The following is a 136,315-nucleotide window of genomic DNA, read 5'->3' as shown; positions in this document are numbered from 1 at the left end:
GAAGACCCCAGACTCCCAGACTCCCCCACACCACACTCTCGTGTCCTCCCCCAGGTCCAGCCCAGCTGCTGACATCCAAGAAGAAAACCTCAGTGAGTGAGAGGAAGAGGGGGTGCACCTGGGGTGCAGATGGGGGCCCTGCAGTTTCAGTAGTAACAGGAAGGGGCTGGGAAGGGGCTGGGGCTCAGGAGAACATGGTTCACTTCATACTGTGGAACCTCGGGGACATCACACCCGCTCCCTAGATCTCAGCAGTCCCACTGGGAGCAGGACAGGGGCAGGTGGTACTGGGAGATCCTAGCGAAACTTGCCAGGAGAGGAACCCCTTGCTTTGCCCCAGCAGACCCTGCCGCAAAGCACACACAGCTCAGGACAGGGTGGAGCTGGACAGTCATTGTGAGAAACACGCTCACCCATGAAAGCCCAAAGAATGCACTCAGAGGCACGAACGACAGGCAAAGTGAGACTTTTTTTTTTTGAGACGGAGTCTCACTCTGCTGCCCAGGCTGGAGTGCAGTGGCACGATCTCGGCTCACTGCAAGCTCCGCCTCCTGGGTTCCAGCGAATCTCCTGCCTCAGCCTCCCGAGTAGCTGGGATTACAGGCAGGCACCACCACGCCCAGCTGATTGTTTTTGTATTTTTAGGAGAGATGGGGTTTCACCATATTGGCCATGCTGGTCTCACGCCATTCTCACGCCATTCTCCTGCCTCAGCCTCCCGAGTAGCTGGAACTACAGGCGCCCGCCACCACGCCCAGCTAATTTTTTCGTATTTTTAGTAGAGACGGGGTTTCGCCGTGTTAGCCAGGATGGTCTCGATCTCCCGACCTCGCGATCCACCTGCCTTGGCCTCCCAAAGTGCTGGGATGACAGGCATGAGCCACCGCGCCCTGCCTGAAAGTGAGATTTTTAATAGGGTCTTGCAAGATTGGGTGTCTGCTAGGCAGGCCCCCCCCCCCCGCCCCGGCATTCACAGCAGGTAATTTATCTCCTAGCACGCAAGTCCCTCCCCCAGTTCCTCACTGCTGAGTACTATGAGGTTACAATCTTCCCAGATTTTGCCTGAGTTTCATTATCCCCCTTATAAGGTTACACCCCATCCCCTTCCCCGCTTAAGTTGCGATTTCCCAATAACAAAATTTTTTTCCCTTTCATGGGCTGACCCCCCGCCCCTACATTCTGTTCACTTATTGTGATTTGCTAGGAGCATGAGCCGGGCGGTTTGTTACATCCGCAGACTGGCTGCCAGTGCTTAGATTTATCATGCCTTGAAAATGGACCATTTAAAATGTGTTTTCACAAATTCCCTTCTCTTTTTTATTTACTTCCTTCGGTCTCATTTTCATTTGAACACTTCTGGGGCTTGAATTGCTTTAGAAGTTGTTTACTTTCTTTTTTTTTCTTTTTTTTTTTTTTTGAGACAGAGTCTTCCTGTGTGGTCCAGGCTGGAGTGCAGTGGCGCCATCTTGGCTCACTGCAACCTCTGCCTCCTGGGTTCCAGCGAATCTCCTGCCTCAGCCTCCCGAGTAGCTGGGATTACAGGCATGCACCACCACGCCCAGCTGATTGTTTTTGTATTTTTAGGAGAGATGGGGTTTCACCATATTGGCCATGCTGGTCTCAAACTCCTGACCTCAGGTGATCCACCCACCTCAGTCTCCCAAAGTGCTGGGATTACAGGCATGAGCTACTGCACCCAGTCAAATTTTTCACTTTATGGCTACATAGTAGGTGTATATATTTATTGAATTACTTTTCGATGGTATTAATTCAATTTACTATTTTTCACCTTCACGATGTCTGTCTAATGCATTTCAACAACTGTCTATTCTTTCCTCATACGGTTGTCATTACTGTGGGGTGTCCCCTCCCACACACCTGGCCTTCCATAAAGGGTTTCTCCCACGGCTGTCCAGGCATCAGCCTGATGAAGGGGATTGTTGCCGCTGCTCCTGCCCCACTCTCCCAAACTTAGCGTCAGCTCAAGATTGTGCCCAGCAGGGATGGGACCAACGCCAGCCTCACACTCACCTGTGGGGCAGACGCCCATGTCTGACCACCGTGGGTTGAATCTGTTTCTCACACACAGGGGAGGGGCTGAGCGCTGACCATGGACTCCAGTGAGTGAGCAGAGACCCCCCAGCGCCTGTCCACACACACAGGGGAGGGGGAGCCACAGCTTCCAGCCTCACCCAGAGCCCTGACCCCTCCCTGCCTGGGAGGACCTGGGGTTCCTCTTCTGTCCCACACGGAGGTGGGAGCCTCCTCCTCCCTAATGACCCTGGGTGGTCCCAGACACCTGTGGCCACTCAGCATTGAACTCTGCTCATTGAAGGGGATGCGTCTCAATGTGAGGAACTGTTCTTCCTCTTTCCGTGCCTGTGGCTGTGATGATCTGCATATTTCAGACGCATCACAAGGAGAATTTCATGGTATTTGGAGCCGATGTGGGCTCTTGAGTGGGGGCATCAGTCATCCTCCTCGACTGTGGAGCCCAACACCAGGATCCTCTCCCATCCCCATCCTATGGAGAACCTATGGAAGTCCTGTGGATGTCTTATGGAGATACTATGAAGGTCCCATGGAGGTCCCGTGGAGGTCCTATGGAGGCCCTGTGAAGATCCTATGGGGCTATGGAAGTCCTGTGGATGTCTTGTGGAGATACTATGAAGATCCCATGGAGGTCCCGTGGAGGTCCTATGGAGGCCCTGTGAAGATCCTATGGAGATGCTATGGAGGTCCTATGGAGATCCTATGAAGATCCCATGCAGGTCCCGTGGAGGTCTTATGGAGGCCCTGTGAAGATGCTATGGAGAACCTATGGAGGTCCTGTGGATGTCTTATGGAGATACTATGAAGATCCCATGCAGGTCCCATGGAGGTCCTATGGAAGCCCTGAGAAGATGCTATGGAGAACCTATGGAGGTCTTGTGGAGGTCCTATGGAGAACCTATGGAGGTCTTATGACACTCCTATGGAGATCCTACGGAGGTGCCATGGAGGTCCTATTGAGATTCTATGGAGGTCCTGTGGAGGTCCTATGGAGGTCCCATGGAGGTCCTATTGAGATTCTACGGAGGTCCTGTGGAGAACCTATGGAGGTCCTATGGAGGTCCTGTGGCGGTCCCATGGACATTCTATAGAGGTCTTGCTGATTCTATGGAGATTCTAGCACTTTTCCATGCATGAGGTTAGGAAATAGACGTGGGGTTTCAGGATAGGAAGTCTAAGGCCAGCACTATGTTTTCTGAGGAAACTCAAAGTAAATAGTTTCTTCTTCCAGAAGAAGCCCAAATTTTTTTTTTTTTTTTTTTTTTGGAGGCAGAGTCTCGCTCTGTCGCCCAGGCTGGAGTGCAGTGGCGCCATCTCGGCTCACTGAAAGCTCCGCCTCCTGGGTTCATGCCATTCTCCTGCTTCAGCCTCCCGAGTAGCTGGGACTACAGGTGCCCGCCCCCATGCCCAGCTAATTTTTTTTGTATTTTTTTAGTAGAGACGGGGTTTCACCGTGTTAGCCAGGATGGCCTCGATTTCCTGACCTCGTGATCCACCAGCCTCAGCCTCCCAAAGTGCTGGGATTACAGGCGTGAGACACGGTGCCCAGACAAGAAGCCCAAATCTTATATGGCTGCTAGGGACACATAAGCATCTTCTTCGCAAACGATGGAACAAACTTCACACACTTCTTCACACACTTCTTCCTCAGTAAGGCACAGAGACACGAGCAGAAAGAAAGCCGGTCAAGGAAAACAAAGCCTATGACTGGCAGCCAGCCAGGCAGACACACATACAACACAGACACACACACACACACACACACAGAGTCAGGATCCTACAGATAAAACTGAGATGAAGACAGACACCAGCAGACATGCAGAGTACTCCTCAGTACAAAGGAAAAGAATACTTTGTTCCTTCCCTGTGCATAGTATAAGCATGTCTTGTGCACGACAATCAAAAACTCTTTATCTGCAGATGTCTACAAGAAACATTCCCTCTCAGCCCAGCTGTGCCCCCTAGTGAGTAAGGTTGGAGAGCATGTGACCTTGTTCTGCAGCTCTGGAAGCTCATTTGACCTTTGCCTTCTAACCAGGAAGGGGAGGCCCCTGGACGCTGGCTCACTGGGGTGCAGAGACAGAGTGGGGCATTCAGGCCAGCTTCCCTCTGGGTCTTGGGGCTGCTGATGGAACCTACAGATGCTGCAGCTCTCTGTCCATGGCTCTGCCTGTGAGTGCCCAGTCCTGAGTGACCCACTGCACCTGTTATGGGGGGAGCCCATGCCTGCTGCATGCCCTGCGAAACACTAAATCACGGAGCCATGTCTAAGGGACAGTCTGCTGGAGACATGGGGATGTTAGGGATCCTGGATGCCCAAGACCAAGGGAACCCAACCTCCTGCATCAGCATGACCCGGATGTGAGACATGGAGTCAAAGGAGATAATTTTAGAGCTTTAAGATTGGACTGCCCTCCTGGATTGAGGCTAGCATGGGCCCTGTAAGCCCTTTGTTTTGGCCAAATTCTCCCATTTGGAACGGCTGTATTTACCCAATACCTGTACCCCTATTGTATCTAGGAAGTAACTAGCTTGCTTTTGGTTTTACAGGCTCATAGGTGGAAGGGATGTGCTGTGTCTTGCAATTCACCTGCCGCAGCCTCCCAAAGTGCTGGGATTACAGGTGGGAGCCACCCAGCCCCGCCTTGATAGTCACATTTTGATTATGCATCCGCCAATTGCTAAACATTGGGGTCGTTTTCACTATTTACCTATTATGAAAAGTGACACAAAACAACACACATTTTATATGATTCCATTTATACGAAATGTCCAGAGTATGCAAATCCATAGAAACAGAAGGTGTATTCCCGATTCTTAAGCTGAGGGATGAGGAGAATTTGGATGATGACTCAGGGGCTTTCTTTCTCAGGTCATGGAAATGATCGGGAATTAGATACAGGTAGTGATTGCACCAAAAAACACTGATTTCTGCACCTTAAAATGGTGTGAATTCTATCCTGTAAGTAAATCAATAAACACATACCTTATCTATATCCAGGTCTCTGCCCAGACTTTGGGAAGCTGGAGACTTTCGCCACAGCCCTAACAGAGAGGAAAACTCAGATCGGCTCCATCGTGGAAGCTTCTCCTGAGACCATCAGACACCTGAGTTCTAGGAGCAGCTGAACAACCTGAATGCCAAAGAGGGGAGCGTGTCATGACTGGTTCCACGGAGACAGAACCCACAAGGGTGGGAGGCTGCTGTACACACTGAGAGGGGGACGTCAGTTAACAGTGAATGCGGGAGCCAATGTTTTCTGGTTCTCCAGAGATCAAGATACACCTGGGGACCTAAAACAGAGGGGCACTGTGCACTCACCCACAGGTTCGTTCCCATGGGTCTCAACTCAGCATTCACAAGACTGATTGGGAGCAAGGTGGAGACCCCACATTAGTGATCAGACAGAAAAGAGCTTCCATTGTGCATGGCCTGACATCTCATTTCCCATCCAGGTGCTTCTCTCACATGGAGGAAAAGACATAAGCCATGGGAAGAGGCTCAGATAATTCTGCCCACCTCAGATCCCAGGTAATGACTCATTGTGGCCGGAAGATGGTGGATCATAACATCCCTCTACCCTAGGAGGAGTGCAGAGAACAAATCCTGGACCATGATCCTAGACAAATACCATTGGAGATATGCAAATTGGGAATAGGGACAGAAAACCCGTCCCCACCAAACAAACCTACCCAATAGAATGCAGCTGCCATGAGAAGCGGGGACAGAAACATGGAGACAGCCCCACCCTCAAGGCCCAGGCACACAGAAACTGCCCGAGACTGAGGCTAGAGGAGGACAGGAGAGAAGTCTGCTCTCGACCAGGAGCCTCTCCTGAGAAGCAAGCAGGAGCACCCACAGCTGGGGTTAGGGGACCAAAGTATCCGCTGATGACTTGGTTAATGCAGTGAGCGTCAGCCAGCTCTGTGTCAGCAGCCCCAGTGCATGCTGGAAGGGCCCAAGAGTGTGGTGGCCATGGAGCAAGAAAAAAAGGACATGCTGCCAAGCGCGGTGGCTCACGCCTGTATTCCCAGCACTTTGGGAGGCCGAGGTGGGCGGATTATCTGAGGTCAGGAGTTCAAGACCAGCCTGGCCAATATGGTGAAACCCCGTCCCTACTGAAAATACAAAAATTAGCCAGGTGTGGTGGAAGGCGCCTGTAATCCCAGCTACTCCAGAGGCTGAGGTAGGTGAATCAGGGGACAGAGGTTGCAGTGAGCCAAGATCGCACCACCGCACTCCAGCCTGGGCGACAGAGTGAGACTCCATCTCAAAAAAAAAAAGAAAAGAAAGGAATCAAAGAAAAAAGGACATGCATTGAACCAACACCAGCGACTCCCTCTTACCAAGGACCAAGTAGCCACCACTGTCGCTGAGAGTCTCACCCGTGACCAGCAGAGCGTTCTGGATGTGATGCCTTTGACTGGACCAGCGAGTCATCTGGTGGCTGCTTGACGACACGACGCACATTCCACCAGGAGGGGGCAGCAAATCCTCCTGACCCGGATGGACGCTGGCGCGGAGATGGGTTCCTCAGCACCACAGACCGGGATGGACTGTGGCTCTCCGCCAGGAATCAGAGGCTCCCACCTGTTTAAATGGAGCATCTCATGACTTAATCTCAGATCGAGGGACCTACACGCCCATGAAATCAGTGGGGCAATGAGAACAGGGCCACGCGATATCCTGGGGATGACCTGAGATAGGACGCGTGCCATGTAGTGGTTGGGTGCTGCTGGGGCTGACAGAGCATCGGAATGGCCTCTTACAGTAGATGCAAGAAACAGTTTGTGGATGAGACTCTGCATTTTAGGTGCTCTCTGACGGTGTAAGAGACATAGATATAAAACATATAGATAGCTGTAGACAATATACATATTCATATGAACGAACGCTAAATGATGCTATGTCTTTTCCTTCTAATATTTTTGTTCTTATTTTTCTATAATGGGCTCTGCAAATGAAAATGCTATGTCTTTTCAGAGGTAGAACACACGGCCTGGGAAAGGAAAGGAGCGCATCATCAACAGCACCCATCACCACCCTTCCAGGTGACCCACTGGGGAGATAAGCACATCCTGGGCCTGCAGTTTAGGTGATTTGGGGTTAGATGATCTGCCTGGTGGGAAATTACTACCAGGGAAGAAAATAAGGGTTACCCTATGCCAAAAGTGATCACTTTGCCCTTTTCTTTTTTTTTTTTTTTTTTTTGGCTAACTTTAGAATATTTTTTTAAAAATTAGTTGCTTTTTATACAACTTTACAAAGTTTTTAATGTTTCTTTGCCAATGGAATATAATGGAATTTTACAACTATATAAAAAAGTTACGTTTGCCTAAGAAACAGTATTTACCGTGTGTACACAGCTGACTGACAAAATTCTCTACCATCCAGCACCCTAATTGACGAAATAAGCTACTTCATATTACAAGATTCCCGAAAAGAAAGGAGGAGAAAGATACACACACACACACACCGTCCTTGGCTCAGAACACAGTATCATGGCCCTATCTGCAGGCAATCTGCAATTACCAACTACAATTCAGTGATTAAAAAAATTAAAAAAAAAAACTTTCAGTGATGACACAATACTTATAAGTCCCACTGAACTACTGCTTTAGTTTAACTATACGTAAGAAATTATTTAACCTTCTGCTATTCCAAATATATTTAATCCTCATGTCTTAAGATAAGTCTTCCTCCCCCAAAAACTAACTGCATTTTATCTCTGAAATTAAACGGAAAAACAAACAAAAAACAAAAACCCAGTGCTGATGGCAAACGTACAGCGAATTCACTTCTTCGTTCTCCACAGAGACTGAAATCAATTTCCAGGACCATGAAGAGCTAGAAATTCACCTATTTTCAGAGACTTGTTTGTAGACTATGCAGCAGCTCTCTTGTCTTTCTTTCAAAAAGCAGTACTATCAATTCAGACTTTTTAGGGGCCAAAGCTGTGCTTTTCCTATATTCAAAATCTGCAAACTCCCGGCCCCTGGAACCTCCTCTGAATCCACCGCGAAATCCTCAAGGGGTGGTCAAGGTACCACCTCTGCCACCACCACGCCCTCTGCCACCACGGAAACCAAGACCTCCTCTGCCTCTGTATCCCCCACGGCCACGGTTTGGACAAAGTAGGATTCCAAATGTTTCAGCATTTAATCTTCTTCCTTCAGCCCAGGTTGGTCTCCGTTCTCTATTGTCATCACAAGAAATATTATCAAAGAAGGATTTAGTTTGGTCATAATAGCAATTAGGTCCAAGTGGATCTTCTTCATCAGCATGTCCTTCACTGTTTTGGGTATCAACTCCTGAGTCTCCTTTATCTTCACCATTTACAGGCTTCTCTTGTTTCTCAAGTTTATCTTCTTTTAATTTAAGTTTATTATGAAACTCTCTGCCCATCTCTTCCTTGTTGAATTGTGCATTTGCACTTTCAAAGTCAAAGTCTTTCTCAAATTTCATTGGCCCATCTCGCCAAATACCAAATCGTCCCCTGCCACCCCGACGACCCCCACGCCCTCTCCTAGGCCCTGAAGGAGCACCTGGAGCTACTTGTCTCTTGTTATCATTTCTGAATTGCTCATTTTCTGGCCTTGGAACGTTGTGTGCTTCAGCTCACCTCTGCTCCTGATTCTCTATTGCTTTTTGGCTGGTAGACGGCAAAGGCCTGGTTGATACAGGACTCCTTCTCCCAACAGGTGCTGCAGCAGGTCAGTGGGCCCAGGCGGTCTGCACTCCTTTTTCCATGGTTGGGCTTCTTCTCAAAGGGTCGAACTGAGCACTTGAACGACCCTGAGATAATTGTGTTTTTAGAGATCTTGTATCCTGTGTAAAAGCAGAACCAACCGCAATACGCTGGGGCAAGGTACTAACTACTGTTTGATATTTCTGTTCCAAAGGAGGTCAAAGAGCTTCCAGCAACACCAACAGCACCAAACTGCTGCCCCACTAAGGAACTTGGACTGAACTAGCTGGATGTGGGCATCCTGCAGAAAGGCCCATAAGAACCCATGGACTGGAATGAAGAAGTCCATGGGGCTAGGGGGAACTGAACGATAGCTGGGTCTTGAGGCCAAGAACACCGTGGTTTTGGTGGCTCGCAAACAGTGAGGTGTTTCATGTGACTCCCACGGAATATAATATATTCAAAGACTCCATCTCGAGGCGGTATTGGACCATCTGTCGGTCTGTCTTCCGGACCAAAGGATCGAACTTTGGCGAGGGCTGCCGTGGAGTGTTCGGTGTCGACGGTGTAGAGGATGCCCTCGTGGCGGATCTCCACCTTGGACAGGAGGCTGATGCTTGCTGATGTCAAAGGTGCCCCCGCTCATGGCGCCGGCGCCGCCGCCGCCGCTCCGGGCCGCCCACAGGGAGGCAGATCCCAAGCCGCTGCCGCCCGCTCCGCACCCCCCCTCCGCACGCCCCCTCCGCACCCCCCCTCCGCACGCCCGCTCCGCACGCCCCCTCCGCACGCCCGCTCCGCACGCCCGCTCCGCACGCCCCCGCCGCACGCCCCCTCCGCACGCCCGCCCCGCACGCCCCCTCCGCACGCCCCCTCCGCACCCCCCCTCCGCACGCCCGCTCCGCACGCCCCCTCCGCACGCCCGCGCCGCACGCCCGCGCCGCACGCCCCCGCCGCACGCCCCCGCCGCACGCCCGCGCCGCACGCCCCCTCCGCACGCCCCCTCCGCACGCCCCCTCCGCACGCCCGCTCCGCACGCCCCCGCCGCACGCCCCCGCCGCACGCCCCCGCCGCACGCCCCCGCCGCACGCCCGCCCCGCACGCCCGCCCCGCACGCCCCGTCCGCACGCCCCCTCCGCACGCCCGCCCCGCACGCCCGCTCCGCACGCCCCCTCCGCACGCAGGCTCCTCCTTCACTTCAGACCCCACATGGCGGCGGCGGCGGCTCCACGACCCTTCCCCAGCCTCCCGCCCTCAAGCCCCTTTGCCCTTTTCTTTTTGCGGCTCCTGCAACCTCTGCTTCCCGGATTCAAGTGATTCTCCTGCATTAACCTCCAGAGTAGCGGGGATTAGAGGCGTGTGCCAGGATGCCCGGCCAATTTGTTTTTTGTTTGTTTTTCTGAGGAGAGACAAGGTTTCGCCATGTTGGCCAGGCCGGTCTCAAGTGATCCACCCGCCTCGGCCTCCCAAAGTGCTGAGATTACAGGCGTGCGCCACCGCGCCTGGCCACCTTCGCCCTATTCTTTTTATTTTCTTTATCACAGTAGAACAGCAGGTAGGAAGAATTACGGGCAGCGTAGATCACTCACTGGGCACTGATGGAGGCTCCACAGAGAACACAACCATGATGGGTGTTGTGGGTTGCATTTTAACCCCAAAAGGACATGTCGGAGCCTTCACCCCCGTACCTGTGAGTGTGAACTCCTGCAGAAACAGGGTCTTTAGAGATGTGATTAGAGGGTGGGCGCTGTGGCTCACGCCTGTAATCCCAGCACTTTGGGAGGCCGAGGCGGGTGGATCACGAGGTCAGGAGATCGAGACCATCCTAACTAACACGGTGAAACCCCGTTTCTACTAAAAAAAAATACAAAAAAAATTAGCCGGGCGTGGTGGCAGGTGCCTGTAGTCCCAGCTACTCGGGAGCCTGAGGCAAGAGAATGGCTTGAACCTGGGAGGCGGAGGTTGCAGGGAGCCGAGATTTCACCACTACACTCCAGCATGGGCGACAGAGCGAGACTCCGTCTCAAAAAAAAAAAAATAAAATAAAAAAGAGAGATGTGATTAGATAAAGATGCAGTCATGCTGGATGAGGACAGGATCTGAATCCAGTATCACTCACGCCCTAATAAGACAAGGACAAGACAAGACGCACAGGGAAGACTGCCATGTGCAGATGGATTTATATTTACCATCAAAGTTGAATCATTAGGGGCCGTTATACATTCAGATATGTTTCTGTTCTCTTCTCATATTAGAACTCCTAGAATAGTAAATATAAATAAATATATTGGCCGGGCACGGTGGCTCATGCCTATAATCCCAGCAGTTTGGGAGGCTGAGGCGGGCAGATCACTTGAGGCCAGGAGTTCGAGACTCACATGGTCAACATGGCAAAACCTCCTCTCTACTAAAAATACAAAAATTAGCTAGGCGTGGTGGCACGTGCCTGTAATCCTAGCTACTCAGGAAGCTGAGGCGGGAGAATCGCTTGAACCTGGAAGGCAAAGGTTGCAGTGAGCTGAAATCGCGCCACTGCACTCCAGCTTGGGCAACATAGGAGTGCAGATATCTCTTTGATAGACTGATTTTCTTTCTTTTGGGTATATGCCCGGCAGTGGGATTGCTGGATCATACGGTACCTCTAGCTTTAGTTTTTTGAGGAACCTCCAAACTGTTCTCCGTAGTGGTTGTATTAATCTAGATTCCCACCAAAAGTATGCAAGGGTTCCCTGTTCCCCACATTCTCGCCAGTATTTGTTATTGCCTGTCTTTTGGATGTAAGCCATTTTAACTGGGATGAGATAGTATCATTGTAGTTTTGATTTGCGTTTCTCTAGTGATCAGTGATGTTGAGCACCTTTTCATATGCCTCTTTGCCATCTGTATGTATTCTTTTGAGAAATGGTTATTCAACTATTTTGCCCATTTTTTGATTGAAATATTAGATTTCTTCATATAGTCTTTTGAGCTCCTTATTTATTCTAGTTATTAAACCCTTGTCAGATGGGTGGTTTGCAAGTATTTTCTCCCATTCCATGGGTTGTCTCTTCACTTTGTTAAGTGTATCTTTGCTCTGCAGCTTCTTAACTTGATTTGACCCCATTTGTCCGTTTTTGCTTTGGTTGCTTGTACTTCTGGGGTATTGCTCAAAACATTTTTGCCCAGACCAACATCCCAGAGATTTCCCCCAGTTTTCTTGTAGTCATTTCACAGTTTGAGGTCTTAGACTTAAGTCTTTAATCCACTTTGATTTGATTTTTGTATGTGGCAAAAGATAGGGGTCTAGTTTCCTTTTTCTGAATAGGGATATCCAGTTTTCCCAGCACCATTCATTGAAGAGACTGTCTTTTGCCAATGTATATTCTTGGCACCTTTGTTGAAATCCATACACTTTTGTGTACGGATTTGTTTCTGGGTTCTCTATTGTGTTCCATTGGCATATGTGTCTGCTTTTATGCCATTACCATGCTGTTTTGGTTACTATAGCTCTGTAGTATAATTTGAAGTCAGGTAATGTGATGCCTCCAGTTTTATTCTTTTTGCTTAGGATAACTTTAACTGTTCTGGGTCTTTTGTGATTCATAAATTTTAGGATGTTTTTTCTATTTGTGGGAAGAATGTCATTGGTATTTGATATGGATTACTTTTAATCTGTAGATTGCTTTCAGTGTATGGACATTCTAACAATATTAGTTCTTCCAATTCATGAACATGGAATATTTTTCCATTTTGTGGTGTCCTCTTCCATTTCTTTCATCAGTGTTTTATAGTTTTCTTTATAGAGATCTTTTACTTCTTTGGTTAAGTCAGTTCCTAGGTATTTAATTTTACGTCTGGATATTGTAAATGGGATGAGCTTTTTTTCTTTTTCAGGTTGTTGACTGTAGATATATAGAAATGCTTCTGATTTCTTTTTTTTTTGACAGAATCTGGCTCTGTCGCCCGGGCTGGAGTGCAGTGGCACGATCTTGGCTCACTGCAACCTCTGCCCCCTAGGTTCAAGCGATTCTCCTGCCTCAGCCTCCCGAGTAGCTGGGATTACAGGTGCCTGCCATGGCACCCAGCTAATTTTTGTATTTTTAGTAGAGATGGGGTTTCACCATCTTGGCCAGGCTGGTCTTGAACTCCTGACCTCGTGATCCACCTGCCTCAGCCTCCCAAAGTGCTGGGATTACAGGTGTGAGCCACTGTGCCTGACTAGAAATGCTTCTGATTTCTATATGTTGATTTTGTATCCTGCAACCTGACTGAATTTGTTTATCAGTTCTAATAGTTTTCTTGTGAAGTCTTTAAATATTTCCAAAGATAAGATCATATCATCTGCAAACAGGGATAATTTGATTTCTTCTTTCCCAATTTGGATGCCTCTTATGTCTTTCTTTACTCTGATTGCTCTAGCTAGGACTTCCAGTGCTATGGTGAGTAACAGTGGTGACAGTGGGCATCTTTGTCATGTTCAGGATCTAAGAAGACAGGCTTTCAGTTTTTCCCCATTCTGCATAATACTAGCTGTGGGTCTGTCATATATGGCTTTTATTATGTTGAGGTATGTTTTGACTATCCCCAGTTTTTTGAGGGTTTTTATCATAAGGGATGTTGAAATTTACCAAGCACTTTTTCAGCATCAATTGAAAGGATCATATGGTTTTTATCCTTCATTCTGTTGTTATGATGTATCATATTAATTGATTTGTGTGTGTTGAACCATCCTTGCCTCCCAGGGATTAAATCCCGTCTGATCATGCTGAATGATGTTTCTCATATATTGTTGAATTTGGTTTGCTAGTATTTTGTTGAGGATTTTTGCATCAATATTCATCAGAGATATTGGCTGTAGTTTTCTTTTTTTGATGTGCCTTTATGTACTTTTAGTATTAGGGTGATGTGGCCTTGTAGAATGAGTTTGGAAGTATTCCCTCCTCTATTACTCAGAATAGTTTGAGTAGCGCTGATTTTATTTATTCTTTAAATGTTTTGTAGAATTCAGCAATGAAACCATCAGGTCCCAGGCTTTTCTTTACTGGGAGACTTTTCATTACAGTGTCCATCTTGTTACTTGTTATTGGTCTATTCAGATTTCTTCCCGGTTCAATCATGGTAGGTTACATGTGTCTAGGAAATTGTTCATTTCCTCTAGATTTTCCATGTTATTATTCCTTTCTCAAATATTTGGTAGAAATCAACAGTGTACCCATTTAGGCCAGATTTCCCTGTGGAAAGATTTCTGAGTGTAGGTTGAATTTCTTTTTTTTTTTTTTTTTTTTTTGATGGAGTCTCCCTCTGCCGCCCAGGCTGGAATGCAGTGGTATGATCTCGGCTCACTGCAACCTCTGCCTCCCGGGTTCACACGGTTCTCTTGCCTCAGCCTCCTAGGTAGCTGGGATTACAGGCATGCACCACCTCACCTGGCTAATTTTTGTATTTTTAGTAGAGGCGAGATTTCACCATGTTGGCCAGACTGGTCTTGAATTCCTGACCTCAGGTCATCTGCCCGCCTCAGCCTCCCAAAGTGCTGGGATTACAGGTGTGAGCCACCACACCTGGCCTATAACCCATGAATATTTAGAATGTTATTTGTTTCCAAAGTATTGCTTTTTCTCTAAACGTCTTCTTATTGTTGGCTGCTAATTTAATTGAACTTCTAATCAGGAAACATTACCTGTAGTAACAGTTTGGATGCTTACCTTGTTGTCTAAAAATGATAGATATGGCCGGGCACAGTGGCTCACGCCTGTAATCCCACCACTTTGGGAAGCTAAGGCAGGCAGATCATGAAGTCAGGAGATCGAGACCATTCAGACCAACATGGTGAAACCCTGTCTCTACTAAAAATACAAATAAAATAGCTGGGTGTGGTGGCCCACACCTGTAATCCTAGCTACTTGGGAGGCTAAGGCAGGAGAATTACTTGAACCCAAAGGTGGCGATTGCAGTGAGCCGAGATCGTGCCACTGCACTCCAGCCTGGCGACAGAGCAAGACTTTGTTTCAAAAAAAAAGATAGATATTTCTGATCAATATGTTTTCATAAATAAGTATTCCTGGCCTCACACAGTGGCTCACACCAGTAATCCCAACACTTTGGAAGGCCAAGGTGGGCAGATCCCGTGAGCCTAGGAGTTTGAGACCAGCCTGGGCAACATAGCGAAACCTCATCTCTACAAACAATGCGTGTTAAAAAAAAATTTAGCCGGGCAAGGTGGCATGATCCTGTAGTCCCAGCTACTCAGGAGATAGTTGCGGGAGAATCACCTAGGCCTGGGGAGGTCGAGGCTGCAGTGAGCTGGGATAATGCCATTGTACTTCAGATGGAGCAACAGAGAGAGACCTTGTTTCAAAAAGAAATATATAAAGAAATATGCATTCCCACTTAGTTGCTGTAAGTATATTCCAGAAATGTTTCTATACAAATTTACATAATATATAAACAATCGAAACATCATATTTGCACATGAGATTGAACATTTGTGCCATTCAACTCTCACAAATATTTTGTTCACTTAATCTATCAAAGTCTGATCAATATTTCTTCAAATCCTCCATTGTGTCTCAACTGATGCTTTGTAAATTTTAAGGACGTGATTGGTTGAGTGAAAGTGTATAACTTTCTCTTCTTCGCAGATTGTTGATTTAAAAGTATGAAATATCATCTATTTTTCTTTTCAAAGGCTGTTTGTGTTAGTATTGGTTTGCTGTTGCTGCCATAACAAATTATACATATTGAGCAGCTTCAGCAACACAAACTCATTATCTCACAGTTCTGAATATCAGAATTCTGAATAGGTCTTTTAGGACAAAATCAAGGCCATAACGTGGCTGCATTCCTTTCTGGAGGCTCCAGAGATGCAAATCCATTTCCTTGCTCTTTCAGATTCTTAGTAGAAATGCATATACTTGTATATACACAGATTACAGATAGATCTATGCTTATTAGTTTTTTGTATGTACTGTTGACTTCTTTTATTCACAGTAGCATCTCATCTTCTCCATTTGGGGTTCATTATTCCACTCCCTGATTTACATCGTTTAGTATTGCTTTCAGAAAGAGCCCACATGCAAACATATCTGCAGCCTTGCAGCTCTAGCGATGCCTGGTTCTCTCTCTCTCTCTCTCTCTGTCTCTCTTTGTGTGTGTGTGTGTGTGTGTGTGTGTGTGTGTGTCTCCGTGTCTCCCTCTCCTTCTCTCTGTCTGTCTCAATCTCTCTCTCTCTGTCTCTCCGCCTCTCTCTGTCTGTCTCAATCCCTCTCTTTCTCTGTTATTATCGTGGTACCTGATAAAAGGACACTGAAAACGCCCTCCTTATTCCTCATAAGGCCACCGCCTGACCTGACGGGTCACGAATGCCCCAAGTCTCCTTGTGTTTTAGGATTTATCCACAGCTGACAGCTGACACTGCAATTTAGTCCTTTAATAATAACAAGGCCAGGTTGCAGTGAGCCAGGATCGCGCCATTGCACTCCAGCCTGGGCAACAAGAGCGAAATTCCATCTCAAAAGATTAATAATAATAAATAATTATAATAGTAATAATTGGGCCCAGCACAGAACTCTCTCCTCACAGTTAAACCCTTGTGCTTGTTTCTCCTGTATCTTCTGGTGCTGCTGTTTGCTCTTAAAACTCCAGTCCCGATGAGCTTGTCATTCATTCGAGGGTCATTTACATTTTCTCTGGTAATTTTAGGATTACTTTAAATTGATGCCTCATGGTTTTCACTTTACCATGATCGAGATATTCAATTTAGTTATAAACTGATGTTTTCTCTTCAGTTCTGTAAAAATTTCAACCATTAGCTCTTCATGCGTATCATGAACTAACATCCTTCTTCCTTCTTTCATTCTGAAACCGTGACAGACACGTTCTTTCTTCTCATTCGACTTCCTGTATGTATTAATATTTTCTATTGTTCAATTGCTGTTCTTTCCATGATACAGTCCGGAAAATTTCATGAATATTTTATCCCAATGTATATATTTATTATTTCAGCTGTCTTGTCCTGGATTAAATTATGTTTTTGATTCTGTTATGTTTAAATAGTAGGTATATACGGTTAGTAAATTACTTTTTTTTTTTTTTTGAGACACAGTTTCACTCCTGTTTTCCCAGCTGAAGTACAGGGGCGCAATCTCAGCACACAGCAGCCTCCACCTCCCAGGTTCAAGAGATTCTCCTGCCTCAGCCTCCTGAGTAGCTGGGATTACAGGCACTCACCACCACGCCCACATAATTTTTTGTATTTTTAGTAGAGATGGGGTTTCATCATGTTAGCCAGGCTGGTCTCGAACTCCTAGCCTCAAGTGATCTGCCCGCCTCTGCCTCCCAAAGTGCTGGGATTACAGGCATGAGCTACCACGCCCAGACATAAATTCCTTTTTAATGGTGTTAATTTAATATAGTTTTTCAGCTTCACGATGTCTGTCTAATGCATTTCAACAATTGTCTATTCTTTCCTCATACGGTTGTCATTACTGTGGGGTGTCCCCTGCCACACACCTGGCCTTCCATAAAGGGTTTCCCCCACGGCTGTCCAGGCATCAGCCTGATGAAGGGGATTGTTGCCGCTGCTCCTGCCCCACTCTCCCAAACTTAGCGTCAGCTCAAGATTGTGCCCAGCAGGGATGGGACCAACACCAGCCTCACACTCACCTGTGGGGCAGACGCCCATGTCAGACCACCGTGGGTTGAATCTGTTTCTCACACACAGGGGAGGGGCTGAGCGCTGACCATGGACTCCAGTGAGTGAGCAGAGACCCCCCAGCGCCTGTCCACACACACAGGGGAGGGGGAGCCACAGCTTCCAGCCTCACCCAGAGCCCTGACCCCTCCCTGCCTGGGAGGACCTGGGGTTCCTCTTCTGTCCCACACGGAGGTGGGAGCCTCCTCCTCCCTAATGACGCTCGGTGGTCCCAGACACCTGTGGCCACTCAGCATTGAGCTCTGCTCATTGAAGGGGATGCGTCTCAATGTGAGGAACTGTTCTTCCTCTTTCCGTGCCTGTAGCTGTGATGATCTGCATATTTCAGATGCATCACAAGGAGAATTTCATGGTATTTGGAGCCGATGTGGGCTCTTGAGTGGGGGCGTCAATCATCCTCCTCGACTGTGGAGCCCAACACCAGGATCCTCTCCCGTCCCCACCCTCCTGTCTGAACTGGTCTGGAAATTCACCATGGCTGAGCCTCCCATGTCCTGGGCACCACTGACCCCACAGCCACTGTGATGAGTGGAGCTCATGACAACAGGCTCAGAGGTGACATTCATGTCCAAGTTCACATAAACCTGGATGATAATCAGGAATTAAATACAAATCAGCTCCCCTCCCCCAGAATCAGATTACAGATTACAATGAAATATACATATATATATGTATCTTTATCCCCTCTATTTCTCCTTTTCAGACAGGATCTTGCTCTGTCGCCCAGGCTGGAAGGTCAAGGGGTGATCATAGCTCCCTGCAGCCTCTGCCTCCCAGGCCCAAGTGATCCTCCCACCTCAGCCTCCTGAGTAGCTGGGACAACATGCATGAGGCCTCCATGCCCAGCTCACTTTTTTCTTTTCTGTAGAGACAGGGTCACAGTATGTTGCCCAGGACTGTCTGAAGCTCCTGGCCTCAAGCCCACCTCCCGCCTCTGCCTCCTGAGATGCTGGGATTCCAGGCATGAGCCACCACGATAGACCCCGCATTTCTCCTCTGTGCTGACTGCCACACGCAGCTCAACCTGGGCTGCACAGCCAGGCGTCAGGTGCGTCTCTGCTGATCTGAGTCTGCCTGCAGCATGGACCTGGGTCTTCCCTGAAGCATCTCCAGGGCTGGAGAGACGACCGCCATGGTAAGGACCCCACAACGCTGAGCTGATGGACGGGCCGAAGGAGGGAGGGAGACCCCATGGGGAGGCTCTGAGAGGGAGGAGGAGCCCACGGTCACCCTCGCCTGAAAAGGGCTGACTCAGGAAGGCACCGGGTCTATTTGCTGCTGTGTCCCGGCTCTCGGTATGATGAAGACAGATCAGGCAGACAGTGGCGCGGGGGCAGGGATACCCCATTTCCCTCTGAAATGTCTGCAGACAGCCTGGTGCCTGCCCCCACTTCAGCCCGGGGGAAATGAGAGCCAGGTTCCCGGGGAGGGCAGTTCCTCTTCCTGTGGGCTGAGGATGAAACAACCCCATGACAAGAAGGACCCAGCCTCCCAGTGGCCACACCCTGTGTGTCTCTCTGTCCTGCCAGCACTGAGGGCTCATCCATCTGCAGAGCCCGGGGTCACCGGGAGGAGACGCCATGACCCCCGCCCTCACAGCTGTGCTCTGCCTCGGTGAGATTTCAAGATGGGGAGCGGGAGATCCGAGTCTTGGAGGGACCCCACCCCACACACAAGCCCTGGTCCATCAGGAGACCTCAAAAGCTCAGGAGGCACCAGGGCAGGGAGGGACTGCTCAGGCTTCAGGGGCAAATCCCTCACAGGGAACTCTCTTCCAGGGCTGAGTCTGGGCCCCAGGACCCACGTGCAGGCAGGTGAGTCTGTCACCAGCTGTCCCAGGTCCCTCCTCCTCACTAGGGACAAGGGCCACACATGGGCAGCTGGGGAAGGAGACAGCAGTTCTGGGTGACTGATGGGGATGACAGGGGGTCCTGGGGCTGGGAGATGCGATCTGAGTGTGCGGACGTCTTGGGATCCAGCCTCTGATTTCCTTCCAGGGCCCCTCCCCAAACCCACTCTCTGGGCTGAGCCAGGGTCTGTCATCATCCGGGGGAGACCCGTGACCATCTGGTGTCAGGGGAACCTGCAGGCCCAGGAGTACCGTCTGGATAAAGAGGGAAGCACAGAGCCCTGGGGCAGACAGAACCCACTGGAACCCAGGAACAAGGCCAGATTCTCCATCCCATCCATGACAGAGAACTATGCAGGGAGATACCGCTGTTACTATGTCAGCCCTGCAGGCTGGTCAGAGCCCAGCGACCCTCTGGAGCTGGTGGTGACAGGTGAGAGGACACTCAGGGGTCCCAGCCCCAGGCTCTGCCCTCAGCAAGGGGGTCAGCTCTCAGGGGTGTCTCCCTCTCACAGCCCAGCCCTGGGGATGATGTGGGAGGTGTGAGCCCCATTTAACACGGTGCCTCCTTCTCTCCTAGGAGTCTACAACAAACCCACCCTCTCAGCCCAGCCCAGCCCTGTGGTGACCTCAGGAGGGAACGTGACCCTCCGATGTGGCTCACAGGAGGGATATCACCGTTTTGTTCTGATGAAGGAAGGAGAACACCAGCTCCCCCAGACCCTGGACTCACAGCAGCTCCACAATGGGGGGTTCCAGGCCCTGTTCCCTGTGGGCCCCGTGAACCCCAGCCACAGGTGGACGTTCAGATGCTATTACTATTATAGGAACACCCCCCAGGTGTGGTCTTACGCCAGTGACCCCCTGGAGATTCTGGCCTCAGGTGAGGGAACCACGGCCTTCTCTAACACACTTTCGGGGCAGCTGACAGGTTGTGGGGAGTTTGGCTGGTGACCAAATCTGGAAAGGACCCAGAGTGATGTGTTGATGGACGGGCTGAAGGGGTGAGGGAGACCCCATGGGGAGGCTCTCACATGGGAGGAGGAGCCCTCCGCCACCCTCACCTGGAAGGGGAGGACTCAGGAAGGCATCGGTGTGTTTGCTGTGAGGTCCCGGCTCTCAGGGAGAGGAGGAAAGATCAGGCACAGTGGCCAGGGCCAGGGAGACCCCACTCCTCTGAAATGACTCCAAGACAGGCCCGGGTGAGAAGGAGGCCCTGGGCTCAGAGACTCAGAGTGTGAGAGACAGTGAGACCTGCAGGGCCCGGACAGGGGGAAGGAAGGGGTGTGGGAGGAACCAGCCCTCGGAGTCCCGACTCCTCTTTCCCTCCAGGCGTGTCTAGGAAGCCCTCCCTCCTGACGCTGCAGGGCCCTGTCCTGGCCCTTGGAGAGAACCTGACCCTCCAGTGTGGCTCTGATGTCGGCTACGACAGATTCACTCTGTACCAGAAGGGGCAACGTGACTTCCTCCAGCGCCCTGGCCGGCAGCCACAGGCTGGGCTCTCTCAGGCCAACTTCACCCTGGGCCCTGTGAGCCGCTCCCACGGGGGCCAGTACAGATGTTACGGTGCACACAACCTCTCCTCCGAGTGGTCGGCCCCCAGTGACCCCCTGGACATCCTGATCGCAGGTGAGGAGCCCAGCGGGTTCAGTCAGGGACCCAGGCTCTGCACAGGACCTGCCGGGGGAGCCCAGGTGGTGATGGCCGGGATGAGGGTTGGGGGGCCCAAGGGAGGGAGAGACAGAGAGAGACAGGGGATGGGTGGGGAGGGAGAGTCTCAGAGAAAACAGAGACAGAGAGACTGAGGGCCCCAGAGAGGGGCCTGGGGAGGTGTCAGCTCAGAACAAGTAGGGGCAGCCCCTCACCCATCCTTCTTCTCTCTAGGACAGTTCTATGACACGGTCTCCCTCTCGGTGCAGCCGGGCCCCACGGTGGCCTCAGGAGAGAACGTGACCCTGCTGTGTCAGTCATGGTGGCAGTTTGACACTTTCCTTCTGACCAAAAAAGGGGCAGCCCATCCCCCACTGCGTCTGAGATCAAAGTACCGAGCTCATAAGTACCAGGCTGAATTCCCCATGAGTCCTGTGATGTCAGCCCACGCGGGGACCTACAGGTGCTACGGCTCACTCAGCTCCAACCCCCACCTGCTGTCTTTCCCCAGTGACCCCCTGGAGCTCGTGGTCTCAGGTGAGGGCCCCGACCCTGTCCTCTCTGAGCTCAAACCTCAGCTCTGGCCCTGCCCCGAGCAGAGCTCTCGGCTGGGATGGAGTGAGGGAGGCTTAGCCAGATGGGACCCACCCCTCAGAGTGGAGGGGCCAACAGGGTTCTCCTAGGCATGGCCACCTGTTCTGCCCTGCCTGGCATGCAGAAGGTACCAGGTGGGCAGAGAAATGGTTCCAGGGAATCCACTGGGCAGACGCAGGAGAGTGGGAGTGGAAGGGTGCCCTCCATGGACAGCCCCAGCCCCTCACCCGCCTCCTGTGCTCCTTCCAGGACCCTCTGGAGGCTCCAGCCCCCAACCCACAGGGCCGCCCTCCACATCTGGTGAGTCAATGAGGCCTCTTGGGGAGCGCGGCCTCCCCCAGGGCAGTCTGAGTCTCCCTAAGGATCGCATTCCCCTCCCCTCAAGGACGGGCTTGTGTCCCAGGGGCTCTGAGGCTGGGCTGGTGAGGGGCGGAGGTTCGAGGCAGAGGGAGATGTTGGGGCCCAGCCTGGGGAAGGAGGAGCCAGGCTGATGTGGGGAGCAAGACAGCCCCAGCCTTCACCTCCCTGTCCTGACCCAGGAGGTCCTGAGGACCAGCCCCTCAACCCCCCAGGGTCAGGCCAGTGATTCCCTAGAGCTCATGGTTTCCGGTGAGGGCCCTGACCCTGTCCTCTCTGAGCTCAAAGGCTCAGCTCAGGCTCTGCACCCAGGAGAGCTCTGGGACACTAGAAAAGAAGGGAGTGAAGGGGGAGAATCCAGCCCATGGGAGGGAGGAAATAGACAGGGACCTCCCACCCATGGCTCCCACCCCTGTAGTCCCAGTAGGGTAAAGAGCAGGGAGGGCTGGGAGGAGACGGGGGTGAACCTTGGAGGAGACGAGATTAGACTGAGGATGGAAGACGGAGGCCCCACCCGCTCCCCTCCTGATATCTCCACCTCAGAATCAGAGCTTCTGGGTCCCAACCCCCAACAGACGCCCTCCTGCAGAGAGAAGCATCCAGGCTGCGGTGCCACCTGCCCCCCACCTTTTCTCCCCGGCAGCTCCCCAGCACTCAGCGCACACCTCAGCCTCACAGGGACCCGCACCTGTTCCCGCAGCAGCTCAGGGACTGTGCACCGCTCCTCTTCTGCACCGTTGACCACATTTTTTATTTGGGTTTTTTAAATCTCATATTGGCCTTTTTGTCCAAGCTGGTGAGAGTAGATTTGCAGCATCACCTATTTTTATTCTCACCCGGTTTTGTAACAGCCCTGATCTCACGTGCTCCCTGAGGTTTTGTAAACCTCGGGTAGAAATGTGGAGACTTCCTTCGTTCTGGATATTTGCTATGGAGGGGGTAGGGCTTATGTTTTCAGAAAAAGTCAAATGGCTGGTACTACTCCTTGAAACCCTACAGCACTTTCCAGATCTCAGACTTCTCAGAGGGAGGGGGAGAGAGACAGAGACAGAGAGACAGAGACAGAGAGAGATGCTGGGGCCGCCCTTTCCTGGCCGGTTCATCCTGGCCTATTCTGAATCCACCAAGGCCCCGAAGCTCAGCTCCCCTCCTCCTCTGCCTCCCCCTCCACCCCACAGACAAGCAGCCATTCCTTTCTGAAGAACAGGCTGAGACCTTTCTGGGACCTGCTCTTTCTGGAGCCTCTGATGCTCCCTGTCTGGGTCTCCACGCGCCTCCTTCCTGGACCTTTTTCCTATTGAGGAATCAGCTTCAATGTCACCTCCAAGTGTGACCTTCACTGACGACACAGCTCAGCCCACACCTGACTGTGTCTCATCTATGTCAAGTAATTAACCAACCTACACCGTGCGGCTCAACTCCTTCTCTCTCTCTTTCACCACGTCTGCACATACACATATGTGTGTCACACTGACATCTTATGTGACATTAAAACCTAGTTATCTGTATATGTATACAGATAATATATACTCACACATAAATATAGATCTCTATCTATATATCTAAAACTATCCCGATGACTGGTAAATTTCCACTGCTGTGGTTTCAGATGTTTGTTATTTGTCTCCTCAGCTAAATCCACACTTCAAGAAAGCAGAGCTAGTTATGGCCCACTATATATATCAAACAGATATATATTTGTGTTTTTCTTTTTCTGTGTGTGTATCACATTCTACCTGTTGCTGCTTATATGAATAATTAGCTACCTAGAGATTAAATGGAAGATGAAATCCCAGGGGTAATGGCTGAGCTGAAGTGAAAGGGAGGCAGCCCCAGACTTTCACCCCTTTGTGCTTCTGACATTGAGGCTCCCCTGATGACTAACCCCTCATCCAGGGAGCCTGGGTCCTCAGCTGGTGGATCCGCGAAACTCTCATCTCCGGGGGAATTGGCTCATGTGCGCCTGTGTCCCAGGCTGCACAGAGAGCACACAGGGCTCAGTGACCTCTGTACTGGGGACCACTTTCCTTGCAGATCCTGAGCTCTCGGGGTGCAGGAAAACTCTCCCCCAGATGACTCAGGAGCAATGTTTAAATTCACAGAACACAGGAAAACTGAAATAGTTTCATGAGGAGACTGGAGGGAGCCCTGCTGCAGGAGAGGGAGGGTTTATTGAGGAACTCTATAAAAGTCATGTCATGAGGCCTGGAAGAATAAGAACGCAGAGCCCAGGGGAGAGGCTGGCTCAGGGATCTCCCCTTCTGTTTTCATTCTCAGGAGGAGCTGAGACCCTCAGCCCATCACAAAACAAGTCAGACTCCAAGGCTGATGAGTGAGGAGATGCTCTCAGTTATGGGGCGGGCACAGAGGATCAGTGTCTGTCAACACGGGATGGGGGGAGTGTCCTGGGGTGGGATCCAGGGGTCCTGGATGATGTTGATCTGCCCTGACCTCTGAGACCTCTTCTTCTACCGTCCCCAGCCTCACACCCCCAGGATCACACAGTGGAGAATCTCATCCGCATGGGCATGGCTGGCTTGGTCCTGGTGGTCCTCGGGATTCTGTTATTTGAGGCTCAGCACAGCCAGAGAAGCCCCCAAGATGCAGCCGGGAGGTGAACAGCAGAAAAGACAATGCACCCTTCAGCATGCTGGAGCCTCAAGGACAGATCTGATGATCCCAGGAGGTTCTGGAAGAAAATCTACAGCCTATGCTTTCTGGACTATCTGTCGATCATTCCTGAAGAGAGGGATCAATGTTGAGGTATTCATTCCGCATGATGAAAATGACAATATCAAATGTCAGAGCTAGTAGGGCTCACTTAGAAATCCAATACATCCGTGGTAGGACTGCAAATTACTTCAATCAGTTTGGGGAGAATATCAGAAGTACCTAATTAAAAAGAAGAGACACACAGCTATGAATATGAAGTACAGAACCTAGAGGAAAATGTGTTCATATGGTGAGGTCTCATTCACAACAACATGGACAGGACTGGTGCTCATATTACACTACAGCCGTAAAACCACAAAATACATCTAAAACAAAAGAAACAAGTGTGGTTCAGTCCACCAAGGGATACTATGAGGACATGCAGAGGCACGGATGAAATCTACAAAGAGCAATGCAAACCAACCTTCGATCGTGATGTTGAGTAAAGAAACAAGAGTATAAAAAGAAGGCATGCACAGCTATTTCAGCACATGAAGCTCAAAAGGAGGCAGCATTTATTTTATGGGGAGGCAAACTCAAAATAGACCCCATAAATAAAGGAAGTAGATAACTCCATGTAATCCAAACTAGTGGTTGCATATCAGGAAATACTGGACGGTTCTGTTCAACATGGAAACCACAAGGGCCGCTGGATGCGGGCACTGAACGCTGACTTTCATTTGGTGACCCACAATCCACTTCGAATTATTGGTAAATAGCACACTTTTAATTTGATAGAGAATAATCATACATGTTTCTTGGGAGCATGTGATAATCTGATTCATCCATGCAATGTGTAATGATCCAATGAAGGTTCCCAGGACATCCATCACCCTGAACATGTGTTATTAGGATTATTATTTTAAGACAGAGTCTTGCACTGTCGCCCAGCTGGTGTGCAGTGGCAGGATCTTGGCTCACTGCAACCTCTGCCTCCTGGGTTCAAGCGGTTTTCCTTTCTCAGCCTCCTGAGTAGCTAGGATTACAGGCATACACCACCACGCCTAGCTAATTTGTGTATTTTTATTTGAGACGGGGTTTTACCATGTTGCTCTGGCTGGTCTCGAACTCCTGACCTCAGGTGATCCACCAGCATCGGCTTTCCATAATGCTGGGATTACAGGCGTGAGCCACTAGACCTGGCCAACTTTTATAGTTTCTGTGCTGGGAACATTCCAAATCATTTCTCGCTCACGTGGAAAATACAATAATTTGTTGCTAACTGTGGCCACCCTACTGAGCTCTCAGGCCCTGGAACTCACTCCTTCTCTACACCTGTATTTCTGCACCCGTCCACCAACCTCTCTCCATCCCCCTCCTCCACACTCCCTTGCCAGCCTCTGTTGACTACCATTCTACTCTCTGCCATCACGAGGCCCACTTTTGTAGCTCCCGCGTGAGTGAGAACATGCAATGTTCCTCTTTCTGGGCCTGGCTTATTTCACTGAACATAATGTCCTCCAGATTCATCTGTGTTGCTGAACGTGGTACAATTTCCTTCTTTTTATGCCTGAATATTATTTCATTGTGTATATAGACCACATGTTCCTTATCCATTCACTCATTGATGGACATAGGTCGATTCCATATCTTGGCTATTGTGAATACTGCGGCAATAAACATGGCGATGCAGACACCTCTTTGATATACTGATGTTCTTTCTTTTGGAAATATACCCAACTGTGCAATTACTGGATGGTATAGTTGTTCTAGTTTCAGTTTCTTGAGGAACCTCCATACTGTTTTCCATATTGGCTGCACCAACTTACGTTCCCACCAAGGTACAAGGGTTTCTTTTCTCCATATCCTTCACAGCATCTGTTAATTTTTGTCTTAGAGATAACAGCCATTTTAACCAGGCAATGGCATATCTCTTCGTACCCATCTATCTTTATTTGTCATGCCATTTAGGGAGCTGAGATTGAAGTGTGGTGGTGAAAGCCACAGGCTGCACTGGCCACTAAATGGCAAACAAGGTGGCTCTTGATCTGTCAGAGCAATGATCTCACAGGTTGACTTTGTGTTTCATTCACAACATGACTCCCACCAGCCTGATCAGCCTCACCTAAGTCCAGGCAGGCAATGAGCCACTACCCAGGTAAGAATGGGCCTCAGAAGAGGAAACACCTTGTGCAGTACTACATGACATGCAACTGACATGTTTAAGTGGCCATATAACTTTCTGATTTCATTATGTTGAAACCACCAGAACTGGGATGAAGGACACCAACATGGCCTTGGGGTTATTTCAGACATGAGGTTCAACCCAATCAGGTGGTGTTTTAGGGACCACACAGGACTTGGTTCCACATGTGACAATACTCCATGTGCCTTGTCACCTCCTGGACTCCTCTGAAGTGGAAATCAGAGAAAGGTGTTTGTGTGCAGCTGCTGCTCATTCCGGATTCCATTCCTAGATGGGAACTTACATGATGCTTGACCCTGAAGAACAGAACTGGCTGAAAAAGAATTCAGTAAGGAAATCCCATTTAGAATAGCCACAAACAATAAAAGACCTGCTAATAAATTTAACTCACATGGCAAAAAACCTCTACAAATAAAATTATGAAGCTCTGATAAAAAAAATTAAAGAGGACATGAAAAAACTGGAAAGATACCTCATGTTTATACATTCAAAGAATAAATATTTACTAAAAGGACCATCGTACCCAAAGCAATCTACAGATTCATTGTAATTCCTGTCAACGTGCAAGAGTCATTCCTCACCGAAATATTTAAAAATTCTAAAATTCATATACAGCCAAAAGATACCCAAAATAGCCAACACAATGTAGAGAAAAAAAGGACAAAGCTGGAGACATCACACTACCTCACTTCAAAATACACTACAAAGCTATAGTAACCAAAACAGCAAAGCACTGGCTGAAAAACAAACACATAGACAATGGAACAGAGTGAAGAACCTAGAAATAAATCCACAAATTGACAGCCAACTAATTATCAACAAACATGCCAAGAAAATATATTGGGAAAAGGACAGTTTCTTCAATAAATGCTTCTAGCATAACTGGATATCCATATGCAGAAAAACAAAACTCAACCTCTGCCTCTCACGATATACAAAATCTACTCAAGACAGAATAAGACCTAAAGTAAGACCTGAAACTATGAAACTATAGAAGAAAACACAGAGGAAACACTTCAAGACATTCGTCTAAGCAAACATTCTATCAATAAAACCTAAAAGCATAGGAAACAAATGCAAAAATAGACAAATGGGGATATCAAACTAAAAAGCTTCTGCAGAGCTCAGGAAACAACCAATAGTGTCATGACCTACAGAAGCAGGGAGAAACGTTTGTTACCTATTCTTGTAACAAGGGTTTGATCATCAGAATATATGAGGAACTCAAACAGCTCAGAGGCTTTGATGGAGAAATGAAGAGAAGGTGCTGCTACGTAGAGAAATAAAGAAGTCAGAAGGAGGAAGTTTGGGAGGAACAAACTGCACTTTCCAGGTACTGGGAGGTTCTGCTTCTCTCTCTGACTCAGTTAACTGTCTTAAACACACTTTCTTCCGTCTCCTCCCCCATGGGGTCATTGCTCCTGTGATGGCCCTATTGGTTCCCCTTGTCAACCAAGTCACAGAATGGAAGAGCTTTCATTTCCTCAGCATCTTCCTCTTCACACACGATGAACAAATCCACACCATTCTACCCCAGAGTGCTTCTTATCAATGTCTCCTTTCCAACGCTACAGTCCAAGCTTAGCTGCTTTCCTCAGCTTAACACTTCATGAATTGTGGCAGCATAACTCCAATCCATGCCTCTATCTCTGGGCTGGTTTCCCATTAATACTGCAGAAGCCCCCATTCTGTGTGATGAGACACAGTGACACACCAGACACCCACTCCAGCCTGGCCCCTGGAGGATTTGAATTGAGATCGGAACTCTGCAGAGTGGCCCAGGAACGTGGTTTCACACATCCTTCTGTAGGAAATCCATAACCACTATCACCAAGTGGTCATTTCCAGCATCTCAGGGTGTAGGGGATGCCGGCTGGTCCCTGCAGTGGCAGATCCTGTGGCAACTCTATGGAGATCTTATGAAGAACCTATGGAGGTCCTGTGAAGATCCTATGGAGATGCTATGGAGGTCCTATGGAGATCCTATGAAGATCCCATGCAGCTCCCGTGGAGGTCCTATGGAGAACCTATGGAAGTCCTGTGGATGTCTTATGGAGATACTATGAAGGTCTCATGGAGGTCCCGTGGAGGTCCTGTGGAGGCCCTGTGAAGATCCTATGGGGAACCTATGGAAGTCCTGTGGATGTCTTATGGAGATACTATGAAGATCCCATGGAGGTCCTGTGGAGGCCCTGTGAAGATCCTATGGGGAACCTATGGAAGTCCTGTGGATGTCTTATAGAGATAATATGAAGATCCCATGGAGGTCCCGTGGAGGTCCTATGGAGTCCCTGTGAAGATCCTATGGAGATGCTATGGAGGTCCTATGGAGATCCTATGAAGATCCCATGCAGGTCCCGTGGAGGTCCTATGGAGGCCCTGTGAAGATGCTATGGAGAACCTATGGAGGTCCTGAGGATGTCTTATGGAGATACTATGAAGATCCCATGCAGGTCCCGTGGAGGTCCTATGGAGGCCCTAAGAAGATGCTATGGAGAACCTATGGAGGTCCTGAGGAGGTCCTATGGAGAACCTATGGAGGTCCTATGACAGTCCTATGGAGATCCTATGGAGGTGCCATGGAGGTCCTATTGAGATTCTACGGAGGTCCTGTGGAGAACCTATGGAGGTCCTATGGAGGTCCTGTGGCAGTCCCATGGAGATTCTATAGAGGTCTTGCTGATTCTATGGAGATTCTAGCACTTTTCCATGCATGACGTTAGGAAATAGACATGGGGTTTCAGGATAGGAAGTCTAAGGCCAGCACTATGTTTTCTGAGGAAACTCAAAGTAAATAGTTTCTTGTTCCAGAAGAAGCCCAAATTTTTTTTTTTTTTTCTGGAGGCAGAGTCTCGCTCTGTCGCCCAGGCTGGAGTGCAGTGGTGCCATCTCGGCTCACTGAAAGCTCCGCCTCCTGGGTTCATGCCATTCTCCTGTTTCAGCCTCCCGAGTAGCTGGGACTACAGGTGCCCGCCACCACGCCCAGCTAATTTTTTCGGTATTTTTTTAGTAGAGACGGGGTTTCACCGTGTTAGCCAGGATGGTCTCGATTTCCTGACCTCGTGATCCACCAGCCTCGGCCTCCCAAAGTGCTGGGATTACAGGCGTGAGACACCACGCCCGGACAAGAAGCCCAAATTGTATATGGCTGCTAGGGACACATCTTCTTCGCAAACGATGGAACAAACTTCACACACTTCTTCACACACTTCTTCCTCAGTAAGGCACAGAGACACGAGCAGAAAGAAAGCCTGTCAAGGAAAACAAAGCCTATGACTGGCAGCCAGCCAGGCAGACGCACATACAACACAGACACACACACACACACACACATACACACACAGAGTCAGGATCCTACAGATAAAACTGTGATGAAGACAGACACCAGCAGACATGCAAAGTACTCCTCGGTACAAAGGAAAAGAATACTTTGTTCCTGCCCTGTACATAGTATAAGCATGTCTTGTGCACGACAATCAAAAACTCTCTCTCCAGATGTCTACAAGAAACTGTCCCTCTCAGCCCAGCTGTGCCCCCTAGTGAGTAAGGTTGGAGAGCACGTGACGTTGTTCTGCAGCGATGGAAGCTCATTTGACCTGTGCCCTCTAACCAGGAAGGTGAGGCCCCTGGACGCTGGCTCACTGGGGTGCAGAGACAGAGTGGGGCATTCAGGCCAGCTTCCCTCTGGGTCTTGGGGCTGCTGATGGGACCTATAGATGCTGCAGCTCTCTGTCCATGGCTCTGCCTGTGAGTGCCCAGTCCTGAGTGACCCACTGCAACTGTTATGGGGGAAGCCCATGCCTGCTGCATGCCTTGCGAAACACTAAATCATGGAGCCATGTCTAAGGGACAGTCTGCTGGAGACATGGGGATGTTAGGGATCCTGGATGCCCAAGACCATGGGAACCCACCTCCTGCATCAGCACGACCCAGATGTGAGACATGGAGTCAAAAGAGATCATTTTGGAGCTTTAAGATTGGACTGCCCCGCTGGATTTGAGGCTAGCATAGGCCCTGTAGGCCCTTTGTTTTGGCCAAATTCTCCCATTTGGAACAGCTGTATTTACCCAATACCTGTACCCCTATTGTATCTAGGAAGTAACTAGCTTGCTTTTGGTTTTACAGGCTCATAGGCAGAAGGGATGTGCTGTTATCTTCCAATTCACCTGCCTCAGTCTCCCAAAGTGCTGGGATTACAGGTGGGAGCCACCGAGCCCCGCCTTGACAGTCACATTTTGATTATGCATCCGCCAATTGCTAAACATTGCGGTCGTTTTCACTATTTACCTATTATGAAAAGTGACACAAAACAACACACATTTTATATGATTCCATTTATATGAAATGTCCAGAGTATGCAAATCCATAGAAACAGAACGTATATTCCTGATTCTTAAGCTGAGGGATGAGGAGAATTTGGACGATGACTCAGGGGCTTTCTTTCTCAGGTCATGGAAATGATCGGGAATTAGATACAGGTAGTGATTGCCCAAAAAACACTGATTTCTACACCTTAAAATGGTGTGAATTCTATCCTGTAAGTAAATCAATAAACACATACCTTACCTATATCCAGGTCTCTGCCCAGACTTTGGGAAGCTGGAGACTTTCGCCACAGCCCTAACAGAGAGGAAAACTCAGATCGGCTCCATCGTGGAAGCTTCTCCTGAGACCATCAGAAACCTGAGTTCTAGGAGCAGCTGAGCAACCTGAATGCCAAAGAGGGGGGCGTGTCATGACTGGTTCCACGGAGACAGAACCCACAAGGGTGGGAGGCTGCTGTACACACTGAGAGGGGGACGTCAGTTAACAGTGAATGCGGGAGCCAGTGTTTTCTGGTTCTCCAGAGATCAAGATACACCTGGGGACCTAAAACAGAGGGGCACCGTGCACTCACCCACAGGTTCGTTCCCATGGGTCTCAACTCAGCATTCACAAGACTGATTGGGAGCAAGGTGGAGACCCCACATTAGTGATCAGACAGAAAAGAGCTTCCACTGTGCATGGCCTGACATCTCATTTCCCATCCAAGTGCTTCTCTCACATGGAGGAAAAGACATAAGCCATGGGAAGAGGCTCAGATAATTCTGCCCACCTCAGATCCCAGGTAATGACTCATTGTGGCCGGAAGAGGGTGGATCATAACATCCCTCTACCCTAGGAGGAGTGCAGAGAACAAATCCTGGACCATGATCCTAGACAAATACCATTGGAGATATGCAAATTGGGAATAGGGACAGAAAACCCGTCCCCACCAAACAAACCTACCCAATAGAATGCAGCTGCCATGAGAAGCGGGGACAGAAACACGGAGACAGCCCCACCCTCAAGGCCCAGGCACACAGAAACTGCCCGAGACTGAGGCTAGAGGAGGACAGGAGAAAAGTCTGCTCTCGACCAGGAGCCTCTCCTGAGAAGCAAGCAGGAGCACCCACAGCTGGGGTTAGGGGACCAAAGTATCCGCTGATGACTTGGTTAATGCAGTGAGCGTCAGCCAGCTCTGTGTCGGCAGCCCCAGTGCATGCTGGAAGGGCCCATGAGTGTGGTGGCCATGGAGCAAGAAAAAAAGGACATGCTGCCAGGCGCGGTGGCTCACGCCTGTATTCCCAGCACTTTGGGAGGCCAAGGTGGGCGGATTATCTGAGGTCAGGAGTTCAAGACCAGCCTGGCCAATATGGTGAAACCCCGTCCCTACTGAAAATACAAAAATTAGCCAGGTGTGGTGGAAGGCGCCTGTAATCCCAGCTACTCCAGAGGCTGAGGTAGGTGAATCAGGGGACAGAGGTTGCAGTGAGCCAAGATCGCACCACCGCACTCCAGCCTGGGCGACAGAGTGAGACTCCATCTCAAAAAAAAAAGAAAAGAAAGGAATCAAAGAAAAAAGGATATGCATGGAACCAACACCAGCGACTCCCTCTTACCAAGGACCAAGTAGCCACCACTGTCGCTGAGAGTCTCACCCGTGACCAGCAGAGCGTTCTGGATGTGATGCCTTTGACTGGACCAGCGAGTCATCTGGTGGCCGCTTGACGACACGGCGCACATTCCACCAGGAGGGGGCAGCAAATCCTCCTGACCCGGATGGACGCTGGCGCGGAGATGGGTTCCTCAGCACCACAGACCGGGATGGACTGTGGCTCTCCGCCAGGAATCAGAGGCTCTCACCTGTTTAAATGGAGCATCTCATGACTTAATCTCAGATCGAGGGACCTACACGCCCATGAAATCAGTGGGGCAATGAGAACAGGGCCACGCGATATCCTGGGGGTGACCTGAGATAGGATGCGTGCCATGTAGTGGTTGGGTGCTGCTGGGGCTGACAGAGCATTGGAATGGCCTCTTATAGTAGATGCAAGAAACGGTTTGTGGATGAGACTCTGCACTTTAGGTGCCCTCTGATGGTGTAACAGACATAGATATAAAACAGAGATATAGATAGCTGTAGACAATATACATATTCATATGAACGAACGCTAAATGATGCTATGTCTTTTCCTTCTAATATTTTTGTTCTTATTTTTCTATAATGGGCTCTGCAAATGAAAATGCTATGTCTTTTCAGAGGTAGAACACACGGCCTGGGAAAGGAAAGGAGCGCATCATCAACAGCACCCATCACCACCCTTCCAGGTGACCCACTGGGGAGATAAGCACATCCATGGCCTGCAGTTTTAGGTGATTTGGGGTTAGATGATCTGCCTGGTGGGAAATTACTACCAGGGAAGAAAATAAGGGTTACCCTATGCCAAAAGTGATCACTTTGCCCTTTTCTTTTTTTTTTTTTTTTTTTGGCTAACTTTAGAATATTTATTTTTTAAAAAATTAGTTGCTTTTTATACAACTTTACAAAGTTTTTAATGTTTCTTTGGCAATGAAATATAATGGAATTTTACAACTATATAAAAAAGTTACGTTTGCCTAAGAAACAGTATTTACCGTGTGTACATAGTTGACTGACAAAATTCTCTACCATCCAGCACCCTAGTTGACGAAATAAGCTACTTCATATTACAGGATTCCCCAAAAGAAAGGAGGAGAAAGATATACACACACACACACACACACACACACACACACATCGTCCTTGGCTCAGAACACAGTATCATGGCCTTATCTGCAGGCAACCTGCAATTACCAACTACAAGTCAGTGATTAAAAAAAAAAAAAAAGACTTTCAGTGATGACACAATACTTATAAGTCCCACTGAAGTACTGCTTTAGTTTAACTATACATAAGAAATTATTTAACCTTCTGCTATTCCAAATATATTTAATCCTCATGTCTTAAGCCTTCCTCCCCCAAAAACTAACTGCATTTTATCTCTGAAATTAAACGGAAAACAAACAAAAAACAAAAACCCAGTGCTGATGGCAAACGTACAGCGAATTCACTTCTTCGTTCTCCACAGAGACTGAAATCAATTTCCAGGACCATGAAGAGCTAGAAATTCACCTATTTTCAGAGACTTGTTTGTAGACTATGCAGCAGCTCTCTTGTCTTTCTTTCAAAAAGCAGTACTATCAATTCAGACTTTTTAGGGGCCAAAGCTGTGCTTTTCCTATATTCAAAATCTGCAAACTCCCGGCCCCTGGAACCTCCTCTGAATCCACCGCGAAATCCTCAAGGGGTGGTCAAGGTACCACCTCTGCCACCACCACGCCCTCTGCCACCACGGAAACCAAGACCTCCTCTGCCTCTGTATCCCCCACGGCCACGGTTTGGACAAAGTGGGATTCCAAATGTTTCAGCATTTAATCTTCTTCCTTCAGCCCAGGTTGGTCTCCGCTCTCTATTGTCATCACAAGAAATATTATCAAAGAAGGATTTAGTTTGGTCATAATAGCAATTAGGTCCAAGTGGATCTTCTTCATCAGCATGTCCTTCACTGTTTTGGGTATCAACTCCTGAGTCTCCTTTATCTTCACCATTTACAGGCTTCTCTTGTTTCTCAAGTTTATCTTCTTTTAATTTAAGTTTATTATGAAACTCTCTGCCCATCTCTTCCTTGCTGAATTGTGCATTTGCACTTTCAAAGTCAAAGTCTTTCTCAAATTTCATTGGCCCATCTCGCCAAATACCAAATCCTCCCCTGCACCCCGACGACCCCCACGCCCTCTCCTTGGCGCTGAAGGAGCACCTGGAGCTACTTGTCTCTTGTTATCATTTCTGAATTGCTCATTTTCTGGCCTTGGAACGTTGTGTGCTTCAGCTCACCTCTGCTCCTGATTCTCTATTGCTTTTTGGCTGGTAGATGGCAAAGGCCTGGTTGATACAGGACTCCTTCTCCCAACAGGTGCTGGAGCAGGTCAGTGGGCCCAGGCGGTCTGCACTCCTTTTTCCATGGTTGGGCTTCTTCTCAAAGGGTCGAACTGAGCACTTGAACGACCCTGAGATAATTGTGTTTTTAGAGATCTTGTATCCTGTGTAAAAGCAGAACCAACCGCAATACGTTGGGGCAAGGTACTAACTACTGTCTGATATTTCTGTTCCAAAGGAGGTCAAAGAGCTTCCAGCAACACCAACAGCACCAAACTGCTGCCCCACTAAGGAACTTGGACTCAACTAGCTGGATGTGGGCATCCTGCCGAAAGGCCCATAAGAACCCATGGACTGGAATGAAGAAGTCCATGGGGCTAGGGGGAACTGAACGATAGCTGGGTCTTGAGGCCAAGAACACCGTGGTTTTGGTGGCTCGCAAACAGTGAGGTGTTTCATGTGACTCCCACGGAATATAATGTATTCAAAGACTCCATCTCGAGGCGGTATTGGACCATCTGTCGGTCTGTCTTCTGGACCAAAGGATCGAACTTTGGCGAGGGCTGCCGTGGAGTGTTCGGTGTCGACGGTGTAGAGGATGCCCTCGTGGCGGATCTCCACCTTGGACAGGAGGCTGATGCTTGCTGATGTCAAAGGTGCCCCCGCTCATGGCGCCGGCGCCGCCGCCGCCGCTCCGGGCCGCCCACAGGGAGGCAGATCCCAAGCCGCTGCCGCCCGCTCCGCACGCCCCCTCCGCACGCCCGCCCCGCACGCCCGCCCCGCACGCCCGCCCCGCACCCCCCCTCCGCACGCCCCCTCCGCACGCCCCCTCCGCACGCCCGCTCCGCACGCCCGCTCCGCACGCCCGCTCCGCACGCCCCCGCCGCACGCCCGCCCCGCACGCCCCCGTCCGCACGCCCCCTCCGCACGCCCCCTCCGCACGCCCGCTCCGCACCCCCCCTCCGCACGCCCGCTCCGCACGCCCGCTCCGCACGCCCCCTCCGCACGCCCCCTCCGCACGCCCCCTCCGCACGCCCCCTCCGCACGCCCGCTCCGCACGCCCCCTCCGCACGCCCCCTCCGCACGCCCCCTCCGCACGCCCCCTCCGCACGCCCGCTCCGCACGCCCCCTCCGCACGCCCCCTCCGCACGCCCCCTCCGCACGCCCCCTCCGCACGCCCCCTCCGCACGCCCGCTCCGCACGCCCCCGCCGCACGCCCCCGCCGCACGCCCCCGCCGCACGCCCGCGCCGCACGCCCCCTCCGCACGCCCCCTCCGCACGCCCCCTCCGCACGCCCCCTCCGCACGCCCCCTCCGCACGCCCGCTCCGCACGCCCGCTCCTCCTTCACTTCAGACCCCACATGGCGGCGGTGGCGGCTCCAGGACCCTCCCCCAGCCTCCCGCCCTCAAGCCCCTTTGCCCTTTTCTTTTTGCGGCTCCTGCAACCTCTGCTTCCCGGATTCAAGTGATTCTCCTGCCTTAACCTCCAGAGTAGCGGGGATTAGAGGCGTGTGCCAGGATGCCCGGCCAATTTGTTTTTTGTTTGTTTTTCTGAGGAGAGACAAGGTTTCGCCATGTTGGCCAGGCCGGTCTCAAGTGATCCACCCGCCTCGGCCTCCCAAAGTGCTGAGATTACAGGCGTGCGCCACCGCGCCTGGCCACCTTCGCCCTATTCTTTTTATTTTCTTTATCACAGTAGAACAGCAGGTAGGGAGAATTACGGGCAGCGTAGATCACTCACTGGGCACTGATGGAGGCTCCACAGAGAACACAACCATGATGGGTGTTGTGGGTTGCATTTTAACCCCAAAAGGACATGTCGGAGCCTTCACCCCCGTACCTGTGAGTGTGAACTCCTGCAGAAACAGGGTCTTTAGAGATGAGATTAGAGGGTGGGCGCGGTGGCTCACGCCTGTAATCCCAGCACTTTGGGAGGCCGAGGCGGGTGGATCACGAGGTCAGGAGATCGAGACCATCCTGACTAACGCGGTGAAACCCCGTTTCTACTAAAAAAAAACAAAAAAAATTAGCCGGGCGTGGTGGCAGGTGCCTGTAGTCCCAGCTACTCGGGAGCCTGAGGCAAGAGAATGGCTTGAACCTGGGAGGCGGAGGTTGCAGGGAGCCGAGATTTCACCACTACACTCCAGCATGGGCGACAGAGCGAGACTCCGTCTCAAAAAAAAAATAAAAAAATAAAAAAGAGAGATGTGATTAGATAAAGATGCAGTCATGCTGGATGAGGACAGGATCTGAATCCAGTATCACTTACGCCCTAATAAGACAAGGACAAGACAAGACGCACAGGGAAGACTGCCATGTGCAGATGGATTTATATTTACCATCAAAGTTGAATCATTAGGGGCCGTTATACATTCAGATATGTTTCTGTTCTCTTCTCATATTAGAACTCCTAGAATAGTAAATATAAATAAATATATTGGCCGGGCACGGTGGCTCATACCTGTAATCCCAGCAGTTTGGGAGGCTGAGGCGGGCGGATCCCTTGAGGCCAAGAGTTCGAGACTCACATGGTCAACATGGCAAAACCTCGTCTCTGCTAAAAATACAAAAATTAGCTAGGTGTGGTGGTGTGTGCCTGTAATCCTAGCTACTCAGGAGGCTGAGGCGGGAGAATCGCTTGAACCTGGAAGGCAAATTTTGCAGTGAGCCGAAATCGCGCCACTGCACTCCAGCTTGGGCAACATAGGAGTGCAGATGTCTCTTTGATAGACTGATTTTCTTTCTTTTGGGTATATGCCCGGCAGTGGGATTGCTGGATCATACGGTACCTCTAGCTTTAGTTTTTTGAGGAACCTCCAAACTGTTCTCCGTAGTGGTTGTATTAATCTAGATTCCCACCAAAAGTATGCAAGGGTTCCCTGTTCCCCACATTCTCGCCAGTATTTGTTATTGCCTGTCTTTTGGCTATAAGCCATTTTAACTGGGATGAGATAATATCATTGTAGTTTTGATTTGCGTTTCTCTAGTGATCAGTGATGTTGAGCACCTTTTCATATGCCTCTTTGCCATCTGTATGTATTCTTTTGAGAAATAGTTATTCAAATATTTTGCCCATTTTTTGATTGAAATATTAGATTTCTTCATATAGTCTTTTGAGCTCCTTATTTATTCTAGTTATTAAACCCTTGTCAGATGGGCGGTTTGCAAGTATTTTCTCCCATTCCATGGGTTGTCCCTTCACTTTGTTAAGTGTATCTTTGCTCTGCAGCTTCTTAACTTGATTTGACCCCATTTGTCCGTTTTTGCTTTGGTTGCTTGTACTTCTGGGGTATTGCTCAAAACATTTTTGCCCAGACCAACATCCCAGAGATTTCCCCCAGTTTTCTTGTAGTCATTTCACAGTTTGAGGTCTTAGACTTAAGTCTTTAATCCACTTTGATTTGATTTGTGTATGTGGCAAAAGATAGGGGTCTAGTTTCCTTTTTCTGAATAGGGATATCCAGTTTTCCCAGCACCATTCTTTGAAGAGACTGTCTTTTGCCAATGTATATTCTTGGCACCTTTGTTGAAATCCATACACTTTTGTGTATGGATTTGTTTCTGGGTTCTCTATTGTGTTCCATTGGCATATGAGTCTGCTTTTATGCCACTACCATGCTGTTTTGGTTACTATAGCTCTGTAGTATAATTTGAAGTCAGGTAATGTGATGCCTCCAGTTTTATTCTTTTTGCTTAGGATAACTTTAACTGTTCTGGGTCTTTTGTGATTCATAAATTTTAGGATTGTTTTTTCTATTTGTGGGAAGAATGTCATTGGTATTTGATATGGATTGCTTATAATCTGTAGATTGCTTTCAGTGTATGGACATTCTAACAATATTGGTTCTTCCAATCCATGAACATGGAATATTTTTCCATTTTGTGGTGTCCTCTTCCATTTCTTTCATCAGTGTTTTATAGTTTTCTTTATAGAGCTCTTTTACTTCTTTGGTTAAGTCAGTTCCTAGGTATTTAATTTTACATCTGGATATTGTAAATGGGATGAGCTTTTTTTCTTTTTCAGGTTGTTGACTGTAGATATATAGAAATGCTTCAGATTTCTTTTTTTTTTTTTTGACAGTATCTGGTTCTGTCGCCCGGGCTGGAGTGCAGTGGCACGATCTTGGCTCACTGCAACCTCTGCCCCCCGGGTTCAAGCAATTCTCCTGCCTCAGCCTCCCGAGTAGCTGGGATTACAGGTGCCTGCCACCGCGCCCAGCTAATTTTTGTATTTTCAGTAGAGATGGGGTTTCACCATCTTGGCCAGGCTGGTCTTGAACTCCTGACCTCCTGATCCACCTGCCTCAGCCTCCCAAAGTGCTGGGATTACAGGTGTGAGCCACCGTGCCTGGCTAGAAATGCTTCTGATTTCTATATGTTGATTTTCTATCCTGCAACCTGACTGAATTTATCAGTTCTAATAGTTTTCTTGTGAAGTCTTTAAATATTTCCAAAGATAAGATCATATCATCTGCAAACAAGGATAATTTGATTTCTTCTTTCCCAATTTGGATGCCTCTTATGTCTTTCTTTTGTCTGACTGCTCTAGCTAGGACTTCCAGTGCTATGGTGAGTAACAGTGGTGACAGTGGGCATCTTTGTCATGTTCAGGATCTAAGAAGACAGGCTTTCAGTTTTTCCCCATTCTGCATAATACTAGCTGTGGGTCTGTCATATATGGCTTTTATAATGTTGAGGTATGTTTCGACTATCCCCAGTTTTTTGAAGGTTTTTATCATAAGGGATGTTGAAATTTACCAAGTGCTTTTTCAGCATCAATTGAAAGGATCATATGGTTTTTATCCTTCATTCTGTTGTTATGATGTATCATATTAATTGATTGTGTTGAACCATCCTTGCATCCCAGGGATTAAATCCCATCTGATCATGTTGAATGATGTTTCTGATATATTGTTGAATTTGGTTTGCTAGTATTTTGTTGAGGATTTTGGCATCAATATTCATCAGAGATGTTGCCTGTAGTTTTCTTTTTTTGATGTGCCTTTATGTACTTTTAGTATTAGGGTGATGTGGCCTTGTAGAATGAGTTTGGAAGTATTCCCTCCTCTATTACTCGGAATAGTTTGAGTAGTGCTGATTTTATTTATTCTTTAAATGTTTTGTAGAATTCAGCAATGAAACCATCAGGTCCCAGGCTTTTCTTTACTGGGAGACTTTTCATTACAGCTTCCATCTTGTTACTTGTTATTGGTCTATTCAGATTTCTTCCCGGTTCAATCATGGTAGGTTACATGTGTCTAGGAAATTGTTCATTTCCTCTAGATTTTCCATGTTATTATTCCTTTCTCGAATATTTGGTAGAAATCAACAGTGTACCCATTTAGGCCAGATTTCTCTGTGGAAAGATTTCTGAGTGTAGGTCGAATTTCTTTTTTTTTTTTTTTTAATGGAGTCTCCCTCTGCCGCCCAGGCTGGAATGCAGTGCTATGATCTCGGCTCACTGCAACCTCTGCCTCCCGGGTTCACACGGTTCTCTTGCCTCAGCCTCCTGAGCAGCTGGGATTACAAGCATGCACCACCTCACCTGGCTAATTTTTGTATTTTTAGTAGAGGCAAGATTTCACCATGTTGGCCAGACTGGTCTTGAATTCCTGACCTCAGGTCATCTGCCCGCCTCAGCCTCCCAAAGTGCTGGAATTAAAGGTGTGAGCAACCGGACAGTAGAATTTCTTTCATAAAAATAGGAAATGTTACACTATATATTTGTTCTTGAGTAAATTTTGGTAGTTTGCATACTTCAAGATATTTTCTATTAAATGTAAGTTGTAAAACAGCATAGATTTCTAGTTTTGCTTCACTAGTCCTTTTATGTCTGTAAGACCGGTAGTGGTGCCTCTTTCCATCTTGATTTGGTAATTGTTGTGCTCTCTCTCTCTCTCACTCTCTTACTTTACATCCTACAAATGTTCGTATGTTATAATTTCTTTGACATTTTTTCATTAATGTTCTATCAATTTAATGTTGTGTGATTCTATAACCCATGAATATTTGTTTTTGCTTTTGTTTTTGTGGTGGAGTCTTTCTCACCCAGGCTGGAGTGCAGTGGCACGATCTCGGCTCACTGCAACTTCCACCTCCCTGGTTCAAGTGAATCTCCTGTCTCAGCCTCCCAAGTCATTGAAAGTACAGGTGCGTGCCACCACACCCAGCTAATTTTTGCATTTTCAGTAGAGACAGCGTTTCACCATGTTGGCCAGGCTGGTCTCAAAGTCCTGACCTCAAGTGATCCACCTGCCTCAGCCTCCCAAAGTGCTGGGATTACAGGTGTGAGCCACCACACCCGGCCTATAACCCATGAATATTTAGAATGTTATTTGTTTCCAAAGTATTGCTTTTTCTCTAAACGTCTTCTTATTGTTGGCTGCTAATTTAATTGAACTTCTAATCAGGAAACATTACCTGTAGTAACAGTTTGGATGCTTACCTTGTTGTCTAAAAATGATAGATATGGCCGGGCACAGTGGCTCACGCCTGTAATCCCACCACTTTGGGAAGCTAAGGCAGGCAGATCATGAAGTCAGGAGATCGAGACCATTCAGACCAACATGGTGAAACGCTGTCTCTACTAAAAATACAAATAAAATAGCTGGGTGTGGTGGCCCACACCTGTAATCCTAGCTACTTGGGAGGCTAAGGCAGGAGAATCGCTTGAACCCGAAGGTGGCGATTGCAGTGAGCCGAGATCGTGCCACTGCACTCCAGCCTGGCGACAGAGCAAGACTTTGTTCCAAAAAAAGAGATAGATATTTCTGATCAATATGTTTTCATAAATAAGTATTCCTCGCCTTGCACAGTGGCTCACACCAGTAATCCCAACACTTTGGAAGGCCAAGGTGGGCAGATCCCATGAGCCTAGGAGTTTGAGACCAGCCTGGGCAACATAGCGAAACCTCGTCTCTACAAACAATGCGTGTTAAAAAAAAATTTAGTCGGGCAAGGTGGCATGATCCTGTAGTCCCAGCTACTCAGGAGATAGTTGCAGGAGAATCACCTAGGCCTGGGGAGGTTGAGGCTGCAGTGAGCTGGGATAATGCCATTGTACTTCAGATGGAGCAACAGAGAGAGAACTTGTTTCAAAAAGAAATATATAAAGAAATATGCATTCCCACTTAGTTGCTATAAGTATATTCCAGAAATGTTTCTATACAAATTTACATAATATATAAACAATGGAAACATCATATTTGCGCATGAGATTGAACATTTGTGCCGTTCAACTCTCACAAATATTTTGTTCACTTACTCTATCAAAGTCTGATCAATATTTCTTCAAATCCTCCACTGTGTCTCAATTGATGCTTTGTAAGTTTTAAGGACGTGATTGGTTGAGTGAAAGTGTATAACTTTCTCTTCTTCGCAGATTGTTGATTTAAAAGTATGAAATATCATCTATTTTTCTTTTCAAAGGCTGTTTGTGTTAGTATTGGTTTGCTGTTGCTGCCATAACAAATTATACATATTGAGCAGCTTCAGCAACACAAACTCATTATCTCACAGTTCTGAATATCAGAATTCTGAATAGGTCTTTTAGGACAAAATCAAGGCCATAACGTGGCTGCATTCCTTTCTGGAGGCTCCAGAGATGCAAATCCATTTCCTTGCTCTTTCAGATTCTTAGTAGAAATGCATATACTTGTATATACACAGATTACAGATAGATCTATGCTTATTAGTTTTTTGTACGTACTGTTGAGTTCTTTTATTCACAGTAGCATCTCATCTTCTCCATTTGGGGTTCATTATTCCACTCCCTGATTTACATCGTTTAGTATTGCTTTCAGAAAGAGCCCAGATGCAAACATACCTGCAGCCTTGCAGCTCTAGCGATGCCTGGTTCTCTCTCTTTCTCTCTCTGTCTCTCTCTGTCTCTCTCTGTGTGTGTGTGTGTGTGTGTGTGTGTCTCCGTGTCTCCCTCTCCTTCTCTCTGTCTGTCTCAATCTCTCTCTCTGTCTCTCCACCTCTCTCTGTCTGTCTCAATCCCTCTCTTTCTCTGTTATTATCGTGGTACCTGATAAAAGGACACTGAAAACGCCCTCCTTATTCCTCATAAGGCCACCGCCTGACCTGATGGGTCACGAATGCCCCGAGTCTCCTTGTGTTTTAGGATTTCTCCACAGCTGACAGCTGACACTGCAACTTAGTCCTTTAATAATAACAAGGCCAGGTTGCAGTGAGGCGAGATCGCGCCATTGCACTCCAGCCTGGGCAACAAGAGCGAAATTCCATCTCAAAAGATAATAATAAATAATTATAATAGTAATAATTGGGCCCAGCACAGAACTCTCTCCTCACAGTTAAACCCTTGTGCTTGTTTCTCCTGTATCTTCTGGTGCTGCTGTTTGCTCTTAAAACTCCAGTCCCGATGAGCTTGTCATTCATTCGAGGGTCATTTACATTTTCTCTGGTAATTTTAGGATTACTTTAAATTCATGCCTCATGGTTTTCACTTTACCATGATCGAGATATTCAATTTAGTTATAAACTGATGTTTTCTCTTCAGTTCTGTAAAAATTTCAACCATTAGCTCTTCACGCATATCATAAACTAACATCCTTCTTCCTTCTTTCATTCTGAAACCGTGACAGACACGTTCTTTCTTCTCATTCGACTTCCTGTATGTGTTAATATTTTCTATTGTTCAATTGCTGTTCTTTCCATGATACAGTCTGGAAAATTTCATGAATATTTTATCCCAATGTATATATTTATTATTTCAGCTGTCTTGTCCTGGATTAAATTATGTTTTTGATTTTGTTATGTTTGAATAGTAGGTATATACGGTTAGTAAATTACTTTTTTTTTTTTTTTTTGAGACACAGTTTCGCTCCTGTTTTCCCAGCTGAAGTACAGGGGCGCAATCTCAGCACACAGCAGCCTCCACCTCCCAGGTTCAAGAGATTCTCCTGCCTCAGCCTCCTGAGTAGCTGGGATTACAGGCACTCACCACCACGCCCACATAATTTTTTGTATTTTTAGTAGAGATGGGGTTTCACCATGTCAGCCAGGCTGGTCTTGAACTCCTAGCCTCAAGTGATCTGCCCGCCTCCGCCTCCCAAAGTGCTGGGATTGCAGGCATGAGCTACCACGCCCAGACATAAATTCCTTTTTAATGGTGTTAACTTAATATAGTTTTTCAGCTTCACGATGTCTGTCTAATGCATTTCAACAATTGTCTATTCTTTCCTCATACGGTTGTCATTACTGTGGGGTGTCCCCTGCCACACACCTGGCCTTCCATAAAGGGTTTCTCCCACGACTGTCCAGGCATCAGCCTGATGAAGGGGATTGTTGCCGCTGCTCCTGCCCGACTCTCCCAAACTTAGCATCAGCTCAAGATTGTGCCCAGCAGGGATGGGACCAACGCCAGCCTCACACTCACCTGTGGGGCAGATGCCCATGTCAGACCACCGTGGGTTGAATCTGTTTCTCACACACAGGGGAGGGGCTGAGCGCTGACCATGGACTCCAGTGAGTGAGCAGAGACCCCCCAGCGCCTGTCCACACACACAGGGGAGGGGGAGCCACAGCTTCCAGCCTCACCCAGAGCCCTGACCCCTCCCTGCCTGGAAGGACGTGGGGTTCCTCTTCTGTCCCACACGGAGGTGGGAACCTCCTCCTCCCTAATGACGCTTGGTGGTCCCAGACACCTGTGGCCACTCGGCATTGAACTCTGCTCATTGAAGGGGATGCGTCTCAATGTGAGGAACTGTTCTTCCTCTTTCCGTGCCTGTGGCTGTGATGATCTGCATATTTCAGACGCATCACAAGGAGAATTTCATGGTATTTGGAGCCGATGTGGGCTCTTGAGTGGGGGCATCAGTCATCCTCCTCAACTGTGGAGCCCAACACCAGCATCCTCTCCCATCCCCACCCTCCTGTCTGAACTGGTCTGGAAATTCACCATGGCTGAGCCTCCCATGTCCTGGGCACCACTGACCCCATAGCCACTGTGATGAGTGAGGCTCATGACAACAGGCTCAGAGGTGACATTCATGTCCAAGTTCACATAAACCTGGATGATAATCAGGAATTAAATACAAATCAGCTCCCCTCCCCCAGAATCAGATTACAGATTACAATGAAATATACATATATATATGTATCTTTATCCCCTCTATTTCTCCTTTTCAGACAGTATCTTGCTCTGTCGCCCAGGCTGGAAGGCAGAGGGGTGATCATAGCTCCCTGCAGCCTCCACCTCCCAGGCCCAAATGATCCTCCCACCTCAGCCTCCTGAGTAGCTGGGACAACAAGCATGAGGCCTCCATGCCCAGCTCACTTTTTTCTTTTCTGTAGAGACAGGGTCACAGTATGTTGCCCAGGACTGTCTGAAGCTCCTGGTCTCAAGCCCACCTCCCGCCTCTGCCTCCTGAGATGCTGGGATTCCAGGCATGAGCCACCACGATAGACCCCGCATTTCTCCTCTGTGCTGACTGCCACACGCAGCTCAACCTGGGCTGCACAGCCAGGCGTCAGGTGCGTCTCTGCTGATCTGAGTCTGCCTGCAGCATGGACCTGGGTCTTCCCTGAAGCATCTCCAGGGCTGGAGAGACGACCGCCATGGTAAGGACCCCACAACGCTGAGCTGATGGACGGGCCGAAGGAGGGAGGGAGACCCCATGGGGAGGCTCTGAGAGGGAGGAGGAGCCCACGGTCACCCTCGCCTGAAAAGGGCTGACTCAGGAAGGCACCGGGTCTATTTGCTGCTGTGTCCCGGCTCTCGGTATGATGAAGACAGATCAGGCAGACAGTGGCGCGGGGACAGGGAGACCCCATTTCCCTCTGAAATGTCTGCAGACAGCCTGGTGCCTGCCCCCACTTCAGCCCGGGGGAAATGAGAGCCAGGTTCCCGGGGAGGGCAGTTCCTCTTCCTGTGGGCTGAGGATGAAACAACCCCATGACAAGAAGGACCCAGCCTCCCAGTGGCCACACCCTGTGTGTCTCTCTGTCCTGCCAGCACTGAGGGCTCATCCATCTGCAGAGCCCGGGGTCACCGGGAGGAGACGCCATGACCCCCGCCCTCACAGCTGTGCTCTGCCTCGGTGAGATTTCAAGATGGGGAGCGGGAGATCCGAGTCTTGGAGGGACCCCACCCCACACACAAGCCCTGGTCCATCAGGAGACCTCAAAAGCTCAGGAGGCACCAGGGCAGGGAGGGCCTGCTCAGGCTTCAGGGGCAAATCCCTCACAGGGAACTCTCTTCCAGGGCTGAGTCTGGGCCCCAGGACCCACGTGCAGGCAGGTGAGTCTGTCACCAGCTGTCCCAGGTCCCTCCTCCTCACTAGGGACAAGGGCCACACATGGGCAGCTGGGGAAGGAGACAGCAGTTCTGGGTGACTGATGGGGATGACAGGGGGTCCTGGGGCTGGGAGATGCGATCTGAGTGTGCGGACGTCTTGGGATCCAGCCTCTGATTTCCTTCCAGGGCCCCTCCCCAAACCCACTCTCTGGGCTGAGCCAGGGTCTGTCATCATCCGGGGGAGACCCGTGACCATCTGGTGTCAGGGGAACCTGCAGGCCCAGGAGTACCGTCTGGATAAAGAGGGAAGCACAGAGCCCTGGGGCAGACAGAACCCACTGGAACCCAGGAACAAGGCCAGATTCTCCATCCCATCCATGACAGAGAACTATGCAGGGAGATACCGCTGTTACTATGTCAGCCCTGCAGGCTGGTCAGAGCCCAGCGACCCTCTGGAGCTGGTGGTGACAGGTGAGAGGACACTCAGGGGTCCCAGCCCCAGGCTCTGCCCTCAGCAAGGGGGTCAGCTCTCAGGGGTGTCTCCCTCTCACAGCCCAGCCCTGGGGATGATGTGGGAGGTGTGAGCCCCATTTAACACGGTGCCTCCTTCTCTCCTAGGAGTCTACAACAAACCCACCCTCTCAGCCCAGCCCAGCCCTGTGGTGACCTCAGGAGGGAACGTGACCCTCCAATGTGGCTCACAGGAGGGATATCACCGTTTTGTTCTGATGAAGGAAGGAGAACACCAGCTCCCCCAGACCCTGGACTCACAGCAGCTCCACGATGGGGGGTTCCAGGCCCTGTTCCCTGTGGGCCCCGTGAACCCCAGCCACAGGTGGACGTTCAGATGCTATTACTATTATAGGAACACCCCCCAGGTGTGGTCTTACGCCAGTGACCCCCTGGAGATTCTGGCCTCAGGTGAGGGAACCACGGCCTTCTCTAACACACTTTCGGGGCAGCTGACAGGTTGTGGGGAGTTTGGCTGGTGACCGAATCTGGAAAGGACCCAGAGTGATGTGTTGATGGACGGGCTGAAGGGGTGAGGGAGACCCCATGGGGAGGCTCTCACATGGGAGGAGGAGCCCTCTGCCACCCTCACCTGGAAGGGGAGGACTCAGGAAGGCATCGGTGTGTTTGCTGTGAGGTCCCGGCTCTCAGGGAGAGGAGGAAAGATCAGGCACAGTGGCCAGGGCGAGGGAGACCCCACTCCTCTGAAATGACTCCAAGACAGCCCCGGGTGAGAAGGAGGCCCTGGGCTCAGAGACTCAGAGTGTGAGAGACAGTGAGACCTGCAGGGCCCGGACGGGGGAAGGAAGGGGTGTGGGAGGAACCAGCCCTCTGAGTCCCGGCTCCTCTTTCCCTCCAGGCGTGTCTAGGAAGCCCTCCCTCCTGACGCTGCAGGGCCCTGTCCTGGCCCTTGGAGAGACCCTGACCTTCCAGTGTGGCTCTGATGTCGGCTACGACAGATTCACTCTGTACCAGAAGGGGCAACGTGACTTCCTCCAGCGCCCTGGCCGGCAGCCACAGGCTGGGCTCTCTCAGGCCAACTTCACCCTGGGCCCTGTGAGCCGCTCCCACGGGGGCCAGTACAGATGCTACGGTGCACACAACCTCTCCTCCGAGTGGTCGGCCCCCAGTGACCCCCTGGACATCCTGATCGCAGGTGAGGAGCCCAGCGGGTTCAGTCAGGGACCCAGGCTCTGCACAGGACCTGCCGGGGGAGCCCAGGTGGTGATGGCCGGGATGAGGGTTGGGGGGCCCAAGGGAGGGAGAGACAGAGAGAGACAGGGGATGGGTGGGGAGGGAGAGTCTCAGAGAAAACAGAGACAGAGAGACTGAGGGCCCCAGAGAGGGGCCTGGGGAGGTGTCAGCTCAGAACAAGGAGGGGCAGCCCCTCACCCATCCTTCTTTTCTCTAGGACAGTTCTATGACACGGTCTCCCTCTCGGTGCAGCCGGGCCCCACGGTGGCCTCAGGAGAGAATGTGACCCTGCTGTGTCAGTCATGGTGGCAGTTTGACACTTTCCTTCTGACCAAAAAAGGGGCAGCCCATCCCCCACTGCGTCTGAGATCAAAGTACCGAGCTCATAAGTACCAGGCTGCATTCCCCATGAGTCCTGTGATGTCAGCCCACGCGGGGACCTACAGGTGCTACGGCTCACTCAGCTCCAACCCCCACCTGCTGTCTTTCCCCAGTGACCCCCTGGAGCTCGTGGTCTCAGGTGAGGGCCCCGACCCTGTCCTCTCTGAGCTCAAACCTCAGCTCTGGCCCTGCCCCGAGCAGAGCTCTCGGCTGGGATGGAGTGAGGGAGGCTTAGCCAGATGGGACCCACCCCTCAGAGGGGAGGGGCCAACAGGGTTCTCCTAGGCATGGCCACCTGTTCTGCCCTGCCTGGCATGCAGAAGGTACCAGGTGGGCAGAGAAATGGTTCCAGGGAATCCACTGGGCAGACGCAGGAGAGTGGGAGTGGAAGGGTGCCCTCCATGGACAGCCCCAGCCCCTCACCCGCCTCCTGTGCTCCTTCCAGGACCCTCTGGAGGCTCCAGCCCCCAACCCACAGGGCCGCCCTCCACATCTGGTGAGTCACTGAGGCCTCTTGGGGAGCGCGGCCTCCCCCAGGGCAGTCTGAGTCTCCCTAAGGATCCCATTCCCCTCCCCTCAAGGACGGGCTTGTGTCCCAGGGGCTCTGAGGCTGGGCTGGTGAGGGGCGGGGGTTCGAGGCAGAGGGAGATGTTGGGGCCCAGCCTGGGGGAGGGGAGCCAGGCTGATGTGGGGGGCAAGGCAGCCCCAGCCCTCACCTACCTGTCCTGACCCAGGAGGCCCTGAGGACCAGCCCCTCAACCCCGCAGGGTCAGGCCCTCAGAGTGGTGAGTGGGGGCTCTTGAGTGGGAGGTGGGCGGGGTCCAGGGGAGGTAGGAGTGGGTTCTGTCCTAGGTTCAGGCTCCTCTGGAGGTGGCGATGTGGACGGGCCCCTCCCCTGCCTGGGCCTCAGTTTCTCCAAGTGTAAAGGAGAGGGGCCTGCGGGTGGGAAAGCTCCTTTCAGCTCTGACTCCCAGCTGTGACCTCCTGGGAGAGGAGGCTTCCCAGGGAACCTCCCAAACCCGATTCTGCAGGGGCCTGTCCTGTCCCACCTGCAGCAGAGACGGTGACCTGGGGCAGGGGAGGGGAGCAGGGCCGTGGTTCAGGACGGTCAGGCTCTTTCCCTGCAGCTCTGGGGCTGGGCTCTGGTGCAGGGGAACAAGGGCTGCAGGTCAGACTCCCGGGCTCCCTTCCCAGCTCTGCCGCTTCCTAGCTGTGGGGCCCAGGGCAGGCGACTACCTGCTCTGAGCCTCAGTTTGTGCATCTGTGAAATGGGTTGTGGGGCGGCAATTCCATGTTGCACGACTGCTTGTGAGGGTTGGAGCTCATGAAGGAAAGACCCAGCACGCGCCTGCACACAGTAGGTGCTCACATCAATGACGTCATTCCCACTCCTGACGTCATCATGTCAAGGTCTGGGAAGATACCTGGAGATTTTGATTGGGGTATCGGTGGCCTTCGTCCTGCTGCTCCTCCTCCTCCTCTTCCTCCTCCTCCGACGTCAGCGTCAAAGCAAACGCAGGACATCGGGTGAGTAGCGAAGCAGGGGACCCATGGGCCGACCAAGGGTGGGCTCAGGGCGCCAGCCAGAGGGAACCCAAACATACAAGGGTGTCAGTTTAGAAAACCGGTTCCAGGGCCACGTAATGTCGGCACACATTTACAAACGTCAGTATTCGTGGAGTTTTCTTCTATCATGAGATATTTGGAACATCCATGCAGGAATATTTTTAGTTTTCCTTCTTTCCCTCAAGTTGCATGTGTAGAATGGGGGTTCTAATGTTCCCAGGGCTGAGACTCTGTCCATCTTCACCCAGACCAGAGAAAGACTGATTTCCAGCGTCCTGCAGCGGCTGCGGAGCCAGAGCCCAAGGACAGGGGCCTGCTGAGGAGGTAATTCTGCCCAAAGACCCCAGACTCCCACCCACCGCAGCCCATACACTGCCCCTCACACTCCCGTGTCCTCCTCCAGGTCCAGCCCAGCTGCTGACATCCAGGAAGAAAAGCTCTGTAAGAGGAAGAGAGGGGACAACTGGGGGTGCTGGAGAGACAGGAGTCCCAAAATTTCAGTAGCAACAGGGAGGGGCTGGGAAGGGTCTAGGGCTCCGTGGAAGATGGTCTCGCCCCACACTGTGGGACCTCCCTAGATCTCAGTGGCCCCATCTGGGAGCAGGGCAGGGGCCAGCAGGACTGAGAGGTCTCAGAGAACCAGGAGACAAACCCCTTGCTCTGCCCCAGCAGATGCTGCTGTGAAGGACACACAGCCTGAGGACGGAGTGGAGCTGGACACTCAGGTGAGACCCTGCCCCTGTCCCGGGCACCAAAGGCCTCCCGGTGTCAGATCTAATCCTGAAGGACTTCTCTGTCCTCCCTCCCCTGGCTCTCAGCATTGTCATGGTGGACCCCTCCTTGTCCAGCACGCTGCCTCCCGCCTGCTGTGACGTCACTCTCTCCTGGTATCCTGGGACCTCGTGGGCCTCCTCCCGGGTCCCCTTCTTGCTCCTCATCCTCTGTTTGGCCCTCTGGTTGTTAGAGCGCTCCGCAGGCCTCAGGATGAGGAATAAATGAACCACCCTGGTCCCCCAGGCTCCCCTTCATTCATTCATCCAGCGAGTGTTCCCAGGAGCTCACTGAGGATCGGGCTCCCCGTGGGAGCTGCAGACACAGCAGGGAGCAAAGCCGCCCCCGCCTCCTGAGCTCACCTCACGGTGGGAGACAAAATGCAAATAAATGCGCCGTGTCCAGGAGTGCAACGTGCTGTAAGGAACATAAACCAGGGAAAGGGCAGAGAGTGTGGGGCAGTGGGGCCAGTCTGAATGGAAGGGCAGGGCTGTCTGCTCAGCTGTCATCTGAGAAGCCTGGACGGAGGGGGCCACACGATCCTCTAATGGACAAGCCCCTACAGGCAGAGGAAACAGCCGTGCAAAGGCCCCGAGGCGGCAGCGAGCTCTTGCAGGAAGGCCTCGTGAGGCTGCAGCCAAATGGGCAAGGTCAGAGTGAGGAGGAGGGGCCAGAACCACAGGGAGGGAGCGGCCAGACCCTCCACAGCCTTAGGGCGTCCCTGAGATTCCATCAGGAAAGGGATGTAATCAGATCACCCTGGGAACAGTGAGGAAAATTGACTCCAGGAGGTCAGGGGGATTCAAGGACACCCCCCACCACTGTCTCTCTCCAGCAGAGCCCACACGATGAAGACCCCCAGGCAATGACATATGCCCCAGTGAAACACTCCAGACCTAGGAGAGAAATGGCCTCCCCTCCCTCCCCACTGTCTGAGGAATTCCTGGACACAAAGGACACACAGGCAGAAGAGGACAGGCAGATGGGCACTTAGGCTGGTCCTTTCCTCTCCAGGCCCCCAGGCCTCCCCGACCCCCACCACATTCCTTCCCTCTCACTCTCCCCCACTGCAGGCTGCTGCATCTGAAGCCCCCCAGGATGTGACCTACGCCCAGCTGCACAGCTTGACCCTCAGACGGGAGGCAACTGAGCCTCCTCCATCCCAGGAACGGGAACCTCCAGCTGAGGCCAGCGTCTACGCCACCCTGGCCATCCACTAGCCCAGGGGGGGACACAGACCCTACATTCAGCAGAAGGAGACTCAGGACTGCTGAAGGCACAGGAGCTGCCCCCAGTGGACACCAATGAACCCCAGTCAGCCTGGACCCCTAACACAGACCACGAGGAGACGATGGGAACTTGTGGGACTCACCTGACTCAAAGATGACTAATATCGTCGCATTTTGGAAATAAAGCAACAGACTTCTCAATAATCAATGAGTTAATAAGAAAAAAAAAAAAAAAACACAGACGTAAAGGCCGGGTGTGGTACTCGGGAGGCTGAGTGGGGAGGATTCCTTGAACACAAGAAGTTAAGGCTGCTGAGGCTGCAGTGAGCTGACTGTGCCACTGCACTCCAGCCTGTGTGACAGAGCAAGACCTTGTCTCTAAAAAAAAAAAAAAAAAAAAAAAAAAAGAGTGAGTGAATGTTTTAAATTGAATGATAATGTAAATATTACACATCAAACTTATGAAATGGGAAACTTAAGAAGCATAACCAGGCCGGGCGTGGTGGCTCACGCCTGTAATCTCAGCACTTTGGGAGGCCGAGGTGGGCGGATCACGAGGTCGGGAGATCGACACCATCCTGGCTAACACGGTGAAACCCCGTCTCTACTAAAAATACAAAAAAATTAGCCAGGCGCGGTGGCGGGCGCCTGTAGTCCCAGCTACTCGGGAGGCTGAGGCAGGAGAATGGCGTGAACTCGGGAGGTGGAGCTTGCAGTGAGCCAAGATCGCACCACTGCACTCCGGCCTGGGCAACAGAGTGAGATTCCATCTCAAAAAAAAGAAAGAAAAAAATAAAAAAGAAGCATAACCAGGTGCAGTGGCTCACGCCTGTAATCCCAATACTTTGGGAGGGCAAGTGGGGAGGATGGCTTGAGCTCAGGAGTTCAAGTCAGTCGGAGCAGAATAGTGAGACCCCATCTCTACAAAAAATAAAACCAGTCCGGCACGGTGGCAAACACCTGTAGTCACAGCTACTTGAGAGGCTGAGATGGGAGGATCACTTGGGTACAGGAGGTCGAGGCTGCAGTGAGCCAAGACCGCACCACAGCACTTCAGCCTGGACAACAGTGAGACCCTGTCTCAAAAAAACAAAACAACTAACAAGCCAGTGAAATTATCTGTTGATTAGTGTTTGCATAATACATTTTTCATCCTTCTGGTTTTTTAATGTGATAAAATATAAACAACAGGCCAGGCACGGGGGCTCATGCCTGTAATCCCAGCACTTTGGGAGGCCGAGGCGGGTGGATCACAAGGTCAGGAGTTCAAGACTAGCCTGGCCAAGATGGTGAAACCCCATCTCTACTAAAAATACAAAAATTGGCTGGGCGTGGTGGCAGGCGCCTGTAATCCCGGCTACTTGGGAGGCTGAGGCAGAGAATTGCTTGAACCTGGGAGACAGGGGTTGCAGTGAACTGAGATCACACCACTGCACTACAGCCTGGGTAACAGAGCAAGACTCTGTCTCAAAAAAAAAAAAAAAAATCCAATCTTGTAATCTCTTTTTGATCACTTATATTTAATGTAATCACTGATGACATTACAATTGTATGTCACTTAATGACAGGGATATGTTCTGAGAAATCCATCATTAAAAAATTTTGGCCGGGCGTGGTGGCTCATGCCTCCCAGAACTTTGGGAGGCCAAGATGGGTGGATCACCAGAGGTCGGGAATTCAATACCAGCCTGCTCAACATGGTGAAACCCTGTCTCTAGCAAAAATACAAAAATTAGCTGGGCATCGTGGCACGCGCCTGTAGTCCCAGCTACTTGGGAAGCTGAGGCAGGAGAATCGCTTGAACCTGGGAGGTGGAGGTTGCAGTGAGCCAAAATCATGCCATTTCACTCCAGCCTGGGAAACAGAATGAGACTCCATCTCAAATTAAAAAAAACAACAACAACTCACCATTGTGTGAACATCATACAGTGTACTTACACAAACCTACGTGGTATAACCTACTACATACATAGGCTATACCATCACATATGAAATGTGTAGTGTACCGAAACATCATTATGCGGCACATGACTGTGTTCAGGTGTGCCTTTTTGTTTGTCTCCTCTGTTGTGTGTTGTTTCCCCTTTCCTGCCTACTCTAGGTTTTTTAGAAATATTTTATTTTGATTTGTTAAAAACTTACGATTCCTTAACTTTTCTATTTAATGTTTTTGGACCATGGTTGACCACCAGGTAACTGAAAACACAGAAAGAAAATTACAGATAAAGGGGGACTACTGTATTAGAGATTTTTAAAAATAAATTTTAAATTTTTTTGTGGAGATGGGGTCTCACTATGTTGCCCAAACTGGCCTCGAACTTCTGGGCTCAAGAGCCTCCCATCTCCGCCTCCCAAAGTGTTGGGATTACAGGCATGAGCCACTGTGCCCAGCTTAAGAGTTTTCAATTGACAAATAATAATTGTACATATTTATGGCATACAGAATGATATTTGATTTTATCTACTAGTGTGTGTGTGTGTGTGTGTGTGTGTGTGTGTGGTTTTTTTTTGTTTTTGAGACAGAGTTTCACTCTTGTCGCCCAGGCAGGAGTGCAATGGTGCAATCTTGGCTCACTGCAACCTCCACTTCCCAGGTTCAAGTGGTTCTCCTGCCTCAGCCTCCCAAGTAGCTGGGACCACATGTGCGCACCACTATGCCCAACATATATATATATATATATATATATATTTTTTTTTTTTTTTTTTTTTGAGACGGAGTCTCGCTGTTCTCCTACCTCAGCCTCCTGAGTAGCTGGGATTACAGGCACATGCCACCACGCCTGGCTAATTTTTGTATTTTTAGTAGAGACAGGGTTTCACCATGCTGGCCAGGCTGGTCTCGAACTCCTGACCTTGTGAACCGCCCGCCTCCCAAAGCGCTGGGATTATAGGCATGAGCCACTGCACCCGCCCCAACAAATATATTTTTATTGAGATACAACACGATTTTGTGGCATTTAGTAAATTCATAATATGGTGTAAGCATCACCTCTGTCTCATTCCAAAACATTTTTATCATACCGAGAAGGAAACCGAGTTTACATTAAGCAATCACTCCCACCTAATCCCATGCAACAATTAACCTACTTTCTGCCTCTACCGATTGGCCTTCTTTGAATACCTTTTTTTTTTTTTTTTTGAGACAGGGTCTCACTCTGTCACCCAGGTTGGAGTGCAGTGGTGTGATCTCGGCTCACTGCAACCTCTGCCTCCCAGGCTCAAGCAATCCTGCCACCTGAGCCTCCCAAGTAGCTGGGATCACAGGCACATGACACCACGCCTAGTGAATTTTTTGTATTTTTGGTAGAGATGGTATTTCACCATGTTGCCCAGGCTGGTCTCTAACTCCTAAGCTCAGGCAATCCACCTGCCTCGGCCTCCCAAAGTGCTGGATTACAGGCGTGAGCCACCACACCCAGCCTGGATACTTCTTATATATGAAATAATGTCGTATGTGACCTTTTTTTCCTGACTGCTTTTATCTAGTATATTACCAAGGTTCACACATGTAGCATGTATGAGTACTTCATTCCTTTTTACGGTTGAATAATATTTTATTGTAAGGATATACCACACTTTGTTTCTCTATTCACCAACTGATAGACATTGCTACAAAAATAAGTAGTGGCTGTGGAGGTGCATGTTTGTAGTCCCAGCCACTCGGGAGCCTGAGGCAGGAGGATCACTTGAGCCACGATGTCAAGGCTGCAGTGAGCTATGATAGTGCCACTGCACTCCAGCCTGGGCAACAGGCCTCATCTTTTAAGCAAAGAAAAAAGAGGCTGAGCATGGTGGCTCATGCCCGTAATCCCAACGCTTTGGGAGGCTGAGGTGGGCAGATCACCTGAGGTCAGGAGTTCAAGACCAGCCTGGCCAACATGGTGAAACTCCATCTCTACTAAAAAATTCAAAATTTAGCCAGACATGGTGGCGCGCATCTGTAATCCCAGCTAACCGGGAGATTGAGGCAGGAGCATCGCTGGAACCTGGGAAGTGGAGGCTGCAGTGAGCTGAGATCGCGCCACTGCACTCCAGCCTGGGCGACAGAGCAAGACTCTGTCTCAAAAACAAAGAAAAAGAAAAAAGAGGCCAAGCATGGTGGCTCATGCCTGTAATCCTAACACTTTGGGAGGCCAAGGCAGTTTAAGAACAGGCTGGCCAACATGGTGAAACTCCGTCTCTACTAAAAATACAAAAATTAGTGAGGCGTGGTGGCACGTGCCTGTAATCCAGCTACTTGGGAGGCTGAGGCAGGACAATCACCTGAACCCAGGAGGTGGAGGTTGTAGTGAGCTGAGATCACGCCACTGCACTCCAGCCTGGGAAACAGAGCAAGACCATGTCTTTAAAAAAAAAAAAAAAGAAAGGAAAGAAGAGAAAGAAAAAAAGAGAGTGCTACTCATTAACAGGAAAGCTGGCTGGGCGCAGTGGCTCATGCCTGTAATCCCAGCACTTTGGAAGGCCGAGGCGGGCAGGTCATGAGGTCAGGAGATTGAGACCTTCCTGGCTAACACAGTGAAACTCTGTCTCTACTAAAAATACAAAAAATTAGCCGGGCGTGGTGGCGGGTGCCTGTAGTCCCAGCTACTCAGGAGGCTGAGGCAGGAGAATGGCGTGAACCCCGGAAGCGGAGCTTGCAGTGAGCCGAGATCGCACCACTGCACTCCAGCCTGGGCGACAGAGCGAGACTCCGTCTCAAAAAAGAAAGTCAGTGAAGGGATCTGTCTGGGAAAACAAAACCCAGGCTCGAAGGAAGCTTGTGCTTCCCTCTGTGAGCAAGTTAACAGTCTTAGAAACATCTCCCCCAGCCTCCTTCTCCCACGCAGGTCGTCTGTCCTGTGGCGGCCCCACTGGCTCCTCCCATCGACCAAGGCAGAGAGTGGAAAAGCTCCTCACGCTCTTCTGCTTCACACACAGTGAACAAATCCAAACCGCAGTCCCCATCCCTCGTCACCCGGCTCCACCCATGTCCCGCTGGTCCATCCCCACAGTCTAAGCTCAGCTGGAGACCGAAGACGGCCCTGTCAGTGCACTACATCAGCCTCCCTCCTGGCCCCTACTGGCTCCCATCCCTACTCCAGCCCATCCCTCTCATCACTTCCAAGCCCTCTTCTGACAATCTGACCTGGCTGTGACCCTCCACGGCTCAAATTCCTTCAACGGGGCTCCATCTTCCAAAAATAAGATCCACGTTCCTGTACCTCATGTTCAAGCCTGTTGATGACCAAACCTGATACTTTCCAGCTTCACAGGCTATGGCTCCCCCTCTGCCACACCAAACTCATCAGTTACCCACTCCCTGCCAGACACACACCACCTCAGTTATTAAACAAGTGTTAAGTCTTCTGACAGCCGCTCCCTGAGCCAATCTGGATGTAGCCGACACCTCTGCAGAGCTTGTAGACTATGACAAAGACAAGCCCTCCTGTCTCGTTCCACTCCACTGTAAATGTATGTGTGTCACAGGTCATGAGGAGTCCACGTAAACCACTCAGAATCCTTATCAGCACATCGCCTAGCGGCTGGGCTCACGCTAGAGTGTGGTTATGGTTAACCATTAGTAAAACCCTCCCATATTGCCTTCTGTGCACAGTGATGGGCTTGTAAAAACAGACACCTGTTTCTACTGTGCTTTCTAAAGATTCCCTCTTTTTTTTTTTTTTTTTTTTTTGAGACGGAGTCTCACTCTGTCACCTAGGCTGGAGTGCTGTGGCGCGATCTCGGCTCACTGCAACCTCCACCTTCCGGGTTCAAGTGATTCTCCTGCCTCAGCCTCCCGAGTAGCTGGGATTACACACGTCCACCACCACGCCTGGCTGATTTTTTGTGTCTTTAGTAGAGATGGAGTTTCACCATGTTGGCCAGGCTGGTCTCGAACTCCTGACCTCGTAATCCACCCACCTCCACCTCCCAAAGTGCTGGGATTACAGGTGTGAACCACCGCGCCCGGCCAGATTTTCCATTTTCTTAAACATAGCATCCAATAAATCTTCATGGTGCACAAGTGCCCTGAATGACAAGGTCCCAGCTTCCTTTGGCTCACTCTCAGGTCTGAGAACAGCCCACACTGTTTCTGGTGGAGGACACTCTGCGTGCCACCCTCACTGTTCACGTCTTGGTCTCTCCATCCCCCAGAAGGACCCCTCACTCCCATGACAGGTGCACGCTGCTCACCTGCTATGAGCATGTTTTCCTCCTTTCCTACAACTTGTCGAAACCGGAGCAGAATTACCTCCAATCTAAACATGGGTAATGTGTCTTCATTAACCCAAGCTCTGTGAGTCCAGCAGGAATCCTATCAGCTTCACCCAAGACTCCCCTCCTCCTGGCAGCATGCCTGGATGTGGTAACCACTGAATAAACATCGCCTGATCGTGAGGCTCATGAAAGAAAAGATGCATTACAGAGCTCAGGACACAGAAGGGACCTGCCTCTAGAATTAGAAGTGACTGGGCTGTGTCCTAAGGCCCTGCCCTCTCTGGCCTCATGTGCTAGAACAAGGGTCACCCCTGGATAAAAGTTGGGTGAGGTGGAAGCAGGCAGAGTATGGGGAAGTCAAATTTGACTCAAATACGGTCTGAAAGGCCCCCAGAGCCTGCTGTCCCCTCAGCCCCATCCTTCAGGGGCAGCAGAGCGAGGCCCTGGGGGAGGGGCTGTTCCCCTCCTGCAAGGCCACTGGTGAGAACACATGACCTGTAACACAGAGCCCGGGGCTCCTTATACCCAGCACGCCCATCTGCCCTCCAGGCTCTGTGGCTCAGTGGTCTAATTCACCTGCACTGCTGGGGACCGTAACAGGCAGGGCCACAACCCCCACCCTCATTGCCCATCTCCCTGCTGTGTGTCCAGGGAAGCCTTAGGTGGACACGGGGTGGTCGGTGACCCCGACCTCTTGGGCCAGAAGCACAAGGCAGAAGGCATGGGGTTGAGACCGCGAGCTCTCCCTGCAGGCCCCAGAGAGTGCGCATTCCCTAAATACCAGTTGCCTCATCTCAGGGGCGTCCAGACAGCCCTCAGTCCCCCCTCTCAGCACAGCCGGGATCACTGGTGCTTTCCGGAGACGGCCTGGGCCCTCAGCGTCACTCAGAGGCCAGTTTTGACAGCTCTGCATTGACCAGGACGAGGGGCTCCCAACCCCCCAGCGCCTAGATGGGCAGCACCTCCCGGACGTCCCCCTGGGCCCTGTGGGCCACCCCTATGTGGTCCAGCACAGACGCTGCGGTGGACACAATGCCTCCTGCACAAGGTCGGCCCCCTGCCGCCCCCACCCAACAACCTGGTTGTTCCTCCTGGGCCCTGTGAGCCACCCCCATGGGGGACAGCACAGATGCTGCGGTGGACACAATGCCTCCTGCCCAAGGTTGGCCCCCTGTCGCCCCCACCCAACATCCTGGTTCCAAGTGAGGGGCCCCTACCCAGCCCCCGTCCCGTTCTTTGCTCAGGACCCTGAGCTCAGGGTCATCCCTGGTGATGAGGGTTGAGGGAGAGAATGATACGGGGCAGTGATCCAAGGAGATCACCAAGAAAGGGAGAGCAACAGACCCACGCAGGCCAGGCACTGTGGCTCGCACCTGTCATCCTAGCGCTTTGGGAGGCGAGTGGATTGCTTGAGGCCAAGAGTTTTAGATCAGCCGGGGCAACACATTGAGACCCCATCTCTACAAATTTTTGAGATGGAGTCTCCCTCCGTTGCCCCGCTCGCTGCCTCTGTAGACAGAGCCCTGAAGATGAAGACCCTTTTCCTTTCCAAGCCCGTAGGCTTCTCCCGAGAACCGCATACCTCAACTCCCACTCTCCCCTCCCTCCAGGCTGCCGTGGAGCTCCACAATTGTGAGCTACACCCAGGTGAGCCGCCGCCTCTCAGACCAGAGACAACTGCAGTCTCTTCCTCCCAGGAGCCCAGTGAGTAGGCTGCCCTGGCCATCCACTAGTCCAGACAAGACCCAGACCCCACACTCCAAGGAAGACCACAGTGAGCCCAGACGGTGCAGCAGCTGGCCCCATGGACACAAGACCACCATCATTTCCCAAGGAGCAACCCTGAGGGAAGGAAGGGCCAACCACCTAGCTCAAGTAAGCCGCAATGGATTTCTCCACGTGGTTTACAGTAACTTAGCTGTGTTCCAGAACTGTCTCTGCACTGACCTCAAACCCTGAAGGCCTCCAGATAAGGACCCAATCAACTACAGCCTGCAGCCTGAGAGGGTTGCACAATTTCAGGCTTCTCACTTCCTCAGAAACCAAACCCCTCCCCAACAGATGATCAACAAGACCGAGAAAAGGGAAGCCTGCCAACCTCTTGACCATGAGTCCACAGAAGCACCAAACGCGGAGAGGAGGAACAGAGTTCCCTCAACGACCCTTCCCCTACGCTAACCTACTTCCCCTACATGTGAAGACAAAACTGGGAACTTGCCCAACATCAACCGCATCACAAGCTTTAAAACTAGCAAGCAAATTCTGTGAAGTGCTCCCCAACAACAATCACTAACAGTTCACCTTCCCCAGCAACCCGTCAGCCTCAGGTCAGCTCTCGTCCCACCTGTCTCTTGCCCGGCGGGGTCAGGGTCCCAGGGCCAGCAGGCAGGGCAGGCCCCCACCTCCACTCGGCGCTTGCCCTGCCTAGCAACGACTGGCTCCCTCCCACCCCTATATGCAAACGCCGGCTTACTTGGAATTTCCTTCTGGTTTTGACTCAGTTTTTCCAAAAATACCATTCGTCTCTCCCGTGATGACAGAAGTTTCTGGTAAAGATGTGTGTTCACTACTGCAGAACAGTACGGAGAGGCCAGGGACCACTAGGTGGTAGGCACTCCCAAGTATCAGCCCGAAGTGAGCGAGCCTCCCAGGGAAGGCTGCATGTTTACAGCAGGGGACGAAGTGAGCGAGCCTCCCAGGGAAGGCTGCATGTTTAGAGCAGGGGACGAAGTGAGCGAGCCTCCCAGGGAAGGCTGCATGTTTAGAGCAGGGGACGAAGTGAGCGAGCCTCCCAGGGAAGGCTGCATGTTTAGAGCAGGGGACGAAGTGAGCGAGCCTCCCAGGGAAGGCTGCATGTTTACAGCAGGGGACGAAGTGAGCGAGCCTCCCAGGGAAGGCTGCATGTTTACAGCAGGGGAAAGAGTCTAGGAGGAGAGACCCCCACACACCAATTGTAAAGCGCTGATCCTGTTTATTTGGCAGGAAAACGAGACAATCCAGCAGCCCAGGAGGGACAGGTGGACTTAATCCTCCTCCTCGTCGTCTCCAGCCCCAGCCCCACCCTGGCCCTTCTTGGCGTTCTTCCTCTTCACGCGGCCTGGGCGGCCACCCCCATAGGGAGAGCGCAGAGAGAAGTCGATGTGCTTCTGGGAATCCAGGCGGACAATGAAGGACGGGATGTTCACCACCTGCTTGCGGACCCTGGAAGAGGCGACAAAGTGAAGTGGACTGGAGGAAAAGCGGACACTAACCCCAGCTAAGCCACCACTCTTTCCTCTTCACCCACCCCGTGAGGCTGCCATGGCCGCAGACACCAAGGCACTGCGGGAAGGGTGCACCTGATCCTATGGGCACCCTTCGGGGTTTTAGGGTATCACCTTAATCCCCCAAAATACTTCAGATGAGTTTCTCAACCCCATTTTATAGGAGAAATCCGAAAGTATCCCACCTAAGACCACAAAGCAAATGAGATGGCCGTGTAAGAGCCCCCAAGTTCCGAGTCTGAAATATCCTGAACCCCACACCTGACACCTCGCTGTATTACCACGTGCGGCAGCAATGCCCACAATAACACGGCAACCCGAGGCTACGTCTCCGACGAAAGCACTGACACACAAGGCTCTGCCTATGGCTCACAGGGTTAGTGAAGGGCTGGGGCGAAGATTCTAAACGCAAACATCTTGCGCTCTTTCTGTACAGCTTCTCCGCCTCAATGGTGCCACGTTACAGAAACGGCACACTGAGTACCCAGAACGCAGTCATGGATCAGGGTCTGGAATCGACTTCACAAGCAAGCCAGGAGACAGCCGAACCCACCACCCAAGCGAGGTGAGGCTGGTTCTCTCCCCTCCACTGGGGACACCAAGAGCTGTTACCTGTCCAGCTGCCCACGTGCCTGGCAGAGGCCTTCACAAGGTGTACGGCTAGAGCCGCAGTGACCCTTGCGCTGGGCTATTGGGGCATGAGGCTGCCCCAGCTCCCTGGTGAGCTGTGTGCAAGGGTGAATCTGTACCCTCTGGGTGAGTTCACACCCATCACCTCCGAGGGCTGCATAGGAGATGGGGACAGCAGGCTTAGTGAGGGCAACCATCAGAGAGGCAGGTGGAGGGAGATTCAGGTGCCCATCAGAGGTGGTACCTGATGTGGCGCTGGCGGATCAGCACGCGAGCGTGGTGGATGGACTTGGCCAAGCCCAGCTTGAAGACCTGGGTCTGCAGGCGTCTCTCTAAGAAATCCTCTATCTTCAGGCCCAGGATGTAATCCAGCTTCATCTTGCCCTCATCCAGCACCCCAATGCGGACCAGCCGCCGCAGCAGGGCGTTGCCTGGGAAGAGTGGAAGGACACACAGACTCAGCCTTCTGACCTCAGGCTTCTGGGGTTCAAATCCTGGCTCCACCTCTTGGTAGCTCCGCGTCACGGTGGCACAAGTAGTACAGCACCAGTCACTGTGAGCCATGTCACTGTGAAAACCACCCTCCGGGCCGGGCGCGGTGGCTCACACCTGTAATCCCAGCACTTTGGGAGCCCAAGACAGATCACTTGAGGTCAGGAGTTTGAGAGACCGGCCTGGCCAACATGGCGAAACCCCGTCTCCACCAAGATTACGAAAAATTAGCCAGGCTGTTGGCGCACTGCCTGTAATCCCGGCTATTCAGGAGGCTGAGGAAGGAAACCTGCTTGAACCCAGGAGGCGGAGGTTGCAGTGACCTGAGATGGGGCCACTGCACTCCAGCCTGGGCAACAGAGTGAGACCCTGTCACAAAACAAAACAAAAAAACAAACTACCCTATGGTTGTCAGGTCATCATCCATAGTAAACTGCAGGTGACAGGAGGGCAAAATACACCTGCCTCCCCATCTGAGAATGTAACATCCCTCGCTCCACATTCTTAGAAAGACTAAAGGAAATCATCTCCTTACAAGGACTCAGTCTGCAAAGACCAAATGCAGCTACTATTAAGCTACTACCACCGTAACAAAGCACAGTGCTTAAGAGTTCATATCCTCAGTCCAGAAAGCTCTTCTGATTAACCAGATGTGAGATTCAATCACATTCCCTGTGCCATAATAGCAGTATCTACACCTTTTAAGGAGACAAAAGTAATTTCTAACACTAGAATTTTTCCAGCTAAGTACATGTCATTCATTTTACTATTCTGTATGAAATTTTGCACCAAAAATATATCTAGTATATATATAACCTAACAATGCACTGCATAAAATATGCAACAGATGTCAGCTACTATACCTTTCTTCCAACCCCAGGCTCAGGACGACTTGCAACTTACCCTGTCCAAAGCCATGGCTTCTAGCTAATAACTCTGGACTGCCCTTGCCCACAGCCACAGGGCCCTGGGGGCAAACGCCTTCCCCTAGGCTCCCGCTCACTGCTATAATCCCATACGCGTTCGGCAAATCAACTGCCCCTTGACACTGGGGTAAACACCTCAAACTTTTTTCCTTATGTGCACTTTTATAAAAAGTGGCTCTTACTAGTTATAGCAAACCATTCAAGCAAGTTTTCATAAATAGATCCACATGCATCAGGCACTTCTGATATTCCTGGCACTGTTACCCTCCAAGCAAAGTTCGAAAGAAAGCTAGCTCACTTTGTGAGGACCCAAAGTTTTCCCAGTAAGGAGCAGTTACAGGTAGGGAGAATCAAAATGGAAACACCAGCTGTGTACATTTCCAGCATCTTATGTCATACTATGGCTTCAATTTTTGTTCTTTTTTAACACTCAACATCAGAGGATATTTAAACACCTGAATATCAAAATACAAAAACATGTCCAAAAAGTGATGAAAATGAGTTTGGTATCATTTACCTCTTTGGACACTTCACGCCTTTCTGTCTTTACATTAGAAAATAGAAACTTCAGCCAGGCACAGTACCTTATGCCTGGCCTATAAACCCAGTATTTTGGGAGGCTGAGGCAGGAGGATCAGTTGAGTCCAGAAGTTTGAAACTAGCCTTGGCAACATAGTGAGACCGCATTTGTACCAAAACAAACAAAAAAGTAAAACTAAATTAGCCAGGCATGGTGGTACATGGTGGATTGCGGTCCCAGCTACTAGAGCTGAGGAGGATCACTTAAGCACAGTCCAGGTTGCAGTGACCCACGACCATGCCACTGTGCTCCAGCCTGGGAGACAAAGTGAGATCATCACCATTAGGCAAAACAAAGGCATGATTTTAAAAAATGTTTCACATTTATTATCATTTTTGAGACAGAGTTTCCCTCTTGTTGCCCAGGCTGGAGTGCAATGGCGTGATCTCGGCTCACTGCAAACTCTGCCTCCCGGGATTCTCCTGCCTCAGCCTGGGATTACAGGCATGTGCCACCACGCCCAGCTAATTTTGTATTTTTTCAGTAGAGACTAGGGCGCTTCTCCACTTTGGTCAGGCTAGTCTCAAACTCCCGACCTCAGGTGATCCACCTGCCTCTGCCTCCCAAAGTGCTGGGATTACAGGCATGAGCCACTGCACCTGGCCCACATTTATTAAACCATCTATCTCCTGAAAAAGAACAGGAGGGTCAGCCACAGGCAAAACCTTTAAGTATGAAGACAATAGTTTTCAACAGCACAATAAACCTTACACCATCAACAAAAGCATGTCCTACTGCTGAGGCTCTGCTGGGCCAATGCACCAAGAAAATTTAAAATGCTTTAAAAATGCAAACCAGGGAGGACCTCAGTGGGAAACAGGTCCTTGTCATCATACAAGGCAGTTAGGTATTACAATGCCTTCATTTCTGATCTGAAAAATGGACATGACTCCTACATTTCTTCACAGTTGTGCTGGAGGTGGGTAGTTTGTGTTTTTTTGTTTTGAGTCTCGCTGTCACACAGTGCAGTGCCGCGGATCTCGGCTCACTGCAATCTCTGTCTCCCAGGTTCAATCAATTCTCCTGCCTCAGCCTCCCGAGTAGCTGGGATTACAGGCACACCACCATGCCCGGCTAATTTTTGTATTTTTCGTAGAGATCGAATTTCACCATGTTGGCCAGGCTGGTCTCAAACTCCTGACCTCAAGTGATCCGACAACCTCGGTCTCCCAAAGTGCTGGGGTTACAGGCATAAGCCACCACGCCTGGCCTCTATCTGTTGATTATTAACTGCCAGCCAAATGTTGGCGGCTGTTCAGTCTTAACAGACTGAGACTCAGAATCTCGCCAGTCACACAGCTTAGTGGGAAAGGCTGGATCTGAATCAAGGCAGGATTACACCAAAGAGCAAACATCCAAGCTCCTCCTTCCTGTCCCTGGCTAGGCTAAATGGCTTCATTTACTAGAAAGTGTACTCACCTTAACAGCTGTGTACCCCTTGGGAATTTTCACTTCTGCCTTGGAAAACCACAAATAACCCTCAGACACCTGCACCGCTTTCTCACATGACTGTAAGTTTCACTGCAATTAGGATCTATATTCAGAAAGTCCTCCCTAAAACCAGAACCAGCTGTAGCCCACTCCTCACAGAACCCTGGGATGAATTCCCACCCAACATCAGTATCTATGGGGGAGGGATCTCCAGCACTTTCATGAGATTGTCAACGGGGTCTACAAATCGACGAAAAGAATGAAAGGGTCAGGTGCGGTGGCTTACACCTGTAACCCCAGCACTATGGAAACCTGAGGCGGAAGGATCACTTGAGGTCAGTAGTTGGAAACCATCCTGGGCAACACTGCAAGATCCTGTGCCTATTTAAAGAAAAAGCTTCTAACATCTGCAAGCCTGGGACAAACTGTGATAATCTGTGGCTAAACATGCTCCAGGACTTTCTCAACACCTAATATGGACGACCACTCTCATGCCTAACAGTCAGGGCTCAGGCGTAGAGACTGCTTTTCACCATAAATCATGACTACCCAAACTCAGGCAAAAGCAGCGTCTCAGAATATACTAATGCCAATCTTGGTCATGCCAATCTGCTGTAGAAAGCACTCCAATAACACCGCATCTCAGAGCAGATTTTAAAACAAGATGGTTAAGATGGCACATTTTCAAGTTAATATATATTTCACCACAATTAGTAAAGTAAGCCTAAGTCTATGCGATCTGCATGCCCTCCTAAAGTCATCACCTGAAATGCTGTTCCCTGAGACATTTTACAGATTCTCTCCTGTTCAGGCCTTTGCTAAATGCCACCTAATGTCCTTGACCAGCTTAATAAAACAAGCACCAGCCTGGGCAACATGGTGAAAACCCGTCTCCACTCATAATACAAAATTAGCCAGGTTTGGTGGCGCATGCCTGTGATCCCAGCTACTTAGGAGGCTAAGACAGGAGAATCGTTTGAACTCTGGAGGCGGAGTTTGCAGTGAGCCAAGATTGCGACAACTGCACTACAGCACGGGCAATAGAGCGAGACTCCATCTCAAAAGTAAAATTAGCCAGGCGTGGTGGCGTGCGCCTGTCTGTAGTCCCAGCTACTTGGGAGGCTAAGACAGGAGAATTGTTTGAACCCAGGAGGCGGGGGTTGCAGTAAGCCGAAATTGCGCCACGGCACTCCAGCCTGGGCGACAGAGCAAGACTCCGTCTCAAAAAATAAATAACACGAGAAAATTTAATTAAAAAAACAATAAACCAAGCAAACGTGCAAACCCTGTTACCACCATCACTTAGTCCAGAAATCCCACTTCATAGTCTACTCTCATCCACCAACAAACAGGCCACATAAACAGAACTGTTTTGAGACATCATATAAAGACACAGACAAGTGCCCAAGTGTGCCAGGCCTATCTTTAGCTCTGGTCATTACCAAACTGAAGGTCCAGTAACTGGGCAAAAAACCCACACACCTAAGAAACAGGGCAAAGACTGATCCAGATCCACTTTTCCTACTCCACAAGTGCCACTAAAAGTTAAAAGGCTGGCTCCATTTATCCAATGACACAACTCTCATCACTGGAACAGAGACACCAGAAGGGAGAATGAACCTCACAAGCCCTGCACCCCATCCCTCTGCTGTGGACTCCCATACGCACCTTCGAACAGACGCCGTGGGTCCTTCTCATCAAGCGTCAGCAGTTCCCGGGCGGCCTTGCGGATCTTGGCCAGGGTAAATTTGACCCTCCAGACCTCACGTTTGTTCCGGAGCCCATACTCGCCTGGTGGGGAGAAAGGGGTGGACAAGTGTAGTCCCACGTACTGGCACAAAAACTAGGCTGGCAGCTTTGGATACACAAAACCTTCCTAAACCACGAATAGTACCAAATTTAGGAGGCGGACTAGATCGAGCACGTGGGCGCCTTCATCCACGTGCTAACCGCCTCCCGGAAGCCGAACCACTTCCCGGAAGCCTTGGCCACTCACCGATCAGCTTCAGCTCTTGGTCGAGACGAGATTTCTCGAAGGGTCTCCGCGGGGTCACATAAGTTTTGCGACAAACCCAGCTCCGGGCCACCGGCATGTTGGCTCCGCTTCCCCGTCTGCGCCTGCGCGGGAGAGAAGCATAAGCGTAAGAGCTCCAGGCGGCGCCTGCGCAGTCCCACAACTACGCCAAAAACTCGCGGCGCCCAGATCGGATCTCGCGAGAATAACCTCCAACGCTCTCACAGTCAGTATCAGCCCCCAAAACCGTGCTGCACTCCCGTTCAACCACCCTGCTCTGTTCCCTAACGTCTTCAGGTTACTCATGGAAACTCGGAAGGCCCAGGCCACCATCCAACCCAAACCCCTCCAACACCACTACACCTCACCTGAACGCATAACCCGGTCCCTGAGAAAGAGGCGCGCAAGTGACACGGCTGCGCTCTTATAGTAACGCCGGCGCCTCGTGACGTTATCACGCACCACGCACGTCAGAGCCAATCAGAAGAGGCGTTGGCTGGCTGAGAAGCAGTGGAGACGTGAGGCTGGGCTAGAGCGGCGTGCTAACCTGGGAGGACTAGGCTTTTTCCGGCCAAGGAGTGGAAACCTGAGAAGCAGGGAGAACCTTCCTTCTCCGCCCTTGGACGGTGGTTTTTCTCTTTCTTTCTGAGACAGGGTCTCGCTCTGTCGCCCAGGCTGGAGTGCAGTGGCGTGATTTCGGCTTACTGCAGCCCCGACCAACCTCTCGGGCTCGAGCGATCGTCCCACCTCCTCCCCAGTAGCTGGAATTACAGGCACACGCTACGACGCCCGGGTAACATTTTTTTTTTTAACAGTCGGCGTCTTGCCATGTTGCCCAGGCTGGTCTTGAACTCCTGGCCTCGAGAGAGCCTCCCGCCTTGGCCCCCCAAAGTGCTGGGATTACAGACGTGAGCCACCGCGCCCAGCCGAGATTATTTCTGTCACTAACAATAATGTGGCATTCTGGAACGCTTTCTATGTGCCACCTACTGTTGTAAGAATTTTAAATGTATTTACTCAATCTTCAATACATACTTACGGAGCACTCTCAGAGAAGTTGGCCCCCCGCCCCACGGTACTATTACCAATACCCACTTAAGGGGTATTAATACTATTATCAGTAATTTATTTTATTTTTGAGACGGAGTTTCGCTCTTGTCACCCAGGCTGGAGTGCAGTGGTGCGATCTCGGCTCACTGCAACCTCGGCTTCCCAGGTTGAATCGATTCTCGTGCCTCAGCCTCCCCAGAAGCTGGGACTACAGGTGCCCACCACCATGCCCAGCTAATTTTTATATTAGAGACGGGGTTTTGAACTCCTGGTCTCAAACGCCTGACTTCAAGTGATCCACCCGCCTCAGCCTCCCAAAGTGCTAGGATTACAGGTGTGAGCCACCGCGCCTGACCTAGAGTTCTCTTTTTGTATATAGTCTGGTTATTGTCTGTCTGTACACCCATCTCTCCACTCCGAATGCGATGGTCTGTCTCCACAGCTCGTGTTCTTCAGTTGTCTTCCCTACGCTGCTGCCTCGGCAGTCAGTATCTCCTCAGGAGCAGTCCCACCCGTCCCTTTCTCTTCCACGGCATCCACACCATCCGGATGCCTGGATTCAAATGCCACGTCACCACTTGCCAGCTGCAGTGCCTTCGACAAGTTTCTCAATCACTGTGCCTCAGCGTCCTCCTCTGTAAAACGGGGAATGATGGTAGTGCCCACCTCATAAGCTTGTGAGGATTCAGTGAGAGTCTATCCAGTGTTTAGGAGTGTCTGGCATAAAGGGCCTAGTGTTAGCTACCATCGTCATTATCGCCATCTGCATTGTATTTCCATATCTTACAAACTACCTTGTTCAGTTTTAAGGGTTTTTTGTTTGTTTTGTTATTTTGAGACGGGGTTTTGCCATATTGCCCAGGCTGGTCTTGAACTCCTGGGCTCAAGTGATCCACTCGCCTCAGCCTCCCCAAGTGCTGGGATTACAGGTGTGAGCCACCATGCCCGGCCAAATTTTATGCATTTTTATATCTTGAACACGCGTATATTACTCATCTGGAAGGGGGAAACGTGGAAGGAAAAAACTTCCATAAGTTTTCACTCCCTTCAGGATGAAGTCCAAGCTCCACAAATTCCGGGTGCCTCGTGATTACAGAGATGGTTTTATAATGGTGATTGAACCTGTAGGTTCTCAAGTCTTAAAAAAGATCTGCGTTTTAACCTCAGCTGTCACTGACGAGCTCTTGATCTTAGGCAGATTAGCCTCTTCAAGAGTGCTAAATGGGAGAAAGCAACAGGACTTTCCTCATAGGGTCTGATGATTTAGAGTAAAAAAAAAAAAAAAAAAAAAAAAACCAGCCCAGAGCCTTGTGTACTGAAGGTGCTTAATATCTTAACACAGCTGACTCTGTACAGTCTGGGGGCGAGGGGCACTGACCCCCAGCTCAGCCGAAAACCTCCATATAGGCTGGGCGCGGTGCCTCACGCCTGTAATCCCAGCACTTTGTGGACGGCCAAGGCCGGCAGATCAACTGAGGTCAGGAGTTCGAGACCAGCCTGGCCAACATGGCAAAACCCGGTCTCTACTAAAAATACAAAAATTAGGCAGGCATGGTGGCAAGCACCTGAAATCCCAGCTACTCAGGAGGTTGAGGCAAGAGCATCGCTTGAACCCAGGACGTGGAGGTTGCAGTGAGCCGAGATCGTACCACTGCACTCCATCCTGGGCGACAGAGCAAGGCTGCCTCAAAAAAAAAAAAAAAAAGAAAAGAAAATCTGCATAAAACTTTTGACTTCCCCAAAACTTAACTACTAGGCCAGGCACCATGGCTCACACCTGTAACCCCAGGTGGGATTTGGGAAGCAGAGCACTTGAGCCCAGGAGTTCAAGACCAGCCTGGGCAACATGGCGAAACCCAGACTCTACAGAAAACAGAAAAATTAGCTGGGTGTGGTGGCGTGTGCCCGTAGTTCCAGCTACTTGGGAGGCTGTGGTGGAAGGATTGCTTGAGTCAAGGAGGTTGAGGCGGCAGTGAACTAAGATAATGCCCCTGCACCCCAGCCCAGCTGGCAGAGCAAGACACCGTCTCAAGATAAAAAATAAAAAAAAAAATTACTCGTAGTTGACTGGAAGCCTTACCAATAACATAGTCAATTAACACACATTTTGTACGCTGTATATATTATATTCTGTATTCCTATGATGAATTAAGCTAGAGAAAAGAAAATACTGGCCGGGCATAGTGGCTCATGCCTGTAATCCCAGCACTTTGGGAGGCTAAGGCGGGCTGATCACCAGGTCAGGAGACTGAGACCATCCTGGCTAACACGGTGAAACCCCATCTCTACTAAAAATACAAAAAATTAGCCGGGCGTGGTGGCAGGCGCCTGTAGTCCCAGCTACTCGGGAGGCTGAGGCAGGAGAATGGTGTGAACCCAGGAGGCAGAGCTTGCAGTGAGCTGAGATTGCACCACTGCACTCCAGCTTGGGTGACAGAGCGAGACTCCGTCTCAAAAAAAAAAAAAAAAAAAAAAACAAAAAGAAAATATTAAGAAAATTCTAAAAAAGAGAAAATATATTTACTATTCATTAAGTGGAAGTGGATCATCCTAAAGGTCTTCATTCTTGTCTTCATTCTGAGTAGGCAGAGGTGGAGAAGGAAGAGGAGGGTTGGATCTTGCTGTCTCAGGGTGCCAGAGGTGGAGGAGGTAAAAGGCAAAGCAGGAGAGGTATGCATGCTCTGTGTAACCTTTACTTTTTTCAATCTGCATAAAAGTGGACCTGAGCAGTTCAGACCCATGTTGCTCAAGGGTCAGCTGATAAGATCTGGCCTCACCCTGATCCTCTTCAGAAGCATGGTCCAGTCATATGGCACCGGGCCCTCTTCCACAAACCTCTCATGCTTCCTCCTCTCTCTCTCTCACTCAGGCTGGAGCCCTCTAGCCCTTCCTCTCTGAAAGGAGCACGGGTAATATAAGAGGAACCCTTGGTTTCCATCATGGGTTGCCAAGGACCAGCTGGGCATGCTTGGGGAGCTGAATTCCTTTCCTTTTGTACAAGTGTAATAAAATCTAATTACGCCCCATCCATAGGACGCAAAACCATGTAGCTGTTGGCAAAAATGAGACAAGCCTGGGCATATCCAATAAGCAAGCTGCAGAAGTGTGCATAGTATGCTACAATTTGCATTAATAAAAATGACCTTAACGTATGTATATTTATTTAAAATATGCTTAGAAAGTCGTGTAGGAGAAATTATAATTTCCAAATTGTCTCAGCCCTGATTTAAAAATTATAGTTTAAGCCACTCATTTATTTAGCAATAATGTATTGACTGCTTACTATGTGCCAGGAACTGTTCTTGGACCTGGGGATACTGCATGAACAAGGGTAAATAAAACCAAAACCAAAACCAAAACCTTGTCCTTAACTAGAAACAAATGCCAATCACCTGGTGAATGGATAAATAAAATGGGGTTATGTCCATACAATGGAATATTCAGCAGTAAAGAGGAACAAAGCTGGCCGGGCATGGTGGCTCATGCCTATAATCCTAGCACTTTGGGAGGCTGAGGTGGGTGGATTGCCTGAGCTCAGGAGTTCGAGCCTGGGCAATTATGGTGAAACCCTGTCTCTACTAAAATACAAAAAATTAGCCTGACGTGGTGGCAGGCGCCTGTAATCCCAGGTACTTGGGAGGCTGAGGTGGGAGAATCGCTTGAATCCACTTGAACCCAGGAGGCAGAGGCTGCAGTGGGCTGAGATTGTGCCACTGCACTCCAGCCTGGGCAACAGAGCAAGACTCTGTCTCAAAAATAAAAATAAAAATAATAATAATAAGCAAGGAAGAGGATGCACATGGCCAGTTCATGAGGAAGCTGCAAAGTGGGACCTGAGTTTTACTGAGACGGAAAACTCCAGGAAAGTTTTAGACAGAGCTGTGACATGGTCTGACTTATCTTTTAATATAATTCTGGCTGCTCTGTTGAAAACAGACAATAGAGGGGCAAGAATAGAAGGCAGGGGATCAGTTAGGAAGCTATCAAGATCAAATGAGCCATGGTTTGGTTTTTCTAAGATACTGGCAGTGAAGGTGGAGGGTGGGGCCAAACTGTGGATCCACAGTGCTTTGAACATGGCACCTATAGAATTTGTTGACTGACAACATGTGGGGACACCAGTCACAAAAGTTTTTTTGTTTTTTTGTTTTTAAATAGAGATGAGATGAAGTCTCACTATGTTCAGCCAAGGCTGGTCTCGAACTCCTGAGCTCAACTGCTCAACTGATCTTCCCACCTTGGCCTCCCAAAGTGCTAGGATTACAGGTCTGAGCCACCACATCTGGCCACAAGAATTTTAAATGAGGAACTTTTCAGAGGGGAGACTCATGACAGAGATAATGAGACTTCTAAGTATTTTGTTGTAAAGAGGAGAAAGGGTGGAGAATAGACTTACAAAGCCACTTATGAAGCAGGCATAAAGAAGAGAGTATTGGCCAGACAGGGGTTAGCGTCATTTTTTTTCTTTTCTTTTCTTTTTATTTTTTTGAGATGGGAGTTTAGCTCTTGTTGCCCAGGCTGGAGTGTAGTGGTGCAATCTTGGCTCACTGCAACCTCTGCCTCCTGGGTTCAAGTGATTCTCCTGCCTTAGGCTCCTGAGTAGCTAGGAGTACAGGCGCGTGCCACCACGCCTGGCTAATTTTTTTTTCTATTTTTAGTAGAGAGGGGGTTTCACCATGTTGGCCAGGCTGATCTCTAACTCATCTGCCCACCTCAGCCTCCCAAAGTGCTGGGATTACAGGTGTGAGCCACCGCGCCTAGCCCAATGTCGTATATTAAATTAATCTAAACTTACAGGAAATTGAGATTCTATGAAGTCTGTTTACTGGGAATGGCAAGAAAGAGGGGAGACGGGAGTCTCTCTAAACCTATTCCGGTTCGAGGCTGCTCAATTCACACAAAAAAGAGAAAGAATGAAACGTGGGGGGAAGAAATTGAAGAACTAGAGGTGGAGACTTTCAGCCCCAGAATTTTACCATGTGAAGTTTTTGTTTTTGTTTTTTTGAGACAGTGTCTAGCTCTGTCACCCAGACTGGAGTGCAGTGGCGCGACCTTGGCTCACTGCAACCTCCACCTCCCAGATTCAAGTGATTCTCCTGCCTCAGCCTCCCGAGTAGCAGGGATTACAGGCGCCTGCCACCACGCCCAGCTAATTTTTGTATTTTTCGTAGAGGTGGGCCATGTTGGCCAGGATGGTCTCGAACTCCTGATCTCGTGATCCGCCCGCCTTCGTCTCCCAAAGTGCTGAGATTACAAGCATAAGCCACCACGCCCAGCCTCACCATGTGAATGTATTACACTGACAAAATAAACGTGACAAAATAAAACTGCACATTGATAAGATAAAGGTGTAATTATTGGAATAAACATAGTGTTCTAGTACTTTCTTAAGCAAAAACATGGGTAAATGATTTTGTAAGTGCAAGTTTTTTACATATACATGTGTTTTAGCTTTTATAAAAACTGCAGAATATAACACATCCAAAAGAGTCTAAAATATAAATGTACAGTATCAAAAAAATTCTCAACCACTACCCAGGCCATGAAAAAGCAGAACGCCTTCCAGAGTACTTCCTGACGTTCTCCCCATGCTCTGAACTCCTAAAATTACAATACTCATTTCCTTTTATGATATATATACACACACATATATATATACACATATGTGTGTATATTTACATATATACACACACACGTATATATTTTTTGAGACAGGTTCTTGCTCTGTCTCCCAGGCTGGAGTGCAGTGGTGCAATCACAGCTCACAGCAGCCTCAACTTTCCAGGCTCAAGGGATCCCTGGCTAATTTTTTTTTAAATTATTTTTTGTAGAGACTGGGTATTACAATGTTGCCAGAGCTGGTCTCAAACTCCTGGGCTCAAGCGATCCTCCTGCCTTGGCCTCCAAAAGTTCTGTGGGATTACAGGTGTGGGCCATCGTGCCCGGCCTATATTTTTATTTATAACCTTTGTATGCATCTGGAAAATTTCATAGAAATCTTTTCAAAAGGGAAGTTTAGTGCGGTAGAAAGAGTGCAGATTTAGGAGTCAGAAAAACCAATTTTGAAAGGCCAGGCCTGCTATTTACTAAGTGTGTGACTTTGGGCAAGTCATTCCCCCTCCTCCAGGCCTTTTTCTCATCTGTACATGCAGATGAGACCATCCAGGGGTTCCAGGACTGTCGCAAACATTCAAATCATGAACATTTATATAACAAGTTTATTGAGACCTCCTGAGACTTAAACCCTGTAGAAAACAGATGAATCAAACCCAGGCCCCATTCTCGGGAAGCTCACAGTGTGAAAATAGGTAACTACAAAAACACAGCCAATATGTGCTTTGAAACAAGGAAGAACATAAAAATGATGTAGTGTTCGAAAACCTGGAATCAAAAACTAACCATGGAGAAAGGTAGAAGGATGTTCTAGACTCCCAGAGAAGAGCTGGGGAACATCCAGAAAGGCTCTTGCTGCAGACAGCCACATCCCCCTAGGTCTCTGGAGTTCACTGCAGGCTGGCCCATTGCAGGGAGGTGTAGACCACCTTACCATCAGGCTGCGGAGAACAGAGGAGCAGGGTCTTTCTGACGCTGGTTCCAAGGCGCCCAGCAGCAACCAGGTCTTGGAGTGGGATAGGGTCCTCGGGGGCCCAGCACTGAGCGATGTAATGAGCGTGGAAGCGAAGGGGGTCACCTGGGGGAGGGAGAGAGGCACTGAAGCAGTGACCAATGGCAGAGGGCTGGACGCCACGGGAATGACCACTGGGAGGAGATTTGAGATCATTTCAGCCATCACTATGGATACTCTAAAACAGATGCTCTCGGACACAGCTATTCCACTTCTAGGCTTTTTTTTTTTTTTTTGAGACAAAGTCTTGCTCTTGTCCCCCAGGCTGGAGTGCAATGGCACGATCTCGGCTCACTACAACCTCTGCCCCCTGGGTTCATGTGATTCTCTTGCCTCAGCCTCCCGAGTAGCTGGAAATACAGGCGCCCACCACCATGCCTAGTTAGTTTTAGTATTTTTAGTAGAGACGGGGTTTCACCATGTTGGCCAGACTGGTCTCAAACTCCTGACCTCAGGTGATCCACCTGTCTTGGCCTTTCAAAGTGCTGGGATTACAGGCATGAGCCACTGCGCCCAGCCTGATGTCTAACTACTTCTAAGTGAATCTTCTGGATCACAGTAATCATTTAATAAAAGTCATTAAACTGCTTGCCCAATGAGTTCGGGAGCTCCCAAATGTTTCCTGTCTGTCTATGAATTTCAGAGACTAAGAGAAAATGAGACAAAAAAGAAAAATGCAGCTGGGCCTATAATTTCAGTACTTTGGGGGGCTGAGGTGGAAGGATTGCTTGAGCCCAGGAATTGGGACCAGCCTAAGCAACAATAGAGACCCCACCTCTATTAAGACAAAAAAAAGAAAAAAAAAACACAGAATACATTGGGATCATATAGAAAGGCATAGCAACCAGAGGCCCCAACCCATACTCACCAGGATAGACCAGGAAGTCACCTCCGAACTTGCCAGCCGCACTGAGGAAGAAGCCTCGCTCCCACAGGTCTCTGTAGATGCTGTAGCGCAACTCGTGGGCAGGGCGGCCGGCGTGGGGCCAGTCTTTAGACTGGACACGCCAGTCCAGGGGCCTGGCCTTGACCGGCCGAGGCCTGGCAGTGGCCAGCTGGACAAGGAGAGCAGATCTGGGCAAGGGGGCTACCCCATTTGAGGGTCCTGCTTGGGAAGAGGAGGGGCCTGGTGGGGAGTACAGAGAAGAGTTTGGTAAATTCAAGGGGTAAAGTTTTCTCATCCTCAGGGAGACCCAGTCACTGGACTCCCAGCTAAAATTCCTAAAAGATCTCTCCTCTCCTTCCCGTGGTCCCTGGACTCCACCTCCCATGCTCACCGGCTTCCTCCTGCTCTCCCGAAGCCTGGCCATCACTGGTCTCATCCTCTTTGACAGCCTGGCTCGAGCCGGCCTCCTGGCTCGAGCCAGCCCCTGAAGCCTGTTCTAGTTTCTGCTTCTTAGCAGCCTGGCCCTCCGTAATCTTCTCCAGGAGCTCCTGACGACGGGTCTCCCGGGCCTCAGCTGCCAAGGCGCTCTGCTCCTGGAAGCTCTCCTCTTGCTGGCGCTTGAAGGATGTCAGAGCCTGAGAAGCACACTTCACTGGAACCTCCAAGCTTATGGTCCCTTCGGAAGCCAAGAATCCTGACTCCCAGGCCCCGCTCCCACCGACCCCAGGAGTTCGAGCCCCGCCCCCTTACGATCCCACCAGGGATCCTGCCAAGACGCTCTGCTCCTGGAAGCTCTCCTCTTGCTGGTGCTTGAAGGCTGTCAGGGCCTAAGAAGCACACTTCGCTGGAACCTCCAAGCTTATGGTCCCTTCGGAAGCCAGGAATCTTGACTCCCAGGTCCCGCTCCCACCGAACCCAGGAGTTCAAGTCCCGCCCCCTTACCAGGCTGTGGTGCCGAGGGTCTGGGCGCGGGGCGCTGACCAGTGTCACGGCGCCGATCTCGGCCAAGAGCCGCGCCTCTTCGGGCATCAGCAGCAGCGGGAGGCCCAGGCGCGAGTTCTGGCGGGGCCCGCGGGGCAGGGCGCCTACCGTGCGGCCCCCCACACCCAGGCGCTCCCGGAGGGCCTGCACCGCCTCGGCTCCCCACACCAGGGAGCGGCCGTTCGCCACCTCCACCACCAGCATCCTCCTGCGGGAGTCAGGAGGCAAAGCAGTTACCGAAACAGCTGCGCGCCGCGGACCGCCGCCCGGGGTCTCGGCGAAGCCCCGCCCCTAGGCCTTAGGGGGCGGGGCCTCGCTCAGCCGCCCTTCACCACCTGCTGGGCCCGAGCGCCAGGCCCCGCCCCCAGGCGATCCCACCAGGCCCCGCGGCCGCCGGAGACCAGCCCCCGGCCCTCGCCCCTCGCCAAGCCGCCGGGGCCCCGCTCTACCCTTGTGATCCTACGGTTGGCACCCGCTCTGTGCCCGCACTGCCGTACCTACCATTGCGCCTTGGAGTCTGAAAAACAAACCTCCGCAAGCGCGGCGACACGCCCCCTTACAAAGGTCCATTTTGGCACCACCCTCTTGCAAAGTGGGCGTCCCCCTTCGGGTGTTCCCGTCAGGGGTCAGAAGCTCTCGAGGCTAAGGCACCGCCGAGGCCACACCCTCTTCCGGACGCTCGGGCCTTCGCTCCTCTTTCCGAACGACTGTGATTCGGCTTTCGGGCTTACTCGCTCTCAGACTCCCACAGTACAAAACCCTGCCCCCTCCCGAGCACAGGAAGTTCGGCGTTCGGGCGTCCTCGGCTCCACCGAATCCGCAGCCCCGCCCCCTTCTCGAACGTGAGCAATTTGACGTTCGGGTGTTCTCGGCTCGGCCGAGTCCGTAGCCCCGCCTCCTCCCGGACGCACTAGGTTCGGCGTTCGGGCGTCATCGGCTCCCAGCAGTCTCGCAGCCTGTGGCCCCGCCCCCTCCGAGCGCCAGCGCACCCCAGTTGGGGAGTTCCCGCCCGACGACCGAACCCCACAGCCGAAAGCCCCGCCCCCTAGGCACCCGCCGTCCACTCTCCGCTCGGGCGGGCTCACCCCAATTGGGAGCGCTCAGTCCGCCTCCTTGCCTCCCTTCAGAATGTCCCACTGTCCACCGATACAACCAGCGAGTCACCTCATAAACAGTAATTCGCAGTCGAGGCGGAGCCACCCACTACGCACCGCGCCACGCGCTCCTTCCTCCACCCCCTCATGCTGACACCCTCGTCAACTTCGTCATCCCGCCCCATCAGCGCCGCGGGAAGTCAGGTCCCGCCCCTCGCAGGACCGAAGCCCCGCCCTCCTCCCGCGGGGGCCACCTTGGCCCCGCCCCACTGAGCGCACCTCCCTCTGCCGCTTCCTCTCTTCAACTTGGGAACTTGAGGATCGTCACCCTGGCCCGATCCCGTAGGCACACGCCGGCCCTCGGGGTTCCCCCCCTTTGAGGGCAAGTCGCTTCCGCCCCGCCCCCTTGTAAATACTCATCGGTATCTGGCGATCCTGTTGACTCCGTCTATCATCCTAGCGTCACTTGTACCCAACTGTCTACGAAGTAAACCGAAGCTTGTGGCCCCACCCACATCCGGCCGAGTCTGTGGCCCCGCCCACATCGGAACAGTGACCCTAAGGACTAGACTATCTCCGAAGAAAGCCGAAACATGTGGCCCCGCCCACACTGGCCCCAGCTCTCCGTTCTCGACTATCTCCGAAGTGAGCCGAAGTTTGTGGCCCCGCCTCCAGTGAATTCAAGCTCTCGATTGTGCCAGAAGGAACCCGAAGGGAGACTCCGCCTCATTCCTCCCGCCGAGCTCCAAACCCCGCCTCCTTTCCGGATCCCGTCTGTTCCCCTTCGGGTCCGAAGCTTTTGGCTCCTCCTTGTTCCGAGCCCGAAGGCCTGCCCCTTCACGTACTCGGAGCTCGGATCCCAGTGTGGACCTGGACTCGAGTCCCGTTGCCGACTCGCGCTCTTGGCTCCTGCTCCGGGGCTTCTTCCCTGCCCGCCCGGGGCCCTGACCGTGGCCTCTTCGCCGGCCTGATCCGCGCAGCCCGGCGGGCGCCCAGAAGGAGCAGGCGGCGCGGGGGCGCGCTGGGCGGGGGAGGCGTGGCCGGAGCCGCGGCGGCCAGCGGGCTGGGACTGCTCGGCCGCCTCCTGCCCGGCGAGCAGCTCAGGTGGGCCAGGGTGGCGGCGCCCAGTGGCGAGGCGAGGTTACACGGCGGCAGGGTCTCTGCGGGCTGGCGGGTGCGGGGCGGCCCCGGAGGCGCTTTGGAACTCGGGGCTGGCGCAACCGCCTGTGGCTCTGCCGGGGATGCGCTGGGGTGCGCGGGACGGGTTGGGGCTGGGCCTGGGCCTGGGCAGGGGAGGGTGTTCGATCCCTGGGTTCTCAGTAGGAGAGGGGTCTGGAGCTCCGAAGGAGGTGCAGGCTGGAGGCCCGGGATCCTCTGAGTGGTCTCGAAGGAGAAGAAGGGCTGGGGGTCCGGATATCTGGTTTCACAAGGGCCGGGGATGGGGGATCCAAAGAGGTGGTCTGGGTTCCTGGATCCTCGGTGGAAGAGGGGGTCGGAGGTCTAGATTCCTGGGCTGTCGAAGAGGAAGGATCCGGGAGGGGTGCTGTTTCTGGGTTTTTAAAAGAGAGGCGTCTTCAAATCTGGGTCCGTAGTATGCGTGCGGGGAGTAGCTTTGATTTCTGCGTTCGCAAAGGAGGGGCCTGGGTGCTGGGAGATCCCCACACTTTCCTGGGTTCTCCAAGGAGAGGAGAGCTGGAGGCCTGTGCTCTCAAAGGAGGGGCTGGGGGTGGATTCCTGTCTCCTCCAAGGAGGAAGGGGCTGGAGTCTGTGTTGCTAGGTTCTCAAAGGAGAGGAGCTGAGGCTCGGACTCCATCATCCTCAAAAACTGGGGTCTAGAGGGCTGGATTCCTGGATCCTCGTAGAGGGAGGAGGCAGGGGGCCTGGATTCCTGGGTTCTCACTGTGAATCTCTGCCCTTCCCCCAGACCATGTCGCCTGAAGAATGGACATATCTAGTGGTTCTTCTTATCTCCATCCCCATTGGCTTCCTCTTTAAGAAAGCCGGTGAGTCAGGCTCCCTCCCCAGTGGAAAATAAAGGGGGGGACCCTCTGGAAGGTTCCAGGCTTATGCTGTCCCTTCCCCCTGCAGGTCCTGGGCTGAAGAGATGGGGGGCAGCCGCTGTGGGCCTGGGGCTCACCCTGTTCACCTGTGGCCCCCACACTTTGCATTCTCTGGTCACCATCCTCGGGACCTGGGCCCTCATTCAGGCCCAGCCCTGGTGAGAATTTGGTGGAGGGAGGAGAGGGAGAGGAGGGGAGAGGGGGAAGCAACCTGTTTCCTCTTTGAGTCTTTCTCAGCTTCTGCCTCGTCTTTGGCTGTCTTTTGTTGATCAGTTCATTTCTTTGTTTCATGTTTGTTATTTTTTTCTTTTCTTTCTTTCTTTTTTTTTTGAGATGGAGTTTCGCTCCTGTCGCCCAGGCTGCAGTTCAGTGGCGCCATCTCGGCTCACTGCAACCTCCACCTCCCGGGTTCAAGCGATTCTCTTGCCCCAGCCTCCCGAGTAGCTGGGATTACAGGCATGCGCCACCACGCCTGGCTAATTTTGAATTTTTAGTAGAGACGGGGTTGCTCCGTGTTGGTCAGGCTGATCTCGAACTCCTGACCTTGTGATCTGCCCGCCTCAGCCTCCCAAAGTGCTGGGATTACAGGCTTGAGCCACTGCGCCCGGCCTTCATCTGCTTTTCTTCCTCCCGTGCCTTCTGTGTCTGGTCCCTGTGTTTGTCCCAGTCCGCTACATCCATGTCATGGAGAGAGGTGGACAGTGTGTCTGCTGGCCTGGCCACCGTTCATATTCATTCATATCCACCTCTCTCTTCTTGAGCCCTGGACCTTGGAAATAAAGAAAAAGTGGAGGATTGCAGGGTCTTCACCCGAAGCTTCTCTTAACCTCATTCTTGTCTGTTGGTGTGTGTTTCTGTGTGGCTGAGCCTCTTCTCCCACTGTTTCAGTCATACCCATTCTGTCCCTACGTCCACCCTCCTGTCCCCTCTCTGCCCTTCTGTGTTTCTGTCTCTAAACGAATGGGGAGAGTTGGGGGAGGATTGGTGGCTGGACTCGTGGAGTGAGCGGCCAAGGCCAAGACTTCTGTGCCCAACACAGCGTGCCTCCTGCTTTTGCCCAGCTCCTGCCACGCCCTGGCTCTGGCCTGGACTTTCTCCTATCTCCTGTTCTTCCGAGCCCTCAGCCTCCTGGGCCTGCCCACTCCCACGCCCTTCACCAATGCCGTCCAGCTGCTGCTGACACTGAAGGTCAGACTTGGGGCTTGCCGCTCCCCTCCAGCCTCCCTGTGGGCCCCTTCACCTCCCACTTTACCTCCCCCCTCCAGCGGCTCCCTGGGATTTTACCTCCAACACACCCTGGGGGTGGGACGTCACCTCACTTGCTGCCCTGGAAACAGCATTCCCCATTCACATGCCGTTGGGCAGGTCTTCACCTCCCAGCTCCTCCTGGGGTGAGGAAATAACCCACATAGGGTAACAGTAGGTGCCACTGGGTGCTTGCGGTGTGCCAGAGGCCCAGCCGGGTGGTTTACCAACATGCTGTCCTTGAATCTCTGCAGCCAGCTATTTTGCAAAGGAGAAAAACCAGCTCTGGGGAGAAGGTACTTGGTGAAGGGCACAAAACTAGGGCATCCAGGTCTGGCTCCTAATCACCTGGGAAGATGGGTGAAAACAGAATCCCAGGGCCCACCCCAGACCCACAGACTCACGGTTTCCTACTGGCAGCTTATCCGTGAACACGGCAGTCATGCTAGGTAGGGAGTGGCCTCCCCAGCATTCAGTGTGCCCCGTGGGAGCTCAGCGGTGGCAGGAGTAGGTTGGATGAGAGAGGGGTTAGTGGAGGAGCATTTCAGGCTGTAGGATGTGTGGAGGGGAGCAGGCTGGGTTCCACAGGCTGCACCAGCCACATACGCTTTCTGGGACGAGCAAAAGGGAACGGGCAGCAGGGCTGACACCATGCTAGGCCTGGCTGGAGACCGTGAGGACATTGGACTTCTTCCTGTGGAGGACGGAGATCTGCTGTAAGAGGGGATTTTTGGTTTGCTGCCAGAAGAGGCAATGTGACCAGTTTTAAATGTTTAAAAATACTCGTTCTGGCTGGGCACGGTAGCTCACGCCTGTAATCCCAGCACTTTGGGAGGCTGAGGCAGGCGGATCACCTGAGGTCGGGAGTTCGAGACCAGCCTGACCAAAATGGAGAAACCCTGTCTCTACTAAAAATACAAAAAATTAGCTGGGCATGGTGGCGCATGCCCGTAATCCCAGCTACTCAGGAAGCTGAGGCAGGAGAATTGCTTGAACCCAGGAGGCGGAGGTTGTGGTGAGCTGAGATCGTACCATTGCACTCCAACCTGGGCAACAAGAGCAAAACTCCGTCTCAAAAATAAATAAACACATAGAAATACTCGTTCTAGGCCAGCTGCGGTGGCTCACGCCTGTAATCCCAGAACTTTGGGAGGCTGACGTGGGTAGATCACCTGAGGTCAGGAGTTTGAGACCATCCTGGCCAACGTGGTAAAACCCCGTCTGTACTAAAAATACAAAAATGAGCCGGGTGTGGTAGCGCATGCCTGTAATCCCAGCTACTCGGAGGCTGAGGCAGGAGAATTGCTTGAACCTGGAAGGTGGAGGTTGCAGTGAGCCAAGATCCTACCATTGCACTCCAGCCTGGGCCTTCCCGGGCAAGATTCCATCTCAAAAAAAAAAAAAAAAAGAAGAACAAAAACTGGTTCTGGATGCTGAAGGAGAATTGAAGTGGAACAGGGCAAGATGGGATGGACTTAGATAAAGGGATCCTCCTTTATCCGAGTCCAGGTGACAAACTGTGGTGGCTTGATGCAGGCTGTTGGCTGGCTGTGGGTAGGTCTCAGCTGCAGCAGGAAACGCACATTTAGGATGATTGAAGGAGTGGCCACCATGTGGGCTGGATGTAGAGGAGCAGGAAGGGATGGTGCCTGAACCCCAGACCGGCAGAAGGAGCCCTTCCCAACCCTAGGCCCAGAGGAAATGGGTCAGGCTGTGGTACCTGGATGGAAAAAGGGTTGTGTAGGCCTGGTGCAGTGGCTCATACTTGTATAATCCCAGCGCTTTGGGAGGCCATAGTGGGAGGATTGCTGGAGGCCAGGAGTTTAAGGCCAGCCTGGGCAATATAGTGAGACCCTGTCTCTACAAAAAAATTATTTTTTTTATTTCATTTATTTTTAAAGACGGAGTCTCGCTCTGTTGCCCAGGCTGGAGTGCAGTGGTGTGATCTCACTGCAACCTCTGCCTCCCAGGTTCCAGCGATTCTCCTGCCTCAGCCTCTCGAGTAGCTGGGATTACAGGCACCCACCACCACGCCTGGCTAATTTTTATATTTTTAGTAGAGATGGGGTTTCACCATGTTGGCCGGGCTGGTCTCAAACCCTTGACATCAAGTGATCTGCCTGCCTAGGCCAACCAAAGTGCTAGTATTACAGGTGTGAGCCGTCACACCCGGCCCTAAATTTTTTTTTTTTTTTTTTTTTGAGACGGAGTTTCACTCTTGTTGCCCAGGCTGGAGTGCAACGGTAGGATCTTGGCTTACTGCAACCTCCGCCTCCCGGGTTCAAGCAATTCTCCTGCCTCAGCCTCCCGAGTAGCTGGAATTACAGGCATGCACCACCATGCCTGGCTAATTTTTTGTATTTTTAGTAGAGACGGGGTTTCTCCATGTTGGTCAGGCTAATCTCGAACTCCTGACCTCAGGTGATCCGCCTGCCTCGGCCTCCCAAAGTGCTGAGATTACAGGCATGAGCCACCACGCCTGGCCAAAATTATTTTTTTTAAAGGGTGTGTAGAGCCACCCACCTTGAAATGATCTATCAGGGGTGACGGCCAGCCCAAAGCCATCTCATAAGGGAATAAAAGCCCTGTCCTCCCTCTCCTGACTTCGTCTCCAGCCAGGGGTTTCTATTGACAAGCCAGCCACAAGCTGGAAGAAGGAGGTCTGTTGATATAGGGTGGGCCTTGGGACTGGTGGGAAAGGATGGAGAGTACAACATATTCAGCTCAGTAGTGGAGATGGAAAGAGGCAACAGACTCAAACTTAAGGGATTTCAAGGCGGGCAGATCACTTGAGGCCAGGAATTCGAGACCAGTCTGGCCAGCTGAGGCATGAGAACTGCTTGAGCCTCCAGGAGGCACAGGTTGCAGTGAGCCGAGATCGCGCCACTATACTCCAGCCTGGGTGACAGAGCAAAACTTGTCTCAAAAAAGAAAAAAAAAGAGAGATTAAAAGATTGGATTTGGGGAGTGGGGGAGGTTTTTGACTTGAACAATTTGGTGGCCTATTTGAGGGGAGACACTAGAAGAGGATCTACCTTGTGGGATGGGTAACATCGTGTTCCGTTTCCAGTGCGTTTGGGGTGCCTGGAGACATCGGAGTATAAATGCCAATAAGCCACTTGATGGATAGGTCTGGGGCTGGGGTAGCGTTTGGGCATTGTCAGCGTGTGGATAATATCGAAACCTCCGTGATTGAGTGAGAGCAGGTAAGCATGGAATAGGGAAAGAGGGGAGGAGGGCCTAGGGCTGAGCACTGGGGAACACTGCCCAGCTAGAGGCGTTACACACAACCTAGATGTGCAGAGCTGCGGGCACCCAGCACCCCTTGGCTGCTGAGGGCAGCAGCGCAAGGGAGATGGGTGTGGGGAAGGGCCCAGAGTCTGACCTGGCCCCTTGCCCACCCCCTTCCGCCCAGCTGGTGAGCCTGGCCAGTGAAGTCCAGGACCTGCACCTGGCCCAGAGGAAGGAAATGGCCTCAGGCTTCAGCAAGGGGCCCACCCTGGGGCTGCTGCCCGACGTGCCCTCCTTGATGGAGACGCTCAGCTACAGCTACTGCTACGTGGGAATCATGACAGGTAAGTGGGGCTGCCCTGACAGCTCTGCCACTCTGCCACTCTGTCTCCTGTGTCCCCTCCGCCCTGAGTGCCTGTTCTGTGTTTCCACCCTCCCCGGGGCAGCCTCCATCCTAGCATCTGCTGCTGTGAGGGTGAGCATGTGTCTGGGTCTACATCTCACACCTCCGCTGGACCAGAGCTGCTTTGGGGTAGAAGCTGGCTGTTCTCAGCCTAAGTGATTCCTTGCTCTTCTCCTTGTAGCATATTGGGAGCAAAGAGAAGAGATAAAGGAGGTAAAGATCTATGTCAACCTGATGTTTTTGCTGCCCAGACAACAAATATTCACAGCTTAGGGTCCGCTTTCAGTTTAAGGAATATTTTACATCTGGGTGTGGGGGCTTATGCCTATAATCCTAGCACTTTGGGAGGCTGAGGCGAGAGGATTGCTTGAGGCCAAGAGTTCGAGATCAACTTGGGCAACATAGCAAGATCCCGTCCTTTTATTTTAAACCTTTATTTTAAAAAAATAAATAAATATAAAATTAAAAGGGCCAGGCGCAGTGGCTCACGCCTGTAATCCCAGCACTTTGGGAGGCCGAGACAGGCAGATCACCTGAGGTCAGAGGTTTGAGACCAGCCTGGCCAACACGGTGAAACCCCGTCTCTACTGAAAATACAAAAATTAACCAGGCATGGTGGTGTGTGCCTGTAATCCCAGCTACTTGGGAGGCTGAGACAGGAGAATCGCTTGAACCCAGGAGGCGGAGGTTGCAGTGAGCCAAGATTGCACCGCTGCACTCCATCCTGGGCAACAGAGCAAGACTCCATCTCAAAAAATACGTATGTATGTGTGTATATATATATGTGTGTGTGTGTGTGTGTGTATATATATATGTGAAATTTTAAAAAGAAAATATTTTTTGTTTACCTCATCAAAGGTTTTTTTTTCCAATAACAGCTTTAGAGAACTCTAATTCACATGTTCATCCACTTAAAACATACAACTCTTGGCTTCTTTGATTTCCTGAAAAAAAAAAAAAACAACAACCATACAACTCCCTGATTTTTAGTATATCCACAGAGTTGTGCAAACATGACCACTGTGTACTTATATTCAGAACAGTTTCATACCCTGTAAAGAAACCCCATGTCCATCATCCCGCAAACCTCCATCCATCCCTGGTAACCAGTAATTGACCTTCTATCTGTAAAGATTTGCCTGTTCTGGACATTGCGCTTATAAATGGAATCATACAACATGTGGTCTTATTTATTTATTTTAATTTGTTTTTTTTTTTTCTTTTTAACTTCCCACCCTACATTGACCTAAACATACGGTCTTTGTGAACATATAAAAATTTTAACCCCCTCTCTAGGCCAGCCCACCATCATGTTGTAGCTAAAGTACCACAGCTATCTCCTAGTTTCTTTCTTTCCTTCCTCCCTCCCTCCATCCTTCTCTTCTTCCCTTCTTCCTTCTCTCCTTCCCTCCCTCCTTCCTTCCCTTCTTCCCTCCTTCCCTCCCTCCCTGGCTGGAACGCAGTAGCACAGTCACTGCTCACTGCAGCCTGGGCTCAAACGATTCTCCCGCCTCAGCCTCCCCGTAGCTCGGAATTCAGGTGCCCTCCACCACACCTGGCTAATTTTTATTTTTTGTAGTGATGGGGTCTTGCCGTTTTGCCCAGGCTGGCCTCGAACTGTTGGGCTCAAGCAGTCCTCCCAGCTAGGCCTCCCAAAGTGCTGGGATTGCAGGTGTGAGCCACCGCGCCGGCCCCTCTGTCTGTTTTTCTGTCACTGTCTCTGTCTCTCTGAGTTTCTTGTCCTCCCTGCCTCTCGTTCCTTATCCCCATCTCTCAGGCTCTCTGTCCCTACCCTTGGGGTCTCCCCGGCGCCCAGTCTCTGCCCCCTCACTCCCTCCTCCCACCTTCCTTCCAAGCTCCCTCTCCTCCTCCTGCAGACTTGAGCTCTGCGCACCTGCCTGTCTGACCGCGGCCCTCCCTCCCCGCCCCACAGGCCCGTTCTTCCGCTACCGCACCTACCTGGACTGGCTGGAGCAGCCCTTCCCCGGGGCCGTGCCCAGCCTGCGGCCCCTGCTGCGCCGCGCCTGGCCGGCCCCGCTCTTCGGCCTGCTGTTCCTGCTCTCCTCTCACCTCTTCCCGCTGGAGGCCGTGCGCGAGGACGCTTTCTACGCCCGCCCGCTGCCCGCCCGCCTCTTCTACATGATCCCCGTCTTCTTCGCCTTCCGCATGCGCTTCTACGTGGCCTGGATTGCCGCCGAGTGCGGCTGCATTGCCGCCGGCTTTGGGGCCTACCCCGTGGCCGCCAAAGCCCGGGCCGGAGGCGGCCCCACCCTCCAATGCCCACCCCCCAGCAGGTCAGGCGGCGCGACGGAGGCTTCCCAAGACCCAGCAGCCCCCACCTCCAAGGGCAGGCTCTGCCCCTAGCAGGGAGGAGAGCGGGGAGCAAGGGGCCAGGGCCACCACCTTTTGTTAGCAGAGTGTCGCCCCCTTGGCAACCACGGCCTGCCAGCCCCTGTCCTTAGGGAAAAGACCCCTGGTACTGACAGATGCCCCTTGTTGCTAGCGCTTGTCACCCCGCAGTATGGTGAACTGCCCCCTGTCGCTAGGAAAAGGTGGTAACTTAGCAACCCTGTGCCAACCCTCTGTTGCCACGTAAGTGTCACCCCCCAGAACCAGATTGTTCCTGCTTGCTGGGGTTGCCATCCTTTGCTAGTGGTGGGTCACCCTCTGTTGCTAGGGAAACAGTTCCCTAGCAACAGAACGCCACTATTTGCTAGGGAAGCAGGATCCCTAGCAACAGTAGTTCACCTCCTTTTTGCCAGAAGTTTTGCTCTGTTGCTGCAGATATGGCACCCCCTGCACTGCCCCTTTGTTGCTAGGAGCTAGCACTGCTCCACCCCGTGGGATGTCGTCACATAGCAGCCCTCAGCAGCCCTCTGCAAGGAAATAGCAATTTCCAATCCCTGACCAGTGCTGTTCCCCAGCAGAGGGCACGCCATTCCTACCAACTACAGTGTCACTGTTGCTAAGGAAGCCAAACCTCCCCCTGGAAACTACGGGTTGACCCTGGTTGCCAGAGAGGCTCCACCCCCTAGCACCTGCATTGCTAGGCAAGTCGCACGGCCATAGCTGTGGACTCTCCTGTGGCTAAGGAAGTATTGCCCCCGTGTTGCTAGGGAAATGGCACCCCCGGCAACCAGGAGTAGACTGCCCTTGTGTTCCTGGCAGCTGCAGTCAGCTTTCCCTCAGGGGCTTGGACTGCGGCTGGGGGAACAGCCTGTTGATGTAAATGATGAACTACTACTCCCTGCTAGGGTTGTCCCCTAGTCGTCACAAACTGCCGTTCTGTTGTGGGGGTAGTGACACCCCCACGTGAATTTGTTACCACTGCCCTAATAACCGTGCCCTGACCTCCAGCTGCTAGAGAGAGGATGTCCCCCTAGTAAAGCCAAGCAGGAATTGAAGGTTTTTCTAAATCTGCTCGGTCCTCACCCCTAAAGGATGGCTCCCTTCCCGTCATCAGACGCCACCAAGGCTTCATATGGGCCAGTGTTTGCCACTGCTGGGGCTGTCGACACCAGTGATGAGGGAGCCACTGTATTGCTAGAGGCGACACTTCTCCGACAGTCACTGCGACCAGGAAAAAAGCCCCTTTCTAAAAGCCTTTCTAAATATCCTAGGCCTTGTTGCTAAGGAATGCCTTTTCCTTAGCAACAAAGATCATGGGGACCCCACTGGTGCCTGGAACATCTCCCTAGCAACCGTGAAGCACCTTGTTATTAGGGATGATAACCACAACTTCCCTGGCAACTGCAGTGTTCCACAATTTAGAAGGGACCATCCTTGAAGGCTTCTCCGAATATACTGAGCTTGGTTGCTACAGGACTCATAGCTTAGCAACTATAGCCCTTCAAGGCTTTTCATGGCTGTGGCAGGCCCCATTAGGTACCAAAAGAAGAAGAACCCCATTGTCAGTGAACTGTAGCACCCGGCCCACCCATCTTCCCCCCCTGCAGGCACCCTCGGCCACCCTCCCTTGTTGCCCTAGCAACTCTGACAGCCAGAGGGCCATTGCCTGGCCAGGATCCCTTCCTTAGCATCTGGGGCTGGGACACTAGCAGGCGTTGGGAGGGGGCCTGGCTGAGCTGCATGTCTGTCCCCCACCCTCATCCTCCACCCCCCCCAGTCCGGAGAAGGCGGCTTCCTTGGAGTATGACTATGAGACCATCCGCAACATCGACTGCTACAGCACAGATTTCTGCGTGCGGGTGCGCGATGGCATGCGGTACTGGAACATGACGGTGCAGTGGTGGCTGGCGCAGTATATCTACAAGAGCGCACCTGCCCGTTCCTACGTCCTGCGGTGAGTCAGCCCTCCCAGCCTCAGGTGACACTGCAGAACTACATCTCCCAGCAGGCCCCAGGGTAGCCTGCAGCTTCCCTGGCTGGGCCCCTGCCCCGGAGGCTCATGGGAATTGTAGTTTGTTTAGCCTGGTTTTGCCCTGCCTCTAATTATAGTGGCAGCATGCTGGTGTAAAATCGTTCCCCCTCTCGGGGCCTCCGTTTCTACTTCTGTAAAGTCAGCCTGACTCAACAGAAGCAATGTACTGAGTCTTGTGGACTCAATAGCCAGCCTTCCTGGAATCTTGGCCGTCCAGGTTATGGAGAAACCTTGAGGAGTTAGTTGACCTCTTAGTTGCCTCAAGTGTTAAATGGAGTTAATGCTATTTATTACTGGTTTCACGGGTAGATAGAAGGACTAAATGTGATAAAATGTGAAGTGTATTTAATGTGAGGCCTGACAGGTAAGTGCGTGCTATGTATTCATTTTTATTGTTTTTCATTCTTCCAATATTTCTTGAGTGGAGACTCTGTGCTTGACATTGTTATCTGTGCAGCCTTTAGAAGCAGAAACTCAGGCCGGGCGTGGCAGCTCACTCCTGGAATCCCAGCACTTTGGGAGGCCCAAGCAGGTGGATTATGAGGTCAGGAGTTCGAGACCAGCCTGACCAACATGGTGAAACGCTGTCTCTACTAAAAATACAAAAAATTAGCCAGGTGTGGTGCTGCATGCCTGTAGTCCCAGCTACTTGGGAGGCTGAGGCAGGAGAATGGCTTGAACCCGGGAGGCAGAGGTTGCAGGGAACCAGGATCTCGCCACTGCACTCCAGCCTGGGCGACAGAACGACACTCCGTCTCAAAAAAAAAACAAAAAAAGAAGTAGAAACTCATAGCCAGGTGCAGTGGCTCACACTTGTAATCCCAGCAGTTTGGGAGGCCCAGGCAGGTGGATCACCTTGAGGTCAGGGCAATATGGTGAAGACTAGCCTGGGCAATATGGTGAAACCCCTTCTCTACTAAAAATACAAAAAATTAGCTAGGCATGGTGGCGGGCGCCTATAATCCCAGCTACTAGGGAGGCTGAGGCAAGAGAATCACTTGAACCCGGGAGGCAGAGGTTGCAGTGAGCCGAGGTCACCTGGGCAACAGAGCAAGACTTCGTCTCAAAATAAAATAGGCCGGGCGCGGTGGCTCATGCCTATAATCCCAGCACTTTGGGAGGCCAAGGTGGGTGGATCACAAGGTCAGGAGATCAAGACCATCCTGGCTAACACGGTGAAACCCCATCTCTACTAAAAATACAAAAAATTAGCCGAGTGTGGCGGCGGGCGCCTGTAGTGCTCGGGAGGCTGAGGCAGGAGAATGGTGTGAACCCGGGAGGCGGAGCTTGCAGTGAGCCAAGATCGCGCCACTGCACTCCAGCCTGGGTGATAGAGCGAGACTCTTTCTCAAAAACAAACAAACAAAAAAAACAACAAACAAAAATAATTTAATTTAATTTAATTTAATTTAATTTAATTAGATAAAGGTAGAAGGGGAAGACCCAGGAGGAGTAAGTTTTGGGAGTAAGAAGGATGAGGAAACAGGGCTTGGGTTTAGTCTCATTGACTTTGAGGTCATTGACTTTGAGGACTTAGATTTCCAGATGAGGTTATTGGATAGGTAATTATGGGATTCTGACGCTTACGGGAAAAGTCGCTCTTAAAAGGGATGCTTGAGCAGCATCAGGTGTAAATTGTACTTTTAAAAATTTTTATTATTATTATTACTTATTATTATTTTGATGCTCTGTCACCCAGGGTGGAGTGCAGTGTTGTGATCTCAGCTCACTGCAACCTCCATCTCTTGGGTTCAAGTGATTCTCATGCCAAGAGTAGATGCAAGGTTTCACCATGTTGGCCAGGCTGGTCTCGAACTCTTGGCCTCAAGTGATCCGCCTGCCTCGGCCTCCCAACGTGCTGGGATTACAGGCGTGAGTCACCATGCCCGGCCAAAATTTTTTAATTATTATTTTTTTTTTACTTCTTAAAAAATATATAGAGATGAGGTCTCACTGTGTTGACCAGGCTGGTCTCAAACTCCTGGCCCCAAGCAGTCCTCCCGTCTCAGCCTCCCAAAGTGCTGGGATTACAGGCGTGAGCCACTGCATCTGGCCAGGTATAGATGACACTTAAAGCTCTGGGGCTGAGGCCAGGTCAAAGCACCCCAGTGTTTAGACAAGTGCTTCTCAACTGGGGGCAATTGTGCTGCTGCTGCACCCCCAGGAGACACATGGCAATCCCTGGAGACATGTTGTTATAACTGGAAGGTGCTAGTCGGATGTAGTGGGTGGAGGCCAGGGATGCTCCTAAACACCTTAAAATGCACAGGATTCATCATTTTTGTTTATTTTACAGCTGAAGTGCAGTGGCATGATCTCGGCTCACTGCAACCTCCCCCTCCCAGGTTCAAGCAGTTCTCCTGTCTCAGCCCCCCTAGTAGCTGGGATTACAGGCACGTGCCACCGTGCCAGACTAATCTTTGTATTTTTAGCCTCCCAAAGTGCTGGGATTACAGGTGCCAGCCATTGCACCCAGCCTCCACACTCTTGAAGAACCAGAAAGCCAATGGTCCTCCCTTCTCAAGAAAACAAGAGTTGGCCAGGTGCAATGGCTGACATATGTAATTCCAGTATTTTGGGAGGCCAAGGTGAGAGGATCACTTAAGATCAGCAGTTGAGACCAGCCAGGGCAACACAGCAAGACTCCATCTCTACAAAGGAAGAAAAAGAGGCTGGGCGCGGTGGCTCAGACCTGTAATCCCAGCACTTTGGGAGGCCAAGGCGGGTGGATCACAAGGTCAGGAGATCAAGACCATCCTGGCCAGTGTGGTGAAACCCCATCTTTACCAGAAATACAAAAACTAGCCTGGCATGGTGGTGGGCACCTGTAGTCCCAGCTGCTCGGGAGGCTGAGGCAGGAGAATCACTTCAACCCGGGAGGCAGAGGTTGCAGTGAGCCAAGATTGCGCCACTGCACTCCAGCATGGGCGGCAGAGCGAGACTCCGTCTGAACAACAACAACAAAAAATACAAAAATTAGCTGGGTTTGGTGGTGCTTGCCTGTAATCCCAGCTACTTGGGAGGCTGAGGCACAAGAATCGCTTGAACCCAAGAGGCGGAGGCTGCAGTGAGCCTTGTCGTGTGGCGACAGAGCAAGACTCTGTCTCCAAAAAATAAAAAATAAAAAAGAGTGAGGAGAGATGGTGCTGGGCCTTGGAGGAAGGGGAACGTATCTCCTGGGCCCAGAATAAGGAAGGACCACAGGCCAGGGACTTCTGGATCTTCATGAGCCAGGCAGGAGTTCTCAAATGTTAACAGGCATCAAAGTCACCTGGAGGACTTCTCCTGGGCCCCAACCCCAGGGCTTCTGGTGCAAAAGGGGTGGGGACAAGGATTTGTATGTCTCACAAGTTCTCAGGTGATGATGATGCCAGACCTGGGACCCCAGGTTAGGAACCACCGGGCTGACCGGGTGCGGTGGCTCACACCTGTAATCCCAGCACTTTGGGAGGCCGAGGCGGGCGGATCACGGGGTCAGGAGAGCGAGACCATCCTGGCTAACACGGTGAAACCCCGTCTCTACTAAAAATACAAAAGAAAATTAGCCGGGTGTGGTGACAGACGCCTGTAGTCCCAGCTACTCGGGAGGCCGAGGCAGAAGAATGGCGTGAACCTGGAAGGCGGAGCTTGCAGTGAGCCGAGATCGCGCCACTGCACTCTAGCCTGGGCGACAGAGCGAGACTCTGTCTCAAAAAAAAAAAAAACCACTGGGCTGAAGAATTATGCCTTGTTGTTCTTGGGAGAGGAAGGGCAGTGGAATATAAAACGTTAAATCTTTAAAGGAGGAGAGGGTCTTGATAGGACTGAGTGTGTATGGAAGGCTGGGAGCTCCTGGATCCCTGAAGGAGACAGAGGCCTATAGCCTCCTCCGCCTTCTGGAGCTAGGGGCATGGGTCTGAGCAGGGAGGGCCTGGGGCCTGGACTCCTGGATGTGAGGCAGGAGGAAGGTGGGGTCTGGACTCCTGGGTCTGAGGGAGGAGGGGCCAGGTCTGCACTTCTGGGTCTGAGGGAGGAGGGGCTGGGGTCCTGGACTCCTGGATCTGGGGACCGTGGGCACTGGGGACCTGGACTCGCAGGTCCTGACTCCCAGCCTCCTCCTCAGGAGCACCTGGACCATGCTGCTGAGCGCCTACTGGCATGGCCTCCACCCGGGCTACTACCTGAGCTTCCTGACGATCCCGCTGTGCCTGGCTGCTGAGAGCCGGCTGGAGTCAGCCCTGCGGGGGCGGCTGAGCCCAGGGGGCCAGAAGACCTGGGACTGGGTGCACTGGTTCCTGAAGATGCGCGCCTATGACTACATGTGCATGGGCTTCGTGCTGCTCTCCTTGGCTGACACACTTCGGTACTGGGCCTCCATCTACTTCTGTATCCACTTCCTAGCTCTGGCAGCCCTGGGGCTGGGGCTGGCTTTAGGTGGGGGCAGCCCCAGCCGGCGGAAGGCAGCATCCCAGCCCACCAGCCTTGCCCCGGAGAAGCTCCGGGAGGAGTAAGCTGTCACGACGCCCCCTCTGCCAGCTGGTCCTGGGAATTCTGTGAACCAGGTTGCTGTCTCCTCCCCAGAAAGAGTCCTTACCTTGGAGAGGGTCCTGGAGAGAATTTCCTCTTCCCCAGCTAAATACCCTGCCTGCAACTGAAGCAGACCCGGGGGTGTCCTCCCTGCCCTCTGCCCAGGGGCCACCTCCACTCCTACAAAATCAAAGTATTGTCCAGACAAGAGTCACTGGCCCCTGCTCCAGCTTCTGGGTATCCAGCGAGCACTGCACTTCCCCAAAACGGAAGGGGCCCCTGGGCAGTGGGTTTTGGGCAAATCCCCTTTCTTTGCATCCACAATGTGGGGTTGGAGCTTGGGGGCAGGTCCTGGGAGTGGGAAGCCTCTTCCTTGTGTCTTTCACTCCACTTTTAGCTCATCGCACCAATATTGCAGACTTGGAAGGAAGCATAAGCTTCCCATTTCACAAAGGGGAAACTGAGGTGCGGATGCGCAGGCCTGGGGACGGCTGTCCCATGGCTTCCATCTGAGCCACCTCGGGGCCCCAGCGCTCCTGGCACCCTCTTTTCATTGCTCGGCCTGTGACAGGTCACCATGTGTAAATCTTTCCCAATAAAGTGTTGCACAAAGGCGGCGTGTCCGTGCAGGTATCTGGGAGGATAAACGGCGGGAAGGACTTAGGCCCACGAAGTCCCAGGGTGAGGTACAGCCCCTGCCCCGCTCAGCCCAGGAGCCAAACTGTTAGGCCCAGGGCAGCACGGGGACTTCAGCTCCCAGGAGACCTTTCGCATCAGAGGCCCTGAGAAACCACAGGAAGCGTACCTTACTCCCTCCGGGCCACCTGCCGGCCAGGTACACACCTGCCCCGGCCCCTCCCTTACCTGGGGCAGTGTCCGCCTGGTAGCCACTAGAGACAGCCCTGCCTGGGGCCATGGAAGAAAACCCGACCTTGGAATCAGAAGCCTGGGGCTCCCCTAGGGGGTGGCTGGCCCCCCGGGAGGCCAGAGGAGGTAAGGATGTCAGGAGAAGCTCAGATCCATCCGATCTTCAAGCTAGGTGGGAGTCCTGCTGGAGGAGGAAAGGGGAGGCCCGGCCTCCTGAGTCTCAGGGCTAAAGAGAGAAGGTTCCACTTCCTGATATTATGGGGGAGAAGGGAACTGGAGGCTGGAACTCCAGGGTCTGAGGAGGAGGGGCCTGGAGAACCAGGCTAGTCTGGGAGAAGGGGAGGGCTAAGGGCTGGGAGTTTAGTCTGGGAGGAGGGGAGGGCTAAGGGCTGGGAGTTTGGGTGTCTCGGGAATAGGAGAGGCTGAGTTCCCACACTCCTGAGCTAGAGGGAAAAGGAAGTTGAAGCCTGGACTCCACTGCCCTGGAGTAGGAGGGTTCCACGCTTGGGGACGGAGTCGAGGGCTGTGGACCCCTGGGTCCAGGGGAAGTAGAGGCTGGCACCGGGACTCCTGGGCCTGAGGGAGGAGGGGCTGGGAACCTGGTTTCCTGGTCTGAGGGAGGAGGGGCTGCGTGCCTGGATTCCTATGTCTGAGGGTGGAGGGGCTGGGGCCTGGACTCCTGGGTCTGAGGGAGGAGGAGCCGGGGGCCTGGACTCCTGGGTCTGAGGGAGGAGGGGCCGGGGGCCTGGACTCCTGGGTCTGAGGGAGGAGGGGCCGGGGGCCTGGACTCCTGGGTCTGAGGGAGGAGGGGCCGGGGGCCTGGACTCCTGGGTCTGAGGGAGGAGGGGCCGGGGGCCTGGACTCCTGGGTCTGAGGGAGGAGGGCTCTGGGGCCTGGTTTCCTGGTCTGAGGGAGGAGGAATTTGGGCCCAGACTCCCGGGTCTTCCCAGCCCCCTGCCCCTCCCCAGGCCCATCGCTGTCCTCTGTGCTGAACGAGCTGCCCAGTGCTGCCACCCTTCGGTACCGAGGCCCTGGGGTGCTGCCTTGGGGGGCGCTGGAGGAGGAGGAGGAGGATGGAGGAAGGAGCAGAAAGGCCTTCACAGAAGTCACCCAGACGGAGCTGCAGGACCCTCACCCTTCCCGGGAACTGCCGTGGCCCATGCAGGCCAGACGGGCACACAGGTGAGGCCCCACCTCCAGCTGGGACCCGCACAGTCCGGACCAGGCCCTTCTCCCATACCTTGAACTTGGTCTCCTCCCTTTGTCCTCTGCCGCTCCTGGCTTCTGGGGCCTCTCTCTGCCCCGCTCAGAGCTGCCTCTCTTGGTTTCTTTTTTCCCCTCATCTTTGTCTCTACTTCGGACTCCAGGTGAGTGCTGCCTTTCCGTGGCTCTGGGGTCTCTTCTCTCTGGGATATGCCATCTCCCTGGTCTCCACCAATCCTGTCTCTGCCTCAGTTTCTCTCTGTGTGTGTCCAAAGTCTGTTAATATTTATTTCTCTCTGCTTCATGCCTTCCTTCATCTTTGCCTCCTCTTCCAAGCTTCCCTCTCTTTAACTTCTTTGTTTTCCCATTCTCACTGCATAATTTGCAGGGCCTGGTGAACAATGAAAATGCAGGTGCTTTCCTTCAAAAATGATTATGGGCCCGTCGCAGTGGCTCACACCTGTAATCCCAGCACTTTGGGAGGCCCAGGCGAGTGGATCACCTGTGGACAGGAGTTCAAGACCAGCCTGGCCAACATGGCGAAACCCCAACTCTACTAAAAATACAAAAATTAGCTGAGTGTGGTGGCAGGCACCTGTAATCCCAGCTACTCGGGAGGCTGAGGCAGGAGAATTGCTTGAACCAGGGAGATAGAGCTTGCAGTGAGCCAAGATCATGCCATTGCACTCCGGCCTGGGTGATAGAGCGGGACTCCATCTCAAATATATATATATATACATATATATACATGGAATAAAACAATAAAAAATAACAATATATCAACACTCCCGTGCCGATCAGTAGCGGGATCATGCCTGCGAATATAGCCACTATACTGCAGCCTGAGCAACATAGCAAGACCCCCATCTCTATTTTTTAAAAGTAATAATCACAGTAACAATATGACAAAAAATAATACAAGTTAAAAGAACAGCTATCTATATAATGTTTACCTTGTACAAGGTGTTATAAGTAATCTAGAGATGATTTAAAGTGCATTGGAGGGCTGAGTGTAGTGGCCCATACCTGTAGCCCCAGCGCTTTGGGAGGCTGAGGCGGGAGAATTGCTTGAGCCTGGAAGTTTGAGGCTGCATTGAGCTATGATTGCACCACTGCACTCCAGCCTGGACAACAAAATGAGACACTGTCTATAAAAATCAGATAAATAAAATAAAATAAACACAGGAGGATGTGTGTAGCCTGTATGCAAATACTATACCGTTTTATATAAGAAATTTGGGCATCTACATATTTCAGTATTCTTGGGGAGTCCTTGAACCAACCCCCATGGATACTGAGGGACGGCTGTATTCATAAAGTGAGAGCCCAGATAAACTCCAGCTAGGGCAAGTGACACAGCATGACAGCACCCTGTGTGTCCCTCCCCTGACACCCGCTTTTTCCTCACAAGTACAAGGTAACCTCTTCTCCCTAACCTTTTTTTTTTTTTTTTTTTTTTTTGGCAGAGTCTTGCTCTGATGCCCAGGCTGGAGTGCAGTGGTGCGATCTCAGCTCACTGCAGCCTCCAACACCTGGGCTTAAGCGATTCTCCCACTCCAGCGTCCTGCTTTTCTGTAGAGCTTTGCTAGCTGTGCTCTGCAACTTTGTGCAAATAGAATCATACAGTCTTCAGTCTTTTGTGCTGGCTTCTTCTGCCTAGCATTAGGTTTCTTTCTTTTCTTTCTTGGAATCTCACTCTGTCACCCAAGCTGGAGTGCAATGGCGCCATCTCACATCTCAGCTCACTGCAACCTCCGCCTCCCAGGTTCAAGCGATTCTCCTGCCTCAGCCTCTTGTGTAGCTGGGATTACAGGCACCCGCCACCAGGCCCAGCTAATTATTATTATTATTATTTTTTGGTATTTTTAGTAGAGGTAGGATTTCACCATGTTGGTCAGGCTGGTCTCGAACTCCTGACCTCAGGTGATTCACCCACCTCGGCCTCCCAAAGTGCTGGGATTACAGGCGTGAGCCACCGTACCCAGCCGGTTTCTTTTTTATTGCTACAGAGTATTCTATCTTATGTATAGGCCACAATTTACTTCTCCATTCTACTGTTGGGTCGTTTCTACATTCAGATGGTTCCCAGTCTGGGGCTGCGAAACCCCTCATTTTCTGCCTGTTTCCCTCCCAGGCAAAGAAATGCCAGCAGGGACCAGGTGGTCTATGGCTCTGGAACTAAGACGGACCAATGGGCGCGGCTACTTCGGAGGTCCAAGGAGAAAACAAAGGAAGGCTTGCGAAGCCTGCAGCCCTGGGCATGGACACTGAAGAGGATCGGGGGTGCGGTGGGGTTCGGGGTTCGGGTGGTGTCCTGGGGGCAGGGCCTGGACTCCTGGTTCTGAGGGAGGAGGGGCTGGGGACAGACTCCTGGGTCTGAGGGAGGAGGGGCTGGGGGTCTGGACTCTCGGGTCTGAGAAAGGCACGGCTGGGCCGGGCGCGGTGGCTCACGCCTGTAATCCCAACAGTTTGGGAGGCCGAGGTGGGTGGATCACCTGAGGTCAGGAGTTCGAGACCAGCCTGACCAACATGGTGAAACCCCCGTCTCTACTAAAAAATACAAAAACTAGCTGGGCATGGTGGCGCACGCCTGTAGTCCCAGCTACTCGGGAGGCTGAGACAGGAGAATTGCTTGAACCCAGGAGGCAGAGGTTGCAGTGAGCCGAGATCGCGCCACTGCACTCCATGCTGGGCGGCAGAGCGAGACTCCGTCTCAAAAAAAAAAAAAAAAAAAAGAAAGAAAGAAAGAAAGAAAGAAAGAAAGAAAAAGAAAGAAAGAAAGAAAGAAAGAAAGGCGCGGCTGGGCCCCAGTCCCGGGGTGGGAGGGGCTGGTCTGCTCCCGGGAAGGAACCTGAGCCTCTCTCTGCTGCCCCCTGCAGGCCAGTTTGGCGCCGGCACGGAGTCCTACTTCTCCCTGCTGCGCTTCCTGCTCCTCCTCAACGTGCTGGCCTCTGTGCTTATGGCCTGCATGACGCTGCTGCCCACCTGGTTGGGAGGCGCTCCCCCAGGCCCTCCCGGCCCCAACATCTCCTCGCCCTGCGGCTCCTATAACCCCCACTCCCAGGGCCTGGTCACCTTTGCCACCCAGCTCTTCAACTTGCTCTCGGGAGAGGTAGGTGCCTGGGTCCCTGGGAGATTACCCCGCCCGCCTGTGAGCCCAGTGCCGTCAGTGACACGAACTTCAAACCCTGACCCCAGACCCTGACTGTGCAGCTCCAGGAGCCCCGCCTCCTCCCACAGTGGCCCCTGCGTCGCCTTCCCCCCACAGGGTTACCTGGAATGGTCCCCTCTCTTTTATGGCTTCTACCCGCCCCGCCCACGCCTGGCGGTCACCTACCTGTGCTGGGCCTTTGCCGTTGGCCTCATCTGCCTCCTGCTCATCCTGCATCGGTCAGTGGCACCTGCACCCCTGACCCCCTGACGGGACGGGTTGGGGTGGGGGGAGCAAGTGGTGGTGGCAGAAACCGCCTCCCCAAGAATCCTCAGTCTTTTTTTTTTTTTTTTTTTGAGACGGAGTTTTGCCCTTATTGCCCAGGCTAGAGTGCAGTGGCACAATCTCGGCTCACTGTAACCTCTGCCTTCCGGTTTCAAGCGATTCTCCTGCCTCAGCCTCCCAAGTTGCTGGGATTACAGGCGCCCGCCACAACGCCCAGCTAATTTTTTTGTATTTTTAGTAGAAACGGGGTTTCACCATGTTGGTCAGGCTGGTCTTGAACTGCTGACCTCATGATCCACCCGCCTCGGCCTCCCAAAGTGCTAGGATTGCAGGCGTGAGCCCCCGCGCCCGGCCCCAGAATCCTCAGTCTTGCTGTGTAACCCTTTATTCTGTGTGAGTTAAAATCAAGGTTTTGGGCCAGGAGCGGTGGCTCACGCCTGTAATCCCAGCACTTTGGGAGGCCGAGGCGGGCGGATCACGAGGTCAGGAGATCAAGACCATCCTGTCTAACAGGGTGAAACCCCGTCTCTACTAAAAACACAAAAAATTAGCCGGGAGTGGTGGCGGGAGCCTGTGGTCTCAGCTGCTCGGGAGGTTGAGCCAGGAGAATGGCGTGAACCCAGGAGGCGGAGCTTGCAGTGAGCCGAGTTTGCGCCACTGCACTCCAGCCTGGGCGACAGAGCGAAACTCCATCTAAAAAAAAAAGATCAAGGTTTTGGGATTTTTGTTTTTGTTTTTCATTTGTTTTTGAGACAGAGTCTTACTCTGTCGCCCAGGCTGGAGTGCAATGGCATGATCTTGGCTCACTGCAACCTCCACCTCCCGGGTTCAAGCGATTCTACTGCCTCAGCCTCCCAAGTAGCTGGGTTTACAGGCTCCCGCCACCACGCCCAGCTAATTTTTTGTATTTTTAGTAGAGACGGGGTATCGCCATGTTGGCCAGGCTGGTCTCGAACTCCTGATCTCAGGTGATCCACCTGCCTTGGCCTCCCAAAGTGCTGGGATTACAGGTGTGAGCCACCGCGCTGAGTCTATTTTGTTTTTTGAGACAGGGTCTCACTCTGTCACCTGGCTAGAGTGCAGTGGTGCAATCATAGCTCACTGGAAGCCTGGGCCTCCGGAACTCAACTGGTCCTCCTACCTCAGCCTCTGGAGCAGCTGGGACCACAGGGGCGCATCACCATGTCCTGCTAATTTTTTTTTTTAAATATTATAGAGACAGGGTCTTGCTATGTTGCCCAGGCTGCGCTCAAACTCCTGGGCTCAAGAGATCTGCTCACCTCAGCCTCCCAAGGTGCTGGAATTACAGGCATGAGCCAATGTGCCTGGCCAAAAGTCAACTTTTTTTTTTTTTTTTTTTTTTTGAGACGGAGTCTCGCTCTGTCACCCAGGCTAGAGTGCAGTGGTGCGATCTCAGCTCACTGCAACCTCCGCCTCCTGGGTTCAAGCAATTTTCCTGCCTCAGCCTCCCGAGTAGCTGGGATTACAGGCATGTGCCACTATGCCCGGCTAATTTTGTATTTTTAGTAGAGATGGGGTTTCACCATGTTGGTCAGGCTGGTCTTGAACTCCTGACCTCAGGTGATCCGCCCACCTCGGTCTCCCAAAGTGCTGGGATTACAGGCGTGAGCCACTGCGCCTGGCCAAAAAGCCTCGATTTTAAGAGCAGGGAAAAGCCCTGGAATAGGTTTTAAATGGGAATACGGTCTGAGTTGAATCAAAAGAAGGTCCCACTGGCTCAAGAACCGAGAATGGATTATAAGCAGGCACAAGTGGAAGCAAGGAGACCATGTGGGGGCCCTCTGTGGTTGTTCACATGAGAGATGATGGGGGCCAGGGCCAGGGCGGTGAAGGTGCACATGGTCTCTTTGTCCAGTTCTGTTTCTGCCCCTGCTGGGGTTCTCTATCTCCTTCCTGGGTCTTTGCCCACCTCTCTTGAGTCTCTTTACCTGCCTGTCTTCTCCGGGCCTTTTTATTTTGGAGGTGACCTCCACCTCCTGGGTTCAAGTGATCCTCCCACCTCAGCCTCCCAAGTAGTTGGGATTACAGGCATGCACCACCACGCTTGGCTAATTTTTGTATTTTTAGTAGAGACGGGGTTTCACCACATTGGCCAGGCTGGTCTCAAACTCCTGACCTCAGGTGATCCTCCCCCCTTGGCCTCCCAAAGTGCTGGGATTACAGGTGTGAGCCATGGCGCCTGGCCTGCCCCCCTCTCTTGAGTCTTTACCTGCCATCTTCTCTGGGTCTCTGTCTTCTTCTCGGGTCTTCCCACCGCAGCTCCCTTCTCTAGGTGCCTGTACTTCTTATGGGTCTTTGACCCTCATCTTTTGTAGATTTAGTTTCTCCTTTCTCACTGTCTTTGTCTCCCTTTCTCCAAATCTCCCTCTGGGGCCTGTGTCCCTCCTCCACATCTCTGTCTTCCTCAGGGCCTCTGTCTCTCTCACTCTGGGTTTCTGTCCCCTTCGCTCCGGGGCTCTGTCCCTGTCTCCTCGGTTTCTGCCTCTCTCTTTGGGGTGCCTGCACCCCAGGACTTTGCCTTCAATGACTGTGTCTCCGCCTCTTTGACTCTTTCCCTATCTGGTCTGGTGGGAACTCGCCTAGTACCCAAGGCCTTAGGGTTCATCTTCCCCGTTTGTCCCAATATGAGAGGTCCCCCCATGACCCCTGTTCCTGGCTGTCCTTTCACATCCCATCTCCCGGGTCTCCCCTCTCAGCTCGGTGTCTGGGCTGAAGCAGACACTGCTGGCGGAGTCCGAGGCTCTGACCAGCTACAGCCACCGGGTGTTCTCGGCCTGGGACTTCGGCCTCTGCGGGGACGTCCACGTGCGGCTGCGCCAGCGCATCATCTTGTACGAATTAAAGGTGCGATTAGGAAGCGGGGTCTGCAACTGGGTAAGGACCAGACAGGACCGGGCTGAGATAACGCACAGGGCCTAACTCGGTGATGGGGCCTCCGGAGAGATGCTAGGCAGCTCCTTCTCCAAGAAAGGCAGGTCCTGGGGAATGAGAGTGTTGAGAGGAGGCCGAGATAAGGCTGCCCGAGGTCCAAGGGTGTAGGAAAAGGATGCGCCAGGGCTGGGATCGGTGGCTCATGCTTGTAACCCCAGCACTTTGGGAGACCGAGGCAGGTGGATCGCTTGACGAGACCAGCCTGGGCAACATAGGGAGGCTCCCTCTCTACCCTAAAAAAAAAAAAAGAAAGTTTTTGGTTTTTTTTAAAGTAAGCACAAGAAGCGGGCGGGGCCTAAGGCAATTTGGTTCAAAGTTAAGTGATGGGAGCAGCCAGCGGGGCGTCTTGATACAGCTGAACTGGAACTTCAGGCCAGGAATAAAGCGCAGGGCCGCCTGGGGGCAGAGCCTCTGATGGGCAGGGCTGACCAGGGGCGGGCCTTGGGGTGCTGGGCGGAGCCTCAGGGGCGGGGCCTGGGGTGCTGAGATTGGCCGCGGAGGGATGGGGGCTTGGGTTGCTGGATCTGGCCGCGAAGGGGCGGGGCTGTAAAGGGCCGCTGGTTTCCCGGAGCGCCCCGGAGCGGGTGGAACCAGGACTTCAGAGGTTGTTAGCGGGTGGGGAGACGGCTGCATCAGTTCACGTTAAGGAGGATCTCTGGAGTGCCAGGCCTGGGGAACCGAGAGGCCCGCGCCTTGGGAAATGGAGTCCAAGCGGGCATCTCTCCTGCCTTCAGGTGGAGCTGGAGGAGACAGTGTTGCGGCGCCAGGCTGCGGTGCGGACGCTGGGCCAGCAAGCCAGGGTTTGGTTGGTGCGGGTGCTGCTCAACCTGCTGGTGGTCGCGCTCCTGGGGGCAGCCTTCTATGGCGTCTACTGGGCTACGGGGTGCACCGTGGAGCTGCAGGTGCGGAGGGTCTTGGAAGAGGAAGCCAGGGGGTCCTGGAACCTACATTTCCAACGGTGGAGGGAGGGGACGGAAGTTTGGGATGCCAGAGATCTTAGGAAGTATGGGAGAGGGTATGTTTGGACCCTGGACTTAGGGATTTTAAAGGAAGAAGAGAGGCTGGGCGCGGTGGCTCACGCCTGTAATCCCGGCAATTTGGGAGGCTGAGACGGGCGGATCACAAGGTCAGGAGTTCCAGACCAGCCTGACCAACATGGTGAAAACCCATCTCTACTAAAAATACAAAAATTAGACAGGCGTGGTGGTGAGCGCCTGTAATCCCAGCTACTCAGGAGGCTGAGGTGGGAGAATCACTTGAACCAGAGTGGCAGAGGTTGCAGCGAGCCGAGATCGCACCACTGCACTCCAGCCTGGGCAACAGAGCGAGACTCTGTCTCAAAAAAAAAAAAAAAAAAAAAAAAAAAAAAAAAAAGAGGCCGGGGGGAGGATCTTAAGCTTGGCTCGTCCAGGACCCCAAGCCTCTACTCATGGTCCATCCCCCTCCCAGGAGATGTCCCTTGTCCAGGAGTTGCCACTGCTGAAGCTTGGGGTGAATTACCTTCCGTCCATCTTCATCGCTGGGGTCAACTTTGTGTTGCCGCCCGTGTTCAAGCTCATTGCTCCACTGGAGGGCTACACTCGGAGTCGCCAGATCGTTTTTATCCTGCTCAGGTTCCAGCCTCATGGGCATGGCTGGGAATGATGAAGGGTGGGGGCGGTCAGAGGGATGTTGGCACTGACAGGTAAGACACGGAAATCCTGCTGATATCGGATCCAGGGATTCAAATCCTGACTTTGTTGGCCAGGCGCAGTGGCTCACACCTGTAATCCCAGCACTTTGGGAGGCCGAGGCTGAGGTCAGGAGTTCGAGACCAGCCTGACAAACATGGCGAAACCCCGTCTGTAGTAAAAATACGAATATTAGCCCGGCGGTAGTGGCTTCCGTAGTCCCAGCTACTCGGGAGGCTGAGGCAGGAGAATGGCTTGAGCCTGGGAGGTAGAGGTTGCAGTAAGCTGAGATCGCGCCACTGCACTCCAGTCTGGGCGACAGAGTGAGACCCTGTCTCAAAAAAAGAAAGAAAGAAAGAAAGAAATCCTGACTGTCACTGGGCCTCAGCTTCTTCATCTGTGAGATGGGTTGAATGCGGGCGCGTTCCACGGAGAAGGGAACTGCCACATGGTGGGTACCGGGTCAGGGCCCATTCTCCTTCCCTTCAGGACCGTGTTTCTCCGCCTGGCCTCCCTGGTGGTCCTGCTCTTCTCTCTCTGGAATCAGATCACTTGTGGGGGCGACTCCGAGGCTGAGAACTGCAAAACCTGTGGCTACAATTACAAAGAACTTCCGGTGAGAACGGCACGGGATCTGCCTGGGACTCTTGGGTCCCTGAAGGAAAGATGGAGCTGGGTGGGTCCAGACTCTTGGTTTGGGCGGAGAGGGGAGCTTGGGTGCTGGAACACTCTCCCAAGAGTATGAATGTTTGAAAAACGAGGACCCCCAGAGAAAGTATTGACAGGGTCTCATAGGCTTGTGATGTGGAGACTCGGACGCGTGGGCCTCCAGGTGCCCGGGTCCTGAGGTCTTTCTTACATATTTCTTCCTTCTTCAGTGCTGGGAGACTGTCCTGGGCCAGGAAATGTACAAACTTCTGCTCTTTGATCTGCTGACTGTCTTGGCAGTCGCGCTGCTCATCCAGTTTCCTAGAAAGTGAGAGCCCCGCCCCTTGCTGTGGCCCCGCCCCTCTAGGACCAGGCCCTGCCCCATCGCGCTGTTCTTTTCACCGCGCACCTTTTTACTATTCCCGCCTCTGCCTGCTCCCTTTGCTTGCGCTAGGTCCGCAGATCTCCCCGCTCCCCGCCCTTGTTTTAGTGGGTTACTTCCCTCTGGCCCCGACGGCGGCGACACCTGGGTCCCTTCTAGTCCTCAGGACCCGCCCTCTGGACACACCCCCTCCACGTGGAGTCTTGGAAGTCCCGCCTCCCCTCAGATACGCATGCTTCCTATTGGCGGGCGGGGCGGTGGAGGCGGGGAAACTCCAGGGCGCTGCTCCCCTGACTCGGGCCCGGCCCTGCCCCGCCCTTCAGGCTCCTCTGTGGCCTCTGTCCTGGGGCGCTGGGTCATCTGGCGGGGACCCAGGAGTTCCAGGTGCCCGACGAGGTGCTGGGGCTCATCTACGCGCAGACGGTGGTCTGGGTGGGGAGTTTTTTCTGCCCTTTACTGCCCCTGCTTAACACGGTCAAGTTCGTGCTGCTTTTCTACCTGAAGAAGGTAAGGAGCAGGGGGGACCCTTGGGTCTGAGGCAGGAGGTACTGGGGCCCGCACTCCTGGGTCAAGGGCAAGGAAGATCCTGGGGGCCTCGATTACTCGGTCCTGAGAGAGGAGGGGGTTGGAGGACAGACTACTGGATCTGAGAGGAGGGGTCTAGGGCATTCTGACTTATATGTCTGAGGATCTGGGGACTCAGACTCCGGGGTCCTAGATGAGCAAGGGGCTCAGACTCCTGGTTCGGAAAAAAGGAGAGGCAGGTAGGCCGGGTGCGGTGGCTCACGCCTGTAATCCCAGCACTTTGGGAGACTAAGGCGGGTGGATCGCCTGAGGTCAGGAGTTTGAGACCAGCCTGGCTAACATGGCAAAACCCCGTCTCTACTAAAAATACAAAAAAAATTAGCCGGGCTTGGTGGCGGGCGCCTGTAATCCCAGCTACTCAGGAGGCTGAGGCAGGGGAATTGCTTGAACCAGGGAGGTGAAGGTCGCAGTGAGCCGAGATCGTGCCACTGCACTCCAGCCTGGGCGACAGAGCAAGACTCCGTCTCAAAAAGAGAAAACAAACAAATAACAACAACAGCAAAACAAATTAGCCAGGAGTGGTGGTGCACACCTGTAATCCCAGCTACTCGGGAGGCTGAGACACGAGAATAGCTTGAACCCGGGAGGGGAGGCTGCAGTGAGCGCCATTGCACCCCAGCCTGGGCGACAGAGCGAGACTCTGTCTCAAAAAAAAAAAAAAAAAAAAAAAGGAGGCACAGACTCTTGGTGTTTCAGATCCCCTTTCTCCGTGCCTTCCCCCACCAGCTTACCCTCTTCTCCACCTGCTCCCCGGCTGCCCGCACCTTCCGGGCCTCCACGGCGAATTTCTTTTTCCCCTTGGTCCTTCTCCTGGGTCTGGCCATCTCCAGCGTTCCCCTGCTTTACAGCATCTTCCTGTAAGTGCGAGAGGCTCCCGCCTCTCTCCGTCCCTCTCCCCGCATTCAGTGTTCAGACTCCTGGCTCTATGTGAGCCCAGCCTGTCTTGACTTCAGGATCCCGCCTTCTAAGCTGTGTGGTCCATTCCGGGGACAGCCGTCCATCTGGGCCCAGATCCCTGAGTCTATTTCCAGGCTCCCTGAGACCACCCAGAACTTCCTCTTCTTCCTGGGGACCCAGGCTTTTGCTGTGCCCCTTCTGCTGATCTCCAGGTGAGGTGGCCCAGACTTCTGGGTCTGGGTTTGAATGCGTGTGATCTGGGGGCCACCACCTGCGTCCAAGAGAGGAGAGGCTTGGGCGTGGGAGCAGGCAACGTACTGAGTCTGAGGGAGGAGGCCTAGGCTCCTGGACTGCTGGGTCCGAAGGAGGAGGTGGGCGGGACTTAGGACTCCTGGATCTGAAGGCGGAGGGGCTGGGAGACTGAACTCCTTGAGCCCAGACGAGGAGGGGCTTAGGGGTCCACATCCCTGGCTTCGAAGGAGCCAGATATTTGGATATAATGGAAGAGCGTGTCAGGAGTGGCTTCCGTTCCTGTCTCCTCCAGCATCCTAATGGCGTACACTGTGGCTCTGGCTAACTCCTACGGACGCCTCATCTCTGAGCTCAAACGTCAGAGAGAGACGGTGAGCCAGGCGGGTCCCTGAGAGGGCCCCTGGGGAACATGGAAAGGGGTTGGGGAAGAGGATTGTCTCACCTCCACCTCTCTTTGCCCCAGGAGGCGCAGAATAAAGTCTTCCTGGCACGGCGCGCTGTGGCGCTGACCTCCACCAAACCGGCTCTTTGACCCCCGCAGCCCACGTCCCACTTTCAGACCCCAGGCCCATTGTCACAACATCTGTAAACTAGGAGAACTAGAGAAGACTCCACGCCCTTCCAGCTTTGGTATCTGGAGATTTCCAGGGCCCCTCGCCGCCACGTCCTTGACTCTCGGGTGATCTTCCTTGTATCAATAAATACAGCCGAGGTTGCTGAGCGCGCTTTGAAATCTGCGTCCTGAAGGTGGGGGCAGGGCTACAGCAGGGCAGGAGCCAATCAAATGTACGGGCATGTTTGTCGGTGCAGAGCGCTCTTCCGCAAGGAGGCTTGACGGTCATGTCGGCCAATCGACGGCCGCATCTGGTAGCATCAGGGGCGGGCCAACTTATGATTGGTTCAGATCTGTGACAAGCGGCGGTTGCTAGGGGATACCACGAGCCAAACGCCTAGCACTCGCTGTGATAAAGGGCGTCTCAGCCAATCACCTGTCGTTACAGGCCAGGGGGCCGTACCAACTAATTCGGAACCAATCTGCGGTCGAAGTAGGAACAAGACGAAGGGGGGGCATCCTCTCGCCAATCGGAAGTGCAAAGAGGCGGGCGTGCCAGTCCCTGGACAGCTACGACGCCATGAATATCTTGCCCAAGAAGAGCTGGCACGTCCGGAACAAGGACAATGTCGCCCGTGTGCGGCGTGACGAGGCCCAGGCCCGGGAGGAGGAGAAGGCGCGTGAGCGGAGGGTGCTGCTGGCTCAGCAAGAGGTAAGCTCGGAGGCCGGCCGGGCGGAGCTCCGGGGCCCAGCGCGCAGGCGCCGCGGTTGGGGGCCGGAAGCGGAGGCGTTGCGCAGGCTCAGTGTGCCCCGTGTGAAATTCGGGACCAGGCGCCGATCCCGTTTTCGAGGACGTTGCTCTGCAAACCTTGTGCCCACTTCCACGAAACCTCCCTTGATTTCGCCCTCGTCTTAGTTGTTCCCCCACTGATGTATTTCACGTGGCTAGAACAGTGTCTAGCACAAAAGAGAAGCTTAACATTTAATGAATCCGTGAACCCTTGGACAGTTCACGGAAATTCGGATCATTTTTTAGTTTGCCTGCACAGCCTATTTATTGAGCACCTACTGTATGCTAACTACATGCAGAGCACCTGACTTGCGGAATCCCCAATAAGCACTGTTCTTAGAGGGACACTGTCATCTCCGTTGCACGAAGTGAGATGGCTTCAGTGAGGGGAAGGCACATTTAAGGAGAGGGGGACAGCCAGGCTCCACGCCATCGCCATCGGGCGAGCCCTTTCCTGCACCGCCCCCTAGACACATACACACAAACACGGGCTTTCTGTATGGCTCCTTAAATGTTTGGTGTACACCCAACTTTCACTTCCTTAGCTAGTCTGATCCTCCACTGTGGGTGGGAGGTAGTCTGGGTTTTTAGAATCTCAGTAGGCTGCTGAGCGCTGTTTGAAAGCCGCGTCCTGAAGGCGGGGGACAGGGCTTCAGCAGACTTGGGGTAGTGACTTGGAGGCATGGCTAGAATTCAGATCGTCTGGCCTAATGCATACCTTTATGGCTGTTTTAATTGTCTCACTTGAGGTTAGGAACCCCTTTGGTTTAGGCCTGGGACCTCCTCCCATACATCCTTGATGTCCCGTGGTTTACTATTTGAAAGGGAGCTTACGAAACCCAGGCGTTGCCTCATCTGCCTACCCTCACCCCCAGCTAGGACAGGTGCCTCTTTTAGGCGCCTAGTGCTCCCTTTCTTATAACCCCAGCATCCTGGACTACCATTTTCTGTGGTGGGCACCAGACTCACAGTTCTTGAATTACCTCTAGGTTCTGAATGTCCTGCCGATAACTTTCTCCCCAGGCCCGTACAGAATTCCTACGGAAGAAAGCCAGACATCAGAACTCACTGCCTGAGCTTGAAGCAGCAGAGGCAGGAGCCCCAGGTTCTGGCCCTGTCGACCTGTTTCGGGAGCTGCTGGAGGAAGGGAAAGGAGTGATCAGAAGCAATAAAGAGTACGAGGAAGAAAAGCGACAGGAGAAAGTAAGCTGGCCTCACCCACTTCATCAGAGGGGCCATGAATCGAGTTGGGGGGAGGGGGCACTTTAGCCATTGGTTGCGACCAAGGTCAAACAAGAGTGAACACACAGAATTTAGGGCCATACCAAAGCATGACACTCAAAAAGCGTTGGCTATTGCCATCTGGGCGCCCACAGGGCTTGGAGGTAGATGCTAGAGGTCCCCAGCTGCTGGGCAAACCGCTCAGTTCTCCAAACTGGAGGAGTCTCAAACCTGATGGGCTTTTAAAAATTTAAATCAGCCGGCTGTGGCTCACGCCTGTAATCCCAGCACCTTGGGAGGCTGAGGCCGGTGGATCACCTGAGGTCAGGAGTTCAAGACCAGCCTTGGTCAACATGGTATCTCTAAAAATACAAAAAAATTAGCCGGGCGTGGTGGTGTGCGCCTGTAATCCCAGCTACTCAGGAGGCTGAAGCAGGAGAATCGCTTGACCCAGGAGGTGGAAGTTGCAGTAAGCCGAGACTGCGCCACTGTACTCCAGCCTGGGTGACAGAGCGAGACCCCATCTCAAAACAATCAAACAAAAAGTGAATCAATCGCCTCTTGCTTTTTGGCTAAGATCAAGTGTAAAAGGTACATCAGTGGCCATGCATGGTGGCTCACGCCTGTAATCCCAGCACTTTGGGAGGCCAAGATGGGTGGATCACCTGAGGTCAGAAGTTCAAGACCAGCCTGGCCAAACACGGCAAAACCCCGTCTCTACTAAATACAAAAATTAGCTGGGCATAGTGGTGTGTGCCTGTAAACCCAGCTACTAGGGGGGCTGAGGCAGGAGGTTGCTTGAACCTGGGAAGCAGAGGTTGCAGTGAGCCGAGATCGTGCCACTGCACTCGAGTCTGGGCAACAGAGCGAGACTCCATCTCAGAAAAAAAGCGGTACGTCAGCTCTTGTCACTCACCTGCTGTCTCTGGACTTGCTGACCCCACCCATCGCTTCTCTGCTTTGCTTGATCCCTTCAGGCTTCTCTTCAAGTCTCTCTGCAAAGATGCCTCCCTCTGAACACTCAAGTGGCTCCACTTGTCCCCTCCTTCCCCTGCTGTTACTGTACCTGCTACTGTCCCCCCCAGAGGGAGCTTGGCCTCTGTTGGTGTCTTCCATCCCCAGCACCTGGTACAACTGGTTCATAACAAGCCTTAGATACCTGTTCGCTTAGATACCTGTGTCAGGGAGACACACCTGACACCTTGAAAGATTATATCACATCTCTTGTATTTCCTGGCCCCCTCAGGAGAGACAAGAGAAGGCTCTGGGCATCCTGACATACCTGGGCCAGAGTGCAGCGGAGGCACAGACTCAACCCCCTTGGTACCAGCTACCTCCAGGGCGAGGGGGCCCCCCGCCCGGCCCAGCCCCAGATGAGAAGATCAAGAGCCGTCTGGACCCTCTGCGGGAGATGCAGAAGCATCTGGGGAAGAAGAGACGGCACAGCGGTGATGAAGGCAATTGCAGCAGAAAGGAAAAGGAGGGGTCTGAGAAGCAGCGACCCAAGAAGTAAGAAGGAAGACCCCACCTCGGCAGACCAGGGCCCAGACCTTCAGGGCTTGGCAGCAGCCCAGCATGGACACTGCAGGGTCTCTGGTCAGGCCAGCCAGGGACTCCGTGAAGGGCTGGCTGGGTGGAGAAGTGGTTCTCAGCATGTGGTCCAGGGAGGCCTAGGGGTCCTGACACCCTTTCCCGGGGTGCCGTGGTGTCAAGCCTATTTTCCTAACACTGTTGGCCTTTTCCACTCGCGTTCTCAGGCACGTAGTGCAGGTTTCCAGAGGCTGTGTGATGAGAAGACACCCTCACTCTGATGGCTAATGGTAGATGCTTGTGTCCAAACTTTCTTAGTTTTCACTTCTGATTTGCAGCATATTAACAGAACCCATTTAAACAAAAGCTCTTGAGGTCCTTGGTTTTTAAGAGTATAAAGGGGTCCTGAGACCAAAGAGTTTGAGAGGTGCTGGGTTAGAGAGTAAAAGCAGGCTTATATCTCCAGGATGCTGCACCCCTGGTCTAGAGGGGGTATACTGCCTGTAGTCTTCTTTTTTCTAGAAAGGAAAACTGAGGGCCAGGGGGCTGCTCAGTGTGCTTTCTTGACCTGGAGAAGCATCAGATTTTAAAGACTGGGGAGGACCAAAGCCCACAGAAGGGAAGGCCAGAGACGTGCCCATGGCGTCCCAGCACCAAGTGGCTTCTTCCAGCAGGCCTAAGGAGCTGAGGCTGGGGCGTGCTGGACGCAGCGGGGCTTCCAGGCGGCAGCTCCCTCTATGGGAGAGGTTGGGGGAATGGCTTCCTAGGGGCTACCAGCTTTCTGACCTCACTCCTCTCCCCGCAGGCCTCCATCCCTGGACCAGCTTCGAGCTGAACGTCTGCAGAGGGAAGCAGCCGAGAGGGCTCGGGCAGAGGCCCTGCTGGCCCGGGTCCAAGGCCGGACACTACAGGAGGGTCAGCCGGAAGAAGACGAGACAGATGACCGGCGGCGGCGGTACAACTCCCAATTCAACCCCCAGCTGGCCCGGCGCCCCCGCCAGCAGGACCCTCACCTTACTCATTGACTCCTGAGGGGGTACAGGAGAGGCCGCTGCTGCCAGCCGTCATATAAAACTATTTATTCATAAATATTTTCCAAAATGAAAATAGGTTTACCAAAAAATGTCCCTCACTGGGGAGGGGAGGAGGGGGCAGCCCTCGCCCCCGGGCCCCCAGGGTGGGGCTGAGAGGAAAACCTCCCGGCCCCCTCCCTGCTTCCTGGGAGAGGGGGATGCCCCGTGGCTTGGGGCCTCCCTCCAGTCTTCCAGGGCAGGGCCCTCACCTGGGCAGGGGGATCAGCATGCGGGGGAAGGGGGTGGGTAGAGGGAGGGGCCGGTGTCACTGGAGGTCCCGGTCCTCCAGGTAGCGGTACTCAAAGGTGAAGCCTTCCTTCTTCCGCTGGCCCCACTTCTCGTAGTCAAAGTAGATGTAGGTGCCCTGGCCGGGGGAGAAGGCGGTCAGTGAGTGGACGAGGAGGTGGTCTGGGATCTGGGCCGGACCAACAGACAAAGGGGACAATTCTTAGGGCTGTGGATGTGTCAGGCACCGGGCCAGCTGCCCTGCACGCGCACACTCTCATCCACCCTCACGAGGTTCTTCTTGGGTAGGAAATGTTATCACGCCACTTCAGCGAGGAGGAAACGGAGGGGGCCGCAGAGAGGTTCCACCGGAGCCAGCTGCCAGAGCGGGGCCCCAGCCCCAGGTGTGAGTGCACAGCCTTCGTTTCCTCGAGGGCTGTGGCTTTTGAGCACCTCTCACGTGTGAGTACAGGATGCACAGCCTAGCATTTAATCTTCACAAAGACCTCGAGGCAGCGGGTACTGTCACCCTTGTTCTAGAGAATGGAACAGTCTCACAGTCTAAATCCAAGCACTCTGCAGGGACATTTTATTGGTGACGGAAGTGGTGTGGGAATTTCTGAATGACTGGATGCCCTGAAATGTACTAAGTTGGAGGATGGTTTCGGGTCAAACCAGGAAAGGACAGGAAGTCTGTGGTTAACGTCTGAGGACACAATGGGAGAGGAGCTAGGTTCTAAATGAATGTCTTAAATGCTTCAAAGATGGCAACCTGGGAGAACCAGGAGAGGGGACTGAGTTCTCTGAGGACAAGGACCTTGTAATACTTCATCCCCATGAAGGGGCTCGGCATCAGGGAAGTATTTGGTGGAAAAAAACATCACTGTAGAACACACCAACTGAAAGTAATTTGAAAAAAAAAATCCATGACACTGACTATGTAGCAGTCACCATTAAGTACTTACATGTTATTAACTCATTTAATCTTCATAACAACTGCATTAGGTAGGTCTTCTTCCCCCCATTTTTACAGATAAGGAAATTGAGACACAGAGTTTCGAGTGACTTGCCTAGAGTCACCCAGCTAGACTGGGCTCAAACCCAGGTAGGTTGGCTCCAGAGTGTTTGCAAGCAGCAGGAATTTCCCAGTATTAGAACTTGAGAAGCCCATTCAAAAAAACTAGTTTCCCCACTGAGCCCCTGCCCTGCTGAGTGCTGGGACCTGGAGTGAAGTGGGCATCAAGGTCCCTGGGCAGCAGAGCCCACAGCCTGGCGCAGGGACACATACTGGGAAATCCCACACCCCAAGCGAGTGTGCCCAGCACTGCGAGGGGGAGGCACTGGGCTGGGTGGCTCCAGGAAGGCTTCTTTGAGGAAGGGACATTTGGGCTGAGACCTACAGGAGGCCTAGGAGCTGGCCAAGTGGAGGATGAGAGGGCAGTGTTCCAGGCTGAGCAGACAGCCAGAGGGACGAGAACTTGGTCAAGTTGAGGGACTGCGCCAGCTGAAAGGTGGAGGCGAGGGAGCAGAGGCCACCAGGGGCTGCCTGGAGCCTGGGGACTCTACCCCAACCCTAGCAGCGGGAAGAGAGGGGGCGGGGCCCTCACCTGCTCGAACTCGTCAGTGATGGTCTTGGGCTCCTCGTGCCTCTGGAACCACATCATGTACTTGGTGTGGAATCGCCACGACTGCTTCTTTAGGGCCTTGGCTGCCAGGTACTGTGCCTTAGTGCCCTGGGGGAGGAACAGTGGAGAGGGGGATCAGGGGGCCCCCAAACTGGGTGGGGAGCCAGGGGGATGGGGCAGGACATCAGGGCTGAACCCCGGCCCCCGCCACAGACCACAGTTGGGCTGGACAATCCTCTTGGAGATGGGGCTGGGGGCACAGAACATACCAATGCTGGTCAGAAGGAAAATGAGACAGGAGGTGAAAATTGCTTTCAGAGAAGCTTTGAGAAGGAAGAAAAACTAATGTGTGATGAGAGCTGAGAGAGGAGGCAATTTAGAAAATTTCCCAAGTGGGGATGAGGGTGGAGGTCACTCATGACTCACTGGGGTTGGGAGGGGGCTGGACAGTTCCCCAGTGGTCTCCAGGGAGGCCTGAGAATGTGCCGACGAGCAGAGTGGGGTCAGCCTAGACTGAGGGGCTGCTGGAGCAGGGCTGGGGAGGGGCCGCGGGTGAGCCGGTGAACAACTGGAAGCGGGGCTGAGGTGTGCCACAGTGGACCAGCCTCGCTGCCAACCCAAGCAGATCTAACACCTCTGGGCTGGAAGGGGGGACAGGGACAGGTGGATTTGGGAGAGGGGCCCAGGAGTGGGAATAGGGAGGGGGTGCGGTCCCAGTGGCCGCAGTGGGGCACCCACCTCACCCCTCCAGCCCGAGGGGGGACGGCGGCGGTGGCGGCGAAGCCGGGGGGCCCGAGGCTGCCCCGGGGGCCCTGCTGTACCTCCAGATAGTAGAAGATGAAGAAGAGTGTCTCGGTCGACAGGCGCTGGTAGAACTCCACAGTGTCCGAGTGTGGGGGTGGCATCTGGTGGTGGTAGGGGGGCGTCGGACAGGGGTTCCGGGGGAGGTACTGCCTGTGGGAGCAACAGGTAGGTCAGCGCCAGCTGCCTACTGGTCCTGTCCTGATCAAAAGGGTGCTCAGACATGCATCCCTGCGGGGGGAGGTGGTACAGAAAGACCCGGGGTGGTGCTGACCTTCAGTGGAGAGCCCAAGTCAGGGGCCTGGTGCTCTACCCACAGCCTCACAGGTTCAGCCACTGCCTCCTCGCTAAGACTCGAGTCCCAGCCCATCCCCCTTCCCTGTGGCCCCTCACCGGATACGCTCAGAGTCAGAGGGGTGAGGCATGTGGTGCCAGGCGGCCTCTTCCATGGCCTGCTGATAGAGCTGCTCCTTGGTGAGGGGCACAGGGCCCAGTGGACAGACACCCAGCGACAGCGGTATGTTCACCTCTGACAGCTGCAGGGGCGGCTGGGCTGAGGCCGGAGGTGCTGATGTGCTGCTCAGGATGATGTCTGTGGGGAGGGGTGGGGGTCCGGCCCCCTCAGTGGTGAAGATGGGTCAGGGGCAGCCCCTCCTCTTTGGCCCACTGCTTCCCCACCATCCTGGGTCCCTCACCTCGCTCAGTCAGGTGCAGCGTTGGCACAGGGTCCTCGATGCCAGAGCTGATGGCTGCCCGTTCCGCCATGGACTTCAAGGAGCTCAGAGGCTCAGGGGCCTGGGGAGGAAACAAGGGAAGCGAGGCCTGGCCTGAGCACTGGGGCTGCAGGAGCAAGTGCAGCCTGACACAGGCCCCAGATGCTCTCACCTGCCTTGTCTGGGGGCCGTGGAGGGCCAACGACCCACTCCTCACGATCTACCCATGACAGGTAAAAGCATCAAACTGTAGGGAAACAATTGGAAACCACTGACGCATTCATCAGCAGAGGAACGTCTAGTAAGTGGGACTCTGCAGCATGGAATACTACGCAGAGATTTTCAAAATACAAGTTCGTGACATACTACAGAAGTAAACGCCAACCTGCAGAATATGTACAGTGTGCTACCATTTTTGTCAAAGGATGTGCCAATAGTACACGCTCCTTCACTAGGGACACCTACACGTTGGGAGAGCTCCCGCCTGTCTTGAAGGAGGCAGGAGGTCTACATGCTCAGCTGTCTGCCTGTGACTGGCATGGGGTGACTGGAATCGGGGTGGGCCCAGTCCGGCTAGGCTTCAGTCTCCTTGCTGACAACAGGTAGGTGGGGTCTCCAGCCCTGCAGCCACAGCGTCGTTTCCTATTACAAAGGTTACAGCAGGCTTCTGTTCCCCAAAGTCAGGGCTGGTTCCTCCCATCTCCTCCAGCCACGTGCAGCTGTCCCTAACCCCAACTCTGTGCTGGACTCTCCACAACAAGTCAGTCGCCAAGGCTTATCCATCCTGTCTCGCTATATCGCCCAAGCAGGTCTCAAACTCCTGGGCTCAAGCTATCCTCCCGCCTGTGCCTCCCTAAGAGCTGGGATTACAGATGTGAGCCGCCGTGCCCGGCTATCCGTCCTGCTTGTAACCCCCACTGGATGGCTCCCTTCCCTGTCACGCCACCATGCCCCACACAGCCCAGGCCTGTCCTCTCCTGCCCAGACCACCCTCCCTCTATCCTGTCCTCACCAGCCCCGGGGGACCTTTCCAATGAAGTCATGTTGTTCCTTCTCTACTCCAAACCTTGCCATGGCTCCCGACCACCCACCCCAGCGATTCATTTTTGTTGGTGGTGGTGTTAACAGATATGGACCCCTTTTGAAAATCTCAAAGCTGCTGTTTCCCTTTTTCCAGAAAGATGCACGCACTATAAATATCCCATCCACCTACTTCTAAAATTTGGGCCAGGCACGGTGGCTCACACCTGTAATCCCAGCACTTTGGGAGGTCGAGGCGGGTGGATCACCTGAGGTTAGGGGTTTGAGACCCGCCTGACCAACATGGCAAAACCCCATCTCTATTAAAAATATAAAAATTAGCCTGGCGTGGTGGCAGGCGCCTGTAATACCAGCCACTCAGTAGGCTGAGGCAGGAGAATCGCTTGAACCCAGGAGGCGGAGGTTGCAGTGAGCCAGATCGCACTACTGCACTCCAGCCTGGGTGACAGAGCAAGACTCTGTCTCAAAAAAGAAAAAAAAAAATTAATGCTTCTGTTGGGCCAGAAACTGTTCCAAGAGCTTTACGAGGATGATTTAGTCTTCCAAATAACCCTACATAGTAGGTATAATCGTGACTATTGCCGTTTCCCAGATGAAGGAAGGCACAGAAAGGACAATGCCAAGACTTGGACCTGGACAGCCTGGGCACACACACTGCCTCCTGGACAGCCTGGGCATACACACTGCCCCCCGTGGAAGCTGCGCTACAGTATACAGTATACTGGCTCACGAGCCAAGCCCCAGCTCCTGACCCTTGATGATCAGGACGCCACCGTCCTGTCCTGCTACACCCACTATCTCAGCCCTGCAGCTGGTGGCACTGCCTCCTGCAGAGTGGACACCTCTCTCCTCTCTGCTGCATCCTGCCCAGCTTCCGAAGCACCCAGGCAGATGCATGCTCCTCCTAAAGCACCTCCTGAAGCCCTTCCTGCAGCTGTTAGCCCCTCTGCCTGGTCCAGGTCTCAGCTTAAACATCACCCCCTCTCAGAGCCTTCCTGGGCCTGTCTCCCAGGTCAGGTCAGATGCCCCTCGGTGGGCCCACAGCAACCTTCCCTGCAGCTGCCCCAGCAGGGAAGCTTCCTAAAGGGAGGAACCAGGCTGCATTCACCCAACACAAAGCTTGGCCGCCAGTGGACTTGAACAAGTGTTTTCTCGACTGAAATGGTTTCTTAGCTAGGAAAAGGAGGGTAGTGAGCTAGGTAATGGGTTATGTGAAGTATAAAGACTGGTATGCCTTATGAGGACAAACGGGGACAGAAACTGAGGGCCTGCGGGGGGGATGAAGATGGAGACCCAGAGAGAGCAAGCAACAAGTACAACCAAGAGAAAGGAAAAGAGACCCAGAGAAACAGAGCTTTGGAGGGAACAAGAGGGGAGGTATGAGAGCCCCCAGAGATCAAGGTCACGGGGAGGGTGGCACAGAAAGACCTGGAGAAAAAGCAAGTGTCAGAAGGGGACAAAAAGCCAGAGAAAGAGATCCAGAAAGAGGGTGGGGGCAGGGGGCGCAGCTAGAGACCTGGAGGAAAGAAACAGCAGAGTCAGGACACAGAGGCTCGGGGGACGTCCTAGGAGCCCACCTTGATTTCCGGGGCGGTGCTGAACTGTGGAGGCCCATTGAGCAGGGCACCGGCTGCCTTGGCATCGCTGAAGCTGGGCGTTGGGGAGCTGGGAGGATTCACAGGCAGTGGCACCAGGAGGCTGGGTCCCCCTGAGTTGTTCCCTGAGCCTGGGGCCACGCCCCCAGCCCCCGTTGGGGCTGCTGCACTGGGTTCCTTCCTGGAGAGAGAGCATGGAAGAGGGAGTTGAGAGGAGGGTCCCTGAGGGTGGGATGGGCAGAGAGGCCTGGCTGGAGAGAGGGGAGACTGCACAGATCAGATGGGATCTGAGAGGGGCAGCTGAGGGTAGACAGATGGGGGAAAGAAGTGGTTCTCTGGGCAAACAAAGGCAGAGCCCAATCTTTGGAATGGTTTCTCATCAGCAGAGGAGAGCTGTGGGGGTGGGGGTGAGGATTCTTGGGTGCTCCACCAGGCCACAGGCTGATCAAAACCACTTGCCTTGGGCAGGTGTTCACAGGGCCCACTCCCCCTTGGGCAGGCTAGCTGGAGCTAGGGTGAGGGGGCCGGGAAGCAGGCCTTTCCTTTGTGCACATTAATCTTTCTTAGGGCATTCTTCAGGAAACAGGCAGACCCAGTGGAATGGTCTGAGCTAAGATTTGGAGGCGTGGCTGCAGAGGAATGAGGACAATTCACTTTGAAAAGTGAAACAGTGACCCTCCGGTGGCAGTCAAGTGGCCTCAGGCAAGTAACAGAAATGGGGAGGAAAGGGTATGGGGCTCTTGAGAAAACTTCCACTTAGATGAGAACGTATTTTAGAATGTTCTGAAGGGCAAAGCAGGGAGGCTGATGTAGTTTCCTTGCTGGAAAGAAGTGGAGGTGTAACACCCGACGGAGGTGGAGGGTAGCGCTCGGCCATTCCCAGCAGCAAGGGCGGGTGGTTCAGAACCCATCGATGCAGGGGTGAGGCACCAGTGCCTCTCTGTTTCGAAAGGCTGCCACCCCAACCCTGCCGATGGCCGAGACACTCACGAGGTGCTGGGAGGTGGGTTGTGGGGGCCAGAAGGGGGGCCCAGGGCCTGGCTGCTGGCATTGTTGCCCCCACTGCTGCTCAAAGCCACCTCTGCTGGGCTGTCTGCCACAACTGAGCTGTAACCTGGGAACAAAGAGTAAATGGAAAGGGCTGCTGCCTGCGGCCCAGCCCCGTCCATGCCCCCCACCCCACTGCCTCCCCACTCACTGGTGGCGCCATTCTGCTTGCCAGCCCCTCCACCGGCACTGCTGTTACTATTGCTGCCGCTCCCTCCGCCTCCGCCGCCGCCTCCACCGCCTCCGCTAGGCTGGACGCTGGGGGGCCGGGGCTGGGTCGTGCTGGGCCCACTGGGAGCTGGTGGGGCCACAGCCTGGGCATAGGGAGCAGGGGTGCCCGAGTTGTGGCTGGGAGCTGGACTGGCCTTGGGGCCCAGGGCACTTGGGGGTGCTGCTGGGGCGGGGACCCCATTGTTGCCAGGAGTGGTGCTCAAGGCAGAGGCAGCAGGCGGGGGGCCGGAGGGGTAGGTGGGCGGCACAGCTGGGGACTGAGGGTGCTGGTTGCTGTGGACAGGCTTGGAGCCGTTTTTGGCTGGAGACTGCGGGTGGGAGAGAGCAGAGGGTCAGGACCCAGTGGGCCAGCTGGTCTCCCTCACCATCCCCACCTCAGGCTCCATTTTCGTCCCAGCAGCCTCCTCTCTGGCCTCGCTGCCCCCAACTGCCCCTGCCCTCTTGGGGACCTGGGTGACCTCACCCTCATGGCTTCAATTGCCTTCATGCTTAAAACACTCACACTGATTTCCAGCCTGCCCAGCTTCCCAAGTCCTGCCTGGACACCGCCCCACGGACACCCCCACAGGGATCTGACACACAACTTAGGTTGTCAGCCAGAGAAGACCCATCTGTTGGAAGCCAGGGGACTAATGGGACACACCTAAGTGTCCTCAATCTGAGATTAGCTGGAGCCGCCTAATGTCCAAGAGTAGAAGGAAAAACAGCTGGAAATTGGATAGTAATTCTGAATGTCACCTGAAGGGTCACAGAAACTACTCACAGGGCTGGAAGTTACCAGCACTCCAGAAAGCGGTGGGAGGGTAAATGTGCTCACGGTATCCCCACCGCAGGCAGCCTGCCGACAGCACTCGGGCTGCCGAGCCTAACCGCCTCCTGGGCTTCTTTCCAGCCACCCCACAGGCACCTTGCGCTTACTAAGAGCCCAACAGGACTGACTACCCACTTCTCTCCTGGGGATCGCTGCTTGGCAGTGGGGGCCTGGGAAGGTGGCAGAGCCCAGCCTGGCCCCTGGAGTACCTGCCTCAGTGTGTCCTCATCACCTCCTGGCCCTGCTGCCCGCCCTCACTACTACCTGCGAGTTCCCTCAGTCTCCACAACAGCCTCCTCAATGCCCACTCAGGGTGTCCCCTTGGAACCATCCATCCCATTAGCCCACAGAGGGGCCTCAGGCCCATGCTGCTCCTGCCTAACATGCTTCTGTAGCAGCGTTTCCGAAAGCGTGCTCCTGTCCCGGGAGATGTTAAAGGAGTTGGAGAAGCACCGCCCGCCACCGTCCCTCTCAGAAACTTGCAGTGTGTGTTATCAGCACAGCAAAGGCCCCATCACTTCCTAGGCTTATTTGACTCTGGAGGCCACTCAGGTCCACAAAGCCTGAGCCCCTCAGCCTGACAGTCCCAGTCCCTGTGCTCACAGTTGGGCCCCTGGCCCTGCAGACCTGGCCAGACTCATCTCTCCCCACTTCCAAGCTTTCTGTCACAACTTGCCCATGTTACTGGCTGCCACCTCTCCCTGCCAGGCAAACTCACCTGACTGTGAAGCCCAGGGCACTCCACAGCAGCATCTCCTGACTGCCTGGCCAGGCCGAGAGTGACCTGCGCTACCCCCCTGACCACAGCACCAGTCCCCTGCCCACCTGCCGTGCCCACCTGCCCTGTCCACCTGCCCTGCCCACCTGCCCTGTCCACCTGCCCGCCTGCCCTGCCTGCCTGCCCTGCCCACCAGTCCCTGCCCGCCTGCCCTGCCCGCCTGCCCTGTCCACCTGCCCTGTCCAACTGCCCTGTCCACCTGCCCTGCCCGCCTGCCCTGCCCGCCTGCCCTGCCCACCTGCCCTGTCCACCTGCCCTGCCCACCTGCCCTGCCCACCAGTCTCCTGTCCACCTGCCCTGTCCACCTGCCCTGCCCGCCTGCCCTGTCCACCTGCCCTGTCCACCTGCCCTGCCTGCCTGCCCTGCCCACCAGTCCCTGCCCACCTGCCCTGCCCGCCTGCCCTGTCCACCTGCCCTGCCCACCAGTCTCCTGTCCACCTGCCCTGTCCACCTGCCCTGCCCGCCTGCCCTGCCCACCTGCCCTGCCCGCCTGCCCTGCCCACCAGTCTCCTGTCCACCTGCCCTGCCTGCCTGCCCTGCCCACCAGTCCCTGCCCACCTGCCCTGCCCGCCTGCCCTGTCCGCCTGCCCGGCCCACCAGTCTCCTGTCCACCTGCCCTGTCCACCTGCCCTGTCCGCCTGCCCTGCCCGCCTGCCCACCTGCCCTGCCCACCTGCCCTGTCCACCAGTCTCCTGTCCACCTGCCCTGTCCACCTGCCCTGCCTGCCTGCCCTGCCCACCAGTCCCTGCCCACCTGCCCTGCCCGCCTGCCCTGTCCGCCTGCCCTGCCCACCAGTCTCCTGTCCACCTGCCCTGTCCACCTGCCCTGCCCGCCTGCCCTGCCCACCAGTCCCTGCCCACCTGCCCTGCCCGCCTGCCCTGCCCACCAGTCTCCTGTCCACCTGCCCTGCCTGCCTGCCCTGCCCACCAGTCCCTGCCCACCTGCCCTGCCCGCCTGCCCTGTCCGCCTGCCCGGCCCACCAGTCTCCTGTCCACCTGCCCTGTCCACCTGCCCTGTCCGCCTGCCCTGCCCGCCTGCCCACCTGCCCTGCCCACCTGCCCTGTCCACCAGTCTCCTGTCCACCTGCCCTGTCCGCCTGCCCTGCCCGCCTGCCCTGTCCGCCTGCCCTGCCCACCTGCCCTCAGGGCAGCACTGATTTCTGACCCACCTATGTCCACCAGCCCAGCACAGTGGCCAGCGATCAGGCCTCAATATGCCTTTGGGAACCAATAAATAAGTGAATGGCATGCCCACCCATTCCAGGCTCACACCCACCTGGCTGACTTCACTGTCTGTGGAACGTCCCCTCTTCTTATCATCTTCAGAGTTTTCCTGAGGTAGGGGAGGCAGAATAGAAACCTGTGTGACCTCTGGGGCTCTGATGGAGAACCGCCAATCTCTGAATGTCCCGGGGAACTGGGCCCAATTGACTGTCATTGTGGCCCCAGAACTGGTCAAATGGCTGTCCTTAATCTGCCTGGAGAAACCACCTAAATTCAGGTTCTCCAATGTTCTTGTTCTCTGGGAGCCAGCACTGACCCACCAGCCTCTTAAGGATCTGGGAACCTGCTCTCCACAGGGAAGCCAACCCTTGGATCCCTGCCCAAGGTGGCCAGCTACCCAGCCTCCTCAGGCAGCCCAGGCACCGGCCCCTCCCACCTCCCAGATCCAGGACCTAAACTGGCGCGGAATGCACCCTATTACTCTTTGTGTTCTTTAGGGACCCAGATGTAGGACCTTAGGGTGTGCTCCAAGAGCCTAGACCCTGGATACCTAGATCTGTTTCCTCAATTACTCTCCCCTGGCCACTTTGGAGTGACCCAGATTTGTCTCCTCGAGTCCTGCCCTGCTGGAAACACAAGGTACTAGTGCCCCGTGGGTCCTCACCGTGGTACAGTTGGCTGGGCTGGGCGGGATGGGAGAGCTGGAGGTGGTCGAGGTGGGCGTGCTGCTGGACTGGTTGAAGATCTCATCCTCCATGTGGCTGTGGCTGGGGGGGGAGGTGGCGACCAGCGCCTGTGCTGTGGGGGCAGAAGAAGGGCATGCTTAGCTGGCTCACACAGCCCACTCTGGGCCCTCACTTCCTGTGCCACGATCAGCCCCAGGGCCTCACGAATGTCCTCGAGGTCCAGGTCATCATAGAGAAACTCGTTCTCCTCGAAGTCAGGGTCCTGGGATGAGTCAACATAGTACTCAACGTCGTCCTTGATCTTGCGGATGGCATCAACGAGGATGGAGTCATTGTCCAGCATGCGCAGGATGGTCTCTAACATGCGCACGTGATAGCGGTGCTTCTCGATGTGCCGCTTCAAGCCCTCGATCCGGTCCTGCTTCTGCTGGCGAGCCCAGGGCCAGGCTCAGGGGCTGCAGAGCACCTGCTTGGCCCCTCCTGCCCCCACAGAACCTGTCCTCAGTCCCTGACCCCTGTGGAGACCCAAAGCCTCCACGCCAGCCCCTTCGGGGTGGGGCAGATGGGGTCCACCCACCCTCTGAGCCCTGTGGGGACCAATCTTAGCCTTGACATCTTGGGATCCCACTGCTCCCTCCTCTCCCCACACCTTTCTGGCTCCAGGAGTCCTTGGAAACCTCTAAAAGACCCAGAGGTCCTTGTGCCATCCCACGACTTGGCCTCCATCTGCACCTCACCTGACAGCCCAGATTTCTCAACTGAGCCCGCCCACCACTGTGACTGCCTCTGGCATACAGATCCCCTCCGACTTGCTCCAGCAGTAACAATGATAACCCCCATTCGTGAGGAGCTTGCTGTTTAGAATCGTGATGATATTTGTCATCACTAGGCCCCCCAACCGTACCCATTTATCCCTGAGGGAGCCCAGATTCATAAGCCTCGCTTCTGCCCTCCCCTCAAGGCCCCTTTAGGATTTAACATCTTAGCCTCGGTTCCAAATCCCTGCTCTGTTCAAGGACCCATCATCTCCCCGAAAGCCCCTGGTTCGCAAACCCCTCAGGGTCTGACACCTGACCCTGTCATCTTCCACTTCCTGACACTCTCCCACCCACAGCTTCCCTGAGGACCCGTCTCTCCCCTCCCTGTCTTTCTGGTTTCGACAAGTCCGTACAGTTTGTATCCCTTTGAACTCATACCCCACAATCCCGGATTTTAGAACCTGGGACCCCAACATCCAGCTTTGTCCCAGACTCCTCTCTTCCTTCAGGCCTGGTTCTCTGCCTTCTCCATGTTCTGCCTTGTCTCTACCCACTGTGCTCTCCCTAGGACCAGGGCCCTCTGGGTGCCAGGAGGCCTCTTGCCATGGGTGTCCTTCAGGTCTCACTGTTACTCTGTGGTCCAAGCTCAACCTGCACTCACCTTCCCCCAAATCGCTCCTCTTCACGAAGGCCCCACTGTCTACCCAGACACCCAGGGGACCCTGAGATTCTGTCTGACCTCCTTCCTGCCCCACCCAGGCAGCTGCTAAGCCCTCCCAATCCTCTCTCAAATCCCTAATCCCGGCTCTTGGCCCTGTCCGCCTGAGGAATCCGGGCCCCAACTCCCAGGAGCCTAAATGACTGGCCTCCGGCTGGCCAGCCCATTCCCATGCCCATCCCCATCCCAAAGGTGTCGGGTCTCCCTCACTCACATCCTTGTCGCCCTTCTTCTTGCGTGTCTGCACTGACAGTGACTCCACTTCACTCTCAAACTGGTCCACCTGCATGTTGAGCGTGTCGATGGTATTCTAGGGGAGGGAGAGGAAGAGGAAGCCCATCAGCCAGGGTTCCCGCCTACACCCAGGGCTCAGGATCCTCAGAGTTCACCTCCTGTTCTCTACCCCAACTCACCGTGAGCCACTGGCCAACCTCTTCCTTCTCCTTCTGGGCAGGATCTACCTTCTGGGCCAGGCCCAGGCCCTCCTTGCTGTAAGCTTTGGTTTTGGTCTCTCGTTCCACAACTTTGAACCGTTCCATTTGCTGTAGAGAGTGCAGTTGGCAGGGGGGCTCTCAAAGGTGGGAAAGGAGCTGACTAAGGGCCAGCAGACACTCAGACCTGAGCCTCGTGACCCTACTTTCTGAGCTCTGAGTCCGCTGTCTCTTCCCTTCCCTTAGGTACAGAAACCTTACTTCTCTTGAGGAACTCTGGGGTCTGGCCATTCTGCCTCCACCCCTTGGGATCTCAAGAATCTGGTGACCTCCCCACCTCTCTGGGACTCAGGCTCTGGGCTCCTACCGTCTCAATGAGCTTGCGGTTGTCTATAAGCTGCCTCTTGTCCTTGATCTCGTTGGACGCTACCCATGTCTTGATCTGGTCCCTCAGCCGCTGCAGATGGGAAAAGCAAGAAAGTCAGACCTCAGGACCCAGGAACTGGGGCCCACAGCTCCTTCTCCCTGGGACCCAGCAGTCCACTCTCCGAGTTCCCTCTACCCTCAGGCCCCCAGCCCCCTCACTTGTAGCTTCTTAATCTCCTTCTTCAGGTCAGCCTCATACTTTTCTTTCTGGTTCGCATTGGCTGCATTGTGGAGCTGAGGGATGGAGAGAATTGAGAAGTCAGTGTGGGAGGGGATGTCCCAGCACCCACTCCAGTGACTCTTCCTTATGCTAGGGACTGGAGGAACCCCCCCAACCCCTACCCCCAATCCATCTTAAAGCTGATTCTCTTAGGTCCTCAGCATCTGCATATGTAGCCCCTCCTGCTGGTCAACACCCAGAGGTCCTGAGCCACCTTCCTGTGCTCTCCTCTCTGAAGACCCAGATTATTAGGGTCTCAGCCCCTGTACCTTCTGCCAAATATCTTCAAACTGCTCCACGCCCTCGGACACCTTCTTGAGGCAGCGATCAATCTCACCTGGCCAGGGAGGAACAAGGCTGTGAGAATCCTGCCCAGGCGGCAGGTATCTAAAGAGCAGTCCTCAGAAGAGGGAGCACGTGGCTACAGGTGCAGCAGGAAGTCATCTAGTACCTTGGAGTTTGCGCTTGTCCGCCATCTTCCCTGCCCTACAGACACACTCTCTTCATACTCTCTTGGAGACGGACGCTGCTAGGAGAGATTGGAGAGGAATTAACACATATTCCCTGGCTGGTAAAAACCCAGAGATACGGACCTAGTCAGCATAGTGAGGTAGGTGGGACTGGTAAAGGGAAGAAGCATTTGCTATCTGACAAGAGACCAGCCCCAGTTCTCCTGAGGCTCGCTTGACTGCCCAGCATAGTGTCTGGCCAACAGGGGACCCTATAAGTTTGTTGAAACAAGAAAAGTTACATACTTTTTTGTGTGCCTCTGACTCAGAAAGTGGAAAATTCCTAGAGCATGGAGTACCTTCTCCCCAGATTACACTCAAAAAGGTTTTTCAGAGCAGGACAGTCATGTTGCACACAGCTGATGACTGGGATGGAGGCATTAGCCCTGGAGATCATACTTTCTACTCAGAGGGGCTGGGCACAGAGGTGGCTAGGAGAGGTCATCCCTCAGACAAGTCAGGAGACAAATGAAACTGGCAGCTCACAGAGAAGGGCATGTGTGTGTGTGTGTGTGTGTGTGTGTGTGCGTAAGCTGTAGGTAGAAGAAAGATTGGGGGTGGGGGAAAACGACGGCGAGCAGAGATGCCGAAAACTATGAAGAGCTGAACCCACTCATACAGACAGGGCTGAATGCCAAGTAGAAGGGACTTAAACCACCAAGAAATTTATTCCAGAGCAGGATCCTTAAACCCAAAGGAAATAACACTCCTAACTCAAAGAAGCTGACACCAAGAAGGGTTAGAGATTTGGGGGCAGAAGGCAGTATCCAAGAGAGACCTCGGAGAAGACAGAAATCTTACTAAGATAAGAGGGTGCAAAGGTACCGCAGCTGTGAGGGAGCCGATCTGCACACACGAAGGAATCCCATATCAAGTGGATTGGTAACTTAGAGTCAGGGAAACATGTACCATCAGGGCAGTAATCCAAAACTTAAAGAGAGGAGCGTCTTTATTTTAAAGGAAGTTACCTGGAACCCAGAAAAGACTGAGGTCAAAAGGGAGTTCCAAGGAGCTTTAGTCCAAGGGAAGACACATCTTAGGGCCTGACAGCGAGACCAGGGGAGCCCTGGGGAGAGAGGCTTATGCCTCAGAAGAAGACTTCTGAGATACCAGCGGAGATTGCCGTCTTCCCCTCCAGGATGGGGGCCTACAATGAAAAGCACAGTTCCCTGGGATCCAGGGGCCGCTCCCACTCTACTTGTGCAGGGCAGGGCACCCTGGAGTAGTCACTTACTTTAAAGACAGAAACAGCCCCATACTGAGGACCAAGAGCCTCAATACAGAGGGAAGTCACACCAAAAGGGTTCTCACCCAGAAGGAAAGGAACATCTGGCAAACAGTGCTATCCAACAGAACTTTGCAATGCTGGAAACACTCTATTTGCACATATCTGCTGGCCACTGAACATCTGAAATGTGGCAAGTGTAATGGAGGAACTGAATTTTTCATTTTTAACTAGTTACTAATCACCACATGTGACTAGCAGCAACCATATGGGACGGGTGTGCTTTAGAACAAGCAGCCCATAAAGGACAGGGCTGGTACCTTACCCCCAGGGAGAATTTTCCCAACACCGCAGGGACCCATTCTGGGTGGTAATAGGTAGGGGTGCTACCTTACACTTGAGAGAACTTAAGTCTCCTCGGTAAAAGCCCCAACCTAAAGAAAGCGGCAGCAGCCCCCGCCCAGGTCAGCTAACACGCCCTACCTGGGGAACCTCCAAGAAGGCAAAGCAACCAACAAAAGGACCCAGGAGAAGGCGCCACGATGGGGATTCAGGCTGAGGAGGGGCAAGCCCCTTTGACCCAGGGAACTCACACAAGGCAAGGGACTGGACACCAGCGCTGAGGTGTGCAGGGATCCTCACCAAAGTCCAACACCCCAACACAGAAAAGCCTCTTACTGCATAGGGGGAACAAGAATGTGAAACGAGAGCTTACACTCCCTCTTTCCATCCCAAGAACCCAACAGAGGGTCATGGGCAGGTGCTCCAGCCCAGAGAGAGAAGAGGTCTCATGGTCTACACCCCTAAACAAGGCAATCAACACCTTAGGGAGGTGACGCCCTCCCTGTGTCTCCACATGGAAAGGACTGGTATCCCAGTGCAGAGGAAGAATACCCCCAGAGAGGAGACCACACTGTGGCAGCAAGAGAACGAAGTCCTGGAGGGGTCAGAAGCCAGGTGGAGGGGAACAAGAGCCCTAACCCAGGGAGGTGATGTTTCAGACAGAACAGCGTGACATCGAAGTTGACTACAGCTGAGACCCAGCGAGGAGGCAGCTCCTCCACAGAGAAGGGGCAAGTGCCAGAGGCCCAGGGTACTTGTCCCCTAGAGAGGCTGGAGCCTTAGCCACAGCAGAGAGAACACCTTCCTCGCTAAGAAAATCCCTATATCATGAGGGTATCTGTACCTCTGGTCCCCCCAGCAAAGAACCAGAGAGAAGGGAAGCTGGAGCTTGAGTCTCAAAGCAGAGACGCCGCCAGAGAAGAAAGAGCCCCATCTGCTGTAGTCAGGGGGGCATCCACCAAGATCCTCCAAGGAAGGCGGTGATCGCAGGTCCACTCTCAGGCGTGAAGAACCTGTGCTCCAGCAGCAAAGGCTCTCCAAGAGCACTGAGGAATCTGGGAACCTCAGCCCAGGAGGAGACTTACCCAAGAGGAACACACATCCCCACAGGGAAGGGACCCACAAGGCGGGGGCGTGGGGTGAGCAGGACACCAGCCTCACAGGAGCCAACACGCTAAAATCAGAGCCAAAACCAGTAAAGAAGAGCTCTCCAAACTTCATCTCAGGGAAGATAATACCACCACACAAAGACTCGAGGAGGGAGGGGCAGGAGGCTCAGCCCTGGGAAACTAACACCGGGTGGTCCTTAACCTTGGGGGCCGTCATGTGCCCACAGAGTGGTCTTTGTCATACACCTTTGATCTGGGAGAGCTTCCGCCTCTGCAGCAAGGAGCTCTGGGAAGTGATGTTGAAGGGTGATCCTAAACCCGGGTGGCTGCTGATGTGGTCACACAGAGGCTCTGAGACTCTAGAAGGAGGACGCGTTAGAGCCTGGGGTAGAGGTAGTCATCTCCACTGAGATGCCCCATGCCAAGGGTGGGGGGCTGGAAACTCCTACCTTGGAAAGTCTACACCAGAGAAATCTCTGGTCCCAGGGACGGGGTCTACAGTGGAGTCTCCTGCTTGAGACTTAGGTATCTTACATCCACACAGCCAGGAAACTATGCCTTACCCCATACAGTGAAAAATCAAGAGGGGGTTTTGGAAGCATTAGCCGGGGGAACCTGCATCCGAGAGGGGTCCTCAGCCTTACGATGGGGACACACGCAGAGGCGTGGACACCTCAAATCCAGAAGAGCAGCCGTACCAATACCAAGGATGGCAAGAATCTTATCCCTGGGGGAGGCGACACCAAGAAAGGGTCCTTACCCTGGAGAGAAGGCACAGCCCCAGAGGGAAGAGCCCCCACCTCGCAGTACAGGAACCCGGGTCTAGGAAGCTTCCTACTCTCACGGGGTACCAGCAGTGGGGCGGGAAGGCAAAATCCTTGTTCTCCAACTGCGGACACCCAGCGTAAGGGTAGATGGGAAGACAACAAACCCAGTGTGGGATCTGATGCAAATATCAAGGGCAGTGGGCTTCTTGGTCCCTGGAGAGATGACACCCTAAAGGAGGAGACTGATATGAAGGCGGAAGAAGCCACATACTCAGGCAGGGGTGAAGGGAGTGAGGGGAGACATCAAAACCCCTCAGCGAAAGGGCAGGAGAGCTCACCCCGGGGTGGGTAGCCGCCCTGCACTGAGAGGCAGGGACTGCTCAGAAAGAGGGGCTGGCGCTGCCCGCAGTGGGAGCTCACTAACATGGACAGCGTGGGGGCTTAGTGTCCTTCACCAGGCACCCGAGCGCCAGGGGAGCCCAGCAGCCCCCAGCACCAAGACCACAGTGGTCCTGATATCACTGGGAGAGGCCCACACCCAGAAGGTCGGAGAGTTAGGATGCAGGGGAGTTCAAGGCTGCAAAGCCAGGGGCAGACGCCAGGATCAAAGAAGTGTGAGAGCTGAGGCCAGACGTGAGCCACACTGAGGACGGTCCTGTACCCCAGGTGGGGGAAAGCCAAACTCCCCCAAAAGGCAGGCGCCCGGTGCAGCGGGATGGCGAGGCTTCAGCCACCCAGGACGCTACTCGCTAGGAGAGGAAAGAGCTGCAGACTACAGAGGTGGAAACTTCGGCAAAGGCTCCAACTAACGGGGAGTTTCTCCTCCACTCTTCTCCCAAGAGGCTCCCATCCGATACAGACGGGCAGTTGGAACCTGAGATCCAGGGGAGGCTGCGCTCCCGGGAGCAGTGAGGAGGGATGCGGAGGGCGGCCTCGGTCCTGGAAGGGTGACTTCCCCACCCACCTGGGGTCCTCGTCCCGACCACCACCACCACCCGCCCCGCCACCGTCGAGGGAGAAGCCCCTGCGCGGAGGCTGCCCCACAACGCGAAGGATCGAGGCCGAGGGGGGCAGGCACCTGAGCCCCGAGAGGGCGGGCACCTGGGACCAGGGGCGCCTCCATCCTTCCAGCCAGGAGCCAATACCGACGCGGAGAGGGGCGGGCACCTCGCGCCCGGGAGGCTTCGCACCCTCACACCCCTACCGGGGGGCCCGACGCGATGCCACGCGGGGAGGCGGCGGCGGGCGGGGCCCGGGGTCCGGGTCGCGGAAGGACCCCCGGGAGGCGCTGAGGGGCGTGAAAGAGGCGCAGGAACGGGAGGGCGAGAGGGAGGGAGCCGCCCCCCGCCGGGAGCCCCGCGCTGCAGAGGCGGCGGCAGGGGGCAGGCGAGGGGAGGCCATGTCGCGACAGACGGCGGTGTCGCCAGGGCGGGAGGCGGCGGGGAGGGCGGCCGATGGCGCCGGGGGGAGGAGGGGAAGGGGTCCGGCCCAGTCGAGCCTGACGCTCTCACCACAGGAGCTGGCGCCGCCGCTGAGGAGCGTATCGCGACAGGCGGGGGAGGCGAGCGCCCGCCGCCTTTTTCTCGCGCCCCGGGCCCGGGCGCTATCGCGATAGCGGCGCGAAGCGGAAGTGGGGTTAGGGGAGTGGGCCCGGGGTTGTTCTGACGACGGGGGTCGGGGCTCAAGGGAGGCCGCGGCGTCTGCCGATGGCTCCGCGGAAGCTGACCGGGCCCGGTCCAAGATGGCGGCGGCGGAGGAGACCTCCCCTCCTCTCTTCTCGTCTCTGGCGCCGACCCGCCCCCGAGTCCCGAATATAGGCCTGTCATTGCTCCCGCTGAACGTCGCTCCTGATCCTTGGAGGCGTTCTATTGGTTTCTGGAAGGGATGCGCCCTGCCCCCTTTCGCGGATTGGGTGGTAGCTCCAAGGCGCGGCGTTCGATTGGCCTCCCGCGCAGCCTGCTAGGATTGGCTCAGGTTTTCCTCCCCGCTCCTCCTCCTCCTCCCGCCTCAGGGCACAACACGCCAGCGCGAGGACCCGAACGTCAATCAAGAGACCTGTGTCGTGCTGATTGGATGTATCCGCCCCCCTCTCCTAAAACAATTGGTCTGGGGGAGGAGCTACGACAGTCCAGGGGCGGGAAGTCGTCCGTCAAGTTTAGAGCTCTTTTTAATTGGTTGCGGGGGCATATTCTGCCTTGAAGTCATTGGTTGGTCCTGGAAGTGGGTGGGGAAAGCGGAGGAAGGCATGGAGTGTGGGCGTTAGGGGCCGCGTACCTAATGGGAGACAGACAGGTGCCTTTAAAGCGGGGGCCGAGCCGAAGTCATCTGCCAATCAAAACAGCCACTGGGCCAAGTGGGAGGAGCTGGGCAAGAAAGTCCACCCCTTTCTCTTCGTTTGGTCCTAACAGTTATCATTCATGCTAGTTTGACCAATAGCGTGGCGAGTGGGCGGTAGCTGCTCGTAGAGCGTGTGAAAGAGGGTGTATGTAGCTGGCAGAAGTGGGACTTGGTCGCAACCCTTGCGTCCCGGCCAGGTAAGCTGCTTCCCTGTCTCTCAGCTGCCTCGTCTTTCTCCAAGTGCCTCTATGTTGGCACATCTCTGAAATTCATTATTTGCTGAGTGAAAGAAGAAAGGGACCAGAGACACTGCTTTAAGTCACTGGCACCGTGCATGGCAGAATTGGTTGGGAAGCGTGAAGCGTGGAGTTTTTGTCCTGCCCCTGCCTGGTTAGGCGACCAGATGGTGGGACAGTCATTCTCTGCATCTCCGCTTCCTTAGTGTGTTGAGGACGCTGCAGAAGGTACAGAGGAGACGGGTGGCTCCCTAATGCCTGCTGGTTTCAGGTCTCAGCTCTGTTGTCTTCCTGGAGAGAAAACTTCCCTGACCTCCCAGGCGGAGCGCTCCTGCGCGCTTTGTTCGTTAGGATTTATTTTTGTACGTCTACCGTCATTTTCGTAATTATTCGGTTTCCGTCTGGATTTTGCATCTCCAGCACTTAGCACGCAGGAAGTAGTCAGTAACCATTTGTCAAAGGAATAGATGAATGAATGTGAGGAATGACTTGAGATTCAAAACTTACTAGACACTGAGGCTTCCACGAACTGGGAGGCATTTGCCCAGGGTCACACAACCGAGATGGGAAGCCAGATCCGCCCCTTCCTGTCTAGGTGGTGGAAAGTAAGATAAATCCCAGGGAGAGGTGAACGTGAACAAGTATGGAGCCGTTCAGCACCACCCGCATCAGAATGGTCTGAGGCAAGGGGGAGGAGGAATGCTTGCAAAAATGCATATTCGTAGGCCCACACACAGACAACGGGAATGAAGCCTGGAGTTATTGTTCTAGAGCTTTGCTATTCAAATTGTGGCCCCTGGACAAAGTATTGCTTCTCAGACATCTCCGGAATCACCTAGCAATGTGTTAAAATGCAAATTCTGCTTTTCTAACAAGTGCCCAGTGACGTACACGGTCCACAGTTCACACTTTGCACACCAAGGATCTAGTGATGACTTTCAAACTTGGCTGCACATCAGAGTCACCTGAGGAACTTTTTGTTGTTGTTGTTGTTGAGACGAAGTCTTGCTCTTGTCCCCCAGGCTGGAGTGCTGTGGCACAATCTAGGCTCACTGCAGCCTCTGCCTCCCGGGTTCAAGTGATTCTCCCGCCTCAGCCTCCCAAGTAGCTGGGATTACAGGCGTGAGCCACCGCGCCCGGTGTAAGAGCCACTTACAGAGTCTTCTTTTCTACAGCAGTGCTTCTGAAATGTGGCCTTGGGTCAGGCGCGTACCCATCACCTGGGAACTTGTTTGAAAGGCACATTTTTGAGCCCCACCCTAGACTGAATCAGAAACTCTGGGCCCAGCAACTATGTTTTAACAAGCCCTCAGTGTAATTCTGAAGCGTATTAAATTTTGAGAACCTCTGTTCTGAGACTACTAGGGCTGCAGGCCCAGGTGACTCAAGATTCCTTTCCTGAGATTCACACCCTCATGCCACAGCCCCATTGGTAGATGCCGGATATTTTGGCCAAGGGAGATGGGGGATTCTGAACAGGATTGTGGACCATGGGTCCTTCCCTGGCAGACCAGTATGTAGAGATCAGCAAAGGTTGTCATTTTCAAACAGGGTTGACCCACAGGGTCAGGGATAAAATTGAGAAAACAGACTTGAGTTATGCAACCTGGGGTAGTTCAGCCACTCAAAGGAACCTCCTGGGTGTGTCGACTTTTTGACTTGAGGAAGGAGAGAGATTTAGAGATTGCCACTGAGGTCCAGAGACAGAGCTCTGGGTTGAAGGACAGGGATCCAGAGATACACAGAGTGGTGACGGGGAGGCCCAGAGAGGGGAACAGAAAGAGCAAAATCTCAGACAGGACCTAGAAAGTCAGAGGGAGACCCAGATAGCATGAGCTGGAGGGAGGGAGAGAGAGAGGGAAGGTGGAGAGAGGGAGGGGAGGTGGAGGGAGGGAGGGAGGGAGAGAGGGGAGGAGAGGGAAGATGGAGAGGAAGGGAGAGGGAAGGTGGAGGGAGGGAGAGGGAAGGTGGAGAGAGGGTGAGAGGGAGGGAGAGAGGGAGGGGAGGTGGAGGGAGGGAGGGAGAGAGGGGAGGGGAGAGAGGGAGGGAGGGAGAGAGGGGAGGTGGAGAGAGGGAAGGAGGGAGAGGGGAGGTGGAGAGAGGGAGGAGAGGTAGAGAGAGGGAAGGTGGAGAGAGGGAAGGTGGAGTGAGGGGAGGTGGAGAAAGGGGAAGTGGAGAGAGGGAGGGAGAGAGGGAGGGGAGGAGAGAGGGTAGGTGGAGACAGGGAGAGAGAGGGGAGGTGGAGAGAGGGAAGGTGGAGAGAGGGAGGGAGGGAAAGGGGAGGTGGAGGGAGGGAGGGAGAGAGGGAACGTGGAAAGAGGGAGGGAGAGGGCAGGTGGAGAGTGGGAGGGAGGGAGAAGAGAGGTGGAGAGAGGAAGGGAGAGAGAGAGGGGAGGTGGAGAGAGGGAGGGACGGAGAGAGGGAGGGACGGAGAGAGGGGAGCTGGGGAGAGGGAGGGAGGGAGAGAAGGGAGCTGGAGAGAAGAAGGGAGGGAGAGAGGGGAGCTGGAGAGAGGGAGGGAGGGAGGGAGAGAGAGAAGGGAGGTGGATAGAGGGAGGGAGAGAGGGGAGCTGGAGAGAGGGAGGGAGGGAGAGAGGGGAGGTGGAGAGAGGGAGGGAGAGAGGCGGGGAGAGGGAAGGTGGAGAGAGGGAGGGAGGAAAAGAGGGGAGGGAAGGTGGAGAGAGGGAAGGAGGGAGGGTAGGTGGAGAGAGGGAGGGAGAGAGGGGAGGTGGAGGGAGAGAGAGGGAAGGTGGAGTGGGGGGGAGGTGGAGAGAGGGAGGGAGAGAGAGGGGAGGTGGAGAGAGGGAGGGAGGGAGAGAGGGGACCTGGAGAGAGGGAGGGAGGGAGAGAGGGGAGCTGGAGAGAGGGAGGGAGGGAGGCGGGAAAAAGGGAAGTTGGAGAGAGGGAGGGAGGGAGAGAGGGGAGGGAAGGTGGAGAGAGGGAGGGAGGGTAGGTGGAGAGAGGGAGGGAGAGAGGGAAGGCAGAGAGAAGGGGAGGTGGAAAGAGGGAGGGAGAGAGAGGGGAGGTGGAGAGAGGGAGGGAGAGAGAGGGGAGGTGGAGAGAGGGAGGGAGAGAGAGGGGAGGTGGAGAGAGGGAGGGAGAGAGAGGGGAGGTGGAGAGAGGGAGGGAGAGAGAGGGGAGGTGGAGAGAGGGAGGGAGAGAGAGGGGAGGTGGAGAGAGGGAGGGAGAGAGAGGGGAGGTGGAGAGAGGGAGGGAGAGAGAGGGGAGGTGGAGAGAGGGAGGGAGAGAGACAGGAGGTGGAGACCCGGAGGCATCATCTTCCCACCAGGCTGCTGCTTGTCCTGGTAACACCTCTTAGGTAACTAACAGAAGCCCGACCTTGTAGGTCAGGTGACTAGCGCTGCCTCCTTAGTACCACCATGAAGCCCAGCTCAGGAGCACAGAGTAAATGGAACCCCTGGAGTTGCTCTTCCTTAACCTCTCCAGGGAGACGGTTTCATGCCACCCGCTAGGACAGCCCCTGCTGTCCCCTGGAAACTCTCCTGACTGTCTGCAGGCCACATTCCCCTCAGCCCAAGTAAAGGTGGTGCTCCTGGCCGAGCCCCAGTTCCCAAGACTCAGTGACTGGAGGTCAGGGGAGGGGAAGTGTGCTCCTTCTGCTCACCTGGCAGGACTTTTATAGCAACCAGGTCCTACCAGGGCAGGGAGCCTGCCTGCCTCACCTGTGCGCGGCTCCACACAGTCCCTCAACACTAGTTACAAATAAGAGGCCAGGCCAGGCACAGGGTAATCCCAGCACTTTGGGAGGCGAGGCAGGCGGATTATTTGAGGTCAGGAGTTCGAGACCAGCCTGGCCAACATGGTAAAACCCCATCTTGGCTGGGCGCGGTGGGTCGCACCTGTAATCCCAGCACTTTGGGAGGCCGAGGCGGGCAGATCACAAGGTCAGCAATTCAAGACCAGCCTGGCCAACATGGTGAAACCCCGTCTTTGTTAAAAATACAAAATTAGCCAGGCGTGGTGGTGGGTGCCTGTAATCCCAGCTATTCTGGAGGCTGAGGCAGGAGAATCACTTCAACCCGGGAGGCGGAGTTTGCAGTGAGCCAAGACCATGTCATTGCACTCCAGCCTGGGTGACAGAGCAAGACTCCGTCTGAAAAACAAACAAACAAAACCCATGGGCGCCTGTAATCCCAGCTACTCAGGAGACTAAGGCAGGAGAATCACCTGGACCCGGGAGGTGGTTTCCATGAGCCAGGATCATGCCACTGCACTCCAGCCTGGAACAGAGTGAGACTCTGTCTCAAAAAGAATAAATAAAAAATAATAAGAGGCCAGACACAGTGGCTCAAGCCTGTAACCTTAACACTTAGGGAGGCTGAGGTGGAAAGGTCACTTGAGCACAGGAGTTCAAGCCCAGCCTGGGTAATAGAGCACAACCCTGTCTATAAACGATTTAAAAATGGGGCTGGGGTGGTGGCTCACGCCTGTAATCCTGGCACTTTGAGAGGCTGAGGTGGGCATATCATGAGGTCAGGA

General features: G+C 53.0%; 8 protein-coding genes, 3 long non-coding RNA genes and 2 pseudogenes across 37 annotated transcripts; 6 read left to right on the top strand and 7 right to left on the bottom strand.

Annotated features, from left to right (window-relative positions):
- Positions 1–1,496: 1,496 nt before the first annotated feature.
- On the bottom strand, positions 1,497–35,711 carry LOC100459414 (protein LSM14 homolog A-like; annotated as a pseudogene).
- LOC129051786 (protein LSM14 homolog A-like) lies at positions 7,343–9,435 on the bottom strand (annotated as a pseudogene).
- On the top strand, positions 18,752–24,525 carry LOC129047398 (leukocyte immunoglobulin-like receptor subfamily A member 6). 3 transcript variants are annotated; one of them, XM_054538979.1, is made up of 8 exons: positions 18,752–19,044; positions 19,209–19,244; positions 19,428–19,712; positions 19,860–20,162; positions 20,612–20,908; positions 21,164–21,466; positions 21,773–21,823; positions 24,362–24,525. In XM_054538979.1, the coding sequence occupies exons 1-8, from the start codon at positions 19,011–19,013 to the stop codon at positions 24,496–24,498; spliced, it is 1,446 nt and encodes a 481-aa protein (XP_054394954.1). In that variant the 5' UTR covers positions 18,752–19,010; the 3' UTR covers positions 24,499–24,525. The 3 variants fall into 3 exon arrangements, with proteins under 3 accessions (XP_054394954.1, XP_054394956.1, XP_054394953.1); XM_054538981.1 differs by lacking the exons at positions 21,773–21,823; positions 24,362–24,525 and adding an exon at positions 24,158–24,216; XM_054538978.1 differs by lacking the exon at positions 24,362–24,525 and having other exon boundaries at positions 21,773–22,014.
- A 10,044-nt stretch (positions 35,712–45,755) lies between the features above and the next one.
- On the top strand, positions 45,756–52,154 carry LILRB3 (leukocyte immunoglobulin like receptor B3). Of its 6 annotated transcripts, none has more exons than XR_008516274.1 (13): positions 45,756–46,058; positions 46,223–46,258; positions 46,442–46,726; positions 46,874–47,176; positions 47,625–47,921; positions 48,177–48,479; positions 48,786–48,836; positions 49,075–49,125; positions 49,751–49,867; positions 50,127–50,230; positions 50,310–50,347; positions 50,579–50,631; positions 51,516–51,531. XR_008516274.1 is itself a non-coding variant. In XM_054538976.2 (13 exons), the coding sequence occupies exons 1-13, from the start codon at positions 46,025–46,027 to the stop codon at positions 50,776–50,778; spliced, it is 1,698 nt and encodes a 565-aa protein (XP_054394951.1). In that variant the 5' UTR covers positions 45,760–46,024; the 3' UTR covers positions 50,779–50,917. The 6 variants fall into 6 exon arrangements, 4 of the variants coding, with proteins under 4 accessions (XP_054394951.1, XP_054394948.1, XP_024093497.2 ...); XM_054538976.2 differs by lacking the exon at positions 51,516–51,531 and adding an exon at positions 50,725–50,917 and having other exon boundaries at positions 45,760–46,058; positions 50,155–50,230; XM_054538973.2 differs by having other exon boundaries at positions 45,762–46,058; positions 50,155–50,230; positions 51,516–51,882.
- Positions 52,155–61,055: 8,901 nt separating this feature from the next.
- Positions 61,056–68,387, bottom strand: RPS9 (ribosomal protein S9). The gene is made up of 5 exons (XM_002829733.4): positions 67,809–68,387; positions 67,423–67,544; positions 67,095–67,217; positions 62,242–62,428; positions 61,056–61,305 (listed from the first exon to the last, which is right to left on the bottom strand). The coding sequence occupies exons 2-5, from the start codon at positions 67,517–67,519 to the stop codon at positions 61,128–61,130; spliced, it is 585 nt and encodes a 194-aa protein (XP_002829779.1). The 5' UTR covers positions 67,520–67,544; positions 67,809–68,387; the 3' UTR covers positions 61,056–61,127.
- A 3-nt stretch (positions 68,388–68,390) lies between these two features.
- LOC129051787 (uncharacterized) lies at positions 68,391–74,870 on the top strand. Its single transcript, XR_010138522.1, has 2 exons — positions 68,391–68,515; positions 73,662–74,870. It is a non-coding gene; the product is annotated as an uncharacterized LOC129051787 (long non-coding RNA).
- Positions 74,691–79,047, bottom strand: TSEN34 (tRNA splicing endonuclease subunit 34). 7 transcript variants are annotated; one of them, XM_054538986.2, is made up of 5 exons: positions 78,922–79,047; positions 76,944–77,190; positions 76,393–76,636; positions 75,984–76,241; positions 74,691–75,181 (listed from the first exon to the last, which is right to left on the bottom strand). In XM_054538986.2, the coding sequence occupies exons 2-5, from the start codon at positions 77,184–77,186 to the stop codon at positions 74,994–74,996; spliced, it is 933 nt and encodes a 310-aa protein (XP_054394961.1). In that variant the 5' UTR covers positions 77,187–77,190; positions 78,922–79,047; the 3' UTR covers positions 74,691–74,993. The 7 variants fall into 7 exon arrangements, with proteins under 7 accessions (XP_054394961.1, XP_009231369.1, XP_054394962.1 ...); XM_009233094.4 differs by lacking the exon at positions 78,922–79,047 and adding an exon at positions 78,356–78,585; XM_054538987.2 differs by lacking the exon at positions 78,922–79,047 and adding an exon at positions 78,493–78,507.
- MBOAT7 (membrane bound O-acyltransferase domain containing 7) lies at positions 79,045–94,515 on the top strand. Of its 3 annotated transcripts, none has more exons than XM_024237717.3 (8): positions 79,045–79,180; positions 80,001–80,079; positions 80,165–80,294; positions 81,198–81,324; positions 84,797–84,956; positions 86,949–87,309; positions 89,142–89,318; positions 93,499–94,515. In XM_024237717.3, exons 2-8 carry the CDS (start codon positions 80,004–80,006, stop codon positions 93,884–93,886), a joined length of 1,419 nt encoding a protein of 472 aa, XP_024093485.1. In that variant the 5' UTR covers positions 79,045–79,180; positions 80,001–80,003; the 3' UTR covers positions 93,887–94,515. The 3 variants fall into 3 exon arrangements, with proteins under 3 accessions (XP_024093485.1, XP_054394959.1, XP_024093486.1); XM_054538984.2 differs by having other exon boundaries at positions 79,148–79,327; XM_024237718.2 differs by lacking the exons at positions 79,045–79,180; positions 80,001–80,079; positions 81,198–81,324 and having other exon boundaries at positions 80,181–80,294.
- On the bottom strand, positions 94,209–98,145 carry LOC134760661 (uncharacterized). Its single transcript, XR_010138521.1, has 2 exons — positions 96,999–98,145; positions 94,209–96,231 (listed from the first exon to the last, which is right to left on the bottom strand). It is a non-coding gene; the product is annotated as an uncharacterized LOC134760661 (long non-coding RNA).
- TMC4 (transmembrane channel like 4) lies at positions 94,599–107,509 on the top strand. The gene is made up of 15 exons (XM_024237720.3): positions 94,599–94,895; positions 95,738–95,951; positions 98,107–98,255; positions 98,852–99,084; positions 99,241–99,362; positions 102,126–102,273; positions 103,095–103,262; positions 103,810–103,973; positions 104,520–104,646; positions 104,909–105,006; positions 105,384–105,567; positions 106,372–106,502; positions 106,599–106,754; positions 107,087–107,165; positions 107,258–107,509. The coding sequence occupies exons 1-15, from the start codon at positions 94,817–94,819 to the stop codon at positions 107,324–107,326; spliced, it is 2,121 nt and encodes a 706-aa protein (XP_024093488.2). The 5' UTR covers positions 94,599–94,816; the 3' UTR covers positions 107,327–107,509.
- On the bottom strand, positions 101,378–106,462 carry LOC134760660 (uncharacterized). Its single transcript, XR_010138520.1, has 3 exons — positions 106,377–106,462; positions 103,861–104,999; positions 101,378–102,593 (listed from the first exon to the last, which is right to left on the bottom strand). It is a non-coding gene; the product is annotated as an uncharacterized LOC134760660 (long non-coding RNA).
- A 71-nt stretch (positions 107,510–107,580) lies between the features above and the next one.
- Positions 107,581–111,995, top strand: LENG1 (leukocyte receptor cluster member 1). Its single transcript, XM_002829730.6, has 4 exons — positions 107,581–108,059; positions 109,161–109,340; positions 110,605–110,867; positions 111,694–111,995. The coding sequence occupies exons 1-4, from the start codon at positions 107,928–107,930 to the stop codon at positions 111,911–111,913; spliced, it is 795 nt and encodes a 264-aa protein (XP_002829776.3). The 5' UTR covers positions 107,581–107,927; the 3' UTR covers positions 111,914–111,995.
- On the bottom strand, positions 111,953–131,037 carry CNOT3 (CCR4-NOT transcription complex subunit 3). Of its 12 annotated transcripts, none has more exons than XM_063719709.1 (18): positions 130,754–131,037; positions 125,742–125,816; positions 125,560–125,627; positions 125,230–125,304; positions 125,012–125,101; positions 124,627–124,755; positions 124,428–124,523; positions 122,942–123,161; positions 122,716–122,849; positions 122,104–122,160; positions 119,160–119,547; positions 118,952–119,075; positions 117,944–118,142; positions 115,308–115,407; positions 115,006–115,204; positions 114,633–114,765; positions 113,794–113,919; positions 111,953–112,376 (listed from the first exon to the last, which is right to left on the bottom strand). In XM_063719709.1, the coding sequence occupies exons 2-18, from the start codon at positions 125,764–125,766 to the stop codon at positions 112,227–112,229; spliced, it is 2,313 nt and encodes a 770-aa protein (XP_063575779.1). In that variant the 5' UTR covers positions 125,767–125,816; positions 130,754–131,037; the 3' UTR covers positions 111,953–112,226. The 12 variants fall into 12 exon arrangements, 10 of the variants coding, with proteins under 10 accessions (XP_063575779.1, XP_063575776.1, XP_009231366.3 ...); XM_063719706.1 differs by having other exon boundaries at positions 122,942–123,164; positions 130,754–131,033; XM_009233091.4 differs by having other exon boundaries at positions 111,953–112,325; positions 130,754–131,033.
- Between the last annotated feature and the right edge of the window lie 5,278 nt (positions 131,038–136,315).

The sequence above is a fragment of the Pongo abelii genome, chromosome 20 (assembly GCF_028885655.2).
Source record: "Pongo abelii isolate AG06213 chromosome 20, NHGRI_mPonAbe1-v2.0_pri, whole genome shotgun sequence".
Classification (NCBI taxonomy): Eukaryota; Metazoa; Chordata; class Mammalia; order Primates; family Hominidae; genus Pongo; species Pongo abelii.
Note: the sequence above shows the minus strand (reverse complement) of the source record. Positions and strands in the feature narration are given on the sequence as shown.

Excerpts from the sequence above, each read along its gene's own strand:
- CNOT3 (XM_063719706.1), bottom strand. The coding sequence starts at position 125,766 with ATGGCGGACAAGCGCAAACTCCAAG. Across the intron at positions 125,305-125,559 it reads TTGAAGATATTTGGCAGAAG|CTCCACAATGCAGCCAATGC; the intron begins GTACAGGGGCTG and ends TCCATCCCTCAG. Across the intron at positions 119,076-119,159 it reads CAAGCAGAATGGCGCCACCA|GTTACAGCTCAGTTGTGGCA; the intron begins GTGAGTGGGGAG and ends CTTTGTTCCCAG.
- MBOAT7 (XM_024237717.3), top strand. The coding sequence starts at position 80,004 with ATGTCGCCTGAAGAATGGACATATCTAGTGGTTCTTCTTATCTCCATC. Across the intron at positions 81,325-84,796 it reads AGCTGCTGCTGACACTGAAG|CTGGTGAGCCTGGCCAGTGA; the intron begins GTCAGACTTGGG and ends CCTTCCGCCCAG. Across the intron at positions 84,957-86,948 it reads CTACGTGGGAATCATGACAG|GCCCGTTCTTCCGCTACCGC; the intron begins GTAAGTGGGGCT and ends CCCGCCCCACAG.
- LILRB3 (XM_054538973.2), top strand. The coding sequence starts at position 46,025 with ATGACCCCCGCCCTCACAGCTGTGCTCTGCCTCG. Across the intron at positions 48,480-48,785 it reads CCTGGAGCTCGTGGTCTCAG|GACCCTCTGGAGGCTCCAGC; the intron begins GTGAGGGCCCCG and ends TGCTCCTTCCAG. Across the intron at positions 49,868-50,154 it reads AAGCAAACGCAGGACATCGG|ACCAGAGAAAGACTGATTTC; the intron begins GTGAGTAGCGAA and ends ATCTTCACCCAG.
- TSEN34 (XM_009233092.4), bottom strand. The coding sequence starts at position 78,261 with ATGGGGCGGGATGACGAAGTTGACGAGGGTGTCAGCATGAGGGGGTGG. Across the intron at positions 77,191-78,193 it reads AGGAAGGAGCGCGTGGCGCG|GAGGATGCTGGTGGTGGAGG; the intron begins GTGCGTAGTGGG and ends TGACTCCCGCAG. Across the intron at positions 75,182-75,983 it reads TGACTTCCTGGTCTATCCTG|GTGACCCCCTTCGCTTCCAC; the intron begins GTGAGTATGGGT and ends TCCCTCCCCCAG.
- TMC4 (XM_024237720.3), top strand. The coding sequence starts at position 94,817 with ATGGAAGAAAACCCGACCTTGGAATCAGAAGCCTGGGGCTCCCCTAGG. Across the intron at positions 95,952-98,106 it reads CAGGCCAGACGGGCACACAG|GCAAAGAAATGCCAGCAGGG; the intron begins GTGAGGCCCCAC and ends TTTCCCTCCCAG. Across the intron at positions 105,568-106,371 it reads TGCTTTTCTACCTGAAGAAG|CTTACCCTCTTCTCCACCTG; the intron begins GTAAGGAGCAGG and ends TTCCCCCACCAG.
- LOC129047398 (XM_054538978.1), top strand. The coding sequence starts at position 19,011 with ATGACCCCCGCCCTCACAGCTGTGCTCTGCCTCG. Across the intron at positions 20,163-20,611 it reads CCTGGAGATTCTGGCCTCAG|GCGTGTCTAGGAAGCCCTCC; the intron begins GTGAGGGAACCA and ends CTTTCCCTCCAG. Across the intron at positions 20,909-21,163 it reads CCTGGACATCCTGATCGCAG|GACAGTTCTATGACACGGTC; the intron begins GTGAGGAGCCCA and ends TCTTCTCTCTAG.
- RPS9 (XM_002829733.4), bottom strand. The coding sequence starts at position 67,519 with ATGCCGGTGGCCCGGAGCTGGGTTTGTCGCAAAACTTATGTGACCCCG. Across the intron at positions 67,218-67,422 it reads CCAAGAGCTGAAGCTGATCG|GCGAGTATGGGCTCCGGAAC; the intron begins GTGAGTGGCCAA and ends TCTCCCCACCAG. Across the intron at positions 61,306-62,241 it reads ATCCGCCAGCGCCACATCAG|GGTCCGCAAGCAGGTGGTGA; the intron begins GTACCACCTCTG and ends CGCCTCTTCCAG.
- LENG1 (XM_002829730.6), top strand. The coding sequence starts at position 107,928 with ATGAATATCTTGCCCAAGAAGAGCTGGCACGTCCGGAACAAGGACAAT. Across the intron at positions 108,060-109,160 it reads TGCTGCTGGCTCAGCAAGAG|GCCCGTACAGAATTCCTACG; the intron begins GTAAGCTCGGAG and ends CTTTCTCCCCAG. Across the intron at positions 110,868-111,693 it reads GAGAAGCAGCGACCCAAGAA|GCCTCCATCCCTGGACCAGC; the intron begins GTAAGAAGGAAG and ends CTCTCCCCGCAG.